Source organism: Sminthopsis crassicaudata, chromosome 2 (genome assembly GCF_048593235.1).
Source record: "Sminthopsis crassicaudata isolate SCR6 chromosome 2, ASM4859323v1, whole genome shotgun sequence".
Taxonomy (NCBI): Eukaryota; Metazoa; Chordata; class Mammalia; order Dasyuromorphia; family Dasyuridae; genus Sminthopsis; species Sminthopsis crassicaudata.
The window spans coordinates 452,788,180-452,932,358 of record NC_133618.1 but is presented as its reverse complement, the minus strand read 5'-3'; the positions used below and the strand labels follow the sequence as shown (position 1 = coordinate 452,932,358).

At 36.3% G+C, this 144,179-nt stretch overlaps 2 protein-coding genes across 5 annotated transcripts; both read left to right on the top strand.

Moving 5' to 3' along the window:
• The first annotated feature begins 25,673 nt into the window (after positions 1-25,673).
• Positions 25,674-81,133, top strand: CSNK2A1 (casein kinase 2 alpha 1). 4 transcript variants are annotated; one of them, XR_012486767.1, is made up of 14 exons: positions 25,674-25,850; positions 59,185-59,391; positions 60,992-61,103; positions 62,892-62,993; positions 63,499-63,549; positions 64,916-64,975; positions 67,905-67,988; positions 69,358-69,468; positions 71,821-71,922; positions 73,408-73,508; positions 74,962-75,110; positions 78,168-78,254; positions 79,624-80,160; positions 80,807-81,133. XR_012486767.1 is itself a non-coding variant. In XM_074292833.1 (14 exons), the coding sequence occupies exons 3-14, from the start codon at positions 59,291-59,293 to the stop codon at positions 79,737-79,739; spliced, it is 1,176 nt and encodes a 391-aa protein (XP_074148934.1). In that variant the 5' UTR covers positions 25,698-25,850; positions 42,845-42,988; positions 59,185-59,290; the 3' UTR covers positions 79,740-81,133. The 4 variants fall into 4 exon arrangements, 3 of the variants coding, with proteins under 3 accessions (XP_074148933.1, XP_074148934.1, XP_074148935.1); XM_074292833.1 differs by adding an exon at positions 42,845-42,988 and having other exon boundaries at positions 25,698-25,850; positions 79,624-81,133; XM_074292834.1 differs by adding an exon at positions 30,390-30,434 and having other exon boundaries at positions 25,738-25,850; positions 79,624-81,133.
• Positions 81,134-91,270: 10,137 nt separating this feature from the next.
• TBC1D20 (TBC1 domain family member 20) lies at positions 91,271-138,431 on the top strand. Its single transcript, XM_074292831.1, has 8 exons — positions 91,271-91,504; positions 102,329-102,514; positions 110,691-110,771; positions 119,667-119,853; positions 120,044-120,145; positions 130,768-130,909; positions 135,468-135,652; positions 135,859-138,431. The coding sequence occupies exons 1-8, from the start codon at positions 91,435-91,437 to the stop codon at positions 136,112-136,114; spliced, it is 1,209 nt and encodes a 402-aa protein (XP_074148932.1). The 5' UTR covers positions 91,271-91,434; the 3' UTR covers positions 136,115-138,431.
• The last annotated feature ends 5,748 nt before the right edge of the window (positions 138,432-144,179 follow it).

Sequence of the window (144,179 nt, the reverse complement as noted above, 5' to 3'; positions counted from 1 at the left end):
AGCCATTTTCCAGGAGATAAGCTGTGAAACAATATAAGTGAATAGTTCTCAAAAAGAAGAAATGCAAACTATTAACAACCATTTGAAAGACTACTTCAAATCATTAATAATAAGATGATAAAAGATAAAAATAGTCAAGATTGGAAGGGTTAAGGAAAGACAGGCACACTAATACTTTGTTGGTAAAAGTGTGAAACTGGTCCAACCATTCTGAAAATTAATGTAGATGCTAATGTTCGTACCTTCCTATTCTATAGATTCTCCCCACTAGGTATATACCCCAAAGGTAAGAGACAAAAAGTAACATTTCATATACACCAAAACATTAATAATTTATAATAGCATTCTTGTGGTTTTCAAGAATTGTAAACAAAATAGAAGCCATCAATCAGAAAATGGCTAACATAATACAATAGAACATTATTGTTCTGTAAGAAATGATAAATATGAAGAATACAGAGGAGCTTATCTGGGGCAAAGTACAATAAACTGAACCAGGCAAACTATACACAATGACCATAATGATATAAATGGAAAGAACAGCCACAAAAATAAAAAACTGACTGCCCTATAATTATGATGACCAAATTTAACCCTGACTAAGAGATATGGAAATGGACTTTCCTCCATACTCTGCTGAGCTAAGAAACTATGGGTGTGGAAGCAAGCATATAAAGGCCGACTTGGTGGATGTGCTGGTTTTGAGCTTTGTTCCCTCTTTTTTATTCTTTGTTATAAGAATATAACTCTTTTTGGGGGGTTGGTTCTTTTATAGGGCGGATGCATTGGAAAATAAGAGTTCAATAAAAATTTGAAAAAGAGAAGGAATTATCCTTCTTGGCATAGAAAAGGCTTCAGATAATAATAGGGGTGGGAATACACATTTATATAGTGCCTATTATATGCCAGGCACTGTGCAAAGTACATTTTATAAATATCATCTCATTTGAGCTTCCAAATAATTCTAGGAGGCAGGTATGATCATTATCCCCATTTTACAATTGAGGAAACTGAGGCAAAGGTTAAATATCTTGCCCAAGAACACACACACACACAGCCAATGTCTGAGACATGATCTGTACTCAGGCATTTTTGATTGTAGGTCTAGCGTTCAAAGTGACTTTTCTAAGATTATACAGCTTCCAGAAAATAAAGGGGGTGAAGATTGTTTTCCTGCTTCTTTGAAATCTTAAAATAATAGAATCTTACAATCTCAGAGCTGAAAGATCTTAGAGATCAGTCAGTCCATCCTCTCACCCCAATCTGGACTCACTCCTTCAGTTTTGACAGGTGGTCAGCCAGATTCTGTTCAAATATTCCCAATGATGGAAAGCTCACTACTTCCTTAAAATTACCATTCCACTCTGTCTCATACACATACATTCCCTTCCCTACTTCCTGTAACCCGCCTTCTTCTTTATCCTCCTTTCCCTCCCATTTCCTTATTTCTTCCCCTCTCATGCTCCCTCTGGTCTAGCTAGAAACACGTGAACCCCTTGTTCCCCCCCTCCATCAAGTCCCCCTCAGTGACAGGGTGTGAAACCAACTGCTTGGGGTGAGCAGCAGGTTAATTTCCTCTGGGAGCTTCCCTCGGAAAACACTAAGACAATGGCCGGCCGGAGGCGGCCTGCGTAAGCCAGCCCCAAGGAGGGGAAGTTGTAATATTAGTATTTAAGCAGCAGTAAATGGGAGGGAAGAGAGCCCCAAAGTCAATTACAGCCATTACTGGCCCAAGTCCCGCCAGGCCAAGCTCTTGGGACCTTTCAAAATCTCAACCTGAAGGTCACCTGAGTTGCTCTTATTAAAAACAGCAACAATATTGTTTCTGTCTCACAAAAGCAAACAAAGATGGGCAGGCCCTTCCAGGCTTGCCCTGCCTCCCTCCCCTGGTCTTCTCTCACCTTCCCCCAGGGCCTGAGGAATGTCTGACCCTTAGCTAGTGGGAGGTGGGGAAGGCCCCAGTGAGGTAGCTGGAACAGCTCTGGGCTAGCAGTCAGGAAATCTGGGTTCCAGTCCTGGCTGACTATGAATCTGGCATGGGACTGAACAAGTCAATTCCTCTCTCTGGACCCCAATTTCATCATCTGTAGTTTGACAAGGTTGAACTAGCTGATCCCTGCCTACGGTTTCTCCCAACTATGATATTATGGTTCTAAGATCCTTTTCACGATCCATAGTAGATTATTATTTCTCTTTCCTGCCTCTCTAAATTCTACCCATTCTTCAAAGACCATCTCCCATGGGCCTTCCTTGTCTCTTTCAGGACGGCTTTCCCAACCCTGATCATCATGTAACAAGTCCGGAGCCTTCTTTTAATGGACGTGCACCATTTGTCTCACTAAATGAACATGAGCCACTGAAGGGGGCTTGTTTTGTCTCTCCTAAATTATATTTAAAAAACAAAAAACAAAAACAAAAACAAACCCCAGAGCTTAGTAAAATGTAGACTAACTGCTGGATTTTATTTCTAAAAATTGGTCCCAAGACTGGGGAGGAATGAGAAATGGGAATATGGGTTGGAGAAGTGGGGACTCAAAGAGGAAAAAAAGTCAAGAAAGTACCAGGGGAAGTGATGAGGAAGATAAAAATGGACTGATGAGAACATGAAAGGAACTAAGATAAGAGTGAGCTAGGAGAAATGGAGCTGGGGACAGACCTCCCTTCTGGATCAATGCTCTCTGAGCTATATCTTCATTTTTAGTAAAACAGAGTAGATGGAAGATGACTGGATGTCCTGAGATAGAATGAAGAATGGACAGAACATTAAGGTTGGAGCCCAGAAGATCAGGGTTCAGATCCTAACTCTTGCTACTTCCGAGCTTTGTGATCTCAGCAAGTCATTTAACCTCTGTGTTGCTTGCTCAGTATTCCCATTTCTAAAATGAAGTGATTGGGCTAGATGGTCTCTCACTTCCTTTCTATACCAAAACCTACATCTTATGATCTCAAATTTCCCTTGGATCTCTAATAGCCTATGAAATTCTGTGATTCTATTGAATGTCCAGCTAGGTTAGGACGCAGATATCTACATCAAATTCTTTTTATTTACCTGATTTTTGGATCATAGAATCACAGACCAAAAAAAACTATCCCAGCTGTAAAGGACCTTAGAACATAAAGGCATCCTATGGTTCTACAGTTGTTGTTTGTCCTTCATTTTCAAAGAGGGCCATGACATCGGGTGGAAATGCCATGACATGCAAGTGAATTGGATTTAAGGGAGGGAGGGCTATGCAAGGTCACCTGCCTCACTTTCCTCTCCCAGAGCCATCTGGATCCAATGGCCAGATACAGATCAGAAGGAGTGGAGATGGCCCTAGATGAAATGGGAGAGCTTGGCCTTTTTAAGCTAAGGTCTCCAATAGATCTCAAGTTTGACTGAGGCTGCACCCATTCAATGATTAAGGCTGGGACTCTGCTTGGGGTGGGGAGGGGTGCTCCTGCCTGCCTGGATATGTTAGCTGGACTGAGATCTGGGAACAACACAGGATCAACTTTGCAACTTTCTACATGGTTCAATCCTCACTCTGTCCCCCTTCTTTGGTAGAGGAACTCTAGTCCCCAGCCCAACCCACAATGCCACCATATCTCTAGTGCCCTGGATCTTTTGGGTGTGGTAATCTTTAAGTCTTAGACCCACTCCCCTTCCCTCCCCAATCAGGGGACAGTCGGAATTGGAAGTAAACTACCTCCCCCCTCATTATCCTGCCCCCCCTTTCCGGTCTTTGGAAAGCCTCCCAGGAGGGGACAAGCAGGGGGTTCCGGCTCTGCATTCTGAGAGCTCCCCTGGGCCGGGTGGGGGATTAAGGCTGGGAGTGAGGGAGCTGGGGGGGACAAGGGCGGATCTCTGACCAGCTGCCTCGTTTCCTCCCCAGCTTCATGGGTTCCAGGAAATGCAGGCTGCTTTTTTCCTAAGGTAATACCCCGGAGGAAAACTCTGGGGACAGCCTGGGCATTTCTGAATACAGAAGAAGGAAAAGAAGAAAGAGCAACAAAGAACAGAAAATAATAATAACAGCTGTGTGATCTTGGGCAAGTCACTTCTCTGAACTTCAGTTTCCTCAGGTGAAAAATAAAGGAGTTGGATTAATATTCTCCAAATTCTTTTTGAAATAATGCTTTGTGAGATTCCATTCCTGGGGTGCTCTAGCTTTTGCAAAGGAGAGATTCACTCTCAATTTGTGCTAATAATGGATCCCATGAAGTCATCCTATTTGAATCCCATATTTTTGCTAGGCTAGAAGCAATTACCATATGTATTCAGATGCCATCAATTCTTTCTCTAGAGGTGGATAACATTTTTGAAATGACTTGTTTAATATACTTGAATATATCTAACATGTATGGGACAATCTGTCATCTAGGGGAGGGGGTGGAGGGAAGAAGGGGAAAAGTAGAAAACAGTTTTTGTAAGGGTCAATGTTGAAAAATTATCCATGTATATGTTTTGTATATAAAAAGCTATAATAGGGGCAGCTAGGTGGCACAGTGGATAGAGCATCAGCCTTGAATTCAGGAGGACCCGAGTTCAGATCTGGTCTCAGACACTTAATACTTCCTAGCTGTGTGACCCTGGGCAAGTCACTTAACCCCAGCCTCGGGGGAGGAAAAAAAAAAAATCTCTTAAAAAAAAAAAAAGCTATAATAAAAAAAAATCTACAAATAGTTCAAAGACTGGCTGGTCAGTCTTTAAATTAGCTTTTGCATTATCAAGGCAAATAAGGTTCTATAGTCAATAAACAACTGGAACAGCTGGGGAAAAAATAATTTGTTTAATAACACATAGTAAATGTCAGAGCTGGGATTTGAACACACTGAATCCAGAGCAATTTTCACTACACTTTCCTTCATTTGACTCCAACAATTCTGGAAAACTCAGTCAAGAATGTATTTGGGACATCATCCTGGAAGTCAGAAGATTCAACTCAGTTTAGATTCAGCCTCAACTCAGCTTCTTATGAACTGTGACTTTGGGGCATTTGATTTCTCTCCAAGCCTTACTTTCCTCATCTACAGGACCAATATTTGTGCCACTTACTTGACAAGTCCACAGTTAGTAAAGCACTTTATAAACTCTCTAGCCCTAAAGAATTATAGGCTGTTATTTCAGCCACAGCTAGATCAGCTTGGGAATAGGAAGGCAAGGCAAGGCAAGTATCCCACCTGCCTGACTTCTACCTGGGATACTTATGTTTAGGATGACTATGACACATCACTTCTTTTAAATTTGTTTTCTCATCTATAAAATAAGAATAATACTTGTAGTAAGAGGTAGCTTTGAACAATGAATAGAGAAATGAAGTAAAAACTAGGACGTCTATGTGATTCTGGGCAAATGATTTATTCTGACAGGAGGGGTCAAACTCAGATGTGACCTGGAGACATTATGTAGTACAAAATGATCCTTACAGGCTGCATATTGACTTAGAAAAATCACATATTAATATTATGTTCTAGACATTTTTATTTTGTTAAATATTTCCCAATTACATTTTAATCTAGTTTGGGCCATATTCTCAGGAGTGCTGCATACTGTGGGTTTGACATCTTTTCTCTAACTTTCTAAGACTATAAATTGATGGAATGTTGAGGGATTTCTCATCTGGGAATCCTCTATTACCAATGAAATTGCAGGAGACATGCTGGACCCTAACCCTGGCCCTTGACTAGCTTATGCAAATTACTAACACAAACATTTTCTAAAATCATTAAAGGGATACATTAGTATCTTTAGACTTGCTGGACCCACAGAAGGAACACTTGCTTTGTAAACTGTTCCTTGAATCCAGGTAACAAAGTTGAATATTAGTATGGACCCTCAGAAGGAATACTTGCCCTATATACTCAGAAAACTAAGTTGCTATTTTTAATAGATCCTGTGGCTAGGCCACTGTCTGAAAAATAATATGTTTTAGTATTCCTAAAGTGGTTTAGAGACAAAATTTTGATATAAAAGTTTTCTTCATCCTAACCCTAATAGCCAGTTACTCATGTTATTTGGCCTGCCTGCTTTGTCAAAATAAAACCGCTGACTTAAAAAAGGATCCTATTAGAGTGTTCTCACTCTGACTCTGAACCAAACTGCTCTCCCAAAGCAAAACCACAGCTTCTATCCCTAACCCTAACCCTAATAACTGTAGTATTCATCTCATGAGGTGGTAAAAATTTTGGCACACACAAAACAGCCACATAAATGTCAATACTGTTATTGTTTTCACTTGGTCCCAAAAGGCAAAACTGGGAACAATGGTAAAAAGTGTCAGAGAGGTAAATTTGGCAATATACAAGAAAAACAATTACTAAAAATGACAATGCCCTAAAATGAATGAAAATCAGCATATTGTAGTCAGATGGCTAGCTTGGAGTAAGGATGATCCAGATTTAGTGTTGTCTTTGACATATAATGGCTGTGAAAATGGGATACAAATCATCAAACTTCTCAGAATTCCCCAGGAAATCTCTCTATATAACTAATTTACCAAGACTTTCTGATCTGGATTATGGAATTCCCTGAAGCTAAAAACAACAACTATTTCATATTAAATTGGCTAAATTTGTAGGTAGTGAATTTTTCATAAGTGAAGTTCTTCAAATTGAATCTGAATAAAGCAGGAGTGGGAAAAAAGCCCTGGACTGGGAGCCAAGATCTGAGTTCAGGTTTCAGTTCTGCTGCTAATTAGCCAGGTAACATGAGGCATCATTTATAACATTGAGGGCTCTGGACTAAATAGTCTCTCTCTAAAGATCTTTTCAGCTTTAACAATTGGTGTTTTAAGGTCCCTTCCAGCATTGATACAGAAAGGGAGACATGTCCTCAACATAAGATAGAGGAAAGAGTACTCATTTTTTAATTAATGGGACCTGGATCCAAATCCCACTGCTACCATTTACCACTTATGTAAATTTACCATTTACTCTTAGGCAAGTCACTTGACATCTCTATAAAATGAGGTGATTGGACTAGCCAATTGCCAATATCTTCTCCAGCTCTAGATTTATAAATGAATATTCTAATATTTTATGTTCTAAGGATCCTCCCAAAACTAATAGCTTGAATTTTTAGGGTCATTATTATATGCTTTACCTCTATACTCCAAGGTCAATGAGGCCTTTCCATTTGCTGTTCAACTGAAGCCTATTATATAGTTATGTCCCCTATTAAAATATTAACTGTTTGAGAACAAGGATTATTTTGATTTGCTGTTTGCATTTTAATCCTTGATCCAGTGCTTTGTACACAGAAAGCATTTAATAAATTATTTTTCATTCATTTATTCATTCATGCTTTCAAGAAAATTTCTGCTCAGGGATGGGTTAAATAAATACTCTCTGAGTTTACACTCAGCCCTGATGTTCTATGTTGGAAATATTGGTGATGCTATGGTAGTGATGTTTATGATAAATACCTCTGGTTGAATGAGGGTTGGACATAACAAGTAAAATCTCCATTACAAGGCTGCTGATATTAACAAAATTCTTTCCTTTGGTTATCTATCACTAAATTGTATCCTTGGTCAGACACATTGATTTTTTCCACACCTCTTTCACCTTCCTCTCTTTTTCAGTAATGACTCTACAATAATTTTGAGAGTCTCACCACTGATTCCATCTTTATCAAACTAAGAAAATCAGCACAGGATTTTTCCGGGGGAATAATAATGTTGGGGAGGCTGTTGGAGATGATGGTTTGGGGAAACTACAGCTCTCCCTTTAAGAATTACTCCCCATGCACTTAGGAAGCCCAGAACAACTTGGAAAGGGATTTATTACACAGGTAAATAAGTAGCAGAGCCCCAATCCAAACCCAGGTCTACTTTGACTCAGAATCCCATTATACTGTTATCCTCTCACCTCTTTCTGAAGTGAATCCTCTGAGCAGGTGGAAAGGAATGGTAACATGGGGGAAGAAATTCAACTCAATAAAAAAGCCAAGTGTAGCTAGATTCTAAAGGGGGCAGGCGGTACTTTGGCCTTGTCTGCTGCTGTCTGTCTAAACTTGTTCATCTGCAGTTGCCCTGGGGACCACCCCAGGGGTGGGGACCCACTCCCCATGGAGGCCTATTTTTAGTGGCAGGATCGGGGAGAGTGTGGCAAGAGCCAGGAGTGTGACAATGGGGGGAAGGGGGTGGGCCTGCCGTCCCCGCAGCCCAGCGGCCGCCCGGTTTCCTCGATGACCCAGGCCCTCACACAATACTAGGAAAGTGGAGCTGGGGAGCAGCCGGCTGTCAGGGAAGAGGAGGAGGAGCAGGAGGAGCAGGAGCAGCAGCAACAGTGGGCTGACCCCAGCCCAGCCCCAATAATCAGGGAAGGCTCAGGCTGCACTGGCCCTGATGAGCTCTCTGGGTGAGGCCTTCGGACAAGTGGAAAACAGACCGGCAGGAATTGGGGCCATGCTGCTCCAGTGTCCAGCCCTGCCCTCCCCACTCCCCTTCCTCTCTCTCGGAGAGACGTGAGCTTTCTCGTCTTTCGAAAAGGAAAAAAAAAAAAAAAACAAACCAAACACAAAAAAACACCAAGCTCTTTTTTTAGCTCTGGGGCTAGGGCCAGCCACCCCCCCCCCTTTCCCTCAGTTCTTGCCCAGTGTCATTAGCCTGTCCTCCCCCACAATGCAGTCCTCCTTCCACCCAATGAGCTGAAACAAAGGGGTTTTCTCAGGCGGTGCAAGACACCTGCATATGCCCTATAGGATTGAAAGACCCTGGACCCTTTGTTGAAAGGCTATATTCAGCCCTTCCAGATTCTGATTAGTCTTCCCATTTCTGCCCCTTTGGGTACCAAGTTTCATTTAGCAACACAGACTGCTAGAGTTGGAAGGAGTTTAAGGATTAAGAGAGTAGCATCTTGAGATGAAAACAATGATAGCTGAGAATCCATGCTGTTTCTGTGTCTCCTTTTTATCTGTGCTGTGGGAAGTAAGATTTTCCACATAGTTCTGGGTAGCAGAAACGAGTTTAAGGAAGTTTGCAACATTAACATGAGAGTCAGCAACAGATCATCCAAAGAGTAAAAATTTTATTTACTTCTTTGAATTTTTATCCCCAGCTCCTTCCTAGCACAGTGCCTAACATATAAGTAGACACTTAATTGATTGACTGATTAATAAGTGTTACTTGTCCCATTTCCCTCCTCCTCCCCTACTCCCAGCTACTAAAGCTTTCTTCTCTAAGGTTACCATTTATCTATTCTCAGAAGCCACAAGGTGGTTCAAATTTCATCTCAGATTCCCCCTTTTCTGTGAGACTGTAGACTAGTCACTTAATCATTACTTACCTCAATTTTCTCAACTGTAAAATTGGGATAATAATAGTACCCACTTCTCAGGGATTTGGGGAGATTCAAATTAATTTTTGTAAGAGCTTAACAGATTGCTGGGCACATAGCAGGTTTTTAGTAAATGCTTCCTTCCTTCCTACTCTTTATGTATCATATGCATAGCTATTAACTTACATGTAGTATCTTCATTAGAATATGAGCTGCTTGAAATCAGGGCTTTTATCTTTACAGGCCCAGTATTTCCTGTCACAATAATGCTTGCCACATAATGAGATCTCAAATTTGTAGAGACATTGATTATACCCATCCCTGGTTCCTCATCTCTATCTTCCCACATGCTCAAATTCGTTAAGGAGATTTTGTCATAGGAAAAGATGTATCATTTTGAGAGCACAAGCTCTTTGCTCCCTCCCTTTTGCCTATCTATACATTTGCTTCCATGCCTAATTTAAGTTCTCCCTTTAAAAAGCCTTCCCTGACCATTCCAGTTTGAAAAATATGAGATTATGTGTGGTTGCACCCAATGAGACAGTGAAATCCTTGAGAGCAGGTACTCTTTTTTTTTTTTAATTTTTATTTTATTTTATAATTATAACATTTTTTGACAGTACATATGCATGGGTAATTTTTTACAACATTGTCCCTTGCACTTACTTCTATTCAGATTTTTTCCCCTTCCTCCCCCAACCCCCTCCCCCAGATGGCAAGCAGTCTTATATATGTTAAATATATTACAGTATATTCTAGATACAATATATGTGTGTAGAACCGAATTTTTTGTTGCAGGAAGAATTGGATTCAGAAGGTAAAAATAACAGTTTACATTCATTTCCCAGTGTCCCTTTTCTGGATGTAGCTGATTGTGTCCATCATTAATCAATTGGAATTGGATTAGCTCTTCTCTATGTTGAAGAAATCCACTTCCATCAGCATACATCCTCGTACAGTATCATTGTTGAAGTGTATAATGATCTTCTGGTTCTGCTCGTTTCACTCAGCATCAGTTGATGTAAGTCTCTCCAAGCCTCTCTGTATTTCTCCTGTTGGTCATTTCTTACAGAACAATAATATTCCATAACATTCATATACCATAGTTTGCCCAACCATTCTCCAATTGATGGACATCCATTCATCTTCCAGCTTCTAGCCACTATGAAAAGGGCTGCCACAAACATTTTGGCACATACAGGTCCCTTTCCCTTCTTTAGTAGTTCCTTGGGGTATAAGCCCAGTAGTAGTATGGCTGGGTCAAAGGGTATGCACATTTTGATAACTTTTTGGGCATAATTCCAGATTGGAGAGCAGGTACTCTTGATTTATCATATCCCTAGCACTTAACACAGAAGATACCAAATAAAGACTTAAATGAATAAATGTTTTGTCTTTAATTAATTCACTAATTTCCCTCTCAAAGAATCACTAGAATCATAGATTTAGAATTCCAATAGATTTTAGAGATTTGGGATTAGAGATTATCTAGTCTCCCACTAAACCACTGAGCCCAAGTGCTAATTTTTATCTTCTTTTCCTAGATTCTCTTTCTTAAAACAACCAATTCTGGAGTAGCTAGATGGCACAGTGGAGCTGTGTCCTCCAGCCCAGAGTTAATAGGACTTGAGTTTAAATGTGGCCTCAGGCACTTGATAGTTACTTGCTTTGGGATCTTGGGCAGGTCACTTAACCCCAGTTGCTTTGCAAAAAAAAAAAAAAAAAAAATCAACCACCTCATGGCTTCAAAACTATTCCCATGTAGGTGTCTTCCAAAATTTCATCTCTATTCCTAGCTACATTTCAAACTGCCTGTTGAGCATCTCCCCCTGGTATCTGGTTGGAAAGACCCCAGTTCAAATCTGACTTCAGACACTTACTAGCTGGGTGCAAGTCACTTCATCTCTGCCTCAGTTTTCTCAATTGGAAAATGGGGATAATAATAACACCTATCTCCTGGGATTGTTGTAAGGATCAAATAAGAGAGTTTTTGTAAAAAGTCTCTCTGTTATCTCTAACTCAATATGTCCCAAATTTCAGGAGAAACTGGGAAATTCTCTATGAACTAATACAGAGTGAAGTAAACAAAGCTAGGAGAATAATTCATATAAGACAGCATGATATAGAAAAGCAACTTTGAAATCAGACTTTAGAACTAAGATCAATGAAAGATGAACTATAAATCCAGAGAACTGAAGTTGAAAAACTTTAGGACCAGGGATCCTCCTCCCTTAAGCAGGGTCAAAGTGAAGGCAGGATAAGGAGAGAAGAGTCAGACATTTCAGACCTTCTGCCTTAGAAGTGAACTTAAAATATAGAACAAGATGTAAATTTCTAGACAGCTTTAAAATGGGAATTTGCTTTACTCTATGCATATTTGATATGATTATTCTTTTTCTTTTCTTTTTTCCCCCCTCTATTGTTCATTGGTGGGGTGGGGGAGAAGACAATAGGAGGGAAAGATAACAAATGCTTGTTAAAAAAATATATATATACATATATATATATATATATATATATATTTTTTTTTTTTTTTTTTAAAGGGAAACACTGTAGGATAAGATTGGAAAGGCAGGTTTGAGTCATGTTATAAAGGAATTTAAATTCCAAAAATTCGATCTTATTGATAATCAGAAGCCTCTGAAAATTTTAGAGAAGAGGAATGACCCAATCAGATTGTGCAGTGCTTTTGGACAGGAGAAGGAAGTAGGTTGAGGTAGGGAGGTCAAAATAGGAGTCTACTGCAATATTCCAAATTAGAGGTGATAAAAGCTTGAACAATAGTGATCAAGTGAGTGTCAAATATGGGTTGGATACAGAAAGGACTCTGGATGGAAGGTGGGCCTTCTTATGGATAGCAAATCAACATGACTTGGAAACTGTCTGGTAGTTATAAAGGAGTTATGGAAGATGGAATCCTCAACAGAAATAGGGAAATTCTGAATCTGGATAACCTTAAGGAAAAGATGACCACTAGCATGAATAACAAATTCCTCCCAAAATTATTTATTTGAAAACATGCAACATATTTTATTTGACTGGTACTAATGACCATATTTGGCTTATAAATATGATTTAAAATAGTGTGAGTTTAAATGTTTGCATCAACTTCAGGGGATTTGGAGATTTTTTTTTGCCCAAATACAAACCTAGCTGTATTGAGTTTGAGATATCTACAAAGACTTGTAGTTGGAAAAGTAGGAAGTTTATGATTTTTATCGAAGCTCAAGAGGGAAGACTGGTTATACAAAAGGTTGGAAGTCCTCTGCAGAGAGGTAGTAATTGAACTTGAAAAAACAGCTAAGTTTGGAGAGGGAAGAAAAGAGGAGACAGAGACAGATAGACAGACTCAGGACAATAGATTAAGGTATACCTATTAGAGACCTTGATATAAATGATGATCTAGCAAAGGAAACTAAAAAGAGAAATAGAAATAAAACAGTGTCACAAAAATCCAAGAGAAGAATATTGAACAGGGTCAAATGCTACAAAGAGGACAAGAAAGAGGGCTGATAAAAGGCCATTGATTGGGCAATTAAAAAATCACAGGTCACTCTGGAAAGAGCAGTTACAGTTGAATGATGAAGATGGGAACATATTTCAAGGAACTGAATAAGAGAAGAAGTAGAGGGGAAGAGGGAACATAGACACATTTTTCTAGGAACTAGACTATTGAAGTGAGATTTTATAGAACAGCTTGAGAAGATGGTAGAGTTGCTAACCCTTGTGAAATTAATTCCTTGTCTATAGAACAGAAATAACAATATTTTAAATACCTACCTCATAGGATTGTAAAGAAAAAACTTTGCAAGTCTTAAAGTGTTACATAAGTATCGGTTACTAGTAATATAATTATGATTACTATATAATTCATCATGATGAATGGCATTTTATTACTTTATTATAATTATAATTAATATTGATATCTGAATTTATATTACACTCTAAGTTTTATCCACCTTGCTAACTAAACAAAGTATATAGTCCTGATAAAGTCATTCAAAGTTCTCTACAGTCTGTTTCCAGCCTTGTCTGGTATTACTCTGCTTTGTATATTTTATATTCCAGGCAAGGTGGACCAATCTGATACCAGTTCTCATTTTCCTTTATCCTTTCTCTGCTTTTGGTCATGACTGGACTCCCCTATTCTCTGCTCTTCCTTTTCCTCATTTATTTTCTCCATCACCAATTTTTTTAAAGTCCCTCTCATTCTTTAAAGTCCAACTCAGGTGCCACTCCAAGAAGGCCTGATACATCCTTTCTCCTGACATAAAAGGAAACATCCTCCTCAATTTTTTTAGAGCCTAACCCTCTTCTTTGTATTTATCTCATCTCCCTTATGATCTATCTTCCCCCTTTCTCCCACTACAACTAGACTATAATCTGTTTTATGTTCATCTTTTTAATGACAATTCTTCACAAGGCATTTGTGTGTAGAATTAATGAAAGTCTTTATCCATTTCACTTCTTCTTGGGCCAAGGATACTCCTCTCTTAAGCAGTGACAAAGTAAAGGCAGGATAGAGGGAAAGTTAGACATTTGGGGCTATTGCCCAAGGGAATACATAGTGTCACCTGACCTGGACCCAAGCCCACCTGGAGCTCTCTCCCTCTTTGGGTTTTTGGCTCTGTTAACTTCCCCAACAGCTGCTTCTTCCTTCTCCCCTCATCTCTTCCTTTCCACCCACGTGGCAAACCAGGGACGGCTTCTCTTGGCCCTGGTAACATCCCTTTCTGGCTTTATCTTCTCCCCCAGCTGCCCCTGGTGTGCCTCTCCACCCTTCTCAGTTATCTCTTCACTTCCCTGCTCTGCAAAGCAGCCTTGTCCAAAGCTCACTCCCATTTTTCTCCACTCCCCACCCCCTTACCTCCCTACCCCTGCCCCAGACCTTCCTGGCTCCCTTCCCAGAAGCCACCACTCCTTCTCCATTAGGCCTTTGAGAACTCTGCTCCCCCCTTCCACATAAACACATTTAGACTTGTTCCTTCTACTTTAGAGATCCCCCAAATTCTTCTCATTAAAACTTACAATTTCACAAATTCCAGAGGGAGGTCATTTTTTTTTAAACTGATCTCAAAGCCGTATGGGAACAATAACACTGACAACTATTTTTATTGTACTTTTTAAGATTTGCAAAGTACTCTGCTCATAATATCCACTGTAGAAAAGGTAATACAAGTTATACCCATGTCATAGATGAGAAAACTGAGGCTCAGAAAGTATTTTTCCCCAAATTCACACAGTAAATAAATTACATCATCAATTCCAGTTGGGAGATAACCTGTGTAGTTCTTGGAAGACGGTTATACACTCAGTGTATTATTGAGCAGATAATGATATATCACAATTGTCTAATACTCTGGCAAGTTATCTGACAACCCTATAGTGCAATGTAAATGTAAGGTGTGAAAATGCTATGATAAATGGAAGTATTATTTGAAAATGTCAGGGCTACAAAGGAATTTGAAAGTTAACTCACTCAAATAATTTATTTGAGGAAGCCAAAAGACAAAGTAAGTGACATGTCCCAATCTCAGTGCCTTTCGAACACTTTGAGATGGACATCTTCTAGGTATCTCATACTCAGTGTGGCCCGTACAGACTTATTTTTATTCTAAGGCCCACTCCTCTTCCAAACCTCTCTATTTCTGTCACTCAGGTTTGAAAATACAAAATTACCTTTGTCTCTTCATTCTCCCTCACTCCACATATCCAGTGAGTTACTAAGTCTTATGCATTTTCTTCCTTTACACCTTTTCCATCTGTTGCTTTCTCTTCATTTATACCACCATTTCCCTAGTTAAGATATTTATGACTTCTAGCCTGGACTATTGCAAACGTCTAAGTGATCTCTTGACACCAAGTTTCTTTCTACGCTGATCTATCCTCCACATAGATGCCAAAGTGGTTTTCTAATGTGCATTTCTAACCATGTCACTCTTTTATCTGATAAAAAGCAATAGAGTCTTTTAGCTCTAATATAAAAAACTAACCCCTTTTTTTGTTTGGCATCTAAAATTCTTTACAAGTTGTCCCTCAGTCCAGCCTTCCTGTCTTATTCCATCTTATTCAATTTACCATGATCTTTGGTCAAGGCAAACTTGTCTTACGAATTCTACAAATATATCACTTTATCTCTCATCTCCATTTACATTTGCTGTTCCTCATACCTAGAATGCTTTGCCTCATCACCTGCATTTCTTAAAATTCACTCAATATTTAGCTCAAGGAACAGATTCTATATGAAGTCTTTTCTTATTCCTCTCTCCCTACAGCTGGTAGTCTCTCATCCAACAAAAATAATTTTTATTTATACATTGTTTCCCATGATAGAGTATAATTTCCTTGAAAGTGGGGACTATTTCACTTTTGTCTCTGAATACTCAGGATTTGGCACATACTTAATAAATATTTGTTGCTTTAATTATCAAGTATTAATTATTAATTTAATTAATTATGTAAATTAAATAATTGTTAGTGAAAATTTGATGATTTCTTGATTAAGGTTCAGTGGTTAGACTCAAAATCAGGTTTTCTAAATTAAAAACTATAGTTCTTTCTACTATATAACACAGTGGAGAAAAACGTCATTGAATTTCACGGGTCCAAATGAGTTAGCATCTAGCTCAGGTTAAAAAGAAGTCTATAAAGATATTTCAATGAACTAACATTTATTAAACACCAATAACATGTACCAGACACTGTTAAGTACTGGAGAAATAATCCTTATTCTCAAAGAGCTAATATTCTAAAGGGTACACCAATGTATGTACATGTGTGTATATACATATATAATTACATGTGAATAAATATAAAGAGAATATGTGAAAACTCATTAATTTTGGGAGGGAGGGCACAAGCAATTACAGGAATCAGAAAAAGTTTCTTGTAGAAAGTGGTTCAGAGTCTGATTAAAATTGGTTGCTGGTTTCACTATGCATAGTTAGGATGAAGGGGGAGGAGAATAAATCTCAGAGACCTCTTCTCTTTCCTGGTGCAGTTCATTTATAGTGAGGAGGAATAGAGGAGACCAAAAAGATCCAGTCCAGACAATCAAAGTGTTTCTCCACGCTCCATCTACATTTAATCATCCTCTGATGATTTCCTATCTCCTGATGCTTGAGACATTCATTCCCTACTGATTTTGCTCCTTCATGGATTCCAATTTCCCTTATCCTTATAAAACTAGTTAAGCTTCCAGGATCCTCATAGCCAAAAAAGAATCAACTATAACCATCAGTCCAAAAAAAGGGGAGCCTGTAGTGTAATTTCCACCACCTCCCTAAACCTAGACACCTGAAAAATTCTCTTCTGCCCCTGTCCATTTCATATCTTAAATCTCATATCCTAAATTCTAGCCTGAGATTGAATTATAGCCCCAAATCGCCATCTGGTGACACTAATGTGAAATTGTAGTTTTAAAAGGATAAACTTTAAACATGGTAGTGTCAGATTATAGGATCCTAGAAATCACATTGTACATGAAGGGGACTCTAGAGATATTTAATCCAACCCTCTCCTTTCAAAGAAAAGAAAATTATTCCCAGAGACAGAGGCTCTCAAGAGCGACTATTAGATTTTTTTCAGTGTGAACATGTACACTTTGGAAATTGGCAAAAACAAGGCTTGATTTAATTTTGTTGAGGAGCAGTTAGATGGCACAGTGGACAGAATTCTGGGCCTGAAGTCAGAAAGACCTGAATTTAAATTCAACCTCAGACATTTACTTAGGTATATGACTCTGAGAAAATCACAACTCTATTAGTCTCAGTTTTTTCATCTGAAAAATTAACTGAAGAAGGAAATAGCAAACCATTCTAGTTTCTTGCCAAGAAAACCCCAAATGGGATTACAAAGAATTGGAAACAACTGAAACAATTGAAGAACAAATTAGCTTTGATTATTTAAAAGGAATGAGAAAATGTTAATAATGTAAATTAAATTTAAAAGTGTGTCCTGAGAATTTTTTTTTTCCTCAGAGAGACTGTTGTTAAACATTTTACCAGTACACCCTTGCACAAGGAAGTTCAAATATTTGCCCAAGGTCAATCAGGTAACAAATGGTAGAGGGAAAAACTTAGAACTTAGAGACAGACAATCTAAATAACTATCCCAAGAAGTAACAGAGTCAGGAACTAGGGTCAAATGTCTTGACTTTCTGCAGCTCTCATCTTTGATCATCTATGTTCCACAGCCTTTTCTAATTCTAATATTTTGTGTCTCAAGTAATAACTCACCCACTTAGCATCAGTATTTTATAATTTGATGATGTGTTTGTAGAGGGAAGAATGGGACTGGTCTACCAAGGAATGGGGCATCCTTGTCTACTAACAAAGACCTACTACAGAGATGTCAAACACCTGGCTCACAGATCCCATTGCAGCATGCAATGAGTGTGATCCCTGTTTCTAATTGAGTTTGATGTCACTGGTTTATTGCACCTATGCTAAGATTAATCAGAAGATCACTTCCCCTAGACACATCCATGACAGCCCCAGCTAATAAGGAAAGAGTCCAAATGTGTCTGCCACTGGTACCAAAATGTTTCTAGTATTCCTCTTCTGCTTTTTTTTCTTCCTTCCTTTTTTTCTTTCTTTCTCTTTTTCTTTCTTCTTTTCCTTTTCTTTCTTTCTATCTTTCTTTCTCCTATCCTTACTTCCTTTCTGTGTGTGTGTGGCAATTGGGGTTAAGTAGGTTCCCTGGGTATATATCTAGTATATATCAAGTATCTGAGGTCACATTTGAATTCAGGTCCTCCGGACTCCAAGGCCTGCTCTTTATCTACTTTGTCAACTAGTTGCCCGTAGCCTTCCTCTTTTTAATGGGCAATGGCAAGTTGGGGAGACCTCTTCCTCTTCCTCCTCCTTCCCCTCTTCTCCTTATTTCTCTTCTTCCTCTTCTTCCCTCTCCTTTTCCCTCTTCTTCTTCTCTCATATTCGTAACTGAGGTCTTATAAACCTGGAGGATCTGTCATAGACCTCAAGCACTTATATAGGTGTCTTAGTGCAATCTCAAATTGTAATAGCAATTATAGTTTATAGCTATAATAACTGTTATAGTATAATATAATGCAAGCTTTAAGTTATAACTATAATAGCTATAAGCTATAATACATAGCCATAATAGAAATGTGATCTAATGATATAAGCTATGATATAAGATATAATAGCTATGAGCTATTATAACCTAAAACTAAGACTTTGGGACCATCCAATGTAGCTGGTCCTTTGATGCCCTGTAGTCAGCTATATAAGCATACTATGGGGAGACAGCATACAAAGGAAAAAGAGCTCTGGCCTGGGAAGTTCTGGCTTTACATCAATTCACTTTCCCTCTCTAGAACCTTATTTTCTTCTCTGTAAAATTTATGATCACATTCTATATTCTTTCCAAATCTGACATTCTATGTCAAATGATCCTTTGCAGTACTAACATTTTAACTTCTAAATTCCCCTCCATTTCAGCATTCTGTGTTTCCAGATCCATTCCAACTATGACATTCTATATTCTATGTTCTAAGATTCTTTCTTGCTATTAGATATTATACTTGAAGGAGGCAGTGGTCCTGTTGGCCTCATTTTTCCCCTAAAGAGGTGAAATGACAAAAAATTAATGATGGTTTCTTCCTTAGTAGGTTGTTCTAAGACCCAAGTTTCACAATCCCAGGCAATAGAGTCTAAGTTCTCCAGTTCCAACCAGAGGGAGTTTGCAGAGGAAGTAAGGAAGTGGGAGAGAATATAGCACTTAAGGCAAAATGTAAAAAAGAGGACAGACAGATACACTGAGGAAAATATGGGTTCTTGGCCTGAGATTATGTGATGTTTAGGGACACCACGTTCAATCCAGGTTTTCAAAGGGAGACAGTTTAAGACTTTGATGGGTTTTTTGAATATTCTTAGAAAGCCAGGAATGCAGAGTGAGATGTGGTTCCATATATAAGAATACCTGCTTTAGTTGGGTTTAAGATTTTGGGAGAAAGGTGCTATTTAGTGTGCTATATCTTGTTGAACCACCAGATGGAGCTCCAAGCTCTAAGTTACTCTTGAATCATTGCATTGTAAGAGCAGGACCCTGCTTCTATCCTTTTAAAATTCTCTTTAGTTGTGTGAGTAGACAGAACCTGCCTAGATCTTTCAGCTCCCATACTTTTAGCACGTCAGACCAGATTTCTAACTAGAACTATAAAGGTTAATAATATTTTTAAAACTCTTAGGATTCAGCCTCTATGATTCCAATGGCTTTCAAAACTTCACGTTATCAGAAAGGATCACTCATATGCAAATAAAAATACATTTTACTAAAGCATATTTGGAATTAACAAAGTAAATTAGACATCTAATTTGGACAAAATTTACAATATAGGCTTTATTGTACTTTCTTTTTGACTGTGAAAAACAAATTATGTTGATTCTAAAATTCTCAAGTAGCAAGCAATGTTCCTAGAGAAGCCTGAAATCTCAGCTTTTCCACCCACTGTTCTAAACCTGGTGGTATTTCCCAGGCACGCCCTGAAAGCATTCTTTAGAGCTCTACTTTCAAAATCTTATAGGTAAAGGAGGAACTGGTCTCACCACCATCAGGCTCCAGTCCAGCAACATAAACAAAAGCTCCATCTGGTTAACAGGAATAGAGGAGAAAGTTCCCAATCATATCCAAAAATCAACCCCCACACATTGAAAAATCACTCTTCTTCCCTGTATTCTCTTTCTAAATGCCTCCTCTGGACATGATGCTGACATAGGAAGCTGGTTTTTATGTTAAATAGTTTAAGCAAGAAATATCCTTATTTCCTAATTTTATCTAGTGATGGCAGGATTATGCAGAAAAAAAGAGGGAAAAATCCCAGCCAAGAAAAACTTATACATGAAAATTGACCACTATAATTATTAATATTTAAAAGCTCTACAAAACAGATGGGAATTGATCAGGGGATGACTAAACAAATTGTGGTACAGGCATGTAATGGAATATTACTGTCCTATAAGAAATAATGTATGTGATGACTACAAAGCATGAAAAGATTTACCTAAATTGTTGAAGAATGAAAAATACCACATGGCTTCGATGACTACTACTTTATAATATAATTTGAAGTCTGCACATGTTAGTCATCATTCATCCCTCCTTTTCATCTTTTCTCTTAATATTCTAGATCTTTGTCCAAATGAATTTCATTATTATTTTATCAAGTTCTAAAAAAGTGTCTCCTTTGTATAGCATTGAAAATATAGTTTGGAAGTATTGTAATTTTTATTATGTTGGTACAATCTAGCTATGAGCAACTGATGAAAAAATGCTCTAAATCACTAATAAGAGAAATACAAATCAAAGGAATCCTTAAGTTTTATGTCACACCCTGAAAATTGGCAATAATAACAGCACATGACAAGTCAATATTGGAAGGCTCCTGGACAGAGAGGCACATTAATATATTGCTGGTGGAGCTATGAAATGGTATAACCATTTAGGAAAACAATTTAGAATTATGCAAATAAAGTGCCTAAAATATCCATATTCTTTAAACCAGCAACTCTATTATTAAAGGGTTTATACCCCAAGGAAGCCATTGATTAAAAAAGAAAAAGAAATAAGAGAAAATGAAAGTCCCCACATACTCCAAAATATTTGTAGCAGCTTTTTTTTTGATGATAGCTAAGAAATAGAAACAAAGTACCCATCATCAATTGTGGTACATGAATATAATGTAATGCTACTATACTGTAAGAAATGGTGTATATGAAAAAGAAAAGCAAGAACAAATCTATGAACTGATGCAGAGTGAAGTATACATAACCATATTAATAGAAAGAATTAAATGCCAAAAAATTCAAAAGTAAATGTAACAATTTAAAGATCAAAAGGCACCAGGGAGACAAAAACAAAAAACAAACAAACAAACAAACAAAACCAGTTTCTGTCCTTCCATTCCAGAGGGGGAAACAACACGTAGATAAATGGGTGCATACAAAATTCATACAAAATAAGATGGGCAGGGCAGCTAGGTGGCACAGTGGATAGAACACCAGCCCTGAAATCAGGAGGACTTAAATTCAAATCCTACCTCAGACACTTAACACTTCCTAGCTGTGTGACCCTGGGCAAGTCACTTAACTCCAATTGTCTCAGCAAAAATAATAAATAGAAGACAGAGGGAAGGCCTTCTACTAGGCATGACTGAGTACTGGACCTTTTCTAATTTAATCACTACTGACTTCATAAATTACTTAATCTCTCATTGTTTCCAAACAACTCTCTAAAACTAGAGCAGCTAGTTTTCATTGGTGGACATTGTGGATAGGGGAGAAGAGAGATTAAAAATTATCAAGAGTTTCCACAATAGAAGCTGTGAGAAATTCAGATAAAATTAAGAGTTATTAAAAAAAAATTCTTCTAGTAAAAGTTAAATTCCAGAAAACAGGGATCCTTCCTTACCTAAATTTCACCATACTAAAAATGTTTGTCGAGCTGAATTTTATAATCTACATAATACTCATTCACTACATGCCTACTCTATCCCACCTCCACACACACACTCTTTAGTTTTAGATAGGTAGAAACAGTCTTTTCAATGTTGTACCTTTCTTAAATACTGTATTTGGAAATGAAAATCCTTCACAACCATTTAAGTATCAGTTGACTTTCCCCGACTTATTGTATATTATTCTTTTTGATGAACTCTACTATCAGCTCAACAGCTATATACATATATACATGTACACATGTGCATATTATGTAGAACAGAAACTTTAATCCATTGATCCTGTTTCTGTTGCCTTATTTGTATGTCTAAAAAGCATAAACAACTTCCTCCTGTCTCATGGTATTCCTGGTCATCTAGAAGTACTAGACTAGGCCCTTTCCTGGCTGTTTCCTAGCTCCTCCCTAACTTCTTAACTCCTTAGACCCTGCCCTTACTTCCCTCCCCCTCTTCCCTACAACTTTAAAAATCCACATCACTCAGAACATGTTGCTTAATCATATATTATTGTCATATTTGATTTAGCCCATGAGCTGTTTCATGTAATATATGACATCGTTTTGTGACTGTGGCAAATGTCTGTTTTGTGAATTTTTCACATATACTGAATCGCTCTCCCAATATTACTTATTCACACACACACACACACATCTATATATAATAGAACAATAGTTTCATTATCAGATAGACCTGGATTCAAGCCCTACTTTGGATATATACTGGGAAGTAATGTAATCTCTCAGTGCCTTTAAGTATAAATTGCAGACTAGATACTGATTTGTCATGGTAGAGAATTTCCTCATTAGGTTCACTATATCAATGAAATCATTAGTTCTTGTTCAAACAAAATTCATCCATTCATTTATTTGCAAATATTTATTTGATTTGATTGACCTATTCCTAGCACTGTGCTTTGCACGTAATTCAACAAGTATCAATTCAATGCCCTCCACTGCTACATATTAGTCAGCTCACTAGAAGTGGGTTTTGTTTGTTATTTTTTATTTTTGACAGCAGGTGATGTGTTTGATCTGTAATAGCATGGATATTAAGGAAGCCTGGTTGTGAAACTCCTTTTATCTCATCAATACTTTTGTAGGGGTTCTCAAACTACGGCCCACGGGCCAGATGTCCCCGCTGAGGCCGTTGATGCGGCCAGCCAGGTTATGGCAAATGGGCTGAGGGCAGAGACAGAGTGTGAGCTTTTGTTTTTACTACAGTCCGGCCCTCCCACAGTCTCAGGGACAGTGAACTGGCCCCTATTTAAAAAGTCTGAGGACCACTACAGAGTTGCCTCAGGCTCTCACAAAGACATTTGGTCTTAGCTAACCTGTTTCAGAATCACAACTGGAACCCAAGTCTTCCTGCTCCCAAACCAGCCTTCAATCCATTGCTTCTTCCTCCCTTCCCATCCCCACTTTAAATAATTGCAAACATAGCTAGGTCTTGGCACTTGGTCTCAAAAAACTGCAAACTAATGAGGTGGATATTGGAGGAGGAGCCCGAGCACTCGGATAACAAGGACTGAGATGTCCAAGTATCCCAATCTGGGAAGATAAATATCATTTGGCAGGACGAAGAGGGTTAAGGAGGCTTCCTAAAACAGATGTTACTAGTAAAAGAGATGGAACTAGGCAGGAAGCCTCTTTTCTGAAGCCTCCTTGTAATCTTCCCTGTTTAGAGGGCAGAACTATACTGGGAAAAGCAAAAATTTGTGGTGGGGGGGCCATGGTTCAGATTCTGGTTCTGGAACTTGTGACCTAGTGCGGCTTTAGTTTCCTCCTCTGTAAAATCAGGTAGTCAGATCAAGAAGCTTTCTGAGGTCCCTGTGCTCTAAGCCTGTGGTACTGTCACTGGAGCGCAACGAGAGGAGTAGAGTAAGACAAAATTAACAGATTGGCTGGAACCACATGGAGGCTGTCCGTCACAAGTATTTAGTTTAACCAGGCATTCTGCTGTGTAGTAGGGATACAAGGAAGAAAAATAAAAGTATGCCTTTCCTTAGGGAACGTGTTCTAATGGTGGAGAAAACATGCAGACAACTGTGTACACAGAAGAGATACAGACTATATGGAGAAGGCACTGTTAGGGGGCAGGTCCCGGCAGTGCGGGAAAGCTCTCTGGTGGGAGATGGGACTGACTTTGGAAGGAAACCAGAGAAACCGGGAGTGGGCCCGGGAGAGCCCGCATTTCTTTGGCGGAAGAGGGGCGTGGCTCACCAGCATCTGTAACCAGGTCAGTGTTACTGAATGTGTGGGGGACGGTGATCAGGGTAAGACCGGCTCAGTAAGGTAGGGAGGTGGCAGGTTGTGAAGAGTTTAAAGGTCGAACAAGACTTTATAATCGATCCTGGAGACCGTGTGTGACACGGCGGGACCTACAGCAGAGGAAGGCCTCCTTAGCGTCTGAGTAGAAAATAGGCCTGAGGAGAGAAGCGAGAAAAGCTTGGTTCGTTTGTCCCGCCACGAAGTGGTAAGCAAAGAGGACAGCGGGGGTCCCGAGAATAGGGTATGAGACCTGAACTTGGGAGAACCCGACTAAATCTGGTCTCAAACACTGCCTAGCCACGTGGCCTCGTCTGTGAGAGAAGCTGAAACAGAAATGGCAGGTGACCCAATACCTTTGCCAAGAAAAGCTCAAAGGGGGTGACTGGGAGCCTTCGGTGTGGGAGCGGAGAGGAGGGCGTTGTGCAGACTGAAAAGCCCCGAGGCGCACTGAGGAACGGGACTTGCGGGAGCGGCCGGGAGGCCGGCAGTGGCTCGGACAGAAGCAGGGAAGTCTGCATGGGGTGGGGGTGGGGGGTAGCCAGAGAGACGAGCTCTGTTTGGACTGTGCAGTTTGGCGATGGAGCGTCCCTTAGATGCCCGCAGTTAGTGGGGGTGACTTGGAGGACCCAGCAGAGGAGAACCAGGGAAGAGCAGAATCATGAAATGGTGACGAGACCGTCTACCACGGGAGCTGATCCTAGGGTGGGCCTCTTGCGCAGTTACTCCCCTTTGCTCGGCCTGACTTCTGTTGACCTTGTGTTAGCTGCGGGCAGGGTCAGGAGGCGCCGTGCCCGGCCGTGCCCCCAGCCAGCGCGGGCTCTGGCCGCAGGTGGTGCCGAACTGAAAAACAAGGTGTGTCTCATCTTTGGTAAAGTGGAGAAGAAAAAGGTAACATGGAATTCTCTGACTCCTCTGTCCCATGCCCTCTCCCTGACAGCTCTGACCCAACCTCCAGTCCGGAATCTCCGCTGCGAAGTTTTTAGATCCCTAAATGACCCTTGGGAGGCAGCAGCGCCGCCTTGTCTTCACACCTGCCAACCCCACGGTGACAACCCCAGGAGGAGTCAGGAGAGAACGCATTGCACCCCCCAAACCGTGACGTCAGCGCAGGCCAGCGACGTCACTTACCCTAACCTTTATCCGCACCACGTTTTGCATCCTCTCCCAGAGAGTGGGGATTTTTGAAACGGAGAACACACATGAACCTTAAACCTAACCCTAACGCTTTCCGAGGCGGCGCAGGGAGACTACAACTCCCAGAATGCTTTGCCACAAACTCTGGAGGTCGGGATGCTATTTCCTAAGGGGGCGGAGTTGCAGCCTGGATGAGTTTCCGCAGCTGATTTGAGTAGGGGAGGAAGCCGTAGTGACCTCCATCCATCTTAGTTTAGGCCGAACCAAGGACGAAGATGAGGGAGAGGGAACTTAACTTGATTTCCTTCTTATGCGCTATTCGAGGAACACTATAAAGAAAATAATGTAAACTTGTTTCATATACCTTCTTCTCATATTTTGCCCCAAGTACTTCTCTTGTTTCGCCATGTCGTCTGGGAGCATGAATCCACCCCCCCCGAAATAACATGTAGTATGGCCCAATATGGCAGCGCTCACTTAGCCTCAACTGGGGGCGGAGCCGGAAGCGGTCCCACCCCTCCTCCCCGCCTCTCTGCAGGAGGGCGGGCGCCTTGGAAGGGGCGGGGTTCCGCTTCCGGCAGCGGTGGCTGCAGCCTCGCTCTGGTCCCTGCGGCTGGCGGCCCAGCCGTGTGTCTCCTCCTCCGCCGCCGCCATATTGTCTGTGTGAGGAGAGGGGAGAGCGGCCGCCGCCGCCGCCGCCACCACCACAGGTAAAGCAGAGTGGACGAGTGGGGGGGTTTGGGAGTGTGGGTTCGGATTAAAGGAATGGAGTCCGCTCCTCAGCTGACTTCTCCGAATTGCTCCTAGAGGGCCTGCCGCCTTTACACTGTTCCCCCCCTGGGGGGGGGGGGCGGCAGCCTTCGGGGGGCCCTTTGGAGCCGAGGTGGCGGGCGAAGATATCCTGGGTAATGAGTAGTAGTCCTTCATAAAGGGAAAAGGGGATATCTAGAAGTGTTAGGCTGGGGCGGGAGGGGCCTGGGGAGCCCCTCGATGTAGAGAGGCTGGGAGGGGGAGACAGCCTGGAAGGAAAGGGGAGGAGACAAGGGTGGGGCGGGAGGGAGGGGCAGCTGACGGGGGAGGTGGGGGAATGGTGTTGCAGGAGGTGGAGGAGGGAGGGGGAGATCTAGGGAGACCTTTGAGGTGGGGTTACTGATCACTCGGAAGGCAGAGGCTTAGTTGGAGCGAAGTCCAGGATGGGGTCTTTCGAGACTGGGGGGCCCTGCTGTGGAGGGACTAGAGAGGATGGGTGGGGTTGTGGTCTGAGAGATGATTTGGAGATTGGGTGTAGGCCAGGAAAGATAAGGGAAAGGAGTCCATTCCGAGTAGCTCTGTGGCCCCTTGTCTATGTCGAGGGTTAGAGTTGTAAAGGTGGTTACTGATGAACATGTGAGAATTAGGGTTAAGTTAAGGTTTGTGGAGTGTATAGGGGGAGGGGATGGAACAGGAGCAGCAATTTCTTGCTTAGAAAAGTGATGGGATTTAGTAGGGAGGAAATGCTGTAGACTATATTCTTAAGTGGTTGGGGACAGTGTTCAGTCAAGTGAAGTTGCCTTCTTGGATTTTAGAAAAGAAAAAAAGAAAGAAACAGGTGGCTTAAAGGAAATATTTTCAATGGAATTAGCTTCCTTATTTTATAGAACTTATAGCTATTAATAGGTTTAGCCCTCACTTGGATAAAATGGAGACCAAGAACTTGAGAAGAACCAAGACTTCCAAATGTTTTTTCTACTTGCTGTATGACCTGTTTGTTCTTTAAGTCAGTTGACTTGACAGGCAAGTCTGACCTGGAGCTGAATGTTAAAATTTGGCCTGGACTCCAGTGTCCTTGGAAACACCTCCAAGAACTTGTAGCTGTTGATCTTCTCCATTCCAGAATTTCACCTTCAGCTTACCTGGATTGATTTGCCTTGTTCCAACTTTGATGATTTGGCTTCATAATCTTTTGTGGGGGAGGGATAGGGATGGGTAGTAAAATATTGACTTGGAAAACGAATTGCCTCTTATGTTTTCTGTTCGAACAACTGAGTAGAATCAAATTACACTGCAACAAGTTATCTTAAAAAAAGATTTAAAATAGTAGAATTTAAAATGTTGGAAGTAATCTAGTCTAGTCTCTTCCTTTTACAGATGAAGAAATTGACACTCAGAGCAGCTGATTTTACCCAAGGTCACAAATAATCCTACTTTAAGGGTTTTTTAGTAAAGGATTGATGGTAGAGAGGAAAAGAGGCCCAAAGTTGAGGAAGGGATTCATTTATGGGCAGTGATTGATTCTCCTGCTTCTTAAGGGCTAATAACAGCTGGTAACTAATTACTCTCTACAAGGATATTTTTAGTTCTCCTGTTTGCATCCCACTACCTTCCAGAATATCCTTGTTTTCACTTTTGCCTTCATGTTTGAAGATTTTAACTTAATATCCTGCCTCTTCTTTTTAATATTCCTTTTTATTAAAGAATGAATTCCTTTGAGAACTCATCTTCCAAGTCTTTAGTAGATAAGAGCTGAAAAAAAATTTGTTGGGAACAACTTTCTAAAGAACAAAGACAACAAAGAATAACTTTTGAGGTGCCTGTCTGACATGCTTGGGTAGCATCTTGACACTTAAAATATTCTGCCAGCATGAGACAGTCTTTGCTTTCTAATGTTTGTATCACAGTTCAAAGGTAGAAAAAATGATCATCAACATGTGGCAAAATAAAAGTTTAGTTCTGTTTTGATGGAACTTTTAGAAATGGTAGTTTTTTTCTTATTCCATAAGAATAGTCTACTATAGTAGACTTGGTGGGAAAAATTATGTTTAATGTGAAACTTATAGAGATGTTGTCACTTTGTCTCCATTAATTTATATTCTCCAATAAAATTGTTATCGGCATGATCAAGATTACAATTCAATGTCAGCTTTATAGAAATAAAAATTGCAGGTGATATTTTTCCCAATTGGTAAACTTAAGTGATTATGGGAAGAGACCTATTTTTTTACCCATATTTTTTGTATGGACATCCCAAGACTATGATCTCTTTAAAGACCCATGGATTTCTTTTGTCACCTTAGATTCCAGGTTTTGGAATCAGGTCTGAAACCTGCTGAATTATGCAGAATGTTTATTTAGTGTTTGGAGAAATGCCTTTTAAGTCTTAGTTTAACCAACTTGTATAAAAGTGAAAACAAGTAATGAGATTTTTAAGGTAGGGGATTCTGAAATGAGGGAGATTAGACCTGAGTGAAATGGGTTGTAGGAGAGGAAGTAACTAACTAAAAGAATATTTGAAATGGGAAGTCACTATGACCTTCAGCAAGTCACTTTACTTAAGGCTCCAGTTTTCTCATCTTACTTGGTCAGATGGTGTGGGGGGGAGGGGAAGGAAGGAGAGCTAAAGAGACAAGGGTGACAAAGTGCAACCTCTAGTGGACTCCTCAGAATAATATGCATAGAAAGAATGTAGAATTACAAAGGAAACATAATATGAAATAAAGTTATCAGAATGTTTTTAAAATGTAGCTCAATACAGATTAAAAACCCCTGCCAATAGGTAATCTTTAAGAGTTTTTCCTATGGGAATTTTTATGTTACATAGTTAATTAAAGAGGAAGATCTTTGTTTACAATCTCTTAGAAGCAAAACCTTATTTAGTTCCCTCATTTTGTAAATTTAAGAAAATGAGTGAACACTTACCGGGAGGTCCCATAACTAATTAGTTGCAGATCAGTGACTAGAACCCCACTTTCTTTTTCTTGAGGTGAGGCAATTGGAGTTAAGTGACTTGCCTAGAGTGACACAGCTAATAAATGGTAAGTGTCTTAGGCTGGATTTAAACTCAGGTCCTCCTTACTCCTCGGGCCAGTGTTCTACCCACTGCAACATCTAGCTGGCCCAACATATTTTTCATTACACTTGCATTGTGATCCCAAGGCAATGGGGAGGTTTGCACAGGTTTGCCAATTAACTGGTGTAACTTTACCCAGTATTGGATAAGCCTTCTTTTGACAAGTGAGTTTCAAATGTGAAGTCCTGGGATTTTTGTTCCTAGCCTATCACTAGTTTCCTGGGTGACCTTGAGTAAGTTGTTTACCATCTTTGTCTTACAGGAGTGAATTAATAGTACTTTTGAGTGCTAATGATAAATGAAGCTACCAAAGTACAAAGTATTTTATCACTTGGCTATGTTTGTTAATAGTGGAAAATGTGGGCCAACCACAGTTACAAAGAAGGAAGAATTTTTTTCTAAGATAATTATTAATACAAAATTCCCACTAAAGATTTGAGTATGTGAATGCAGGGTGGTTGTTTTCTCTCCTATATTTTTTAATCCTTAGGGTAGATTCTAGCAGATTTCTCTGTTGAGTAGTCATTTCTTATGTCCTAGATTTCAAAGATTGTTAGGCCTTAAAAAAAGTTTGAGTGAAAGATTCAGTGTCGATAGATGCTGCTAGGAGTGGCATTTTGCTGCTTTTTCTTGGATCCTACACATAAGGTACTTACCTAGTAACTGTTGCTATGGTGGGCAAACTTTTTTTTTTTTTTTTAACAACTGTTAATAATATTCTTGTGAACAAAAATATTTATGCCTTTTCTAAAGTAAAAGTTAATCTTCTAGTTTAAAGACATTTGTTACGCAGTTTTATAATTCTGGGTTCTTAAAACCAATCTCTTTTGGAGATACATCTATTTTTACAACTTTTCTGGTTTGGCGATTTCCTGATACATTTTCTTAGATAAATTTTAGTTTGTTAAGAAAAGTGAATATTGTGAATACTCTGAAATTATAATTGTGTGGACTGATGGACAATTCAGAATTTTTTGTAGCAGTATTTTCTACGTGCTAAAATAGCTCCCCAGAAATGAATCTTTAATACTTATTATATATCTTCAAACATTCAGAAATTGAGTCTTAAAGTATGAATCATATTATTCAAATAAAGGGAAATTATATGTAAATATTCTATGAATTTTTCCAGTAAATCAGAGTATACAGGGATTTGCCATAAATGTCTTTTGGACATTGTACTGATAACAATTGTTGTATATCCCAAATGACACAGGCTCAAAAAATGAGTCATTCTACCTTGAAAATCTTCAGTTTCTTCATCTCTAAAAAGAGAGAGTTGGATTAGGAGATCCTAGGGCCCTTCCAGTTTTTAATGTGAGAGAAACGGCAGACAAGGTCTAGATATATCTTCTTACACCCTGGAACATCAGGATTGGAAGTGACCATAGCAAACATAAAGTCCAATTCTTTACTTTTACAGATCTACTAGAAAGGGGAAATGACTTGGATAAGGTTTTTTACTCAAGTGAGTATGACTGAACCCAGCGTTGCAGACTTGACTCTTAAGGTTTTCTACAATGCAGAAACTTTCTGAAGTGTTTCAGCAGCGTAATGTACATGTGGGTATAATTTCTGAAAGGTATTTGCAATTTAAAATTTAGAAGTTTCATGACCTTTATTAATTCAATTAATTGAGACCATTATCAGTAATGAAAGTTACAAAGGATGTAATTCAGTACTAAGATAGATCTTCAAATTTAGCATTTAAATGAAATTTTTTGACATACAGTTCTTCTAGGGCAGTACACTTTAGACTGCTTAAAGAACCATTTATCTCTTAAAATGGATAGAATATCTCATCTCTGACATGGTTTAAAACACACACACACACACACACACACACACACACACACACACACACACATACACATACACATACACACACACACCTTCGTGTACCTGGGAGATCCTTGTACCAGGTTCAGAATTGTCTTATATTGTAGGATCTCCAGGAATAAAACTTGGGAGGTTCCTGGTATATTGTGTGGTTAGTTAGCTGCATTGGTCTCTTGAGGCATATTTCTGCATTAATGTTTGTCTCTTCTCCCTGCCCTATCCTCTGAGAGGATCCACCTATCTGCTTTCTTGTTTACTGTACTTTGTCAGTGTTCTTGGCCATAAATTCCCCAGGGCTGGGACCTGTCTTATTACTTGCTCTTTGTTTTTATAACTCTGTATGTAATAAATGGAAATAGCATCTGCTTCTTTTTTTCTTTTTAAGCTGATTTTTATAACACTATAATTTGCCCAACTAATCCCATTCAGATAAGTAAACCAGGAAGTCTATCTATTAGATGTCTCTATTTTTCCTTATTTCTCTTTTCCCTCTCTCCAATCCCTGACCCCATCTAAACACAGTTTTGGGAACACTCTGGAAAATTTTGAGCTGAACATTGAATGTTGATTTACAGTTAAATTAATCAACATTGAATGTTGATTTACAGGTAGATTTTAGTTCAAGACAACAAATATGAAGCAATTTACTTTGTGAAAGTCCTGGAATTTATTGCTGGAATAGATTCATTTTAAAAAGTACAGCCCCTAGTATTAAGAAATATAATTTGGGGGGGGAGTAGCTAGGTGGTGCAGTGGATAGAACACCAGCCCTGAAGTCAGGAGGAACTGAGTTCAAATCTGATCCCAGAGCCTTAACACTTCCTAGCTGTGTGACCCTGGGCAAGTCACTTATCCCAATTGCCTCAGCAAAATAAATAAATAAATAAGAAATATATTCAAATTTTCAACTGTGTCATTGCAAGGGAGAGTTTTAAATAGTGATGTTAGACTTAAGATTCCAGGAGAGCAAGATCACAGACAAGTGACATCTGAACTGGGTCTTAAAGAGAAGGATTTCAGCAAATAACAATTGAGGTGGAAGAGGGTAGAGTTGTGTATTTGAGATAGAAGGGAAAAACATGGCTAAGTTGAAAGTTGAAAGGGGCAGTTTACTTAGTATAGAATGTAATAAGATAAAATAAAGCTGGAAAGACATTGAAGAGCCAGAAAGTGAGGAAGAGAAGTTTGTATTTTAATAGATAGAGTTTCTAAAAGGGGTGTGTAAATGAATAAGGAATGGTATAATAATACTAGTACACTAAGATTGTTTAGCAGTGTGAAGGAGTGGGTGGGGTTGAAACATACTCTTGTATATTTAGTTATATTAAGTTAAACTTGGATTACTCTTGTTTTCCAAATATGATTTCTCATGCTTCCAAAATTAGAGTTCATTGTGAATATAAAATTCTATATGGTCATAATAATTTAATTAACTGGGAGATAAGTTTGTAGATGATAGTTAAAAATTTGTTTAAAATCCAAAGTAATTTTCAGATTCAATCTTCAAAGAACATTTGTTAAGCATCTTAGGGAAGGAAAGAAACTATGTATGAAGTTAGATGCTTATCCCTATTTTACAGTTGGAAACTGAGGTAAACAGAAATTAAGTGACTTTCCCAGGGTCACAGCTAGTAAGTTTGAGGCCATATTGAACTGAGGTTTTCCTGACTACAGGCTTAGCATTCTTTATGTGTTATACTACCTAATTTTCTAATTATCTGAAGCAGGACACTGCTTAGTGTATGCTCCCAATTCTTTAATTTTCTTATAAAAACAGTCTTTCTTTGAAAGTATTCAGCTTTTACTGTATCAATTATTTTAAACAAAAATTTGTGGTCATAGAATTTAGAGTTGGAAGAGACCATAGAGATTATCTGGTCAATTCTCTTGTTTTACATGTGGAGAAACAGGTTAAGAAAAGTGTAAGTGTATTGTGCCAAGTCATAAAAATACTTTATTAATTTTCTGTATCGGAAATGAAGAAGCAAAGGTTTATAGAGAGTACTTTATTTGATGGTTGAAATTAAGAGGAAAGGCTTCAAAATGTCTGTTCTACCTTCTGAGGTTTTACTTCAATAAGTCACATCCTTTCTCTGGGTCTCAAGTTACCTGACTTACAAAATGAGGTGGTTGGGCTAAATGGTTTTTAAAGATCTTTTCCAACTTTAATGCTATAAATGTAAGAATTGTAATTTCTAAATGTAAATATAGCAAATTTGAGCAGGCAGAAGTTTCCAAGTAGTTAAATGGAATTGTGGCAATTACTTTTTTACAAACGTCACGGGACAAATTGAACTGTTGTTGTTTTTGTTTGTTTGTTTGTTTTGTTTTTTATTGATATATTTTATTTCTTTGATCATAATTATCCAAAGCATATCTCCCTCTTCCCCTCCCAGAAAGCCATTCCATATAATTATAAATAGAGAGAAAAATAGATTTAGAGAGGGGGGAAAAAATCAGCACAGCACAGTACTTTCACCTGTGTACTTCCACCTCCTTTGAGGGTGGGGAGAGGTTGAGTTGTCTCATTTCTTCGTTTGAGTCTTGCTTGATTTTTGTTTTTAAAAAAAATTTTTTTTGCATTAACTTTTGGTTTGGGGGGTTTGTTTGTTTGTTTTTGTTTGGATTTTTTTTTTTCCCTTGCCTGTAGTTCTGTTTACATTGTTGTTACTGTGCATATTGTTTTCTTGGCTCTGATGACTTCACCCTGCTTTAATATAAATCTTTCCATAGTCCTCAGTTTTCATCACACATCATTTCTTACAGTCCTGTTAAGAGTTTCTAAAGGGTGTGTGTAAATGAACAAGGAATGGTGTAATAATACTAGTACACTAAGATGATTATGTTTGTTTAGCAGTGTGAAGGATTGGGGTTGAAACATACTCTTGTATATTTAGTTATATTAAGTTAAACTTGGATTACTCTTGTTTTCTAAATATGATTTCTCAGGCTTCCAAAATTAGAGTTCCTTGTGAACATAAAATTTTATATGGTCATAATAATTTAATAAATTAACTGGGAGGTAAGTTTGCAGATGATAGTTAAAAATTTGTTTAAAATCCAAAGTAATTTTCAGATTCAATCTTCAAAGAACATTTGTTAAGCATCTTAGGGAAGGAAAGAAACTATATATATATAATTTTGCTGAAGAAAATCCAGCACAAAATTTGGGATTGCTTTGTATTTGAGTTTTGTATTGAGTATTTGTATTTTTTTGTGTTGAGTTTTGTATTGAGTATTGTATTTTTGAGTAAAGCAAGTTTGAGTTTTGTATTGAGTATTGTATTTTTGAGTAAAGCAAGATTTTCTTTGTTTAATACTGGTCATACAATAGTAATATTGTGACTTGGGGATGATACTAAAAGAAGAACTTTAGGATTCTTTATGGAAATTAAAATAGATTTTTCATTTTTTAATATTCTAGGTTTCTTGCACTTGTCCTGTAATATTCCATTCACATATCAGTTTGTTTAGCCATTTCCCAATTGATGGGCATCAACTTTGTTTCTAATTCTTTACTGTCAAAAAATACTGTTAACTATTGTTTGTTTTTTTTTTTTTTTTAAGCAATAGCAGATAGTTTTAAAGACTTCTGCTGTATAATATAGTTTGAGATTTGGATCTTCTGTTGCTCTTTTGTTCTGTCTTTCATCATTTCCCTTGATATTCCAATTGAATTTTTTGTTATCAAGTTCTATTAAGCATTCCCTTCATAATTTGATCAGCATAAATTAAAAATGTAAATCAGTTTGGGTAGTATTGTCATTTTTATTATATTGGTACTGCCTAGCCATGAGCATTGAATATTCTTCCAGCTATTTAAAAGTTCTTTATTTTTTAAAGGAACACTTTGTAATTGAATTGATATGTTTTGTATGCTTTTGTAATTTGATCCCCAGATATTTTTTTGCTTTTTATAATTACTTGGAATGGGATTTCCCTTTGTATTATTGCTTTTTGTGTTTTGTTATTATATAGAAATGATCTTGATTTTTGAGGATTTATTTTGTCATTTTCAACTTTGCTGAAGTTGTTGTCTCAAGTAGTATCTTTGATGATTTCCTAGAATTTTATTCCAAGCAAACCACATCTTCAGCAAGTCTTATTTCCTCTTTTCCTATTTTATGCCTTTAATTTCTTTCTTATATTTCTGTTGCTAGCATTTCCAGAACTGTGTCAAATAATGGAGAGTGGGCAGAACTATTGGTTTTTATCTAATTAACTTTTTATTTTGTTTTCATTTTTTGACCTAGTCATTCATAAAGTAACCTAAAATAATTAGATTTGAGGGTAGAATATTTAAATAAACATTCAATAGTTGACAAATAGGAGTTAGTAACAATTTAGGCTTGTTTATTCTTCACTCTTCCTGACTTTTCCTTTAGTCTTAATCATAAAACTTTTGGAGCTGGAAGAGAATGTACTGAATCCTAAGAAAAGGATTTATCCATGGTCTCAAAGCTAGAGCTCTTGACAAGAACTCAGGTCTGACTCTATGTAATAATATATTTTCTAATATACCATAGGCTACTACCCCTTATGCAGGTGTTACTGTATTAAATTAGGAGGTGACAATATTATGGATCAAGATCCCTATAGTAAATTTGCTGAAATAAGGAAAACGCATTTGAAGTTGAAGAGATGTTTCAACTAAAAGGCTTATAATAGATCCTTAATACATTTTTATTTTGACTGTTATCCTTCTATATTAATTTTTTGTAACTGTTGCCTACAAATTGATGTCCCGCAGAAGAAACTATAACTTAGTAGTGATATGTCTAGGCTAAGCTTAAAAGTTAATGTAATGATGTAATGATCACATGCCTGAAAAAGAGTAGATGTGAAATAATTCCTTCAACAAATTACAAGGATTTTCACTATGCAGTGCTGTTAGGTCTTACACGTTATGCTTATTTAGATGCTAAGATTGGCCAGTGTTAGAAACAATTGTGATATTCCTTAAAGGACCATCAATCTTAAGAGTAGTTTAGGGAGAAAACATGTTAAAATAGTTGTAATGACTACAAAATTATCCTTTAGATCCATAATTCAGAGATCCACTAATATTATAGAGGTACAGAAGTGGTTGAACATGGCTGTAAAAAGAAATTGAATTTTGATTAGAGTGAATCTCAAAGCTCCTGCAGTACTAGTAGTAAGGATTGCCATCCAAGGCTTTTGGCCCTTGAACCTTGGCAGTGTTAAAGGAACTTTTGGGAACCTTTTTCTTGACTTAGTATTTCTTTTTGTGTGCTCATTTTGAAAATCACCATTTCTAGCTTGGTTGAGCAGTGCTCAATTTTATCATGGCCATGAATCCCTAAATGATGATAATTACTCTTTTTTCTGGGTACATTAGTTATCATTAGCTCTTGTTCCTGAATTCTCTTTTCCTCCTCCCAAATATGCCAGATCTCAGGTATGCTTTTTTTCCTTCCGGGACATTGGATTTGACAGAAAGAATAGCTATTGAAATTTCTGGTAATTAGAATAGCATGTGAAAGACCTATTCAATCACACTGGGTGTTGTTGGCTAGGTTCCTAAACATTCCTGACTGACATTTCCATGATTCCATTCAATCATGATTTGCATCACCACCTCTCACACAATCTTAAAAATAGCCTGTTCCAAATCAGATCAAGTGGTCTTTTCCCCAGATCTCCCAACTTCTATCTTTCCCCATTTGGAATTAGGTTAGCCAGGCATAGTTTCTTTATCTGGATTACATTGTCAGTTTCCTTTTTAACCAATCATCAGATTTCAAATGTGATTTGTGGCAGATTTTTGTTGCTTTATACATATCTTCCCATGTAACTGTTAAACAAATAATCATTTAAGATGAGAATATCTTTTTGCAATTGCTAAAAATATTTAGCTTTCTATTGCCTTCTGATGAAAGCTCCTTCTCTTTTACTCAGTGTTCAGTGGTTTCCACAATCTAATATCACCTTTTTTTTTTTCTAACCCTATTTCATATTGCTTAAACTTGTCTATTCTAATGCTTGGTCTCCAAGCATCTGTGGGCTCTCCCATCACTGCTTTTGTTCGACTGTTATCTGTTCCTGAAATGCTCTCTTCCCCCTTTCTTTACCTGTTAATTTCTACCCCTCCTCTAAAGCTCTATCTAGTTGTCTCCTTCTCCATGAAACTCCTTTTGATCAAATGTCACTCAGACCCTTCATAAAATTTTATTTTGCAACTATTGGAATTTAACATATCAATTTGCACATTAGTTTTTATCTGTGCTTATCCACTAAAACTCTCCATAAGTGTTCCTAGTCTTTGTCTTTTTAGTAATAAACACAATGCTCTACATACATTTGATATTTAATAAAAGCTTAAGAAATTATTCTAGATAGCTCATGATAGGTACCAACAGTACAAAAATTATAGAAGTAATGAAATAGCACCCCACCCCCAAAATTTAAAAAAAAAAAACATTTTTGACAGACTTTGCTAAAAAAGAAAGGAAAAAGGTGTTTTGTTTTTCCCTTATAAGTGTCATTGATTATCTTTTGAGAAGTCGGTGTGAAGTTGACATTTAACATTCAACAAATCTGGATTTCATACTAGGGATGTAATTAAATTCAGAAAATATTTTCTTTCTTCCCCTCCTCTTTCATTCCTCAGAACACTTATCAGTCATATACATACTTGATCATGAGAAGAAAAATTTTCAATTGCTTAAGTTAACAAATTATTCCACTTCATTCCCTTATCACTTCTAATTGTTCCATAAGAGTGCAATCAAATAATAACGTAGTTTATGAAGTAATTTGAATGGGTTCATTTTAAGTTGTTCTCTGGGTATTCTTTTTGACCTAAGGAAATACAGGGGGTAGCTCTAGGGGCTTTGGTACATTAATATCTAACAGCATATGATTGAGTGGAAAATTACTGACCTTTAGCTACATTAGGAATTGAGTTCATTCCTCTTCCTTTTTAAAGGTAAATTTAATAATATCAAAATAATCACTTGCATGTCACATAAATATCCTATTTTTCCCTCATTCCCTTCAAGAGACAAGAAAGTTATCCTTTACAATAATTTTTTTAAAGTTTTTTGAAATTGATCTATGTTGGAAAAAGTCTGATATTAGCTTCTTACTCATGAGGCCCCATCTCTGCAATGAAATAGAGATACTATCATAATTTCTTTGGTTGTTATAAATTCAAAGCAATAACTTTCTGTGTATGTATATGTGTCAAAGCATTCACTTTCAATTTTTTTCCATTTACATTTTTTGTATTTATAGATTAAGTTGCTTTACCAAATCTCCTTCATTTTGCATCAGTTTTTTTGTCTTTCAATACTTCTCAGTATTCATTTCCTGCCGCACAGTAATATTTAGTTAGAATTTATGCCCCATTGTTTAATTATCCCCCAATGAGTGAGCATTTTGTTAATCTTCCAGTTCCTTACTATCACAGAATTGCTGCTATAAACATTTTTATCTCTTTGCAGCCCTTTTTTTTTTTTCCATTGACTTCCCTGAGTTAGATACAGTAGAACCTCTAGGTCAAATGATAGGGACATCTTTTCTCATAATTTCAAATTGTTTATAAAACAATTAATTAGTTGTACCAATTCATGGCTCCACCAACACTGCATTCATGTGCCTGCTTAACACAGCCTTTCTACCAAATGACTTTTCTACAGTTTGATTACATTTCTATTCAGCAAACCTGTCTACTAATTTTCATTGTACTAGGCATTCTCATAAGTGAGATATAGACCATGATTTCTTGAAGTTGACAGTCTAGTAAATTTTCTATCATTAAAAAATAAATCTTAGTTAAGCTTGAGAATTCTAAAATTTGATTTTTTTAAAATTGAATTGATTAACTGTTTCCATCTTGTTAAACTGAGATTCAAAGGTAGTTTTAAATTTTTATTTATTTATTTAAAATACTTTAGATTATAATTTTCCTTTAAATCAGCTGGTGATCATTATATTTCCATTGCTTGGATTAGGGTAGTTTTACAATTCCCAGGTTTGCAGTTTCTGTTGCTTGATTGTGCAAAAGAAGCACAATTATGTTTTGGTTCAGCAAAATTTGTTTTTCCCCATGTTTCCTCCTCCTCTTCCCCTCCTTCCCAGCCATTTTTTGATCTAAACCTCACAGGGAAAGCATCTAACTTCAAGTCACTTTGAAAAGTAAGAAGCCTTTAAGAATAGTCAGTAAATATTTATTAAGATCCTTTTATGTGCCAAGCATAGTACTAAATGGTAGTTACACACCTGCCCCTCCCCCCAGAAAAAGACAAAAGATATCTTTTTTTCAAAGAGTTTGTGTCTAATGGGGAAGACAACATGCAAAAAAATAACAGCATCTCTAAAGCTGCTGTCAATCATATCTTTTCATAGTTTGTCGTTTTTAAATGACTGGTATATACAGGGCTCTGTGTTTGGGCAGGGCTAAGAATAAGCTGTTTACTCATGGCATTCATGCTATTACTAAAGGGTAATCAGGAGCAAATTAGGTAGCACAATGAATGGAGAAGTGGGCCTAAAGTCAGGTAGATTTATCTTTCTGATCTGGCCTCAGATACTTATTAGTTTTGTGATCCTAAGCAAGTCTCTTAGCCCTATAACTATAATGCTGATTACAACGGAGATCATATAAGACATTGTAGTGCAATGCAAAATTTGGTCTTGAGTCCCAAGTTCATGATTGTCTAGTTGTTAACCTTAAACTAAGTCACCTGAACTTTGGATCTCAGTTTCATCTGTAAAATAGAAATAATAGGGCAGCTAGTTGGTGTAGTGGATAGAGCACCAGCCCTGAAGTCAGGAGGACCTGAGTTCAATATAGCCTTAGACACTTAATACTTCCTAGCTGTGTGACCCTGGGCAAGTCACTTAACCCCAATTGCGTCAGCAAAAAAAAAAGAAAATAGAAATAATAATAATAATATAATTGCATTGTCTTGCTTTAAAGGGTTATATATAGACAATGTATTATTGTAGAAATAGCATGAATTTGGAGTCAAAAAACCTGTTTGAATTCCCTGCATTTGTTGCTTTACCAGTATGACCTTGGATATATTACTCCAGAGAGTTCAGGTTCCTCAATATAATGAAGAGAATTAAACTAGATCTCTAGGATTCCTTCCAGAAATTCTCTAAAACAAGAATATAGATAAAACATATTGTAAATCTTAAAGAGACAATGTAAATGTCACTTATTAAAGAAAAATACAAAGTGCTACGTAACATCTAAGGAATGGGAGGTCATTTATGTACAGAAGAATTAGGAAATAATTTATCCTTTTTAGAAACAGGAAGTAAAAACTTAAGCTCAGAAATTGTATAATCCTTTTAGGCAGAATTTTTAGCAAGACTTAATGACTTCCTTGCCTATTTCAAGGGCCTTGAATATAGCAGATACTTAAAATAGTAAATGAATATGAATGATATTGATTGAAATTTATTCAACATAGGGAATGATATAAGAAGCTTAAAATGAATTTGTGTGCTCAACAAGTTATAAAACTCTGTATACCCTTTGATCCAGCATAAGAGATTTTTTTTAAAAAGGGAAAGGATCTACTATTAAAAAAGAAAAAGTAGCTTTTTGTATAGTGACAATGAATTGAAATTTGAAAGGGTGCCCATTAATTGGGGAATGGCTGAACAAATTATGGCATATGATTGTAATGAAATATTACTGTACAGAATAATGAGCAGACTGATTTCAGAAAGAAATCTGAAAAGACTTAATATGAACTGATGCAAAGTGAAGTCAACAGAACCAGGAAGCATCGAACACAGTAATAATATCAAAGGTTGATAGACTTAAATGACTTAGCTATTCTCTGCAATACAGTAATCCAAAACAATCCTAAATGACTCATGATGAAAAATGCTGTCTGCCTGGAGAGAAACAATTGATAGAGTTTAAATAAATATCAAAATTTTTTCTGTATTTTTTCCCCCATGGCTTTTTAATTCTCTTTAGGCCTCTGTTTTCTTTCAAAACATGGCTTATAGGGTAAAATATTTTGTGTGATTGAACATGTTTGTTGACTGTCTCGTTGTGGAGAGGAATGAAAATTTGAAACTCAAAAAAAATTTTTTGTGAATGTTAAAAATTGTCTTTAATTGAAGAGGAAAATTAAATATTTAAAATAAGGAAAAAAGAGTAGTTAAACACTTTTAGAGTTTGGCAAGAACTTTACATATGTTATTCTCCTTGAGGCTCATAGCTAGGTGATACAGATACTTGATTAATTTAACAAATGCAGAAACTGCATCTGCAAATTTGATTTTGATCACATAGTTTTTAGTTATCATGGGTGTCATGAACACAGCAATTCTTCCTAACTCCAGATTCAAGGCTATTCATTTATACTGTCTCTTGGCCTCTAGGGAGGCACTAGATTATGAAAGGTGTCTTACACTCTGCCGATTGTCCTGTTGTCTCCTTGGAAAGCAATCTTGTGAGATGGTTTTGTATGCAGCATTGATAATGACAGCTGTATGTCCCTTGTGTGAGGCTTCATCATATATAAAGTTTCATATTTGGTTTGCTACAAAATTCTGCCTTACTTCCTCAGTTTTCAATCAGGAATGAGAACTATAGAGCAAAATGCAGCCTTAAATATATAAAATTTCATTATTATGAACCTGGGAAGGATCTCTCAATTAATTAATGGTTTGAATTTTACAGGCTTAGAAGATACTTTCTTCTCAAAACCTGTGAGATAGGTAGCACCAATTGAATAATATTATTAGATTTAGAACTAGAGCAAATCATCATCATCATGGAATTCCCCTGTGTTTTGGATATTTTTTTTATGGGAAGTCAGTGAAGCTCAGCAAGTATGTGATTTGCCCAAGATCTCATAGTATTAGAACCAAGATTTGATGCCAGGATCTTTAAGTTCAAATCCTGCACTTTATTTTAGCTTTCTGCCTCTTCCCTCAAATTTTAACAGATAAGGAAACAGTGTTTAAGTAGTTAAAAAGTTGCACAGCTACTTATAAAGCCAGAAGTTGAACTAAGGTATTCTCTTTATAGGGCAGCTAGATGACATTGAAAATAGAGCACTAGTTCTAGAGTCAGGAAGATTCCTCTTGCTGAGTTCATATCTGACCTTGCTAGCAGTCTGGCCCTGGGCAAGTCATTTAACCCTATTTCTTCCTCTATCAAATGAGCTGGAGAAGGAAATAGCAAAACACTCCAGTATTTTTGTCCCCCTCCCCCCCCAAAAAAAAGCCTTCAAATGAGCTTGCAAAGGACTAAAATGACTAAACAACATTCTCTGTAATTGTCTTTTTCCCCCCCTCTACTTTGGGTTCCCTTTAAACCATTCATAAGTGTTCTAAGAACTAATTTGAAATAACTGGGTGCATTTTGGTTGATTTGGCTTCAGTGGGTCTATGATCTCATTATAGGTACTCCCTATGCTACAAATTACAACTAGTGTAAAGATTCATCTATACAAATCTTGCTTGTGCCCTTTTATAAAATCCCCATGGTGTTATCTTTGTAATGCTTTTATTCTCTCTATATTTTGTGTTACCTTTACATTTAATTTGGCTGTATACTCTTCTTTGTTTTTATGACTAGCCCTATTGAAATACTAGTTTAACTTTTTAAAAGCATTTTTAATAATTTTAAACCAGACTGAGCTCTGTTCTTTTAATAAAAATGCTAGGCAATTAACATAGCATTTGTTTGTATATCCTAGCTTCTTAAGTATTTGAAATATATATACATATATATTTAAAATATCGCACTTACTCTGTTTATACTCTTTAATTTATTTAGCCACTACTTTTTTTTTTTTTTTTAATACAGAAGAGATAATGGTCCACTAAGAATTAGAATTAATAATAAGGTCTTCTTTAAATACAGAAACAGAGTAATGTTAAAAAGAAGTCAAACTTGCCTTGTTTAAGAGACATAAAAACATTGGTTTCTGTGTCCCCGATCTCTTATAATTTTTAAAAATTGTTATTGGTTGGGGGGGGGGTTCTTCTTACTATCACTAGACTTTCTCTCATTTTCCTTCCCCCTTTCCCTTCCAGTGAGCCATCCTATATGACAAAGAATGCTTTTTAAAGGGGAAAAAAATCGAGGAAAAAAATCAGCAAAACCAAGCAGTACATTGAAAAAGTTAGAAAAATATATGCCTTGTACCTGTGGATCTCCCACCTCTGCAGAGGACTGGGGTAGGAGTTGGAGAGACTGTCGTCTCATATATCTCTTTGGGGGGGCATGCTTCTTTGTAATTTTTCAACATTTATTTGATTTTTGTGGTTCTTTCCATTATATTGTAATCATTTTGTATATTTTGCTGGTTCTGCTTACATTACTCTGTCATGCCAGTCTTTCTGTACTTCTCTGTATTCATTATATTTATTGTTTTATAGAGCATAATATCATAATATGTATCACAATTCCCTAATTGGAGGCTATCTACATTGTTGTCAGTTCTTTACTACCACAAAAAGTACTGTTATGATATAAAATGTTGATGTATGTGGAGATTTTTATTAGTGATATCACATTTAAATCTGAAATTTTGTTCTTTGAAACTTTTTAGGTGAACATGTTAGATAAACATAGACTTGCACATTTTAAAAGCATTTCACAATTTACAGAACCCTTTTATCACCAGATCCCATGTGAGCATTCTCCTCATTTTATAGATGAAGAAACTGAGATTCAAAGTAAAATAACTAAAGATCATAGAATTTAAAGTTAGGACTTTAAAAAAAAAATGCAGCTTGGAAAACTGAGGCCTGGAAAATAAGTGGGTTTTTTTATGGCTGGGACAGAAGAGCCCAACTCTTAAATCCATTGTCCTGGGCATATTATATTGCCAAGAAAATATAGCTACCGAGTGCCAAATTCAATTCCCGAATCTAGATTTTTAGATTGTAATCCTGTGCTACCATATGTTATATTTCTTACCTTGTTTGTCATAAAAATGTAGTTTGGTTATAACAAAGAGTTCTTAACAACATTGATTTTAATGATTTTCAGCATTGTTTGCCTATAGAAATATATTTTTCTCAGGATATATTTACTGTGGAATTCTGTCTTCTTCATGAACAGTTGATTCATTGAATATGGGTTTTTTTTTTTTTTTTTAATCTTGCTTTCTACCTAGAACTTGATTTATAAATATTAAGGTTACAATTTGTAAATTGTTTTGACTAATTTATTTAGAATTCTACTGCAAACTAGCTTTAGAATAACTGTACCAATTTCAGGGGGAAAGCTGGAAGGAACTTATATAATCTATTAATAGAACTCAAATTTGCATCAGTAGAAAACTAACCAGCTAAAACTTTGCTATAATTGTTTTTTTCTGTGTCAAACAACTTGATCTTTAGCTACTAAAAATAAAAAACTTGGTAGAACTGAACTTAGAATCAGAAGCCCTGGTTTTTGAGCCCCAAGGTGGATTTCAGTAAATAACTTCCCCTTTCTGAACCTTAATTTTCTCCTATAAAATGAAGCGATTGGTTTAGCACAGAATCCAACTTCCTAATCCACTGTGTTAATGGTGATATTTGTAACCTCACAATGTTATAAGATGAAAGCCCCCTGTAAAAACTATGAAGCGTTACACAAATGTGAAAATATATATTTGTTAAAATACACACACATATATTAGAAGGAGAAAGAAGCAGAGCAGTTGCTGAACTACATGGGAAAATTCCTTCACTAGGGATTTCCTACAAATATGCAAGATCTGATTTTATTGGTATAGGAAACTCCTTAGTGATAAAATTCCCCTTACCTATGAAGATGAGCCCTTAATTTGCAGCTTAAGCAGAAGATAGATTCTGTGGGAAATAACTAGTAAGTCAGTTTAATTGGAATAGAAAGGGGATAATTTTAAGATCAGAACTATAGGTAGTAGGGGCAGCTAGGTGGCGCAGTGGATAGAGCACCGGCCTTGAATTCAAGAGAACCCAAGTTCAAATATGGTCTCAGACACTTAACACTTCCTAGCTGTGTGACCCTGGGCAAGTCACTTAACCCCAGCCTCAGGGGGATAAAAAAAAAAGAACTATAGGTAGGAAAAGGGCTCTGTGAAGAATTTTAAAATTCTAGGCAGATGATTTATGTCATGTTCTAGGGGAAATAGGACTGAAAAGAGCATGAAGTGGTCTGATTATTATTATTATTATTTTTTTATTAATGATAGAGAAAAGAGAATGAAAGACTACAATAAGAGATTTTGCTGAAGTATATTTAGTTCATTCAGGCCAGTAAACTTGCTTTTTTTTTTTTTTTTTTTTTTTTTTTTAAGGAACCTGGATATAGGCTTTTATTTAAAAAAAAAACAACAACAACAACAACAAAAAAAAAAAACATTTATCGTATTATATAAGAAAAATCAGACCAAAAGGGGAGAAAGGCATGAGAGAAGGGGAAAAAAAAAAGCAAACACTATGTTTCAGTCCACATTCCATCTCCATAATTCTCTTTCTGGACACAGATAGCATTTTCTGTCCAAAGTCTATCAGAATCATCCTGGATACATTGCATTGCTGAAAAGAGCAAAGTCTTATCATAATTGATCATCATACATAATCTTGCTGTTGTTGTGTACAATATTTTCCTAGTTCTGCTCATTTCACTCATGTGAGTTTATGTAAGTCTTAGTAGGCTTTTCTGGAATAGCCTGTTCATCATCTTTTATAGAACAATAATATTCCATTACACACCATATAATGTATTATATTACATATAATATTTTTGCCATAACTTATCCAGCCATTCCCCAACTGATGGGCATCCACCCATCTACACTACAAAAAGAGTTGCTACAAATATTTTTGTACATGTGAGGTCCTTTCCCCTCTTTTATTATCTCTTTGGTATACAAACCCAGTAATGACACTGCTGGATCAAAGGGTATGTACAGTTTTGTAGTCCTTTGGGCATAGCTCCAAATTGCTCTCCAGAATGATTGGATCAAATAGAGTAGTCGGATCAGTGGGATAGATTAGGTTCACAACATACAATAGTCAATAACTATAGTTATCTAGTGTTTGATAAACCCAAAGACCCCACCTTCTGGGATAAAAATGCATTATTTGACAAAAATTGTTGGGAAAATTGGAAATTTTGTATGTTATTAGTATGTATGATTATTAGTAGTGTTAGTATTAATTTCTGCCATTAGTACAGCAGGGTTTTTTTTTTCTATCACTTCGCATTTTTATCACATTTCAGGTCATACTAAAGCTACATTATACTGTCAAGTTTATGATTATGGTCTGATCTTTTTAATGAAAAAAATGAAGAGATTTTCTTATAGCTGATTAATTAATAAAGTCATATTTTAAAATTTTAGCCAAAAAAAATGTTCCTACAATGCTCAAGGAATCAATGCTTTGAATGTTTTTTAAGATAAATCATATGGTGCTTATTTCATCATAGAAAAAATACTGGACTACTTTCAAAAGACTCAAATCCCACAAACTGTATACCCAAGGAAAAATTCCCCCCCGAAACAGTTTTCTTAACTATAAGAAATAATATTCATTGCTTGCCTTAGAGAGCCATTGTAGGAAAGGAAATTACTTTGTAAATCATGAAATCTAGCTAAATGAGTAATTTTGAGTTACTAAAATGATGTACCCACAACTATTCTGAATATTGAAACTTAACAAAGGTGGAGCCATGATATCAAAAGAGAGAGAGAAAAGGAAAATATAAATTCTTAGAGTATTTGAACTGTTGCATAACTTGAAATATAGTCCTTGGATGGAAAGCAGAACCAGGAAGAATAGGCTTCAGTTCTCACCTCTGACACATACTGGCATATTCTTTCATCCCTCTCAAGTGCTGTAGAAAATTTAAGATTATAAGTTGTGAAGGTGCTGACCTACATACATAGCTAGAGTTTTCTCATCTGAAAGTTCTCTTCATCAGTGAAATTACAGGTTCAGTTCCTATCCCTATAATTGGGAAATATTTTTTTTAAAAAGTCATTTGCATTAGGTTACTTGAAGGGCATAGTAGCTTCATTATGTTACCCTAGAACCTCTTCAGGCTCATTTCCTATTGTGAAATAAAAATTTTTAGACTTTGTGATTTTGTAGAGTCAAAAGATGAAGTGTCATGTGACAGAAGTAGTAGAAAAGCCAGTGTCCCCATCATAAGTGTAGATGAATAAAGTAAGAAGACTGCAGGGTACACTGGAAAGGGGTCCCAGTGTGACAGGTTGTAAAAATATAAATTTTGTATTTGATCCTGAACAACCACACACTCTCCAAAGTGTTTTTTTATGGAAATCTCACTTGATCCTAATAACAACCCTGGCAAGTAGGTGCTATTGTTAACATAATTTTACAGTTGACAAAATTATAAACATGGTTAGACCTGTATTTTAGGAAGATCACTGACAGCTAATTGGAGAATGAACTAGAATGAGGATAGACTTATTGCAGAAGATGAACCAGAAGGTGATTGTAGTGTGCCAGGTATGAAGTAATCAGTGCCACATCAGTGTGGTGGCTCTGTGTGGGGAAAAAAGGAGATTTCTAGGAAAGATATTGTGAAGGCAGACTTGGCAACAGAATGGATATGTGAGATTAGTCCAAATACAGGGTCAAGAATGAATAAGATTGTAAGCCTGGACTACCAGGAGAGTGGTGCTAGCCAGGACAATAATAGTGAAATTGGGAAGTTGGAAGGATTTGGGAGGGGTATGGGGACGGGGACGAATATTCTACTTTGGCTGGGTTGAAATATCTACCAGATGTCCAATAAACTGGCCATATGAGATTGGAGATTAAAATAGAGGTTAGGGCTGAGTAAATAGATGTGAAAATTATTAAATCCATGGAAATTAATAAGATTTTCCAGTGAGATAGTATAGAGGCATAAGCCCCAGTCAGTCAGTAAACATTTATTAAACACCTGCTATGTATCAGATACTGTGTTAAGATGGAAAAGAGGTAGGGGACAGCTAGGTGGCGCAGTGGATAGAGCACCAGCCTTGAATTCAGGAGGATCTGAGTTCAAATGTGGTCTCAGACACTTAACACTTCCTAGCTGTGTGACCCTGGGCAAGTCACTTAACCCCAGCCTCCCCAAAAAAAAAAAAAAAAAAAAAAAAAAAAAAAAGATGATGGAAGAGAGGTATAGAGAAAAAAGGCAAAATACAGCCTCTGACTTTAAGAAACTCCATCTGGTGGGGTAAATAAACAAATATGTACAGGGTAAGCTATATACATAGGAAAAATAGGAAATAATTAAAAATGGAAGGCATGAGAATTAAGAGGAATCGGGAAAAGCTTAATTTGTTTATTTTTTTAAAATTTTATAATTATAAAATTGTTTGACAGTATATATGCATGAGTAATTTTTTTTATAACATTATCCCTTGTATTCATTTTTCCAAATTTTCCCCTCCCTCCCTCTACTCCCTCCCCTAGATTGTAGGCAATCCCATACATTTTACATGTGTTACAGTATAACCTAGATACAATATATGTGTGTTTAAATCCAATTTTCTTGTTGCACGTTAAGTATTAGATTCTGAAGGTATAACTAACCTGGGTAGATAGACAGTAGTGCTAACAATTTACATTCACTTCCCAGTGTTCCTTCTCTGGGTGTAGTTGTTTCTGTCCATCATTGATCAACTGGAAGTGAGTTGGATCTTCTTTATGTTGAAGAAATCCACTTCCATCAGAATATATCTTCATACAGTATTGTTGAAGTGTATACTGATCTTCTGTATAGTGTATAGTGATCTTCTGGTTCTGCTCATTTCACTCAGCATCAGTTCTTGTAAGTCTGTCCAAACCTTTCTGAATTCCTCCTGTTGGTCATTTCTTACAGAGCAATAATATTCCATAACCTTCATATACCATAATTTACCCAACCATTCTCCAATTGATGGACATCCATTCATCTTCCACTTTCTAGCCACTACTAAAAGAGCTGCCACAAACATTTTGACACATACAGGTCCTTTTCCCCTCTTCAGTATTTCTTTGGGATATAAGCCCAATAGCAGCAATGCTGGATCAAAGGGTATGCACAGTTTGATAACTTTTTGGGCATAGTTCCAAATTGCTCTCCAGAATGGTTGGATTCTTTCACAACTCCACCAACAATGTATTAGTGTCCCAGTTTTCCCACATCCTCTCCAACATTCATTATTATTTGTTCCTGTCATCTTAGCCAATCTGACAGGTGTGTAGTGGTATCTCAGAGTTGTCTTAATTTGCATTTCTCTGATCAGTAGTGATTTGGAACACTTTCATATGAGTGGATATAGTTTCAATTTCATCATCTGAGAATTGTCTGTTCATATCCTTTGACCATTTATCAATTGGAGAATGGTTTGATTTCTTATAAATTAGAGTCAGTTCTCTATATATTTTGGAAATGAGGCCTTTATCAGAACCTTTAACTGTAAAAATATTTTCCCACTTGTTACTTCCCTTCTAATCTTGTTTGCATTAGTATTGTTTGTACAGAAACTTTTTAGTTTAATGTAATCAAAATCTTCTATTTTGTGATCAATAATGATCTCTAGTTCTCCTCTGGTCATAAATTCCTTCCTCCTCCACAGGTCTGAGAGGTAGACTATTCTCTGTTCCTCTAATCTACTTATGATCTCATTCTTTATGCCTAAATCATGGACCCATTTTGATCTTATCTTGGTATATGGTGTTAAGTGTGGATCCATAAGAAGATTGAAATTTAATTAGTCCTTGAAAGATGGCAGAGCAACTAGTAGGCTGAAATGAAGAGAGAGATTTTTCCAGGCATGGGGAACAGCCAGAGAAAATATCTGAGACCAAGACAGAGATTGTCTTATTAGTGGATCAGCAAGAAGGCTAGTGTCAACTGGATCAAAGAGTTTGTGCATTTGTTTAGTATCATCTTATAAGAAAATTAGAATGGTGGGGATAGGAGGAGTTGGAGGACTGAATGGAGGATAGATTGAAGTGAGAGAATTGAGGCAGTTAGACCCACCAACAAGCTGCTTTAGAAGTTCAAGGATGAAAATGATGAGGACCTGCACCAGGATGTGTTAGTATCAGAAAAGAAAAGGAGGCATATTTGAGAGATTTCAAAGGTGAATTCAGCTGGTCTTGACAACAGATTAGACAGGGGTGCAGGGGAGGGGAAGGCAGTTTTGAATCAAGGATGACATCTGGGTTTCTAAGTGGTACTTTCAATACTAATAGGGAAGTTGAAGGGGAGAGAGAAATTGTGTTTAGGGAAAAAGATGAGTTCACTTTTGGATATGTTGAGTTTAAGTGTCTATTGAACATCCTGTTCAAAATATCTGAAAAACAGTTGGAGATGCAAGATTTAGAGGCCATCAGAAGATATGGGCAGGATGGATTTGAGAGTCATAAATAGAACTATAACTAAATCCATTGGAGGTGCTGAGATTTCATAGGGAATTAGTATAGAAGAAAATCAGACCTAGAGCAGATCACTGTTTCGTATCTATAGTTAAAGCATATGACTTATATGAAGACGATTCAGCAAAAGAGATCGAGGAGAGGTCTGATTTGTAATTTTGAGAAACTAATTGGTGGGTTTGACCTAAAGGAAGATTGAGTAAATGATAAAAGGGAACTATTTCCCAAAACTCTGAAAACTCCCTTTATTCCTGTCTCCTTACAACATGGCCTCAACTTATATTTCATATATATATATATATATATATATATATATATATATATATATATATATATATATATATATATACATACACACACACACACACACACACACACACACACACTATACCCTCATGTACTTTATGGTTCAGCTATATTGGCTTTCTTGATGTTCTTCACATGACATTCCATATGTAATCTCATTGTCTTTATACTCAACTGTCCTCTGTTCTTGGAATGTACTCCCTTCTCACCCATGCTTCATAAAATCCTTTATATCATGCAGGAATCAGTGTGAGGACTATTTCCTTTATTTTGGCTTTCTTGATTTTCAACTGCTCTCTCTTTTCTATAATTTGTATTCTGTATATATAATGTATATGTCTCCCCAATAGAATATAAATTCCATGAGAGCAGGGACTATTTTCTTTTTTGTCTTCATGTCTCTCACTGTTTAATATAATGTCTGACATATTAAATGCTTTAAAAACACTTAGTTAATTCATCTAGTTCAGCTTTCTCATTTTGCAAATGAGTAAACTGAGACCCAGAGAGGGAAAGAGGGAGCTTGGCTAAGAGCAGACAAGTAGTAAGTGGAAGAGTTAGGTTCAAACAGATCATTTGGTTAAAAATCTGATACTCTTTTTTCATAACATAAATCTTTTTGTAATATTATATAAGTTTAAAATAATTGTGCTGTATTTAAATAACAATAGCTTTCTGGTTACAAGGTAATTTACTTGCAATTTCTAGTTACATTTTGATAATAACCCTTCAAGATTAGTTTTGCAAGTATGGATTTTACTGATGAAAAAGCTGAGGCCAGAGAAGCCAGTGACTTGAATATGGTTATAATTGGTATATTGTAGAGTCAAAATTAAAGCCTCTTTTTCCTGATATAGTCTAGTGGTCTTATTATAACATGATAAAGCAATGGTGGACTTAGAATCAGAGGACATCAGTTGTCCTAATTCTGTACTTGGACTACCTTTGTGACCTTGCGCAAGTCACTTAACATCTCTGAACTTTAGTTTCCTTGTGTGTAAAATCAAAGTGTTAGTTTACATAGGGTCAGAGTCCTTTGGAGTTCCAAGTCTTATGATCCTAGTTTTCCTTAATTTCTTTCTGTGTTCCTCTATGATTCTTCCTACCCCATCCACTTTGTTTCCTAGATTTCTTGTGTTTAGTTCTCCTGGACATTATTTTTTTTCCATAGATTCTTCTAAAGATGCTGAGCATTGTAGTGCTAGAATCCCTGGTGTAATTTTCACTGCCTAATGAAGGGTAACTATTTGGAATTGGTCTGAATGATGATGCATATTTGACAGTGTGCAAACATAGTTGATTATTAAGTAGTTAACTAGGTGGCCTTTTTTCCAATACAGAATTAAATCCACTAGTTCATAATTTAATCCCATTTGATGGAGACAGAAGCAGTAGGAGTCATTTTAGGCTAAACACTTGAGAATCTGGAGAGTTTCATAGTAATTAACTTTTGGTTCTGCTCTTGGCTAAGGAGTAAATCACTCTTTAACAAGACAGGGGAAAAAAACAAGAAAGAACCCAGAATTTATCACTATTGTGTTAACTCTTGTCTGGCCAGAAATGTACTTTTGTCTAGGAGACAATGAACAGCTAAACAGTGTAAAGTTGAGTTGTGGAGGTTTTTCTTAGTTTGGTAGCTTAACTAAATGGTTGTCTTGGGACTCTTTTGCTGAGGTCCTATTTTGTGATAATATGTACTCCTTGGATGTCAGAATTACTAATAAGAGCTTCTAATTCTAAAACACTTTAAAATTTATAAAACCCTCTCATTACACCAGCCCAGTGAGGTAGATTGTATTTTTGTTTTGCAGGTGAGTTTTTGAGAGGTTGAGTGGCTTTGTCCAATCATAGTGCTAAGGATTTCTAGACCTACTGAAATCACGTCCAGTGTTTTTCCCATTACAATATGTTGTCTTAGCAAAATTGGATCAACTGTAGCACCTAAAGATTGTGGTCTAAGGGAAACAAAGCATGTGGATTTGTCCCTCGTAGAATCTTAGAGACCATCTAGCCCAAACACTTTTCTTGTGCTCTCCACTGAAGAAACTAAGACCAGAGAGAAGTGATGAGGCAGAAATCTTTATCAACCTTTGATTCCACATTCATTATTCTTCCCTTAGAACATGTATGCTCAAATGGAAGGGCCCTAAAGTTTGCTAAGAATTTATATTTATATATATATATATGTATATATATGTGTGTGTGTGTGTGTGTGTGTGTGTGTGTGTGTGTGTGTGTATATATATATATATACATATATACATATATATATACATATATACATACATATATTAGAGAAATAGAAAGAATGTGAAGTAGATGATACAAGTTGTATTATGCCTATTTTATAAATGAAGAAAATGGAAACATAGGCAAGTTACTTTAACTTATCTATGTTCATCTAACTAGATACTAATAAAAGGCAGGAAGATATCTTCAGATCATGAAGCAGTTTTTCTCTGGAAAGAAATACCCAACACAATGACATTATTCACCTTTCCTATAGTAGCCCTTGGGAGAAAGTTGTATTATCTTCTTTACAGATGAAGGAACCTAGTCCAGAGAAATGAAGAGAAGTTTCAAGGGTCACAGACAATAAATGGCAGAATTGGGATTTAGGATTTTCTGATTTGTGACAGCATGAAAGAACATTAAATTTTGAAAAATATGACTTCAGGTTCCAGGTCTCCCATTTGTTAGCTATATGATATTAAGTGAAACAACCAAAGAAGCAATCTGGCATAATATATATAAAGTGCTGAATTTGGAATCTGAAAACCATGATTTAGCTCCCACCCCAAACACAACCTGGGTGATCAAGAGCAAATCACTTAATCTCTCAGAGGCTCCATTTCCAGGGTGATATTTGTTCTATTCTGTCTACCTCTTAAGCTTCTTGTGAGAAAAGAATTTTTTAATACTTTAAATGATGCCAGGCAGGCATTAGCCACTTAAAGCGTACTTGTTGATTGATTACTTCTCTGAGTGTGTTTCCTCAATATGTAGAATGTGGCAATTGGATTAGATTATTTTTGAGGTTCCTCCCAAGGTCACAGTCTTAACACAAATTTAGAAGTGTATAATGTAACTAACAAAGAAAATAGCTTATCTTTTTTTATACTTAGTTTAACTAATTACTACCTAATTACTTACTAGGACAGAAATGGGAAATTAGACCTATTGTTTTTGCATCTCAAGATACTGATCTTTTCAGGCATAGAAATTAGTTATAGTGTCTTGCCAATTTATCACTGGTAAGGCAGAAGTAGTGGGAATTATTCCAAACTATCACTTTACCTCTTAGATACTGACTACTTGGAAAATAATAAGCTACTATTTAACTATTACAAAATACTTACTTTCACAGTGCTTATTGGCTAAAGTATATGGGTTTCCAAAATATGATTTGAATAGATTAGGGCCCCTGTATTCTAAAAATTATCTGACTGTATTTAATCATGGTAATAACTTCAAAAATACAAAGTATTTTAACTGTACCCTCTGATCCACTCAGCAATTCTATTTCACTCTTCTTCAGCTTCTATAAATTTCTAGAAATGAGATTAATGCTATTAATTAGAATGACATTTAGGAGAGCCAAATTGAGATCTTCTGACTCCAATCCTGTTGCTTTCTGTTACCATTATATTGAGAATATTTCTAAATAATTTGCAAATAATTGTCTTATCACTCTAAAAATATATATATATATATATATATATATATATATATATATGATGATTGTTTGTGCCAATGGCTTCAAAGTAAGGATAGGCCAACTGAGAGACTGTGACCAGCCCTAAGGGATGTAACATTAACTAGATGGGTCACATACTATCTGCCTTTGGATAGCTATTGTGCAGCTTCTCTCTGTTTACATTCACCACCCAACATTTCTTACTGCACTCTGTTCCTCTGCTATGCAAATTCCCAACCTTTCCTCTTGGGGAATGTGAAAAGAAAAATTGACTCCTACAGGCAATTATAACCTAACCACTATCTGAGGAAGGACCTGCTGCTATGCAGTAGGAAAATTCCATTCTGTACCTTCACATGCATAACACTAATTATTCACCCATGTCTCCTGTCACACCCCCTCTCCCCCCAAGTTCACTTTTTGAGGTCAGGAATAATGATCAGGTGAGAATCCTTATTCCCCACTTTTCATTTACAGTAGGGATAGCAAGTTGAACAAAATAGGCAAACCTGGATGGAGTTACATTAACTTTTACTCTGAACTCTGTAGTAAAAATTTCTTGACTTTAGGATACATCCATCCTTCTAATCTCCTAGGTTTGAAACATTGGTGTCACCTTAAACTCCTCACTCTCCACATTCAATCAAATAGAAGATCTCGCCATTTCTACTTCCATGTTTCAAATCTGGCCCCTCTTTTTGCTTATATAACCACCATCCTAATTGAAATTCGCATCACTTGTCACTTAGACTATATATTATATTATATTTCTTAAATCACCTGGCCCTAGCACAAAGCTACATTTCTAAAGGTGATGAGATGAGTTAACTAAGACACTAACCTATATAAAAAATGATTAAATAAATAAATAAGACTCTTCAAAGGAGAAAATAACTCTTAACTAAGAGTAAACTCAAAGGGAAAAAATGGATTTTCCACAAGTTGTAGTAATACCTGGGGGGGGGGGGAATCAAACAAGAGGTAGAGGGTTTTGTGTAGTTTCAATGAAATGAAAGCTCTGGAGGAAAATTGGAAAGAGAATAAATAAACTAGTAGAGAACTTGGTAAACCTCACGAGTTAATAAGCTTCCTGACAACTAGAATAGACCAAACTGATATGAGGAATTCTATGGAGCAACAAGAAACGAGAAAATAAAAAATTTGAAAAATAGAAGAAAATAAAAGGTCTGATATTAAAACTGACTTAAAAAACAATCGACTTGGAATGCAGGTCAAGAAGACATAATTAAAGTCATTGGACTCCCTAAAAAGTATGAATTTTTAAAAAAATCCTGGGACCAAAACAAAATCATAAATTAAAACAGCTAGGATCTAACACAGAGAGGACAAAAATGGTTAGGAAGAACCCACCAAGTATCTCCTAAAGGGAATTCCAGAAGAAAAAATCCCAGGAATATTATAAACAAAATCTAGAGCTGCCACATCAAAAATAATACATTCATCCTTAAAGAAGAATCAGAGGATCCTCATTTCTACCCGAAACAACATGTATACAGTTAGATTAAGGGAATGAGCAGGATTTAAAGTGGGAGAATAATAATAGGAAGGGAATAGTAGAAAGCAAAACAAATTTCAGGAAGTAATTTGTAGAATAAATTGTATCTATTTTTTTTAAGCAATTATGAAATGACACAAGTTCATATATAATCCTTTCTAGTCTATGTATATTGCAATGTTCTTTTTAGTGTATAGTTTTTTGAAGTTTTATGAATACTTTTTATAATGACAACACATATTAACAACTTGTCTTTCTATATAAAAACTTCTTTAGAATTCAGATGCAATCTTGACTGTGTCAAAAACAACACTTACAATTCCACTGTACTTCTGTCCAGAGAAAGATTTCTCATAATTTTCATCCCTGAAAACCGTTAACTCAATGCTCTTGCATTTGTCTGTTTAGTGTTAGGAAAGACTGAATGAAAAAGAGCATAAATAGAACATTTTTAAAAAATTTTATTTATAATTTTTTTGACAGTATATATGCATGAGTAAATTTTTTAAAGACATTATCCCTTGTATTCATTTTTCCAAATTATCCCCTCCCTCCCTCTACTCCCTCCCCTTGATGACAAGCATCCCCATACATTTTACATGTGTTACAATATAACCTAGATACAATATATGTGTGCAAATCCCATTTTCTTGTTGCACATTAAGTATTATATTCCGAAGGTATAAGTAACCTGGGTAGATAGACAGTAGTGCTAACAATTTATATTCACTTCCCAGTGTTCCTTCTCTGGGTGTAGTTGTTTCTGTCTATCATTGATCAACTGGAAGTGAGTTGGATCTTCTTTATGTTGAAGATATCCACTTCCATCAGAATACATCGTCATACAACATTGAAGTATACAGCGATCTTCAGGTTCTATTCATTTCACTGAGCATCAGTTGATGTAAGTCTCTCCAAGTCTCTCTGTATTCCTCCTGCCGGTCATTTCTTACAGAACAATAATATTCCATAACCTTCATATACTATAATTTTACCCAACCATTCTCCAATTGATGGACATCCATTCATCTTCCAGTTTCTAGCCACTACTAAAAGAGCTGCCACCAACATTTTGGCACATACAGGTCCTTTTCCCCTCTTCAGTATTTCTTTGGGATATAAGCCCAATAGCAGCAATGCTGGATCAAAGGGTATGCATAGTTTGATAACTTTTTTGGGCATAGTTCCAAATTGCTCTCCAGAATGGTTGGATTCTTTCACAACTTCACCAACAATGCATCAGTGTCCCAGTTTTCCCACATCCCCTCCAACATTCATCATTATTTGTTCCTGTCATCTTAGCCAATCTGACAGGTGTGTAGTGGTATCTCAGAGTTGTCTTAATTTGCATTTCTCTGATCAGTAGTGATTTGGAACACTTTCATATGAGTGGATATAGTTTAAAGTTCAGAAGAGAACAAAGCAATTTTACTACTTCTATTTACTTTTTAAAAAACTAACAGAAGTTCATATGTACCTGAGTTCATCATTTTCTTGAGAAAAGAAAAAAGTGGACAATGCCCTAAATAGACAGGAGATCTTGATTCTACTTCTGTTTTACCAGTCCCTTTCCCTATCTCCTGTCTTTAGGACTTCACAAGATTATTATGACAATCAAATGAACTAATGATGTGGAAACGCTATACACATGTTTTGTTAATAATTGGAATATTCCTAACTCTGATCTAGGTCACTAGATAGCCAAGGTTTCTGGAAATAGATATTCATTTCTGTTTTGTGTCCTGTACATTTCTATATATTCTGTAAGTTTCTCAATTAAGAAATAGTTTTACAACTGGGTTTGTTTGTTTTTTTTTCCCCCTTGTTATGAAGTTTAAAAAAACTGTTTGTCAATAGCTGTTCAAGGTCTATGAGATTAAAGCCACTAATGTCAGTGTCATAAGTGGCAGGTGGGACCCTGGGGGAAAAAAGGGTTCCCAGAGGAAGGTGGGATTCCTTCTAATGAGTGAGCTTATAAATGAATGTGCAGGGTTTTGAGTCTTTGGGGATTCATGTTGGGAAGTGAGGGTGAATCCCCAAAAGTTTGTTAAAGAGTTTTTTTCAGTCATTTGGAATGGTAATGAAAATGTAGCAGTATCTTCAGGGTCTGCAGTGTAAATTGGATAGTTTGTATTTATTCTTTGCTGGCTCATTAGATTATTTGGTAGTAAGTTTATTGTAAAGAAAGGCTCCTTTGGAAGGAAAGTACTTAAGACCACAGAGATGTTTTGTTCTTCTAGTCTTGAGTTCAGCTGCTTAATAGCTTGTGATCTTGGGCACATCATTTAAACATTCTTCTAGCCTTATATCTATGATCTCTCCTTTGATCAAATATATTTTTATTTTGACTATAACAATTCTATATACAAAAAAGAAAGTTTGTATATAAAACTAAATACAGTTTTTTAAAGGAAAGAAGTTTCAAGAAATGGCTGAAGTATATCTGACAGCCCAACTTAGCTTTTATAGAATTGATTTTTAATCTGCCTGGTCACAGTTATACTTATCAATTTATAATTTTATTGAGCTTGGGTCCAAATCCTGGCTTCATCATTTATTGAATATAAACTAATATCTGTCTAGGGACAGAATTTTTTGTTCCAGCTAAAGGAAATGCTATAGCTTAATTTTTGACAAATATTTAGAAAGTACTGTAACTTCAGTGATCATTGTACCTTTACTTAATATATTTATCCTTTGATATTTTCGTAGTAACTTGAACTTTGAGCGTCCATTCTAAAAAGGCATCTACTTGGTATAAAAACTTCCGAATCTAACAAATAAGTTGTATATGATTTTAGGTCTTCACTACTAGGTGCTTCTTCTGATCCTTCCATTTTGGTCTTCCTACTGTGCATATCTCTTCTGGACTCAAAAAAACTTAAATGTTTTCATGGTTACTAGACAGAAGTTATTTAGTATGGTTTTGAAAGTGATGTCTCCCATCTACCTATTCAACCTTATTTTCCACTATTCTCCCTTTTTATTAGTAGCCAAAGATTACTCATTGCTTCTTTATCCATCACCAAATTAATTTTCCCTCATCTGTTCTCATTGTACTTTCTCCTTTTCTTAAGATACTTAAACAAATTTCTGTTGCGTTTGTTGATCTACATAACTTTTCTCCTCAATTAAATTATAAACTACTTGAGCATTTTATCTTTGCATTATATGTGTGCTAATACATCATCAAGGTTATGTTTAAATATTAAGTAATTGGATCCCAAATCCTTTTTTTTCCTGTAAATACAAGACATCCAAGATTTCTTTGCAAAATTAATAATATGGGAAGAATAGTTTCATATAAGGATTGTTTGAATTTTCACATAACAATAAATACCTTGGTTGATACATAAGAGAAATTTGTCTCTCAATCATAGAGCCAGAGGTATTCTTGGGAAGAATAGTATTTGTGAGCCACCTCTTTTCTCCTTTCTTTTCTTTTCTTTCTTTTTTTAAGTAACCCTTTGTTTAATTTTGTTTCTGCAGTTGGAGAAAACAAGGGGTCTAAACAAGGCCTTACCCCTAATTGGCTCTGAATTGACTACCAGAACTTTTAACATCAAGTCCAGCTTTGCCCGCCAACCTGTCTGACATGTCGGGACCCGTGCCAAGCAGGGCCAGAGTTTACACTGATGTTAACACACACAGACCCCGAGAGTACTGGGACTACGAATCACATGTGGTGGAATGGGGGTAATTTTCTCTTCTTGCCTCATTTTAATTCTCCCAAAGGCCCTGACTCTTGATGGATTTCTCTCTATAAGTCTATAAAGCTATTTATTTCTGCAGCTGTAATACACTAAGGTCAAGGCCAGTGTAACAGCTTGCAATATCTCTCAATTTATTCTCTTTGTCCTGAAGAAATAATTTTGTTTCATTGACTCACTGTTTAAAAATCAGTGAATCCTAGTCTTTTGTTTCCTGTAACTTTTGTTACCATAACCCTAATCCTAAGCATTTATCTTAAATATAACTCATAAGAAGTAAATTATACTTCTGTGGAAAATTTTCACTAACCTATTGAGTTTTGAGGATAGTCTACTTAGATATACACTGGGTACTTAAGATACATTAAGAAAACCTCCAAATCCTATTCAAGGTACTTTTGGGATTAGGGAACAGGTATATCTCCTGAATATTGTTCCCTTGTTTATGAAATACAAAATAAAATACCTAAATGCTTGTCAGAAGACTGTATGTGTCCTTAGAATTTGGCTCAAATGTTCACTTGAGCAATTACAGTGTCATTCTGTGTAGTTTGTTTAATTGGTAATATTCAATTACTCCCTCCCTCCCCAAAGTGGTCCATATAAGATTCATATCTTGAGGGTAAGCACAAAATATTTTCTTGGCAAATGAATCTATTCCTATGTGATTTCCATATCCTTTTCAAGTGTAAAAGGACACTTTGACTCTGGCTGTAGGTTGCTAGTAGTTAAGGTAATTTTAAGAGTTTATTGCAACTGCATAAGAAGGCAATAAAATAAGTCTCTTCAGATGATAAGGATTCAAAACCTATACTAGTTAGTAAATGTTGGATGATAATCTAGCATTTCCATTCCTGTCTTTCAGGCTCTGAGCTATTTAGATAATTTCTGTAGATAATGCTTGTGTTTCTACTACAGCAACTTTGATCACTATCTCTTAATTTAAAGTATGCTTTATATTTAGTCCTATTTAAATGGCTCTAAACACATTTTTCCAATTTTTGGCATACTGCCATTTAGTTTCCATGAATTTCTTCATTTTCATGTTATTAGAAGAGTAGAAATGGAATTACTAAGTTTAGCTTGTCCAAATTGTAAAGCATTTATTCCATATCTTTTATCGTTTTCACATTTAAATCCTTTCTGTACATCTGGATCCCTTTTAATTGTTTGAGTAAAATTAGCTGGCCAGAAAGCCAAATAATTGGCTTTTAGAGTCAAACTTTAGGGTACAAAAGAGATCTGTTTGATACTTTTGTGAAGCAAAATCATCCAAAGTAAGAAACAATAGAAATGAACATTTCCTTAATCTCTAGTGGGAAAATAAAGGAAAAGACCTATGTCTCTGTGGTTCATAAACTACAGAAGAGCCTACCAAAATTTACTTTCCTTTCTAGGTTGTAAATGGAGCTTTTTATATTTCACTATTTACCAGTTTTTACAAATGCAAATATAGGTGTAGTCATTTTTTAAAACCTCTTACTGTCTTCCTTGGTTAGAAGAGAGAGATTCTCATAAGAAACATTGTTTCTTGGAAGTAAACAAATATGAAGTCTTTTGAGACTAATAGTGTTCTTTGTTTGCAGAAACCAAGACGACTATCAACTAGTTCGAAAGTTAGGCCGGGGTAAATACAGTGAAGTATTTGAAGCCATCAACATCACAAATAATGAAAAAGTAGTTGTTAAAATTCTCAAGGTAAGTGAAGAGAGAACTTTAACTGTTCAGAGATAATTTGAAATGGAATCTTCTGTTGCTATTTTAATAGTAGGAAAATAATAGACATATAATACCTTGAATTTATATATCACTTGTGACTTTTCAATGATTTTTATACCTGTCATATTTCTAATTGTATGTGAAGTAGGTAAAACAGGTTTTATTATTATGAGGCATAGTGGATGTAAGTGACTTGTCTGAGACATAACTAACTCTAGTTAGTAGCAGAACCAGGACTAGAATCCAGATGTCCAGATATCTGTTGATATATAGGGGACATATTTCTTTTGGGAGGACTTAAATGATAAACTTTAATATGTTCAAGTAAATCCATTAAAATGAGAGAAATAAAAAGTTATTGAAAGTTTAGAGAAGATACATCATTTCTAGCTGCAGCAAGCAAGAAATATTTCACAAGAGGAGGCTATCTTGAACTGGTAAAAAATTGGTAAGACTCAAATAGATGGGGAAAGGTAATATGGAAGAACTAAATTACTTCCAAATTCCCTTTTAGCTTTTAAAATTCAGTATTTTTAAATCATTTTTGGAAACCAAAAATTTCTAGCTGTCAATAAACCAACATTTCTCCTGTAAATAAAAGGAAAATAGTATATTAGCTCCAATCTGTCAGGTGGATTTGAATAGTTAAGATCAGAAACAGAGAGACAGATTAAAGGCTCCTTTAGTAATCCAAGTATGTAAGATGTCAAAATCCTACAAATAGTGGAAGTAGAAAGTTTTTAATCACTTTACAGAATTCTAGGTACTCATTACAATTAGCCAGCATTTCTTCACTTAGAACTCTTAACCCTGAGAAGTGAACGTCTTTTCTGAACAATGTTTTTCAGTGATGAAGAATTTTGGTGTAGCGCTCGCTTTGCTTTTTTTTTTTGAGCACTCTCTCTTTTCCTTCTTTTTCTGGTTTGTGTGTGTGTGTATTTTAATATTGTCATTAGAGCAGCCAGACTAGTTAAAGCAAAAAAAAAAAAAATCATTAAAAATGCTAGTCATATAGTAAAATAAGTTACTTGAAGGCAGAGACTCATTTTGAGAGTGCCTAGCACATAGTAAGTGCATAATAAATGTATTCATTGAAGGCAATATATGATATATGGTACATGGTTACATAGACCAAAGATGTAGAAGTTAAGAAGAAAAAAAAAAGGCCATCAGTTTTGAGTTAGAATAGATGGCTATTGTGGCCCCTTCCAATTAAAAACTTATGTGATTATATGACTTTAACATTATAATCAGGAAAAGATTCATGAAAGAAAGCAGTTGAGTCTAGACCCTATCTTAATGGATAGGGTTCAGGTAAAGGGAAAAGAATTGGGAAGGTGGTTAGGTAGGAATATGGATAGTTTTTTTTTTTACTGTCCCCCAAAATATAGTTATCTGGTAGAAGATTCCGCTGTGGTTAATTAGTAGTTCTTGTTAAGATGGGTAAAGTTGGCTTTGAATTAAGACCATTGAGTTTGAATTGTGAGGAACTTGGAGAATAACTTGAAGAGAAAGGTTGCATTTAATTTCTCAGCTATTAATTTAAAATTTTACTTTTAAAATCTTTAGAAAGAATAGTTACGATTGCATTGGATTTTCATGCGAGTGCTTTACATACCATAGCTGCTTCCAAATGAGCTATGCCAGTGGCATGTGTTCTATGCATGTCTGAATAGAACCATGATAGTTTTATCTGTGCATATTTTTAACATACTGAAATACTCTTGAATAATGTGTTTTACTAACATGACTTTCTTCGTTTTTTAGCCTGTAAAAAAGAAGAAAATCAAGCGTGAAATAAAGATTTTGGAGAATTTGCGAGGTGGTCCCAATATAATCACGCTGGCAGATATAGTAAAAGACCCTGTGGTGAGTATGGTAGAAGTTAGCAAGGCCCACTGAGGTTGGGTTTGACTTAGAATAAAAGTGGCCTCTTTCTGTTTTTCCCTCTGCCCTTAAGTCCTGCTTTTGAAATGCTTAATCAGATCAACCATTTAATCAGATTAGCTTCTTTCTTTCAAAGAGACCTCCACCCACAGACTATTTCTTATTCTTCTAGGATAAGAGACTGATAGCACTGGAAACTGAAATGTGTTAATCCATTTTGCAAACTCAGGTCCGATGCAGATGGGCACGCATTTTGGGCTGCCTAGAGCCTGGTGAGACTTCAGCTCCATGTCTTCTGTCTGAATCCATCCCAGAAATTATCTAAGTGTGGTGATTATCTGAGGGGGGAGGGATGTTAGCACTAGAGGGTTTTCTACTACTGAGGCTGAGGTCGAGACTGCCAAACTCACCACAAAGAGCCTGCAAAACAGTATGCCAGTCAAATATTTCAGTGTTGTTGCTAATTTTTGTTTCTTTTTCTCCCTAGTCACGAACACCTGCCTTGGTTTTTGAACACGTAAACAACACAGACTTCAAGGTATAATATGTGACAGACCTTGTCAGTTGTTGATTTTCAATCTTTTCATGACTTTTCAGTAGAAATGATGCCATCAGAAGGGCCTGCATCTAAGTTGCTGATATGTAGAATATTTTAAGATGTAAAAACTCAACAGTCTTTGCATTTTGCCACTCATTTGATGGTACCTAACAAAAACCTGTTCTGAACTTCTTACCACCCTGACCCACTTGCTGAAAAATTTCCCCTGATGTCTGAACAGAAGAAAGTAATATTACATATTTAAGTTAGAATCTATTCTGAGGTGTGGTTTCTAAGAACATATTATTGTGTCTAAAAGCAATCAAGGACCTTCTTTACCTCAGATAATTATGAAGCTCTCAACTTTTAAAAAGCTCTGAAGCTTTTAAAATAACCTTTAATGCTTGATGTACCAGAGATCAAATCATGTTAGAACACAGTACTTTTACACAAAAGGATTTCCCAGCCTCATTCAGTGACATTTATTTTAAAAGTTTTTAGTTCAACAAAATTCTTTTATGACCAAAGAAATATGACATGCATTTCAAAATTCACATCATTTCTGTAACAGGAATGTTGAATATCAAAAATTTCCTTTGGCATTAAAAAAAGGAAAGAAACATTTAGAATCAAATTAATATTCTTGAAAAGCACATCATCATATATTTATAAACAACCAAAAAATGTCTACCACTCTTTTGAAACTGAAGGAAGAGATTATCAGATTATGCTGTATTTGCTTTTGAATTGGTACTAAAACAAAAGCACTGTTGAATTGGCTCTGCCTGTTTGGCACCATTTTAATCCTACATGTTGGGTGATAATCTGGGTGCATAAGCCCAATCTAAGTGTATATTCCCTATTGAGGTGATTCTGTATGTGCTCAACAGCTTTTTATTAGTATATATATATATCATAGATATAAAAAGGGGATCAGTGTAGCATAGTAGATAGAGCATTGAACTGAGAGTTAGGAATGCTAAATTTATTTAAATCTCAATTTTGATTTTTGGGCAGTTCGTTTCCCATGGCCTAAGTTTCCTTCTTTGTACAATAAAGGGAATAAATTGGGCTATCACTTCCAAAGTTGCATCCAACTTTTAGTAGTTCTTTAGTCTGTATTTTCCCCCACATAATGATCTTAAATAGTTCTTCACTTTACATACTGGGGTAAGAATCTCAAATGTCCTTAATGTGAACTTCAGATGAGGGGAAGCAAGACCAGTAAGTCAGTCAGGCTGGAATAATGTTGCTTTGGAAAGTTCTCAAAAGTAGGACTCAATTTGAATTACTAGAAAGAAGAATGAGGAAATTACCTTCCTATTGGCATTACTTCATCCTGAGTTATTGTATTTGTCTTCAACAGCAATTGTACCAGACGTTAACAGACTATGATATTCGATTTTATATGTATGAGATTTTGAAGGTAAGACTTTTGATGGTGATTTGGGGGATCAGCTTTATTATTCTCAGATGATTTCTATTGTTGAAAGCAGGGTCATTTTGAAAATGGTCCTAAAATTCTTAATTGCCCAACTATTGTACACAAAGCAAGAAGCTACAAGAAAAAACATAAGTTGTTAAAAAGCCAATTCTTCCAAATTTGTATTGTCTCTCTTCTTTCAGTGCTCATGGAAGTTGCTAAGAGGCAGAGTTTAGCTTATTATAAGAAAAAACTTTATAACAATTAGAGCTGCTTCTAGAATTATCAGCTCACTGGAGGTCTTCAAGAAAAGACTTGGTGACTTTGTTTTGGGATTGTTATAGGAATTGAGTTAAAAGGCCTCTGAAGTCCCTTCTGAGATTCCATGTAATGGGTTACTCCTGTTGAGACTAATGAATTTACTATAAAATATAAAGTCATCACGAAATTTGGCCTAGGAATCTCCTCTGTGGTACCAAATGTACTGTGTGAACTTTATAAAATAGTGCATTATGTAATTGATTTCATTGGGTGGGTAAGGCATAGTTTCAGTCTTCTCTTGGCCTTTGGTAGACTTAGTATTTAATGAGTTGCTCTGGCCAAAATTGGTGGCCAGTTTTCTAATGATAAACTTGTCCTTAACCTAGATTGGTCTTTGGATGATAGATGCACAGTTTATTATTGCTTAGCCCATTCTTCAAGCGGTCCCATTTTAGTGTAGGACCCTAACAAAGCTTGTGCTTAACTGGCATAGCTTTTCAGGCCTCAGGATCATTTTTAAGCCATAACATGGCACCTTAAATAAGCCTTTGTTAGAGGGTTGTTTTTTTTAAATCAGGCTACAGAAATTGTAACTAGTTTTTGTAACTGCCTAAAAAGAATTTGATTACAAATTGAAGCAAACATTCCTATGCTATATGTAAAACACTGTGCTAAGTGTCATTGGAAGCAGATGGATAAGATACAGTCCTTATTACCTTATTTTTGTCTTTTTAAAAATATATACATATAAATTTTATTTTCCTTAGTAGGTTTTTTAGTGGAATATCATTAAAATGATCATATCATTAACAATATAGGTTGCGTGGTAGGCTTAGGAGGTTTAATTCAATGAACAGTATGGTTTGGGGTAAAACATGGCAGTTAGGAGGGATCTGGGTGATGTGATAAGTATTGATCATTTCCATTACATTTTATTCATCCTTTGAAAAGCTTATTTTCAAGATTTATTTAAATCTGTTCTTGGAGAGTGCTGATTAAGTGCTAGACTATGGTTCTTAAAATTGTTACCAAAGTACTTTGTCCCAAGTTAGGCCCACTAGATATTAAAACTCTTTAATAGTTCAGAAGAGGTGACCTCTTTTTATATCCAATGAAGACTGATCTGCCAACTATAATAAACAGAACATGACAAGTGTGATATTAAAGGAGAGCATTATAATAGACAGAATACTGATTTTAGAATCAGTAGACCAGCCAGCATCCAGATGGAGACTTGTTGCTGCTTGTGTAGCCATGGACAAGGACTTTGAAAGTCTCTTCCCCCAAGTCAGCTTTAGTTTATCTATAAAAAGAAAGGGGGAAAACTAAGTAATTTCTAATGGCCCTTCCAGCTCAACCAGTGATTCTGCACACTATTTTTCACCAGCTTAAAAAAATTAATTTAAAAAAGGTTATTGACATTTTTTGTTATTTTGTTCCACATTTTTTCCAAATATATTCATCTCTTCTCCCCTTAATTATCACGGTATCTCTTTTTTTGTTTTTTTTTTTTCTTTTAACAAATATTTTCAAAAGGAAAAAATGTATACTATTCCACATCCATAGTCCCTTAACTTTTAAAAGGGGAAAGGGATATTACCATATCTTTTCTAAGACAAGAGTGCTCTCATTCTAATGTCAGATCATGTCAAGAAACAAGCATTCATTAAGCATCTTTGTGTCAGGCACTGTTATAATAAGCTTTTTGGATACAAAGAAAGGCAAAAATTCTAAGCCTGAATATGCTATACTGGGCTCATCCCTGGGAGAGGAGTATAAGCCCAATTTGCCCTTCAGAAAGGGCGATAATTTAAGCAACCTCTGTCAGCTGACTTAGTTGTGTTGACAAGTTCCAAAGGTTATACCACCCTCTGCACCATAGAAATTGGACCCTGCTACATTATGATATGGCAAATCCCAGAATATTTTTTTTATTTAATAAGAAGATAGTGTGAAGTCTCTGGTCTTGGGATTAAAAGGCCTGCATTCTCATCATGGCTGTGTCAATAATTCACTTTGTGACATTTGTAAAAGTATTGTAAAAGTCCCTTTACCTCTCAACTACAATTTCTTTATCTTTAAAAATGTAGGTTATATGTACACTATTTACCTCACTAAACTAGAAAAGAGGAAAAGTCCATTATAAACCTTGAAATACTATGAAAATATGAATCATTTCATTAAATAGAAACTTTTTTTTGGTAGCATGGATATCTGTCAGTCACAGTGATATCAAATGAACAATACTGAAGACTTAGTTTTCTTCTCTTGTACCATTAGGGGAAATTGGACTACATATTCTCTAAGGTCTCCTCTGGCCCTTTGTTCTAGAGCTACTTCCAGCTTTAATGTTTTCAGTATTCTAAGGTCCCATCCAATTCTTAGATTCTGTGTTCCCTTTCATTTTTAACATTCTATGATTTTGATGACTCCCACAAAGATAAACCATTCAAGCAGTCTGAGTCAAAACTATTGAAGAGTTAGCACTTACAAAGGAGTAGTTATTTGCATTTGACTAAAATTTTTACTTAATGTGATTGTTCTTTGATACGAAAATTGATAGGAATCCCATAGTGGATTTAGATTTTTCGAACTGAAATGAGACACAAGTTAGTAATGTACTTTCCTAGATTGATGCTTTTTTTTCTTCTTTTACACATTCTTTCTGCAGGCCCTGGATTATTGTCATAGCATGGGGATTATGCATAGAGATGTTAAACCTCATAATGTCATGATCGATCACGAACACAGAAAGGTATAAAGCAGCAAACTAAAGTTTCACTTGTCTTCATGATCAGCTCCAACATCCACTATCTTCTGCAACATGTTGAAGCCATCATTGCTGGAAATAAAACCTAAGAAGACAGTCAGTGAGATGAACAGGAAAGAATTTTGAGCTAGAAATCAGAAGACCTGGGTTCTTATCCCCAATCTTATCAGTAACAATCTATGAGATCAAGTCAATCCAGTTTATTTTTTGGTGCCTCAATTTCCTCATATGTATAGTACATTTAATAATACCTAATCTGCCTAATTTACACAATTCGCAAGAGTATATGAAAGTGTTTTGCAAATTATTAAATCTCATATTATTCTTAGACCTTTATTTTAGAAAGAATTCTCATTGACTATGTCATTTGATCCTCACAGTATCTTACAAAGCAGACAGGGTAGATAGTATTGCCATTCTTTTAAGGATGAGGCAATTGAGGCATAGAGAAGGTGTAGCTTTTCCAGAGCCTAATATAGAGGTAGATCTAAATCCTAAAACTTTTGATTCTTTGTTTTATTATTGTTAGAATCATATTCTGTTTTTTAAGAGAGAAAAAAAATAAAGATCTTTGGAATTTTTGCATAAGACTTTTTACTAAAGAAATATAAATAAGTAAACTAGTAACTACTAAAACATGTCTCTGGGAAATATTTGAGTCATCTTTTGGCCAAAAGTTGTATAATATTAAGTTTCTTGTGATGAGCAAGTCAGTTATTTTTGGAGACAAGTGATAATTCCTATCTGTTGGGTGCTTTATGAATGATAGATTGCTAGTATAATGAATTAAAATCTAGTGCTATTGAACAGAAAGAGCCTTAAAAATGCTTACAGTGTCCAGAACACTGTGCTGGGCACTTAAAAGTGACAAGTACAAATGGAAGATTCACATAAAGTACTTTGGGACTCACATTTGAGAAGGAAGAGGTTACTATCCAAATGAAAGAACAAGACTGCCTGTGGAAAAAGTGGCAACTGATTTGGGCCTTGAAGCTAGTGAAGTGTTTCAACAAATGGTGCTATAAGACTGTTCCTGATTTGGAGTACAGTAAAGGCAAAGGGTTACAAGAAAGGCATCAGAAACATATTCAGTATGGCTAGAATGTAATTCTGAAGGGAAAGAGTCATACAGAGGTGAAAAGGAACAATCCAACTTCCTGTCATTCAGGCACTGATTCTATACAAGCACAGTTCTTATATGTGCTTTGCGACTGTAATGGTAGTTGAAGTTTTCTCAGTTGGTTATATTACCTCCACTGATTATTTTGTCTTGGAGGGGGCACATTTTGTTGAGGGCTATACTTTTTTCAAAGATCCAAATTTAAAAGGTATTTCTCCCTTCATTTTTTTCTAGCTGCGACTAATAGACTGGGGCTTAGCTGAGTTCTATCATCCTGGCCAAGAATATAATGTACGAGTGGCTTCACGATATTTTAAAGGTCCTGAGCTTCTTGTAGACTATCAGGTGAGAAATAATAAATGAAACTCAGGTTAGTATGCCAACATACATGGCTCTTAATTTGTTCTTCATAATCATGCCTTGCTGCTTCTACCTGCTTCAAAACTAAATCTGATTATCAACAAATTTGGCACCATTATTTGACCTTGTGATCGTAGATGCATAGAATGTTAAGAGTTGTATACTCATTTTGTTCAAACTGCTAAACTCATAAATTCCCCCAAGTAAATTACCTTTAAACAAATGGATTGTTTTCTCAACCTAAAGTCTTTGTAGTGTTCACTTATATCAAGAACTCCAATCCTTCAGCTTTTCAATTCTTTTTAACATAATCCTGCACTAACTATAATCTCTTCCTTTTCCCCTCTGAATCCCTTGGAGAACTAGTTCAACTCTACACTATAGTGTAGACTTTTCTTGAGTCTTTATGTCTTGCCATGCCAAACCTCTGAATTGTTCTTCATTCTTTCATTTGTGCTGCTGAATGAAACAAGAAAATCACAATATCATACTGACTAGTTCCACTGCAATTTTATGTCATACAACTTACTATGTCTTTAGGCTATAAGACAAATCTTTTATTTTACTTTATTTTACTTAGCCCTTCAGCTCTTCTAAACCTTTATAATTCTCCCGTGGCTCCCCATCCTCCCATTCTCTCAACCAAGAACCTTCTCTTGTATTTTACTGAAAAAATTGAAAATATTCATTAAGAGTTCCTTCCTTTTTTCAACTCACATCATCTAGATGGCTTCACCCACTGTCTGCTCCAACCCATATTCTTCATGTGAATATTCATGAAGAATAACCCTTCTTGCTAAGACTAATGTCTCTTCCTGCTGATTCCCTCTCATCTCCACTCTCTCTTATCCTCATTCTGTACCTATTAGTTGCTTCCATAATTCCTACAAACTTGTCCACTCACTTCAGACCTTGATTCCATCTGTCCCTCCTAATTATCATCCCATATCCTTCCTGTGGCTAATCCTCTACTGTTTTTTCTCTATTCAGCTCTTTACATCTAGTTTTCAATCTCATAATTTTACTGAAACTGCTCTCTTCCAAAGGTAATAATAATATTTTAATTGCCAAAGATGGCAATTTTTTCTCAATCCTCTTTTCCTCTGTATAACCTTTGACATATTCATCACTATCTTTATCTTGATACTTCTCTCTAGGTTTTTTTGACACTACTCTCTTAGTTCTCAAATACCTGTCTGACTGTTCCTCTTCAGGATATCTTTGTTCAGGTCATATCTGTGAACTTGAGTGGTCCTCCAGGGTTCTGTTCTGGGCCTTCTACTTTTCTTCATCTCATTAGTTCCCAGGGCTTTAGTTATCAGATTTGCTCATCTAGCCCTACCTAATACTACTGTTGACCTTTAGTCTCACATCTCCCCTCTCCAAATACCTTTGGGCTATCTAGAACTGGATGTTCAGTAGATACCTTATACTCTAGATATCTAAGTCAACTAATTTTTCTACCTAAATCCTCCCTTCCTTCTTTAATAATTTTAAAGACATCAGCATTCTCATCCAGGCTTGCAGCCTACCTATTATTATTACCTCATTCTCTCCATATCCAAGCTGTTGCTAACACTAGTTTAACATTTTTTATACTCTTTTTCTTCTCTGACATTATTACTACCTTGATGAAGACACATTACATTTCATGCCTAGACTGTTGTGGTAGTCTGATGGCTGGTCTCCTTGTAGTTAGTCTCCCCCCATTCCAGTCCATCCTTCACTTAGCTGTCACAGCAATTTTCCTTACCAAGAGATCTGATCATTTCACATATAAAACATATCCTCAACCCCAACAAGTAAACTTTAATGACTCCTTATCATTTTTAGCATCAAATATAAAATTCCATATTTGATGTGCATAACCCTTTATAACCTAATCTCCTTTCTTTCACCTCATCTTTTTGATTTTCTTTCCATCTTTCATATCTTCTTTGATCCATTTCACATATGAAATTCCACTAACTTCATTGGACAGAATACCACATGAAGAACCTGATGGAAAGGATGAGTTTGTATTTGATCTTAAATTTATGGAGGTAAATAAGATATTGTAGTTAAATCAATATAGTAACTACCAAATTTAAGTTAGAAATGTGAATCTTTAGTTAGGCTATATATACAACACTCTGTTGTTTTCTTAATTCTATTCTATTTAGCTCAGTACCCCTCCTCCATAATAAATTATGGTCAACTAACATTTTAAATTTACCAAATGCTTTTTAAATTGTAAATGAAATTTAATGCACAAATCTAGGAGCCTTGTTGAAGATTGGACTAGCTTAGTCATGATCAATGCCAAAGAATTTCTGTATTCTCTGCTCTTTTGTGCAGATGTACGATTACAGTTTGGATATGTGGAGCTTGGGTTGTATGTTGGCAAGCATGATCTTTCGGAAGGAGCCGTTTTTCCATGGACACGACAATTATGATCAGGTGATATGCTATATAATATGTTTTCCATCAGGAAAACAACATTTCCTGGTCTGAAATTTGTACGTATCACAATTAATGTCTCCCTAAATATTTTAACAAATTTTATGTGGAGTATTTAAAGGGCTAATTACTATGAGAAATTTTTTGTGAGCCTTGTCCTGTCTCTTCATATAGAAGAGTGAGGTGGCTGCTTTGATAGAACTAGGAAAGGAAACTTCTGTTGTTCTACCTCCACTAATGTATCTCACCTAATGTAATAATTGTTCCTGTAAAAATACAGTTGGACAAGAAGCATGTCTAAGCGCATGAAGTAAGCAGTGAGACAATAGACTTGCCTTCTTGGGGGAAATGGGAAAGTTAATACCACTGAACTCTTGTTCAGCACTAACTCTTATTGACCAGTTAATTGCTCTTATGACAGAGATATGCCCGTCTTCATTTATAGTATCATTTAATATAATTCACCTCATTTGATCATCATGCTAGTCTAGTGATATATAGGTCAAAGTCCAGAGATCATAGAAATTTAGGTTGTAAGTAGACACCTTAGAGATCATCTACTCCAGTCTTTTCATTTTATAGCCAAGATAGAAACATAAGAAGTGAATAGTAGAACCAGGATTTGAATGTAACTTCTCACTTCAAAATTAGTACTCTTACAATCCCCATTTTACAGATAGATTTGCTCAGTCTCACAGCTAATACAAGGGATATGTGTAGGGAAAAATTAGTACTGGATTAAAAATTAGGAAACTTGGGTTTTAATTCTGGTTTTGTCATTAACTGGCTGTGTGATCTTGAATAACTTATCACTTGGTCACTTTCTTACCTATGAAATAAATGTATGCAGCTTACATCTTAAGCATCATAAATATAGCTTATCTGAGTCTAGGGTATGATTCACTTTAAAATAACTTTTAAACAAATAGCTAGCAGATATGATGAAATATGTCTGTAGAGCCTAACCACCTTGTGAGAATGTTTGGGACCTCCTGAATCTATAAATAAAGTACATTCTTATTCATGAGTCCATTGGAATAAAAACTGAGAGCCACCATCAGTGATTAAAATCTGGAACCATAAAAATATTTGTACTGATAGAATACATCCACAGAATAGTTCAGTCTTTTGAATGCTGATATTCTTACTTGATCAAAATTGTTTTATGAAAAAAATCATGAAAGGATCAGTTACTGATCCTAGGATTTTTCCTTTCTCTTTTGACCATAACAGCTATTTTTCAAGTATTCCTAAAAGCATATATTTAAAAAAGGGGGGGGGGGAATTGGTCCCATGTTTAATTTGCCTAGCAAAATATCATGGCTAATTATTTTCCAGGACATGAAAATCTTCCTTTTCCTACCACCTCCCTTAGAAATGTGGGTAGTTCCAGTAGGTTTTAGAAAACATTTGATTTTTTTGGTTGATGAGTCTTTCTGTACATGCTTATATTGTGTTTTGTTTTGTTTTTGATATTTAACTTAGTTGGTAAGGATAGCAAAGGTGCTGGGGACGGAAGACTTATATGACTATATCGACAAGTACAACATTGAACTAGATCCACGTTTCAATGATATCCTGGGCAGGTAAGTCAGCAAAGGAAAGATAAGTGTGCTTTGGGTTGAATAGCATTGTCCAGCCTTCAAGTAACAAGTATTATGTTTGGAAAGGGAACAGCATGGAGTGGCAAGAGCACTAGACTTGGGAAAAGGCATGTAGGCATGGCACAACCACTTCTTCTCTTTTTGACCTTGAGCAAATCACTTCTATTAAGTTCTAGGTTCTTCTCTAAAATAAATGGATTAGAGTAGATGATCTTTAAAGCCCATTCTAGCTCTGATGTCCCCTGTTAGGCTTCATATTCAGTGAATGAAATAAGGGGCAACTACATGGGGGAGTGGATAGAGCACCAGCCCTAAAGTCAGGAGGACTCCAGTTCAAATCTGATCTTATCCTCCTAACACCTCTCAGTTATGTGACCCTGGGCAAATCACTTAACCCCAATTGCCCCAGCAAAAAAATAAAACCAAAAAAAGCTCAATAAATTGTCACATTGTCATCTTCACATAATCTGCTTCTTCAAAATAAACAACTGTCCAAGAAGAAGGAAAAAAAATTAAATCTGCTTTGAATTACAACAGAGTACCTTATAATCTTACTAAAATGAAAGGTAGATTTCTTTTTTTTTTTTTTTTTTTTTTTTTAATTTTTTTTTTTTATTTTATATATATATATATATTTTATAATATTATCCCTTGTATTCATTTTTCCAATTTACCCCCCCTCCCTCTATTCCCTCCCCCCGACGACAGGCAATACCATACATTTTACATGTGTTACAATATAGTCTAGGTACAATACATGTGTGCGAATATCATTTTCTTGTTGCACAATAAACATTAGAATCCGAAGGTACATGCAACCTGGGCAGACAGATATTAGTGCTAACAATTTTCATTCCCCTCCCAGTGTTTCTTCTCTGGGTGCAGCTACCTCTGTCCATCATTGATCAACTGGAAGTGAGTTGGATCTTCTTTATGTTGAAGATTTCCACTTCCATCAGAATACATCCTCATACAGTATTGTTGTTGAAGTGTACAGTGATCTTCTGGTTCTGCTCATTTCACTCAGCATCAGTTGATTTAAGTCTCTCCAGGCCTCTCTATATTCCTCCTGCTGGTCATTTCTTACCGAGCAATAATATTCCATAACCTGAAAGGTAGATTTCACAAGAAATAAGGCCATTGCAGAAATTTAATATATTGACACCCTAAAGTAACTTTATTATTGATTCCAGCCATGTATACATGAGAGTTTTTCCTCCTCTCTCCCCTCCATCCCCATCAAAAGCATGTATTTCATATGTTCAATTTATTTTGATGCACCAAGTAGAGTGAATGGAGTAAAACTATCCTTGGAGTCTAATAGCAGCTGTTGCTGATTTTGATTGCTTTGTTTGCCACAGGGTTAGTTGAGAAATGCAACCTCTCACCAACAGTTGTACTTATCTAATTGTTGTCTTCCTTTGTTGCTTTGTAGACACTCCCGCAAGCGATGGGAACGTTTTGTTCACAGTGAAAACCAGCACCTGGTCAGTCCAGAAGCCCTTGATTTCTTGGACAAACTGCTTCGATATGATCATCAATCAAGACTCACTGCAAGAGAGGCCATGGAACACCCTTATTTCTGTGAGTAAATCCTGTGATTCCTGTCACCCTAACAAAATCCTTATGAGTAATAACTTTGATTTGACAGATTGAGCACTGATTAAAAGAGTTCAGAACAAGCCAGTAACATTACATTTATTGTTCCTTTCATGAAAACAATAATGATAAAGCTGGCTTGGTACAATGTAAATAAATATCACTGAACCAGGAATGAGGTTCACTAAGCTTTCTTTTGTACAGGCTCTTCCACTCTTGAGCTTTGTGGCCTTTTGGAAGTCACTTATGTTCTCGAACTCCATTTTCCTCTCTAGGATCATTGTTAAATGAGAAGAAGTAGATGATAAATAAGAATCCGATTTCTAACTTTAAATTGCTATGCATCTATGAGAAATAAGATGTATCAAAAATGTAAAATTATGATTGTGTTTTTTAAAATGTATTATAATTTGAATTTGAAGAGGATGATAACCTACAATGTTTGAGTGAAACAAACTATGAAGTGGAAATTAAAAGACTTGGTTCTGCCATTACCTTATCTTCTGGTCTTGGCAATATTAATACTAGTAGCTGATAAGTCTTACCTTTTTAAAATAAATAATTGTTTTTTATTTTCAAAATAAATGCAAAGATAGTTTTCAGCAATCCCCCTTGCAAAACCTTGTGTTCCAAATTTTTTTCCCTTCTTCCCCTACCTCCTCCTCCCCTAGAAAGCAGGTACTCTCCAATGTAAATTAAAGATGTGAAATTCTTCTATACATATTTCCATAATTATGCTGCACAAGAAAAATATGATTAAATGGGGGGAAGGGAATGAGAAAGAAAACCCAAAAAAAAAAAGCAATCACATAACAAAAAAGGTGAAAATAGGGGCAGTTAGGTGGTGCAGTAGATAGAGCATCAGCCCTGAAGTCAGGACCTGAGTTCAAATCTGGTCTCAGACACTTAACATTTCCTAGCTGTATGACCCTGGACAAGTCACTTAACCCCAAGTGCCTCAGCAAAAAAAAAAAAAAAAAGGTGAAAATATTGTATTGTGATCCACATTCAGTCCTCATAGCCCTTTTTCTGGATGCACATGTTTTTTCTTTATCACAAGATCATTGGAACTGGCCTAAATCATCTCACAGTTGAAAAGAGCCATGTCCATCAGAATTGAATGTAATATAATTTTGTTATTGCTATGTTATGTATCAATTTTAAGGTTTCCAAATGTGCTTTTCTCTGAATCTCCGTTTTTCCCTCTAAAATAAAGGGGTTATATTGGAAGATTTGTAAGGTGTCTTCTAGTTGTGACATTGTGTTCCCAAGAGTTAATTTTAGCAGCTCTTCATATTCTATAACCTCCAATTAACTTCTTAGGTTCTACAAGTTACAGCTTCTATGAAAATATTGTTCAAGGGAACATTGTATATGGTAACAGCAACATTGTGCAATTATAAACTTTGATAGATTTTGCTCTTCTCGGTAATAACAATAATCTATAATAATTCCAAAAAGCTCATGACAGAAAATGCTATCCACATCAAGAGAAAGAATTATAAAGTCTAAATGCAAATCAAAGCATATTATTTTCACTTTTTTTTCTTTTTCATAGCTTTTCCTATTTTGTTCTGATTATTCTTTCACAGTATGGTTAATGTGGAAATATGTTTAATGTGAATGTACATATATAGCCTTTAAAAAAGGCAGGGGAAGGAGGAAGTATAGTAACGTCCCAGCCGGACTATATACACACCTCCAATTTCAAATTCTTTTTTAAAGTTATCTCATCTTGCAAAGATAACTGGTCTTAAAACAGGCATCAGATTTATAATTACATCATGTTCTAGACATTTGAATCCTTAAGTTATTGTAAAACTAACCTTACCTCTCTATTAAGTAAGACTTTCCTTTTACTTGTATCTGATTCAGGGGGCGTCTCCGAATTTTATCATTCAAGTAAATGACTTGAAAAACAATAAATAACTATATATATATATATATATATATATAAAGTCTTGAGGTTTATATGTTATCTCATTCTGTCCTCACAATAACCCTATGAGTCTGCTACTATTATTATCCCCATTTTTTCATATAAAGAAACTGAGATATAGAGAATTTAAATGATTTGTCCAGGGTCACAAAGCTATTAAGTTCCTAAAGCAGAATTCAAATTTGGTCCTTAACTTCAAGTCTTTAAGTTCTATGCACTGTGCCACACAAACTGCCATATATAAATATTCATATATGTAAAATGATCACAAGAATGTAATAATAGTTAAAGGAATAGTCGAAATCTACATAGCTCTTTAAGGTTTGCATTGTGTTTTACACACATCAGAATTTTATTTTCTCAGTTGAACTTGTAAAACAGGTACTATTATCGCTATTGAGTCAGATAACAGTTAAATGGCTTGCCCAAGTGTCTGAGGTAGGATTCTCTAATGAATGCCATGCCCTGTGTAAACAGAATAATACCATCAATGCAATGAATATAAATACTATGCCTTGATTAAACTTGGCTCCTGAGAAGAATTTGGAAAATGTATTTCTTTCTTTCTTTTTTTTTTTTTTTTTTTTTTTTTTTTTACAAAACTCAGGATGTGAGTGGAATGTTGTATAAACTCTTAGTCGCAATTGGTTTGTTTGGTTGCCTGAACTACTTTTTTCTTTTTAAAATCTTTGTTAGAAAGAGAGACAGACAGACAGACATGCTAAATAGGAAAGATAAAAGGAAAAATATATTTAGAAATGATGATTTTATTTTAAAAAAATCAAGAATTTTTGAAGAATTACTTAAAAGTCATAAAACCTCAAGAATGAAGACCTCAGATGGCATAGTACAAATTAGAACATACCTGTTAAGTGATCAATCTGTATTTGAAAACCTCTTAACAGTGGGGAATGTGTATCTATTTTGAGATAGCTTTGAGTATTAAACTTTTATCAAGCCAGAATTTATCTTCAGTTTTCAGCAGCAAGAGATAGTTCTTTCATTTCAGGAAGAAATGGAAGAACAAATTTGCTACTTCATACATAAAATCCCTGGACTGTATTCACACAAAATAGAACTCAAACACATTATCTTCTTCACAGATCCAATTGTGAAGGACCAGGCTCGGATGGGCACATCCAACATGCCAAGTGGCAGCACTCCTGTCAGCACCGCCAACATGATGTCAGGTCAGTTCTTCTGGTATTTTATCTTAGGGAAGAGAATTGTGAATTTTTCTTACCCATCCCTTCTGGATATTGTCATTAGTAGCATCAACAAATGATTCCTGAAAATCATCTTTAGAAAGGAGTAATTAATTATCAAAGGCTTCGGTTCACTAATAAAAGGTAGAGAAAATTATATGACTTTAAAGGAACAGATAATAAATTTAATTAATAAATAAAATTTTTAATAAATAAATAATTTATCAAGGAAAGGGGAAGAGACATGATGGTGTTTCCTCTTTAAGCTTCCTCATTCCTAGAAGGGAGCAGAGAATGAGCCAGGCTATTTATTAAACAGGAACTTCATTGCTTGATATTGTTGGTTTTCTTAGCTAAGTGAGTGGAAAGAACCTTTATAAAAAGCAGGACAAGATTATTTAAAAGAAGCCATAGCTTAAGAGTGTTACTGTTTATTATACATATGTTTGGGGTTGGGGATGGATGGCCACCCAGTCTTATTTCACCTAGAATATATCATCCATCTTATTTACTCTGATGGATGGTCTTTCTTCTCTTTCTATTGCAGGGGCAAAGTAGCAAGACTTGCTTCGAGCCAAGGCCAAGTACTAGTAAATTAGGAATAGAAATTATCTTAGTTTGTCTTGTTCATACAGGTCATTAGGATGAGAGATGTATACTATCTATCTTGACTCTTCATAAGGTTTTATTAATTGTATTCACTTTCTCTTAAGTACTTGTAAAAAAAAAGCCTTTGAGAACACATTTATTGTTTTGTGTCATATTAAGAGAAATTAGAGGGATGGTTCCAAGCAATGCATGGTGTAGTTTCATGACCCCCCCCCCCAAAAAAAAAAAAAAAAAAAGCAAACAAACAAAAAAATAGAGGTTGTGTTCTAGTGGGATTTGGGGGAATAATAGAAGTAAAAATAATGTTTAGACTAGGTTAGATAGAATAGAGGAAATACACACATCCTTAGCAGAACTAAAGCCATAATCCAAATTGTATTTGAACCTGGTATCTTGTAATAACCTTGTTTATTCAGAGAGACTCTATGGTTAAACACCAAAAAGAAAGAGAAACCTATAAAGCCCAAATTTAGAGATTATTGATTGAGAGAGCTTGATAATTTCAAATATACTGATTAGAGGTAAGGGGACATCAGACAGAGTTCAGACTACCAAATTCCACTGATTTAGAGGTTCCAAAATATAGTTATTTGAAACATTCATTGATTCATTCATTGATATTTAGTAGTATGAGCCCAATCTTAATGAAAATCTCAAGCTTTGAAAGAAAGATTCCATGAACACTTATTGACAGAAGCTTCTACCTAGTCAGAATCCTAACTTATTTTCTGTTATTTGATTTCAGGGATTACTTCAGTGCCAACCCCTTCACCACTTGGACCTCTAGCAGGCTCACCAGTGATTGCTGCCGCCAACCCTTTGGGGATGCCAGTTCCAGCTACCGCAGGCGCTCAGCAGTAATGACAGCCTCTGTCTCCTGATGCCTGAGCAGAGCCGGGCGGGGGAGGGGGTTCCACTCTTCATCTCTCCCCTTGATGCAGTTGTGCCTGGCAGGGGAGGGTATGGAACACTTCGGAGGCGCCGTGTCTGAACAGTTGCTTGTGGATTTATAGTAGTTCAGTCATTATAAAAAAATTATTATAGGCTGATTTTTTTTCTTTTTTTCTTTTTTTTTTTTTTTTTACTCGAACTTTTCGTAACTCAGGGGATTCCCTGACAAATTACCTGCAGATGGAATATTTCACGGACGATTCCCCCTTTCCCCCCCAACCCAATCCTGATCCCAATTCTTCATCTCAAGAACAATGATGAACCTACCCTTTTCCTGGCTGTTGCATTTAGCTGGAAATCTCTTCCAGTTCCCACCATTACTCTTCCACCAGCCCACACCTTGGGAGGTCTGTTGTCTTTGTGCTCTTCTCCAGAGATTACCAAAATACAGCTTTTCCAGGGAAGCAGGAAGGGGAAGGAGGAAGAGGGCCCAATTCTTCACAGTAATGTACTGTTCACTTTTAACACTCAACTCCAGAGGAGCTGGAATCCAGTAGGGTACACTGGCCCAACCAGTAGAATATAGTCACGTAGATGTTGAAAGTTTACCCAAAGTGCACACAGGTACTAAAAACCTCCATTCAATATGAATCATGTCTTATTGACCTAACCCTCAATCCAGCTCACTTGCATGTAATTTTAGTTTGAAAGTTTAGTTTGAAAATTAAACACTTTCTCTCCCTTCTTCCTAACTCTCCAGTCTTCTTCCTTTATTCCCCTTCCAGTCAAGGTTCCCTAGTAGAGTTGACTGTACTATAGGTAAGATCTTTTTTCACCTAGCAGATGAGGGTGGGGGAGACAAGGAGAAACTTTCCCAGATTTTTTTACTTGCAATTTTGCATTAAATTTGTTACTGGGTATATAACCTCTTGCCTTTTTAAAAAAAATAAAATAAAATAAAAAGACAAACCCAAAACGTTATTTATACCAATTTCATGCTAGTGGCTATTAAAAAGCTAGAGCTGATAGGACATCAGACCACACCAAGTAACATTTTGAGGCTTCTTTTCCCCCCATTTGCCTCTTTCCCTCACGTGCCATCCAGTGAGAACACCTGTGACCTCAGTCTCATAAATGTACACTGAGGGGCAGGAACAAAGCAAAGTTTCTCTAAATGAAAGTGAAGCAGTAGATCTGTAGTTGTGGAACAATATTAACCATTGACAACAACAAAGCACCCTTGTTTCAGCCCTGCTCCACATTCCTTGCTGTGTGTATATATATATACTACTTTGTCCTTCCTATGTGAAAGATCCAGTGTTGGAATTCTTTGGTGTAAATAAACGTTTGGTTTTATTTATCAAGGTTAGATTTAAGTCCCTGTGTAAAGGTCTTGCTGGATGGGTGTGTCACTTTACACTGAAAGGGCCTGCAGCCAGCCCTGTATGGATTGGAGGAAACAACCTCTTCCATTTTCTCACCCACTTTGAATGATTTATCATACTGGGCAGTGCAGAGAAGCCTTCTAGAAACATCAAGCCAAAATGTTGGGGAATAAGGACCTTTGCCATAAAACTCCTTTTGTGTCTCAGCCATGCCAGGATTTAGGATGGGAAAAGGGTGTGTGTGTGTGTGTGTGTGTGTGTGTGTGTGTGTACGCGTGCGTGTGTGTACGTTTTGTGTATGTGTGTGTATATGCGTATACATGTGTACTCTCCACTGTAACTTAGCCACTGAGCTTTATTGGGTGCACCATTGGAGAAGCCTAGTTTTTTAAGCACAATGACAAAGCATCAGCTCTGGATTTTCTCCCCTTATCCCATTGCAATAGCTGCTTTTTTTTTCAGGGTCAGGAATTCTTTGCCAATCCTCCTGAAGTCCTAAAGTCTATTTACCCTGACCTTCACTGGTTCCACAAGCCTCTCACTGAATGTTGTGTGTGAGCAGTTGCTTAGGTTGTTCTATTTAATAAACTTATCTAACTTTATAACCCATTTTTGCCTCAGTGAATGTACTGAGGTGTAGTAGTGGTAGTAAGTAGTGAGTACTGGTGTGGAGGAGCAATAGGGTTTAAAGGAGAAAATCGTGGCCTCCTTTTTATCTCACTATATGAAGCCAAGGGAGAGCTGAAGGGGAGAAATTTCTTAGTGCACATTAGTGTACTTTTATTCCCCATGACCACTTGGAGCAAATATTTATTATACTTTTACTTATTTAGGCCCTAAAATGATGTGAAAACTACCATGTTGACTTTGTGCAGGAATAGATGGCACCAACTATTGTGCCAGGGATGCAACTTGTTGATTAGGTTTTGCACTGAATTGTGATTTTAAACAGGACTCTTTCTAAGGAATCCTCCTCTTTTTCAAAAGAGGAGGAAGAGTTGTCAATATTCATTTCCTCCTAGTTCAGAATATGTAGTTGTAGCTGAGGTTGATGAGGGCAGCTACAAACAGCTGGAGGTTTTAACACCCATCAGCCTTACAAGGAATTGAAATAAGCCTGGAAAGAATGCCACCCATGGGCTTTTATTTAATTTTTTTTTTTTTTTAAAACAAAAAATAATTAAGCAAAAAAAAAAAAATGCTACTTTAGAGCCACTGCACATGCATGAATCTGGAAAGAGGAAAGAGAGTTTAACACAAGAGGCTGGGTGGGTGGGTGGGCAGGTGGGCAAGGGTTTGCAGAGTAACAACTTCTGTGTTGTAAATTACCTCATCTGTACACCTTGTATTGGAGCACATTTCTCAGCACTCCCTGCGTCTCTGCATTGCATTCAATAGCAGGAAATTGATGCCAATATGTGGAAGTTCTGTTGGCAATTACTTAAAGGGTTTTTTAAAAGCATATTTTTTTAACCTTGTTTGAAGTGCGCCCCCTCACCCCCTTTTTTAGTTAAGTCAGAAAAAAAATTTCTTGGTTGTAATTGTATTGTAATTGATCTAACTAAAAACCTAACTGTGCTGGGAAGTTGTGCCATGGAGGTCTTTAATTTTTTTTTTTTTTTTTTTTTTTTTTTTTTTTTAATAAAAACATTTAAACAAATGAAATGTCCCCAGAGCCTGAGTAAATACACTTTTCTCTATCCGACTTCGCATGCAGAGAAAGTGCACTGGATTGGAAAGGTAGCGTTTTGAATAACCATATTAGATAGAGAATGCAGAGAACTTGAGTTCTAGGCCCAATTCTGCTACTGAAACCTTGGGCTAACATCACTTTTCTCTTCCAGGCCTCATGTACAACCATGGAACAAGAGATTCTTTAAAGCTTCTTTTCAACTGACATTTTATGGCTCAGATTTTAAATAAGTTTTGTCTGGTTTGATAAAGGAAAAAAAAAAGATACTATTGATGGAACTTGGGGATGGGAGTAGTTGAGGCTTAAGACTACTTGTTCCATACTCACATTACCTTGTGTTTAAACTCCTCCCTGGAATTTTACCATGCTATTGGATCAGTGCTTAAATGGGAAATGTTTAGAGAGTTTGTTAGCCTCAAAAAAAAAAAAAAAAAAAAAAGCTTCAAGATATAGCAGTAATCTAAATCCAGCTCAATTTAAATTAAGCATTCAAGGTTTTGAATATTCATTTTGTATACTTACTAGTCCTAACAATATTATGGTTCTTGCTGATTGTGAATGACTTTATTAGAAACTTAGTTTTAAGCTATGTTCAAACAGGCACTCAAAAATAATTCAGAATTTGGTACCTGATGTTTTGGATAAAAATATTAGATGGCTCAAGTCTTGACTGTTTCTTACTGTGTGACATGGACAAAGTCACTGCCTCTGGATTACTAGCGTCTATAAAAATGAAAAGTGGACTAGATACTGAAGGAGTTCTCCAATCTCTAATGTTTTTGAATACTATTAATAAAACTAGATCTTCACTTTTACAACGCAGTGCTAGAAGTCATAACTATTGGAATGCAATTGGTATTATTGGTAGAAACTTTTGGGCTAAATGCATTTTAGTTCATGTTAACTGAAAAGTAGTACTTGTGAAACCACTTACAGAAACTTAATTATTTTAGTTTTAACTTTTTTCCAGGTACTTACCTACACTTTTAGTTGATCATGGTCATTAAGTCAAATTAAGCATTTTTTAAGCATGTGTGCCAAATATTGCCAACTTTGGGAGGAAATAACTATCCCTGCCTTTATGGAATCCACAAATCCGTATTTCAAAATTATTAGAGTGTAACAATTCAAAGCAAAGCCTGAAGGGAACAATTTGTTTTGTTTTGTTTTGTTTTAACAGTGAAGAGTGCAAACCTAAAGAATATATAGGAATTCAGCAAGTGAAGAACACTAAACAGGCATGAAGAATCGTGAGGTGAGGCAATATGGCTGGAATGCAGAGGTCATTGAGGGGAATTAGGAAAATTTTTCAAAACAGTAGTGTGAGATCTTTAGATTCTTGATCCCATCTAAATTCCAAGATTATACCTATACTCTTGAGTTTCTTCAAAAATCTTTATGAAATCTTTTAAGAGCAATGACCCTCTCTCTCTCTCTCTCTCTCTCTCTTTTTTTTTTTAATAGTTTATTTACCAGATATATGCATGGGTAATTTTACAACATTGACAATTGCCAAACCTTTTATTCTAATTTTTCCCCTCCTTCCCTCCCCACCCCAGATGGCAGGCTGACCAATACATGTTAAATATGTTAACGTATAAATTAAATACAATATATGTATGCATGTCCAAACAGTTGTTTTGCTATACAAAAAGAATTTTGACTTTGAAATAGTGTACAATTAGCCTATGAAGGAAATAAAAAATGCAGGTGGACAAAAATATAGCGATTAGGAATTCTATGTAGTGGTTCATAGTCATCTCCCAGAGTTCTTTCGCTGGGTGTGGCTGGTTCAGTCCATTACTGCTCTTTGGAACTGATTTGATTTAGCTCATAGTTTAAGATGGCCACATCCATCAGAATTGATCATCATATAGTGTTATTGTTGAAGTATATAATGATCTCTTGGTCCTTCTCCTTTCACTCAGCTTGAGTTCATGTAAGTCTCTCCAGATGTTTCTGAAATCATCCTGCTGGTCATTTCTTACAGAACAATAATATTCCATAATATTCATATACCAATTTATTCAGCCATTCTCCAATTGATGGGCATCCATGCAGTTTCCAGTTTCTGGCCACTACAAAGAGGGCTGCCACAAACATTCTTGCACATATAGGTCCCTTTCCCTTCTTTAAGATCTCTTTGGGATATAAGCCCAGTAGAGACACTGCTGGGTCAAAGGGTATGCACAGTTTGATAACTTTTTGAGCATAGTTTCAAATCGCTCTCCAGAATGGCTGGATGTGTTCACAATTCCACCAACAATGTATCAGTGCAATGACCCTCTCTTAATGTCTTTCCAGATCTAGTACTAACAGAACCATGAAGTGGTTGCTATGTACAGGACACTATGCTATTCTAGGGCTATAAAAGCACCAATGAAATAGTCTCTGCTGTTAAGATTACACTTTACCTGGGGGAAAAAACAATTACACAAATAACAATATGTGAAAAACTGGGGGAAGAGGATTAACAATTAAAGGGAATCTGGAAAGACTTTGTAGAAATGGGAAAGGGAGGTGAACCTGTGTATGGGCTAGGCTGGAGTGGTGAAGTATCAAATTTAGAGAAGAGTAATCCAGTTGGAAGACTGAAAAATGGAGGGATCCAGATTGTTAACTTGGAGAGGGTGGGGAAGAGTTATGTGTTAAAAGCAGGAAGATTACTTTTGCAGCTTGGATAGAGAATAGATGGTAGGAAATATTCTAGATTCTGTAAGAACTTTTCTAAACCTGTTCCTAATGAAATCCCTAAGGAGATTGTTGTGATAAGGATCAAACACATTAGAGTCATGATAGGTTACAATTATTATTATGTTAAAGAAGCCCAGTTTTGGCTGCCTACTCTTGCCCTCCCCTCTACCCCCAGTCCCCAACCCATAGCATTGCCTAATATCAACCATATCTACTCAATATTTTCTTCTATCCTTCCCTTTGAATAAATGCTTATCAAATATACTTCTCTGAAGTTTGTTATGCAGAATTCCATAAAGTTAAAACTTTTAAGATTTATTTCATTTTTTAAATTAAAAGTGTTTTAGATGCAGATCTAATTTTTTTTTTTAATTCATTTTTCCAAATTATCCCCTCCCTCCCTCCACTCCCTCCCCCCGATGGCAGGTAGTCCCATACATTTTACATGTGTTATAATATAACCTAGATACAATATATGTGTATAAATACCATTTTCTTGTTGCACATTAATTATTAGCTTCCGAAGGTATAAGTAACCTGGGTAGATAGACAGTAGTGCTAACAATTTACATTCGCTTCCCAGTGTTCCTTCTCTGGGTATAGTTATTTCTGTCCATCATTGATCAATTGGAAGTGAGTTGGATCTTCTTTATGTTGAAGATTTCCACTTCCATCAGAATACATCCTTATACAGTATTGTTGTTGAAGTGTATAGTGATCTTCTGGTTCTGCTCATTTCACTCAGCAACAGTTGATTTAAGTCTCTCCAAGCCTCTCTGTATTCCTCCTGCTGGTCATTTCTTACAGAGCAATAATATTCCATAACCTTCATATACCACAATTTACCCAACCATTCTCCAATTGGACATCCATTCAACTTCCAGTTTCTAGCTACAACAAAAAGAGCGATGCAGATCTAATGTTAAAAGAATAAATGATATTTTACTTGTGTATAGTTCTAGGAAGTTTTCTAAAACTTTGTACATGAAGTATAACATTCTAACACACTTATTAGGCATCTAATATCTATCCCCATCTTACAGATGAAGAAAACTGGGGCCTAGGAAGGTAGATTAGTGTGGTTGATCTGGAAAGATTAACAGAATAAATATAGAAATCTAAATGTGCCAGAATAGTCTTGATTATGGTTATTCTAAAATGGTATAAATGCTATGATTTGTGGTTGGTTTGGACATTTGTTTTTCAATCTTGCTCTCAATCAATACCTAACAAGACTTTGCATATATGATAAGCACTTAATAAATGCTTGTTAAATTCAATTAAAATCAAAGTCACATTGGCTTCATTGTTTTAAATTATGGCTAAAATTATATTCAATTCTCTTGAGCATTTCTTGGAAAATTTAGTCACTGCTACAAATAGTTATGACACCTGGAGACATGGGTTATTTTAAACCTATTTCTGCCATCAGTTTTCTCTAAATTTTAAGCTCTCCTCTCTGATGTCATTTTTCCATGAGGGGTCAGATTGGTATTCTGTAAGGTTGACCTCTCAGGTCAAAATGTTATATACATTGCCTTTCAGCTCTGTTTTATGTTATCTAACATAACATTCCAGTTATGACATTCTACAGTATGATTCTAGCTATATTTCCCCCAACCTTATGTAAAACTGCTTTTTTATTCAGTGATTCTAATGAGTTGCCTTTAATAGCAGAGTCTAAGCATTAGTTCCTCTAACAATTAATTTGCCCAATCTACTTGTAAATCACAGTATTTCTGTTCTATTCAAACTGGAAAAATTCCCAACATTGCTTAGCATAATTTGAGGAGCTAAGGCTACTTTCCAAGTTGAATAAATGTCATGGATGTTGCAAGAAAGTCTTAGATACTAGATCCAGCCCTATAGATCTCAAGCAAGGCACTTCACCCTGTTTGCCTCAGTTTCCTCATCTGGAGAAGATAACAAACCACTCCAGCCAGTATCTTTGAGAAGAAAATCCCAGAGACATGTAGAATTAGACACAACTAAAAAAGCAACTAAAAGATAAAAGTGTCCTGTGAAGCAGCTCAGTGACTCAGTGTCTAGAGCTCTACAGTTAGAGTTCTAAAATTGAGTTAAAAAACATACTGTGTAACCCATCCCTACCTTAATCCACTGGAGAAGGAAATGACAAACCACATCAATACCTTTGCTAACAAAACCCCTCAAGGGATTATTGGACTCAATTAAATGATTGAACAAGTGTCCCATGAATTCTGGATTTCTTCCCTACCAATTTAGCACCCTTTTAACTTCAATTCAGTTATTTAAAACATTTACCCAAACATATTCAACTCTTTCTAGATTTATCTGATCAAACCACTGGGAGTTATTTCCTATTAGTAGGAAATAACACTACTGACAATTCAACTTGTTCTTTAAGGCTTACAAAACACTTGCATCATCCATAATTCAATTTGCATGGTGCTTTCAAGTTTGCAAAAAAGTTCTTTCTTGACAAAAACCCTCTGAATAAGTACATTTTTCAGATGAGAAAGCTAAGGTTGAGAGATTAAAATGATTTGCCCAGGGTTACCCAACTTTTTTAAGTATCAGAGCCAGAATTCACACGTCTCTCCTGGCTCCAGGTCTTACCTATACCAACATTTGTATGGGGTTTTAACAATTTGTGAATCACCACATGTTCTCATGTTCTCAAAAGTCCTGAGAAGTCAGATAGCAATGTAAGTGTTGCTATGTCATCTTTCAGACAGGTTCCCCAGAGAGGGGAAGGAGGCCAGCACCTAGTAAGTGGCAGAGTTGGGATTAGAGTGAAGCTTGGAAGGGACCTTACATATTATCTCTTTGTAAGAGATTGCATATTTGGAGAGACAGGCAGACAAACAGAAGTCTTGGAGTCCTGAGATTTTAAAACTGGAAATCACCCAGACTTGTGTTGTGGGTCCTCTTTTTTTTTTTTTAACAGAAGAGGACATTGAAGCTAGTCAAAGGACCAAGATTCCACAGCTGATAATTAGTAGAGCTGAGCCTGAGACTTAAAATTCATCGTTCTTTCCAATTGTACCCCAGAGAATTAGGAGAGAGAGGTAGTAGTCTTTTCCTAAAGGGATTTGGTATTTCTGAAATTGTTCCACTGTTGCATCACCTTCCTCTAACACAGTTTTTGTGGCTTCTCTTTAAAAAGAAAAGAGACTTGGTGTGCTGTTTTCTGATCTAGTGTTGCAAATCATGGTGATCTGTATGAATAATGCAAAAGAGGACCAAACTTGGGTATATTAAAACAATTCTTAGAATAGAATTGGGGCAAAAGGGAAAGAACATTGATATGATAAACAGGATACCTGTGTTCTAATAGTCTCTGTTCCACATCTTCATAGCTTTGTTACTTGGTTAAATTACAGCTCTGATCTTCAGTTTCTCCATTTATAAAATGGAGGTACTTTCACTCACTACCTCATAGGGGTGATATGACCAAATTCAGTAGGGTAAGTCAAGCTCTTATAAAACAGTAGTGGAATGAGAGTTTTCCTTTATAGCTAGCTATTTATGTAAGCACTGTAAGAGTTGCATTATTAGAAATCCAGATACTAAGGTTCAAGTTCTAACTTTGACACTGACTCATGGTAGGCCAGTCATATAATCAGTGGTAGGACAGGGACTACAATTTGAAATCTAGTTCCTAATCCAAGACTCCTCCCACAGCTGTTCCTAATCTCCTTTCTCTAAATACATTGCAAAAGGGCCACAGGGTTTTATTATATATTTTGATATGTTTCAGTTTGGACTATTCAGCCTTTTTAATTGAGGTCTTTGTATCTTTTCATACAGCACCCCCACCTGGCAGATTTATAGCATGTTTTTGAAGGATTTACTGGTACTAGGTATAGTATGCTGCTGACTATAATAGAAATTGTAGCTTCAAAGAAATATCCAGAGGGTCCAAAGGAGGTTTTCTGTTCACACGAATAGAGATTATTTTAAAACCAGGACAATCTTGTTTACACTAAAGCACTTAAATCCTAGCATTAAAAAACCATGAAAATAAGATCTAGATCAAGAACATTAGTCAGAGTTGAGTCTTAGAACACAGACTATGAGAGCTATAAAAGGTTAGCATTAAAGGAGAAATTAGAATATTAGAACATAGAATCATATGTTTTTGGACTCCAAACCTAGTATTTTTCTACTAGATTATGTTATGTCTCATCAAGAAAAGGTTGATACTATCAACTCTTTCTAGAAATGGATTTTTATTGTGTCATAACTATTTTCTGCCCTGGACAAAACTAATCTGATGTCTAATATGTCCAGCTCTGGGAGTCACATTTTATGATGTATTGATTTCTCTGAGGTACAGAGAATAGCAGTGAATATGGTTGGTGAGAGGGCAATGCCATATGAGGATGGGTTACCAGAAATGGGAATGTTTTGTTTTGCATTATTGCACATGTATAACCTATTTAAAATAGCTTGCCATCTTAGAAAAGGGAATAGAGGACGGAGAGAACTTGAAATTCAAAATTTTAAAACTAATAGAGAAAATTGTTTTTACATGTACTTGGGGAAAATAATTTTTAAAAAAGAAATGGGAATATTTAACTAAGAAATTACTTAGGAGGAGGCATATCAAGAAAGATTGCAATGTTTAGAATCATTCAAAGCCTACTGTTCCTTCTTTAGCTCCAACCCTTGCTTCATAAGTCTTAAGTGTTCTGGTTAGGGTTAGGGCAGAGCTTAACAACAACCTAGCTGCCCGGGGCTATGTGCACTTGCGAGGCTGCGGATGGAGAGTATCTCTAGTTAAGTCCCTTTTTGCATGTACAGATTTCTATTGGACAACAGAAGGATTTTGTCTATACAGGAGTAGGAAATTCCTGATGAAATTCCTCTGGTTGCCTGTGCTGCTGATAGTACTGAGCATGCTTAGTTCATTTCTAGGCTCAGAAATGGGGGAGGGGTGGAACGCGCAGTGTGATATAGAACTAGTCAGTGACTGAATTACATCACATGATCGCGATAGCCTTAAAACTGGAAGAGTCCTCAAAAGTTCCTCCAGAGAGAAAAATCACTTTCCCAAAGTTAACACAAGTTGCAGACCTTGTATCTCTTAAGGTCTCTCCCAACTTTGAGGTTCTGGCTCGGTGTCCAAATGAGGAGATTCCAGAGTGAAGGACTTTAGGTATGACTGAGGAGACCTGGATTCTAGTCCTCATTGTCAGTTACCGTACCTTTACCCGAGTTAAGTTTCCCTCCTTTCTCTCTCCCCTATGTGCTCGTAAAGGGTGGAGGAGGTTTTCAAATACAATGGAGGAAAACTGAGGTCGGACAGTTCGTACAGAGTCATCTGAGGGCTTTAATATACCACGTCATCTCCTCCCAAGTCACCCACTCTGAGAATTCAGCCTGTGTGCCCAAAGGCAGGGGATAGGAAACAAGGCCTCTGCTGGCCCTGCGATTTATCCATGTCCCTTTGCCTCTCTGGGCCTCAGTTTCCACAATCTGAGGGCCGTCTAATCCAACCTCTACACTTTCGGATACCACTGGCAGGACTGGGTAATGCCGGCTTCCGCCTCCCTACCGCGGTGCACCCTGGGTCAACTTTAGCCCTTCTCTGAAACACCAAGAACCTGTTGGCTTGTCAAGGAGACCCTCCGGGGACGTGTATTCCCTAATTCATTAATTTATCCAACCTAGTTCAATATTTTTTGTTTAGTGGTCGGCGCGATCACGTGGTGGGGGCGGGGCGGTCACGTACGGGCGGCGCGAGGTCGCGGTGACGTACAGGGGCGGCGCTCGCCGAGGAGCGGACTGGCCGAGGCGAGCGGCAGAGGCTCCCCTGTAGCCGCCGCTGCCGCCTCCGCCGCCGCCGCTACCATTTCCCCGGCCCTGGCACCACCACGGGCGCGGGGAGGAGCCGGGGCCCCGGGGCATGGCTCTCCCGAAGGCAGGGGGTGATGGGCTTTCGGCCTGGTCGTCTCGCAGCGGGGACGAGAAAGCAGGTACCGGGGGCCGGAACTGAGGCCTGAGGGGGGCGGGACGGAAGGGACCGGGCTGCTCCTGCTGCGGCCGTGGCCTGGGAGGGCAGAGGATGAGGCCGAGAGGGAGAGAAGCCCGAGAGAGGACGAGGAGGAAGGGGATCTCGGGGGAGTAGTGGTGCTGCTCTTGAGAATGCTGCTAGGCTAAGGCTGCAAGGGCTCACATGGAGAGATCCGGGGAGAGGAGGTGCTGCTGCTGCTGCTGCCGCCGCCGAATTAGGAGCACTGGAGTTGGGGACGAAGTGCTGCTGTTGCTGCATGGAGAGTGGTGCTGCTGTCGGTGGTGTCTAATGTTAGGGGATCTGAGGGCAGAGTCTGATGTACTTGGGGGGGAGCGGTCCTGAGGAAGGGCAGTGATAGTGCTGCTGCTGGCTGAGGAGAGAAGGGAGAATGGGTCTTGATGCCCCTGGGGCCGAGGACTGCAGGGAAAGAGGTTCTGAGGGAGAGGTTGGCAGTTCTCCTGTCAGCAAAACAGTTTGGGGTGCAGGGTTTGGGCTGTAAGCTGAGGGTGCTAGTGGCTGTGGCGATGGGGGTTGTGATGTCTGGAAAGGCAAGGATTCAAACGGATTAAAAAGAAGAAGGAAAGAAGTAGATTTGGTTATATGGCCAGTAGAGCTTTCAGCTTCCTATAGTGCTCTCCTCACAAGTGTCTTATCGGGTCAGAAAATGGGCACTAAATTACCTGCCCGGGTCCTGCAGTGCTGTCTCTAGGAACTTTGTCTCCGTGTACTCACCGTCCTGTACTCTTCTCCCTGTATTGTTTAAAGAGAGAGCTTGAGTTCCTTGGGAAAGAAGCATTTCAGTCAGTCAGTCAGCATTTCTGTGAAGCTCCAGAGAGCCTTTCATCCCCAAGCAAGGCGCTCACACTCTTTAACAGAGGAGATAATGTACAAGTAAGGATAAATAGGAGGGGTGCCTGGAAATTCCTCCTTTTTTCCTTTTTCTGAGGCTGGGGTTAAATGACTTGTCCAGGGTCACACAGCCAGGAAGTGTTAAGTGTCTGAGGTTGGATTTGAACTCGGGTCCTCCTGAATTCAAGGCCAATGTTTGCTCTACCACCTACCTGTCCCCCTGGAAATAATTCCTGCAGAAGAGGTGGTGCTGGAAGTGAGGCTTCAGGAAAGCCAGGAAATGGAGATGAAAAGGGAGAACATCCTAGGCCTGGGGCACACCGGCAAAAAATGCCTGTAGCCAAGAGAGAGAGGGGTTGGCACGAGCTTGGACTTGAGGATGACCCTGAGGGTGGAGCATTTAAGTTTCAAGCCTGGTCATAGGAGAATGGCAGATAAAGCTCAATGTTAAGAGCTAAGTCTGATGGAAGACAGTCCTGAACAGAGGATACCAGCAACTAGAAAGAACTATAGAAGGTTTCCTTCAGAAGGTGGGAGCTGAGCAAAATGTTAAAAGCCAAGAAAAACTAGTTGATAGAAATGAGGAGAGACGGACAGATGGGGAGGAGGGGAGAAAATTCTAGGCTTGGCAGACAGACAGTACAAAGTCTCAAGATTTGGGAGATAGAATACTGTGTTTGAGGAATAACCAGTAAGCCAGAAGGATTTTGCTGGAGTAATGAAGTTCTGAAGAATGAGTTTAGAGTTGTCATTCAGGAGAGCAACAGGACCCTGGGTACCATTAAATTGAGAATGATAATGTGAAAGGTATAGGATTAGTTCCTAAACTTTCTGTGTTTAGTCCATTATCTAAAGCTAACAACCTCTTCCTTTCTTCCAGACCAGACTACTAATCCAACTCACAACTTAACTGTTTATTTTAACTACTGCATAATTCAGTGAGGAATTAATAGTAATTTAATGTATCCCTTTTCAGAACCTTCAAGATACATTATTCTTGGGTCCCCAATAGTGATGCTTTGTTTTGGTTTTTTGTCCAGGATAGACAAGATAATTAATTTATCTGTGTGTTGCTTTGTTCCCTACATAATAACTGTACCTTATTGCTCTGGAATCGTTGTCTGTTCTCTTTCTCTCTTTTATTTTCCCCACAGTATGATAGTTCAGAAGTAATTCTTACAATATGTACTGACTCTCTATGCCCTTTAGCATCATAACTTTTTGCTTTATCTTATGACTTCCATTCTTGTGATATAGTTGGCTCCTTCCCAAATTGTATCATTCCTTGTGCTTTTTTTTTTTTTTTTTTTTTTTTTTTGGCAATCTTGGACTCAAAGATGCCAGATGTAAGCTCTGTACACACGCCTCTTTTTTGTGAATACTGGAGTAGGAAAGTGGCAGGAAAATAGAAAGTTGAGATGAGATTTAGCCTCTGCTTTCAAATGGAGTCTACTGTCCAAAAGGGGAGTAAGTCCTAAACCTAGGTAACTAATACACATTTTTGTATAACAACATTAAAGAGATACACATCATAATACCTTTAAGAAATCCAGATGGGGAGGAGATATTATTAGATGAATTCTTTAGTAAAAGTATGCTTATTATATGCCAGTGCTAAGCACTGAGGATCCAGAGAAAGGCAAAAAACAGCCCCTGCTCTCAAGGAGCTCACAGCCTAATGGGAAAGACTACATGAAAAACACATGCAAAAAAGATATATATATATATATATAAATAAATTGGAGATTATCAACAGATAACAGGTACTAGCATCAAGGAGTATGGGGAAAGATAGATTTCTGTAAAATTTGGGATTTTAGCTGGTTCTTGAGGGAATTAAGGAAACAGATGAGGAGAGAGAAAATTCCAAACATGAGGACCAATCATTGAAAATGCTCAGTCAGAGAAGCAGCAAGCTGGTGCAGTAAATAGAGCACCAGCCCTGGAGTCAGGAGGACTTGAGTTCAAATCTGGCCTCAGACACTTAACACTTCCTAGTTGTGTGACCCTGGGCAAGTCACTTAAAGACATTCAATTTGAGATATCCAGTAGGCAATTGGAACTGGTAGTCTGGAGGTTAGGAGAGAAGTTAGAGCTAAGTACAATCGTCTAAATAATGTTCATAATTGAATCTAAAGGAGCCAGCGAGTTTACCAAATGAAACAGTATAGAGGAAAAAGAGAAGAAAGAAGAGGTTAGAGCTAACGAGGAGATCCACTTTTAACCTGAGTAAAGTCTCCAGCAAAGGAAATTGAGGAAGAAGAGTCAGATAGGAGGAGCACCAGAATATTGTCACAGAAATCTAGACAGAAGTAAGTATGAAGAAAAGGGTGATTGAGTGTGGCAGAGACTATGGGAGAGGTTAAGAAGGATGAGTTCATCAGAAAAAAACCTTTAGATTTGTCAGATTGGAGAACTTTTGGTAACTGGAAAGAGCGGTTGGTAATTTTGGAAACAGCTGAATGATGAGGTCAGAAGACAGATTGTAGAGAATTAAGAAGAGAGTGAAAGGAAAAGAAGTGGAGGCTTCAATTACAGATAGCCTTCTTAAGAGGTTTAGCCACAAAAGGGAAGAAAGCTGTGGGTGGGACAATAGCTAGACGAAGAAGGATGAATTAAATGAGATTTTTTTGAGGATGGAGGAAATATGGGCATGTTTATAGATATTAGGGAAGTAGCCAATAGATAGGGAAAGATAGAAGATAGGGGAAAATGATAAGGCAAACTTCTGGAAAAAGTTGAAATGGAATGGGGTTAGTCTTGGCAAAGAGAAAGGCAGCTCTTCATGTGAGACAAGGGTGAGTGACATAGTGGTAAAAGGCATCTGGAAGAGAAGAAGGGAATGCTCTAGGCAATGGCCTTAGTTATGATATTAAGTTCTCAGTTGAGAGCAGAAAGAATTGTAAGGCTTTAGGAGGGATCAAAAGGTTTGAAGAATTGCTTTAGTGAGTGGGAAAAATGAGTGAATGAAGAAGAATTTCCTTGCTTCTGAGAGCTCAGTTTAAATTGTTTAAGAAATTGTCCAGTGCATTGATGCATTGTTGGTGGAATTGTGACTCCATCCAGCCATTCTGGAGAGCGATTTGGAACTAGGCTCAAAAAGTTATCAAACTGTGCATACTCTTTGACCCAGCAGTCTCTCTACTGGGCTTATATCCCAAAGAGATCTTAAAGAAGGGAAAGGGACCTATATGTGCAAGAATGTTTGTGGCAGCCCTCTTTGTAGTGGCCAGAAACTGGAAACTGCATGGATGTCCATCGATTGGAGAATGGCTGAATAAATTGTGGTATATGAGTATTATGGAATATTATTGTTCTGTAAGAAATGACCAACAGGATGATTTCAGAAACATCTGGAGAGACTTACATGAACTGATGCTGAGTGAAATGAGCAGGACCAGGAGATCGTTGTATACTTCAACAACAATACTATATGATGATCAATTCTGATGGACGAGGCCCTCTTCAACAATGAGATGAATCAAATCAGTTCCAATAGAGCAGTAATGAACTGAACCAGCTACACCCAGCGAAAGAACTCTAGGAGATGACTATGAACCATTAGATAGAATTCCCAATCCCTCTAATTTTGTCTGCCTGCATTTTTTATTTCCTTCACAGCTTAATTGTACACTATTTCAAAGTCTGATTCTTTTTGTACAGCAAAATATCTATATGGACATGTATACATATATTGTATTTTATTTATACTTTAATACAATGGTCCTCAAACTTTCTAAATAGGGGGCCAGTTCACTGTCCCTCAGACTGTTGGAGGGCCAGACTATAGTAAAAACAAAAGCTCACATTCTGTTTCCGCCCCTCAGCCCATCTGCCATAATCTGGGGGGCTGCATCTGGCCCACGGGCTGTAGTTTGAGAACCCCTGCTCTAATATATTTAACATGTATTGGTCAACTTGCCATCTGGGGGAGAGGGTGGGGGGAAGAAAGGGGAAAATTGGAACAAAAGGTTTTGCAATTGTCAATGCTGAAAAATTACCCATGCATATATCTGGTAAATAAAAAGCTATAATAATTTTAAAAAGAAGAAGAAGAAATTGACCAGTGAACTCAGCAGAGTTTTGTGATTTTTTTTTTTCTGTTATCCTTCAGAAGCATAACTTGGAGTGAAAGCCAAGCATTTAATAAAAGTAATACAAGATTGAGACTTTACAAGGCAAGATGAGTAGTACAGTAAGAAGGAAAGGGACTCTAAAGAAGATATCAGTGTAGAGTTGAACTGGTTCATTGAGGGAGGAGAGGTCATGATAGGGAAGGGAGGAGAATGCTACCACTGCAGTATGATGATCTGGGAAAGAACTAAAGATGGAAAGATTGGAAATCATGGTGACCAGGGCATAGGAGCAGGTGATTATAACAGATTATGATAACATAAGGGAATGTCAGTTCATGAACATGGAAGTGAGATTTTATGGTGGATGTGGTGTTTGGGCTTTCAGAAGCAAGTAGAAATTCAATAAGCATAGAAGAGGAGAGATAGCATTCCAGACATAGAGACTGACAAGAGCCAAACAAGTAAGAGGGGAAGTAAACAGGATCTTTTCTGGGATAAGTAAAAGACTATTTGGACTGGTATATGGAATATATATAAAATAAAGGAGAGGCTGGTGCCAGGTTATGGAAGGCTTTAAATGTCAGGCAAAGAAAGGTGAACTTTACATGGTGAGCAATAGGAAGGCACTTTGGACATAGTAGTGATACGACCAGATCTGTGCATGAGGCAGACTGTTCTAGCAACCAAATGAAAAAAAAAGTCTATTTTTTTTAAAAAGCACTGAAAATAATATACTTCGTTGATAAAAAGAACCTCAAATTATTTCTTTTTCTTTTTTCCTCAGGTACTTTTAATGCAAGCCTATTTATGTATCCCCAAAAGGACGACATTATATTTTGGGGGATGGTGGTAGTAGTATGTTTGTTTTGTTAAATTAGAGCCCAACTTAGAATATCTAAAAATGGGGTCCTATCATAAATCTGATGGCCTGTTATTCTCTCTGAAACTTCTTTATAAAATGAGTCTTACTTGAAGAGGAGGGTTTTTTTCTGGCTCTTCCACACTTCGTTGTTTTGGTTAGGAGCAATGTTGGCTGTAGTGTCTTGAGTTTAATTTCTGAGTAAAAGATATCAGATTTTTTTGATAAGGTGTAATGTAAGCATTATTCCAGAAATCCCAATGGAATTCTGTGCCCTTTAAAAGAACCCATTTAGTAATCTTAAGACATTTAAATATCTAGAACTGGTAACTATGTGAACATTGTTAGACATTGTTTTCTTTCCCTATATATTCCCATATAGATGTTATGCTGTTTCACCCAGGTGATTCTAGAAACACCTGTTTTTTGTGGAGGTAGAACTCTAGATTGTTTTTTTTATCCAGAGTGGAGATGGCTCAATACTATGCCCTCATCCCAGGAATATTTAGGACCGTTGTTATATTGGCCCACTGTGAAGAATCATTTTAATAGAGAATGAGCAAGCATAATATGTGTAGAATTCCCACTTCCTGGGAATTACTTAGATTTGTCCATTACCAGAGGAAGCTTTATATTTTGTTGTGGTATCTTTAATTAATTTAGTCACTCTACTAATCCATTTTTTTATGTTAATGACCACCACCATAAGTAAACTGTAGTAGAGATTTTTGTTTACACATTTCTCTAATTTTGGGGACCAAAAAAAACAGCTGGAAATTAATGTTTACTATCTCCAGGTGAATTGTAGACTTTTATCCTAAATCCAAATTTTTATAAAATTTTGAAGTTAAAAATTGTGTTTCACAACTTAAAGTCTACCTGTAGAACTTATTTTAATATTAAATTGTTGGAAGCTAATGAATTTTATTTTCTCCTATGCATCTAAAGAATATCCATCTTCTCATTTCCATTTTAAATGAATAATTTTAACATTATTATTTGTACCTATTACAATCCATTTGCCATTTTTCTATTTTCTCAAAAGAATACTTTTGGACGCTTGTATTCCTGAAAGTGTTTTGTTTCCCAGTCTTTTTAAGGCAAGATCATAATATGTGTGTGTCGTGAGCAGTAAGATATTTGTAAGGGAAGAAAGAAGTGATCCCACAAAATCAAGTCTTCCCCATACATCCTATAATGTTTACTCCTTTTGCACAATGGACTTTGTCAAATATTCAGTTATCTTGTAAGCGAGATAGTACCGGGACCAGAGCTGGAAGCTACAGACAACATAAGCTGTTTAACTTCTCTCTGGAGAGTACCTACTAATTTGAAATTTGTAAACTAGAAGATGATAGAACATTTACTTTTGGTTGAGTTTGCATATTATCAGCTGGGAGGAAGAGAAGATAACCTCCTCATTTATCATTTGTACTTCTTTGCTAGACCAAGTTTCTTCCCAGGAAAGGGATAAATCCATCTAAATTAAGATTTCCATTTTAACTGTATGAGAAAATGTCTCTTATCTCCATCCATTTCCACCCAAAAAGGAAAGAAAAATATAACAATCTAATCATGTCATTCTCCTACACAACCTTCTATAGCTCTGTTACTACTGAGTAAAATAATAATCTGGCATTTTAAGCCTTGACAGCCTGACTTCAACTTTCTTTTTCTGGCTTATTTCACAACACTGCTCTTCATGTCTCCATCTCCTGTCAAGCTCCACTACTCATTGCTTTCTTAGAAGTTCAGTCTGTAGAATGCTAAAGATTCAGAAAGACCTGAGTATGAATTCTGCCTTAGACTTTTATTATCTATATGAGCCTGAAAAAGTCACTTCTGTTTCCTCTTCTGTAAATTGAGAATAATAGTAGCTCCCTACCTTATAGGGTTGTGTAAGTATCAAGCATGACAACATGTATAAAATACTTTACAAATCTTAAAGTATTATATACTTACAAGCTATTATTATTTTCTGCCCTTTCTTGCCTTCATTCTTTTGTGCTTGCTGTCCCCCCATCCCTAGAGTAGATTTCTTTACTAATAGAAAGCTGCCAGTACTTTCTCTTAGGCACAGATCTGACCACTTTACTTTCCTATTCAATAAACTCCAATGGCACTGTTTCCTCTAGGATAAAATATAAATTTGCCGTTAAGTTTTTCAAGTCCTTCACAGTCTGACCCCAGCCTAACTTCCTAACCTGACGTTACTCCTTGTCAGTACTTGAAGATCCAGACCAGCTGGTCTTTTTCTCTGGCCTCTACATACATTGCTGCATCGCTCACCTTTGGGCCCGTGCCCTGGCCATCACTCATGCCTAGGCACATTTTTTCCTTCTCACCTCAGAAAACTTAGACATTGCTGCTCTTGCTATAAGTAGTAATCTCAAGCATCTCCTTTGGAAAGCTTTTTCTGATCTGATCCCTACATTCATTTCTCTCCCTTGATAGAATGTAAAATACTTGAAAATACAGATTGTTTCATTCTTTATATTAGTATTCTCAATGAACTACCATTAGGGTTTGGCAAGATCTACATTAGAAGTTTTTTCCAGTCTGGTATATTTGTACTCCACTGTTTTGACTTTTGAGAACCCATTATCACCTCCATGACATGATGAGGCACATAGTAGGTGTTTGATAAATGTTGAGTTGGAACAAAACAGAATCTGGAAATAATCCAGTTGGAGGCTTTTTTTTTTTTTTTTTTCTTAGAACTATAGAATGGTTCAAAATGTTTAATATCTTGCCAGAATGGTTGCCCAAATTTGTGGAAATTCACATGATTACAAGCATATGTTAGGAATACTAGGTAAGAACTCAGGTTGTCTGGACAATTACAAGGTGTGAACTCAGGTTGACTTGACAGTTCTCTTGCTCATACCTTTGGTTTGGGCCTTTAAAGGGAGTTTACATCTTAGGAATTCTAAGAGGAGCAAGTTCATTGGTTGGAGTACTTCTTCCCAGAAGCTCTTGCATTATCCTACACCCATTCTCTGGGAGGATAAAAGAGGACAGCACTCCAGAGATAGAAGAAGTCTCTGCACTACATCAGGCTTGACGGGGCTCTCTGCAGGAAGGGAAGTCACTTCTCTGGACAAGAGTTAAGGGCAACTGCCTGGAGACAACGGTTCTCTACAGGAAGAAGAATCTGTCTGAGAGATTTGAGTTGACACAGCAGACCTCCCAGAGAGCGATTGGCAGCGTCTGGAGACAACAGCACGCTACAAGCATATCCCCCAGATATGTAGCAACAGTTGTTTCCACCTCCTCTCCCATCTAATACAGTGCTACTATATTATACTAGTAAGCTGGAGGGAATGTTAGAATTAATTGAGGACAAATTTCCTTTCCTACTTTTAGAAAAAGCTTATAAGATGTTTTTCAAACAATATTTAGTGTAACCAGTTAAAAATTGTTATTATAATCAGTATTGGTACCCTTTCTGATTCATGGAAAATAAAGAATACAATTAAATTCTTCGAATAAATAGAATGTTATAGAGTGTGTTGGTGGACTTAATTTCAACCTTGCTGTTGTATCATATCAAATAAGATAGTTTGTAAAGTGCCATATAAGTGGTCAGCTGTTATTCCAAGGCTTTATTAAAATGTAGAACTTACTCTTTGACTTAAACCTCTTTAGTGTATGTATCTATATGTATCTATATCTATAAATCTAAATCTATCTATTTATCTACATATAGATTGATAGATATACAAGCAAATCAACTTGGAAAAAACCTAATAGACATCTGTACTCAGAAGACAAATAACTTCTTAATCAAAACACCTGACTAAGTCAGGTGCTGTGCTGACAAAGGGAAGTAGGGCACTATTTTCAAGGCTATTAGGTTATCATGAAAAGTAGGACAAGGTGGAGAAGGAATTCATCTGTCTAGATCATCATTTTGCCTCTACTTTTGACATCATGACCTAATGTCAAACCATTGTGTTGCCTTAGTTTATCATCTGCCAAAACTTTGGCATATAATAAATAAGCAACACTCATGTTTTTATTCATATTCATAATATAGCAGCTTCATTTCATGAACACTCAACTGTTGTGTAAGTACAAAGTAGAAGTAATATAGCATAAAAACATTCTCTAGTTACAAATTCACAGCTTTGTCTCCTAACCTGTCACACTACATTCTCTAAATATTTGTTGAATTGAATTAAACATTGTACAGTTAAACCAGATTGCTCCCTTCTTTAAATAAACAGAAGTTATTGTGTCTGCATTTTATCAATTCATTCCTCCTATATAGAAGAAACCCCTTATCAAAGTTGTAGAATATACATTATAAATGAGGAAATTTTACTAGATGATCCATCCAGATTCATTGTACTGCTTTGTGACATCTCTTGTTTTGTTGGTTTTTATTGTGCAATTTTTATGTCTTTTTTGATATATAATGACTTTGTAATCATAGGCAAAACACATTAAGATAATAAATAAAAGGGAAGTTAGTTGCCAATTTAGTAGATCAGTAGAATTTCTGCACAGTGAGTTCTACACCAATGTAAATTTCAAACCAAGTAACAGTTAAACCAGATACCTTAAGATAATAGAACCTATGTCAGATTTTGTTACAACTTTTGGATATCCTTGTAGGGGTTTTAAAATTGTGAATATATCCTTTCTGAAAATTTAAGCCCTTTGTATGTTCTGTCTAAAAAATGCTTTGAAGTCTTACTATAGATCATAAAATCACTTATCAGAAAAAAAAAAGTATGTATGTATATGGATGCATATGTACAAATACCTATGTACACACATCTGTTTATTGCGTACATGCACGCACATACCATAGAGAATGAAATTTTTATCTTAGAAACATAAACATTTATAAAAAATAATATTACATACACATACCCTTCCCCTCTATGCTGTACATTAGCTACCTATTTTTACTACTCCCATCTTAGCTTTGCCTGGCTTAATTCAGAGATAACATCTTTTTTTTTTTTTTTTTTTTTTTTTTTTTCTTCTGTAGACTATAATTCCAAAAAGAAAAGGAAAGCTGCAGAGATTCACCAAGCCCTGAACAGTGACCCTACCGATGTGGCTGCACTTCGACGCATGGCAATTAGTGAAGGTGGGCTCCTGACAGATGATATCCGCCGTGAAGTGTGGCCAAAACTTCTCAACGTCAACATAAATGACCTTCCTCCTCCACCAGGTATAGGGAAAACAAATTTATAATGGGAAAGGAAGGACAATTTCAGAGGGTTTTTTCTCTGTTGCTGATATCTAGAAGTAAATATGATTGTCTTAGGATGATTTGTTTGGTGGTGTCTGTGGAAAAAACTGTAAATAATAATTGCTACTACTATCAGAGCTACTTCACAAATATCTCTATTATACCATCATTGAATCTCACAGTTATAAGGGACTTTAGAAGGCCTCTAATCCAACTTCTCTCAATATTAGGAATTCTTTCTTTAGCATTCTGGACAAGTGGTCATCTGACTTCTAAATATTACCAGTGATGAGGACTTCAGTATTGTCATGATGACAGTAATTATTAATATCATTAGTTCCTGGGTAGCATATTCTATTTTTGGACATATTCTTTATGAACAGACAATTTTCAGATGATGTAATCAAAACCATTTATTGTCATATGAAAAAATGCTCTAAATCACTATTGAATAAAGAAATAAAAATTAAAACACCTCACACCTCTCAGATTGGCTAAGATGACAGGAAAAGATAATGATAAATGTTAGAGGGAATGTGGGAAAACTGGGGCACTGGTGCATTGTTGGTGGAATGATCCAACCCGAATTCTGGAGAGCAATCCGGAATTATACCCTAAGGGCTATCAAACTGTGCATACTCTTTGACCTAGCAGTACCACTATTGGGTCTGTATCTCAAGGAAATCATAATGAAAGGGAAAGAATCCATGTGTGCAAAAATGTTTGTTGCAGTTCTTTTTGTGGTAGCAAAGAATTGGAAAATGAGTAGATGCCCATCACTTGGGGAATGGCTGAACAAGTTGTGGTATATGCAGATAATGGAATATTATTGCTTTATTTAAAAAAAAATGATGAATAAGCTGATTTGGAAAGATTTACAAGAACTGATGGCTGAGTAAAACAAGCAAAACTAAGAATACATTGTATACAATAACAGCAAGAATGTGCAATGATCAGCTATGAGAGACTTGGCTCTTTTCAATGGTTTAGTGATCTAAAACAATTCCAATAGACTTGGGACAGAAAATGCCATCTGCATCCAGAAAAAGAACTATGGAGCTTGAATGTAAATCAACACATACTATGTTTACTTCTTTTTTTTGTTTGTTTTTTTCTCTCCCATGGTGTTTTCCTTTTGTTTTGATTTTTTTCCCCTCCCAACATGATTCAGAAAGCAATATGTATTAAAAATAAATAAATTTTTTTAAAAATTTACTTCCTTATGACTTCTTGCCTAGTTATGGTATCTGTATCCAAGCAGGACCATTCTGTTCCCTCTCTTATTGTATTTCTTATCTGACAACAATCTCTTCCCTCCACAATTCTTGAGGGTAAAATTTGGTTTCCTTACTGTTTTGTCAGTAACATTCTTAAGTATTTAAGTCTCAGAACTAAGCAATGAATTCTAAAAGTGGTTTCATAAAGAACAGCAAGACTCTTGCCTTCCTTATTTCAAACACTACTTTTTTAAATGTAGCTTAATAGTATATTGTCTTAAATAATAATAACTAGCACTTATATTACATTTTAAGGTTTTTAGAGCACTTCCGCAAATATTATCACTTTCTCTCCTCATAATTGCCCAGGAGAGTAGTGCTATCAAATAAGATAATTCTTGTAAAGTGCTTAACACATTGCTTGGCACATAGTAGGCAGTATGTAAATGCTTATTATTATGCCTTTCCCCCTTTTACAATTGAGGCAACTGAAGTAGAGATAAAATGACTTGCCCTGAAAATAATCCTATTTGATCCTTCCATCTCTATCATCCTTTACCTCTTCTGCTCTTTGTAGCTAAACTCAAGAAAGCTGTGTACAATAGGTACCTCTACTTTCGTTAAGTCCTTAAAATTCAGCTTTCAACTTTAATATTCCACCAAAATTTCTCTCTTCAAAGTTACTGATGCTCTCTTAATTGCTAAATTCAATGGCCTTTTCTCAATCCTTATTCTCCTTGTCTTTTCTGTAGCCTTTGACATTGTTGAGTAATCTTTCTTCCTTTAGAAATGATGTCTTTAGATTTTCAGGATATTAGTTTCTCCTAGTTCTCCTCCTACCTATCTAACCTTTCCTATTCTTTCTCTTTTGCTAGATTCTCTTTCAAATCATACTCTTTAAACTGCAGGTGTCCCTTAAACATCTTTCCTAGACTCCCTTCTCTTTTCCCTCTATACTGTCTCACGTGGTGATCTCATCAGCATCCTTGATTTAATTACGGTCTCTAGATTGAGGATTCTCAAATCCTATCCTGCTCCATTCTTTCTACTCATCTCTAGTCTTGCACATCCAGTTACTCTTCAGACATCTCAAACTGGTTTCCTAGTAGACATCCAGTTACCAAGCATACCCATAACAGAACTCTTATCTTTCCCCTTGAACCCTCCCAACCCTTCCCACTGGAAGGCAATACCATCTCCCAGTCCCTTGAAACCCAAGACACATTCTTTTCACTATCTCTTTCCTTCTCCTACCCATATCCGATCTGTTACCAAGACTTGTTTATTTCACCTTTGCAACATTTCTTGAATACTCTCTTTTTTTCCTTTGACACTGCCATCACTCTGGTATAAGCCATCATTATTTCATACTTGAAGTGTTGCATTAATCTTCTGATGGATGGGTCTGACTGCTTCAAGTATTATCCTACTTCATCCTCCATTCAGCCTCAATGATTTTTTTTTAAAGCACAGATCTGATCATGTCACCTTCTTACTAAATAAACTCCAGTGACTCTCTATCGCCTCTAGGTTCAAATACAAAAATCTTGTGTTTGGCATTCAAAACCCTTCATTACATAGCACCCGCCTACTTTTCCAATCTCAGACTGTTACATACTCTTTACTTCAGTGATCCTGGCCCCCTGGCTGTTGTAGAAACAAGACACTCCATCTTTCAGCACTGGACAATTTTTCTCTTGCTGTGCCCATTGCTGGGATGTTCTTTTCAGCTCCACCTGCTGATTCCTCTGGTTTCCTTAAATTCTTAACTAAAATCCTGTATTCTACAGGAAGTCTTTTCTAATTCCTCTTAATTCTAGTATTTTCCCCCTGTTTATTAGCTTGTCTATATTTGTTTGCACATTGTCTCTCCCAGTAAATTGTGAGCTCCTTGAGGACAAGGACTGTGTTTTCCACTCTTTTTGTATCTCCAGCACTTACAACTATGCCTGGCACTTAGTAGGTGTTTAATAATTGTTTATTGATTGATTGTCCTAGGATCACATTGCTAGTAAGTATATGAATCTAGAATTTAATTCAGGTATTCCTGAATCCTGATCCAGGACTCTATCCACTTCTACCACTAGCTTCCAAGTATTGATCAGGCTTTACTTCTCACTTCTCATTTGGACTTTTGCAGTAGCTTCCTAATTTAATCTGTTTATGGTTTCTCCTCTGCCTCTAATCTGTTTACTATACAACCACCAAATAAATATTTCTGAAATATAGACCTGACCATTTCCCTCATATACATTTAAAAATCCTAAATGGCTCCTTAGGGTAAGTAAGTAGCCAAGTATTGGCTCTTCTATATCAAACTACTTTATCACGTTTTCTTGTAGACATATGTTTTACTTTCCAGTTTTCCTCTTAGCCTGACTTGGGTTAGGTTTGCATCTAGGTCTTATCCTGATTTCCCAATCATCATTTCTACAATCTGGCCTTTTTGATTGGCAAAATCCCTTCTTTACCCATCCACACCTCCAAGGACTAACCTCTTCCAAGAAGAAGAAAAGTTTAAAGACATGAAGAATTAGAGATCATTACAAGGTTATATATACTCTAATAGAATATATGTTCCTTAGTGGGACAGGGAGTGCCTCATCTTTGTCTTTTTATTCACAGAACTTAGCACTTAAAAGGCATATAATAAATTCTTATTGATTGACTTTGCTAATTGGTAGAAAATATAAAAAATTATATTATAGAAAGAAGTTGATAGATTATCTAGTCCAACTCCTATTTTTAAGTATGAATCTCCTATAGATAATGTCTCCTTTTCCTTCTTTCCTTCCTTGTTCTCTTCAGTTGAACAATAGTTCATTTAAAAAGCATCCATATGTATGCAAGGTAATTTTTTTTACCCTAAGTAGTTCCAGTAATTCTAATATTCTATCAACTAAACTATATCTCAGATCTCATAAACTATTGTGCCACTTACTTTAGGACACATGCCTAATACAGAAACAGGTGGCAAAGTAGAAAAGAAAACTATATATGCCTTATCCCATTACTATAGTATAATAGAATTTAGAGGTAGAGGGATGCTTTAGAAATCATTTTATCCCAACTTCCATCTTTTAAAAGACCTAGAAAAGCTGAGCAATTTATCTACGATCACAGAGGTACTAATTAGAATCAGAATTCAAACCCAGTTCCACTGACTTTAAATTCATTATCTTTTCTTCTGCTACTTCACACTTTCAGAAAATTGATTCAGAGCAGTACACTTTTCTAATCAGGGACCTTAACTTCTTTATATTATGTAAACCTTGGAATCTCTTCCTCTGATCTCTTAAGTTTTTGTGGTGGAAATATTTCCTAACCAGTCAGGTGCAGAATTTCCATCTTACATGTATTGTAAGATTAGTTTGTGTATATGCATATAAGAACTATTTGCAAGTGAAATAAGGGATTTTCTTCCTGAGGTCTTCAGAAAGTTCTTGATTTAGGTTTTGTTTGGAAATTTACACTTATTATAGCTGGTCAGAGGACTGACTACTTTTGTATTACTCCAAGTTTTTTGGCAAGTTACATGGATCTCCTTCATTTTGTAATACCTTTATTGTCTAATCAGTAATGAGATGGGGGGAAGATCTTTTTTTAAAAAATTATATGATATCTATTTATGTGATATTCAAAATGTTTTCTAAACCTTTTGGGAAGAGATGATGATAACCCTTTAAAACCCAGGGAGTAGTAGACAAATGAAATTAACCCTGTATACTGTCTCCCTTTACTGATAACTTAATTTGATGGAAAAGAGTAGAACTAGGTTTGAATGGTAGAAATGTATTGCTCTATAAAAATCAGGAATTCTGCCAAAGACAATGCTTGTGTCTAGAATTTTATTAAAGGCCATTAAGAGAGTAGTACAATTATCTGGGATAAGTCCTGAAAAAATATACACATTCTATACTAACGCACAAATTAATAATTAAGTATGCTGTGAGACCGTCCCAGAATGGCAAATTTTATTGGCCACAGCTCCAAATTTTGCACATGGGTCTCCATTAAAGATAACCCAGCTACTACATAATTGGCGATGGATTTCTGAAGAAAAGGTTTCTAAGGTTCCTCTTAAAGGACCAACAATCTTTACAGACGTCTCCAAAGAAAATATTTGTGCTGTATACTCTCATGATTTAACCATAAAGAGAGTAGTCAGGACTCCTTTTCAGTCCACTCAGCAGAATGAATTGTTTGCTATCATGCTAGCTCTTACTTATTACCCAGGAGACGTAAATATAATTACTGATTCAGATTATTCAGTAGGTATAGTACAAAGAATTGCCACAGCCCAAATAAAATTTGCAGCCTCTAATATTTATCAGCTCTTTAAGGAACTTCAAAAGCAAGTGAGAAAGCATCCAGGCAAGATTTATATCTCGCATGACCACTCACATAGTGGACTTCCAGGTCCTATTTTTGATGGAAATTCAAAGGCAGATAGCCTTTTAACTATGTTAGCCAGTACTCCTTTACTTCAGGAAGCACAAGAATCTCATTCTAAATATCATCAGGCTGCTCAAGCTTTACATTTACAATTTGGAATAACAAGAGAGGAAGCTATGAGCATAGTAAAAAGCAGTACAGCTTGCCTTCCTTTCCATGCTCCTACAGTCCCTCCAGGGAAGAATCCTTGTGGTTTGAGACCCACTGAAATCTGGCAAATGGATGTGACCCATTCTAAATCTTTTGGTCATCTGTCTTTTATCCATGTGGTGGTAGATACCTTTTCAGGATTCACTTTTGTAGTGCCAACAGCAAAATAGACAGCCCAAGTGGTCACTGAATTCCTTATCCACACATTACAATTATGGCTGTGCCACAAGAAATAAAAACAGATAATGGACCTGCATATAGTTCTAAACATTTTGCGCACCTTTTATGCGCGGTATAAGATTTTACACACCACTAGAATTCCTTTTAATCCACAAGGTCAGGCAATAGTAAAGAGAAGAAACAGAGACATTAAGACACTCCTCCAAAAACAAAAGAAAGGGGGAGCCTTCTCTAGGTAACCCTAGAGAACTTCTAAATTTAGTTCTCTAAACCATTAATTTTCTAATTTTTGACAAAGATGCACTGGCTCCGGCAGACAGGTTTTATAACCCACCAGAAGGGCAGTGTCCAGTGCGAGTAGCTCCACTGTCCTTAGATAATCGCCAGGTGATGTGGAGAGACCCAGAAAGTGGTGAATGGAAAGGACCAGATAGGTTAACTGCCTGGGGGAGAGGGTTTGCTTGTATTTCTTCAAATTAATTTGTGTGTTAGTATAGAATGTGGATATTTTTTCAGGACTTATCCCAGATAATTGTACTACTCTCTTAATGGCCTTTAATAACATTCTAGCCACAAGCATTGTCTTTGGCAGAATTCCTGATTTTTATAGAGCAATACATTTCTACCATCCAAACCTAGTTCTACTCTTTTCCATCAAATTAAGTTATCAGTAAAGGGAGACAGTATACAAGGAATCAGATGGGTGCCAACGAGTCGTATTCGCCTTGTCTAAGAGAGAGACAGAAAAAGAGAAAGACCTCAAAACAAAGGAGAAGATCTAAGAAACATCTGACACTGAAAGAGCATGGCTGATAAAGAGACTGTTAAAGATTCCCTAACACAAGATAAGACTGTTAAAGAATTTTAAAAGCAGCAGGAATCATTGGATTTCCTAACACAAGATGAGACTATTGGAGGACTTCAAAACTTGCAGGAATTATTTGATTTTTGGCACATGAACTAATGGACAATGGACTTATGGACATGTATAAATTCTCAATTTATGATTTATTTAATCATGTTATTTATTACATACTTCTAGCATGTGTTATGTTACTGTGTGTTTATGTAATTTATGTAATAATGTGTAATACCTCCCATATTGATGGATTTATGTTTCAAGGTCATGACCACCCTATTTTCTAAATCAAAAGAAAGGGAGAGATGTTAGGTTATTACTAAGTGCTAAGTTGGTACTTAACAATTCTCTAGTTCACACCTTTGGTTCCGGCCTATAAGAGGAGTTTACCCCTTTGAACTTCTGAGGAGGAGTTTACATATGAAAAGGAGTTTACACAACCTTTAAAAGGAGCAAGTTCATTGGTTGAAGTAATTTTCCCACAAGCCCTTGATTTCTCACATGCCCATTCTCTGGGAGGATAAAAGAAGACAACATTGAGCAAGAAGTTAGTCTACTCTAGGACAGAGTTGGGACAGCTCTCTGGAGAAAGAAGAATCTAGTCTGGGATTGAGTTGAGACAGCAGATCTCCTCCCAGAGAGTGATTGGCAGTTTCTGGAGACAACAGAGCATTACAAGACATAACTTGGGTTGTGTCCTATTTCAAGAAGTAAGTCATTATATTTCTGTCCCTGTAGATAAGTTGTTCTATTCTAGATTGTTTTATATCTGATTATATTTGGTTTTGGAAGAAATTTTTTCATTGTTGAAGAAATGTTCATAGTCAGAATCACCTGCCTCATGAGCTAGTAAGTGCTCTGTCATAACGACAATTCAAACAAACTAAATGACCACTTGTCAGGGTACACTAGTGCAGAATGATCCCTCAAATACGGGTTAGACTAGAAGACTTAGGAGTCTGCAGTACAATTATAACAAGCACCTATTCTGTGCAGAGCATCTTGCCTAGGATTGCCTGTACATGTTAGATATAGAGGATATAGTTCTCCACATAAAGAATGTGTATTCTAAGGAGATATAATGCCAAGAACAAATAGTTTTGCTAAACAAGTATTACATGGTAAGTATATTATAGAAGTTTGCAACAAAGTGCTTTGTAAGATCTGAATGGAAAGGTTATCAACTATTATATTTCAGAGAAGACTCATAGAATTTGAGTTGGACTTTAAAAACCAAGAAGGGGACAAAATAATGTTATGAAATACTTTTTTTTTTTTTTTTTTTTTTCCTCAGAGAAGTCTCTACGGGAAGATAGCAAAGACTTCCAGCAAGTACTTCTGGATGTGAGGCGGTCTTTACGGCGGTTCCCACCTGGTAAGGTGATGGCTCTTCTGGCTTGCTACCTGTTTCATTCTGTGATCTCATTTTCTCTCTACATTATTGTGACTTCCAATACAGATGCATTTGCCCATGTATTTCTTAATTTTCTTTTTCTCCTCCCTCTACACTCATTCAGGAATCTCAGGCTTAGTGTCAGCAGCAAGAACATGACAAAGCAGGTAACTGGAAGGCAAAAGTGCTTTGTATACCTTTCACTCTCCTTCCTGGGAATCCACTATCAGATATGTTGAATCCTTTGAATTCAAATCCTTTGAATTACTGACTTTCTGACTTATGATAGAAAGATCCAAGCTAAAAATAATTCTGCCTGGCATATTGATAGTGAAATAATAGAGTATTTCTTTCCTTCCCAAAGACATGAGTGGGGGGTTAATAGGGATCAAAGCTACAGTCACTATGCTCTTTTTTTCCCCTGAGGCTGGGGTTAAGTGACTTGCCCAGGGTCACACAGCTAGGAAGTATTAAGTGTCTGAGACCAGATTTGAACTCAGCTCCTCCTGAATTCAAGGGGGATGCTCTATCCACTGCGCCACCTAGTTGCCCCAAGTCAGTGTGCTTTAAAGGACTAAATTGGTTTGGATTTTGAGCACTAATAAGTCCTGTTAATGCCTTAAGTTGATTAGATTTAGATCATGTTATCTAGTGTCTAAATTGTGACTCTTGGACATGCAGATATTTTAGAAAACCACTTAAACTATCTAGCTGAATAGTTCAATAAAACTTCACCTTTACATCTAGTCCTATTGTTTAGAGCTTATAGTCATCTTTATATCCTTGGAGGAGTAAGAAATACTTTTATGAAAGAAAAACCCAAGCCAGAATTCTGTTTTTATCTTTTGTCATTCTCTGTAGAATTTTATATATAGGATCACGAGGCCAAGAGAATCTCCTGGTTTTATATGGACAACCAATGACAATAGACCTGACTTTTGTTTATCTTTTGAAAGGGTTTCTTCATGACTGCATTCTTTTTCTTATGTACACAGAATAAATCTATGAAATATGTGTCTCTGTGGGTGAGAGAGAGAGAGTGTGTGTGTGTGGGGGGGGGGTATGTGTGTTCACAGACACATACATATACCCTAGTTCTCTTTCTTTTCCCATTCTAGTTACCTGGTATAGAATATAAAAGTGCAATTTTCCTTAAAATCTTTTTTTTTTTTTAATAGCTTTTTATTTACAAGATTTATGCATGGGTAATTTTTCAGCATTGACAATTGCAAAACCTTTTGTTCCAATTTTTCCCCTCCTCCCTACCCCCTCCCCCAGATGGAAGTTGACCAATATATGTTAAGTATGTTAAAGTATATGTTTAAATCAGTCTTAAAGAGAAAATGAAAATAATAAGAAGTATTAATAATATAACAATAATTAATTATTAATAATTAATATACTTAATAATTATTAATAATGAAAAAAACAACCCTGTTTGGCAAGATGGTAAAGAATCCTCTTCTAACTCAGTTAAATTAGTCTTCAGAAAATAATCTGTCATTGATACTATGCTTGAAATTTTTTTAGCCTGGTAAGGCTTGCCACAATTTTGTCATAGTCTTTGAGAAACCAAAATCATTATGATATGTGTTATACTAAGATTTTAGGGGGGGTTCTGATTACAAAATCAAGTATCTTAATAATAAATTTTAATATGATTAGTTTCCTTTGTAATCTTATAATTATGCCTTTTATTTTATGCATTTAGAAAAATTATTTTGAGAAAAGATTCTACCAAAGAGTTCCATGTCCCAGAAAAGGTTAAGAAACCTTGCCTTAAACACATCATTAGTCTATAATATAAATGTTGTAGACTATTCTTTTCCAGTTCTGTCTCTCCTTCATTAATTTATGACAATTGGTAACATTTATTATTTCAACTATTAATAATTTATTTCATTAATAATATTATTTTAATAAGTATAGTTTATTTGCATTTTGTACATGTCTTCTGATGTATTCTCAAGCATACACCATTCTTTGTTGGGGTAGAGAGTGATGAGATTTCTTGCCTAAATTTTTTGCCTGTTCTATTCAGGCCTCAATATCACTTGCTTTCTTATTCACTAAAATGATATTCTTTGTCTGGCAGTAAGGCAGTACAGATACTTAAGGTGTTACAGTTTGAGATTCATTTAGGACATGCTTCCAGAATTAAAAGGAGCAGGGAGAAGAAGGGAGCATGGAATCAAACCAGTGCAGTGACAGAGCTGACTGCTGAAGGAATGACACAAATGGCTGATCCATCCATCCCCCAGTATAATGTCTTTTCCAACAGTGGATCATCATTTGAAAATTATGCTGTACAATAGAGAGGATTCGGAACTCCAGAAGCACATTGGAATATTACTGGCAATGAATTGTAATATTTCTTTTCTGTTAACTCCAAAGCTAAAGCCTCCAAAAAAAAATTATGTGCTAGATATTGAGTATGTACTTTAAATCATAAGGTGAGACAAATGTTGTACAAAGATAATTAGCATAAGAGAAAATAAAGTCATAGGGCGCAGCATCCCTCCAATCCACCCACCTTACTGGGTACAATCAATACAGATAGTTTTGCAGGCATAAGCTTCAGGGTCTGGTTGTGGAGAAAATTCTGCCCAAACTCCCATGTCAATGATTTATCATGATCTCCAACTGAAGCAATTAGGTAAGGGTAGATGAAAGACTTGGGCAATATAGAGCTACAGGTTAGCAGGGGCAAAATCTTTTTCTCTGGAGTTTTTCCTGACATTGGGGTTTCCTATACTTCCAACTCAGAGACTTGTTAACTCAATCTTGGAAACACTGCAGAGAAATAGAAGAAAGACAGAGAAACTTATGAAAAACCTAACTTTGAAGCAGATAAACTAGTAGTCTCATAATAATAGAAGGAAGAGTGTGTAAAAACTGAAGCCAGTATATCATGAACAATTATTGATATCATAAAGGATAATAGACCAGAATTCCAGATACAAAAAGATAACAGGAATCTTACAGGAATCTTCTTCTTCTTCCTTTCTTCCTTCTTCCTTCTTCCTTCTTTCTTCTTTCTTCTTCTTTTATTTTGTTTTTTGGTTAAGGCATTCAGGGTTAAGTGACTTGCCTAAGGTCAGACAGCTATGAAGTATTAAGTGTCTGAGACCAGATTTGAACTCAGGTCCTCCTGACTTAGAGGATGTTACTCTATCCACTGCACCACCTACAAGCCAAAGAATTTAATCTTGAAGACAGGATGCAGAGATACAATTGAAGAATCATCAGACTCAGAAAAACACGACAAATCAAAAAACCTCAATACCATGCTGCAAGAAAAAAAATTTTAAACTGCTAGAATAAATGCTTTAAATAAAAGACAATAAAGCACTGAATTAATAAGTCCAGAGATTGCTACTAGAAGAAAAATCTCCTACTTGATACTTCAAGGCTAGTAATATTTAAATTTCAATAATAATAAATTTCAGATAATGGAAGCCTTTCAGAGAAAGATCTTTAGATGTGAAGGAACAACACATTCAAATAGCCCAGGATTCCTCATTCATGAGACCTTGGAGAAGTTAATGAAATACTAGATTCTAAAAAATAAAGGAGTTCGATCTACAACCCAGAATAAGCTATCTATAGAATTAAACCTTATTGCCATTAGAAAAAAATTAAATTTTATGCTTTAAAGAGAGGCAGTTGAGACAGAATATTTGGCTTGCAAATAAATATCCAAACAATAGAAAAAACTTAAATTGAACTGATAGATAAATAAAGAGGGATACTTTGGGAAGAAAAAGAAGACAAAGGCTAGAAATATTTTATTTTATTTTATTTATTTTTTTAAGCTGGGATTAAGTGACTTGCCCAAGGTCACAAAGCTAGGAAGTGTTAAAGTGTCTGAGACCAGATTTGAATTTGATTCTCCTGAATTCAGGGGTAGTGCTCTATCCACGGCTAGAAATATTTTTTAAAAATCAAAAGATAGGAAGGAATAAGAGTTGAATTAATATTCCAAAGATTCATCTATTGACCATCTATAAATGAATCATTGTCCTTTATGATAGGAATAATATTGAAAAGTATTATGAACAAGGAAGAAAGGACATTGGAAAAAGGTAGGAGGGAATCTTATATACAAAGTTTTTGTCTTAAATATGGTGGAACACTATTATAATATGGTGCAAAAGAAGGTCTTGCCCAGAAGGTTGAAGAAAAGGGTGCCACTAAAGACATTCCTGTGGAGTACAGGAAGGAGGAAAGAAGGAAGTATGCATTTAAGTGCCTACTATATGCCAGACACTGTGCTAAATGTTTGCCTTTTTTTTTTTTTAAACTTAATAGCATTTTATTTTTCCAATTACATGTAAAGATAGTTTTCAGCATTCATTTTTGTAAGATTTTGAGTTCCATTATTTTTTCTCCCTCTCTTCCCAAGAGAGCAAGTGATCTGATGTAGGTTATACCTATACAATTATTTTAAATATTTCTCCTAACATGTTAGTCATGTTATGAAAGAAAAATAAGAACAAAAGGGAAAAACCATGAAAAAAAAAGCACACAAAAACAAAAGGTGAAAATATATGCTTCCATCCACATGCAGTCTTTATAGTTCTCTCTCTGATTGCAGATGGCATTTTTTATCCAACTCAGTTGGAAGTCTTAGACCACTGTATAGCTAAGAAGAGCTAAGTATCATAGTTTATCACCACACAGTCTTGCTGTTAATTATGTACTTTGATCTGATTCTGCTCACTTTGCTCAGCATCAGATCGTGTACTTTCCAGGTTTTTCTGAAATCAGCCAGCTCATCATTTTTTATATTATAATAATATTCCATTGTATTCAGTAGTACACAGTATTATAACCTTTTGGATATAGTTCCAAATTGCTCTCTAGAATGGCTCCATCAGTTCAGAACTCTATCAATAATTCATTAGAATCCAGTTTCCCCACATCCTCTCCAATATTTATCATTATCTTTTCCTGTCACTTTTTTTTTTTCTGAAATAATTGGAGTTAAGTTACTTGCCCAGGGTCACACAGCTAGGAAATGTTAAGTGTCTGAGGACAGATTTGAACTCAGATCCTCCTGAATTCAGGGCTGGTGCTCTAACCACCGTGCCACCTAGCTGCCCCTATTTTCCTGTCATCTTACCCAATCTGACAGGTATGAGGTGGTACCTGAGAGTTGCTTTAATTTGCATTTCTTTAATCATTGTTTTTAGAGCATTTTTTCATATTACTATAGATGGTTTTATGCTAAGTGCTTTATAAATATTATGCAGCCTTCATAAAAACCCTGTGAGGTAGGTAAAATTATTGTCCTCCTCATAGTTTGAGGAGATTGAGGCAAACAGAGGTTAAGTGACTTAAGTCACAGAGTTAGTATTTGAGACCAGATTTAAACTCAGGTCCTCCTAATTCCAGGTTTAGCATTTTTGTCCACTGTAACAGTGTGACTGTCAAAAAAGACAGAGATTCATTATAAGATTCTTCTGAGAGATATTGTGCACTAGAAAAGTGACTTCTCTGCAGATAAATTCCCAGGAGAAGGGATGATGAGTAGGAGAATAGATATAGAACCAAAGATTACATAATCAAGATGAGCGGAGGGGATAGAACTTGACTTTAAGACTTGGGATATAGAATAACTTGCACTAGATGACATTGCTTCACTTGACAATATTTCCTTCATCAAATAATGTTTCTAAAAATTATTAGGTACAGCATAAAATAACAGGATAATATCTACAAATGCTGTAACAGAAATGCAATAAGAGAGGAGATTTAAAGTTGATAATTTCAGAATCAGAAACACAAAAAAGTGGCATTAGTCATAGAATTTAGAATAAACTAGGAAAGAAAAAGAACAAGGAGGACAAAGTTAAAAAAAACTTACTGGAAAGAGATTCTACAAAAGAATGTTACTTTATAAAATAAGTCATTGGAGAGGAAAGAGAAAGTTTTCATTGCTTTCATTGTTTTTTGAAGCAAAGCCGAGTGTTTTATTATCTTGTTGATTTATTGTGTGTGTGTGTGTGTGTGTGTGTGTGTGTGTGTGTGTATGTGTGTACCACCTTTTTACCCCAGAGATTATACAAGTCCCATATAGTATCTTTTCTTGTCACAGTTAATTATATTCAAGCAAATCAACATCACATTTGTGATTTCTGAAACATTTTGTTCAGAAAATATGATGTTCTGTTTCCCAGATTATAAGTTCTTGCTTTCCTATAAAAGTATTGCTTTAAATAATTCCTGTCCTAATACATGTTAAAAGTCAAATCATAGTCAATTAATTTATTTTATTTGTTAAAATTTAGTCTATTATATGTCAGCAATTTTGCTAAATATTAGGAATATTTTTTAAAAAGCAAAAAGATAGCCCCCGTTCTTTTTTTTTCAATTAAAGCTTTTTATTTTCAAAACATATGCATAGATAATTTTCAACATTTATCCTTTCAAAACCTTGTATTCCAAACTTTTTTCTCCCTTATTCCCCCATCCCCTCCCCTAGATGGCAAGTAATCCAATATATGTTAAACATGTGCAGTTCTTCTAGACATATTTCCACAATTATCATGCTACACAAGAAAAATCAGATCAAAAAGGAAAAAAGTGAAAAAACAAAATGCAAGGAAACAACAACAAAAAATGAAAATAATATGTTGTGATCCACACTCAGTCTGCACAATCCTCTCTGGGTGCAAATGGCTCTCTTCATCACAAGATCATTGGAACTGGCCTGAATCACCTCATTATTGAAAAGAGCTACATCCATCAGAATTGATCTAATCTTGCTATTGCTATGTACAATGTTCTCCTGCTTCTACTCACTTCACTCAGCATCATTTCATGTAAGTGTGAGGGAAATTTTCTAACCACAAACTTAACTGAGTGGAAGAAAAGGTTCAAAAGAAAAGTAGAGAAATAAATAAAAAGATGTATTTCAATTTAAGTAAATTCAAAAAAAATGCAATAGGGCATATAAATGGGAATAGTAACCTTGGGATTAGAGTAGTATCAAAATGTATAATTAAAACTAATTTCAGGGAGAAATTACTGATTTAAAAGGAAAGTGAAATTCAGTACAAAAAATAAATGAAAATACAAGCCTCACAATCTTAATCTTAAATATGAATAGTTTAAACATTCCAATAAAACTAGGAGCAATATAAACAAGAAAACAAAGCCTGGTAATTGTTGCACACTAGAAACACAACCAAAAAATAAAATCATATGCAGAATGAAAAGGAAAATAAACTAACTTCTGAGGTCTTGTCAAAGCCTGAGATTCTTTGTTTTGTGAAATAAATCTTGGGTTAATAATCTGCAAATCTCCTGTGCTTTACTTTGCCAAGAAATATCATTTTTACAACTTCCATTTACACAGAACATCATTAGGTGAATTGCTTTGAGACTTGATGCCCTTACATCTTAGCTAAAAGTGCAAGCATCCAGTTAATAAGGATTTCTTTAAGTTTGAAGAATACAAACGGGAGAACATTTAGATGCAATAGATTTTCCACAGGGTAACACAAAAGTTATAACATGTTTAACTTCACACAACAAATGATAAAATTTAGTCAAAACCACTAAAAAAAAAAGTGTCTCCTGCTTCTAGTGTGCTTGTCACTAAATAGTCTTGCCTTTCAGATAATTATCCTCCAATTAATGTTCCAGAAACCTGAAAATTTTACTATCTTTCATGAAGTATATAAAATAGGATTTTTCTAATACATACAAAAAGTGACTTAATTTTTTATTGGAATTTAAAGAGAACTTAGGTTCTCTGACTCTTAATTGAATATAGTATGGAAAAACCTACATCTTTGAGTACAAAGCTTATCAAATACATTTGTGTGTGTATATGGGTGCGTAATTTACCCCCTCTTTAAAGAAATGTCAAGGATATCGAATATATAAAGAGAAATATAATATTACTCCTATTCTTATGGTGTTTAATGACTAGCAGTATTGACATGATAGGTTCATGGGAAGACAACTAAGTTCCATGTAAAGTTCAGGAAAGGAAAATAGAGAAATAATTTAATAGAGATTAAATTAAACTGTGTATAAATCCAAAAGATCAACTTCAGCAGTACAAAATGGAAGAGACCTAGCCAAAGAATGAAAGTTTTTCAAAGTGCTTTATAAATATCTCATTTGATCCTTACAACAACCCTGGAAGATAGGTGCTCTTATTATCCTCATTTTATAACTGAGGAAGCTGGGACAGGCAGAAGTTAAATAATTTGCCAAGAATCACATAGCTATTAAGTATCTGAAGCTGGATTTCAACTCAGGTCTTCCTGACTTCACTGGATCACCTAGCTGCCTATATATACAAATAATGATAACATAAAATAGATGAAGCAGGACATAGCAGGCATAAGGAATATAGAAAAAAAGAGGTGCAGAAGTAGAAAACCATAGGAGCTTCATACAGAAGAAAGTTGGCAGTCCACTTCAGCTGGCTGGAGCATAGAATAGAATCATGTGGAAAAGACTGAAATAAAGATGGAAATGTGAGGTGGTGTTGAGCTATGGAGAGCATTGACTCCCAAATTAAGGAAATTGAATTTTATGCAATAAGCAGTAACCCATTCAGTAGTTTGGAGCAAAAGGACATAATCATATTTGTTCATAAAGAAGACTAATTTGACTACTTTGTCTGGACTGATTGAAGCTATTGGTGTAGGCATTGGAGTGGGTGGCTCATACAGTGATCTAAAAGTTAGTCATAAGGACCCTTGTAGGATGTTAGCAATGGGATTCATTTCTTGATTATACACTTCCTCTGAAAGCCACCATTCTATACTTGCGCAAGCCAGCTCTGGTCCTTCTTCCTTTTCTTGCTCTTTGGCTATTTGCCATGCCCATGTGCTTCTCTCTCTCCATCTGCAGACATGCCTAGTGAACAAAGAGAAGGACTCCAGGAGGAACTGATTGACATCATTTTGTATGTTTTGGAACGCAATCCCCAGCTGCACTATTACCAGGGCTATCATGACATTGTGGTCACATTTCTACTCGTTACGGGTGAGAGGCTGGCAACATCACTAGTGGAGAAGCTCTCTACACACCATCTCAGGTATTTTGCCAGGAAACTGTAAGAAAATGAGAGTTACATTTTCTCCCAGTTTTGGTTGATTAAAAAAATTGTGATTTCTCCCTGGTCACTTCTGGTCCATTTGTTAAATAAATTTGTTAAATAGATTAACCTTTAGCAGGGCTTAATATAGTTTTGGCCTGACCAAATTCTTTTTCTTGTCTCACCCTAGGGATTTCATGGACCCAACAATGGACAATACCAAGCATATATTAAACTACCTGATGCCCATCATAGATCAGGTGAATCCAGAGCTTCATGACTTCATGCAGAGGTATATAACATGGTCTCCCCAACTTTTCCCCTTTAGGGAATCCAAACCTATTTATTATCATCTTAAACTGTTTATCAATATGCTTGGGTGGGTCCTACTTTGTCTCATGCTAAAAGATGAATAAATTCATTAAACCCTGAATTTCATAAAACTGCTCAAGCATAAGTTTTTTTCCCTAGGTAATTCTCAGTCCCAGTATATTATCTACAGGAGAATTAATTCAATTAAATTTAGTATATTTGTTAAGCACCTCCTCTGCTCAAAGTTAAACACAGTGATAACACAAAGCCAAATATATATATATATATAGCAGTCCCTCCCCTCAAGAAGCTTGCTCTCCTTGGGAGGAATTTTTACTTCCAAGGGTTTTGATAAAGACCTCATTTCTAAAGTATATCGAGAATTGACTCAATTTTATAATAATATAAGCCATTCTCCAATTGATAAAGGGTCAAAGGTTTTGAACAGACAATTTTCAAACAAAGAACTTAAAAACCATTTCTGGCTCAAATCTGCTCAAAATCACTATTGATCAGAGAAATGCAAATTAAGACAACTCTGAAGTACCATTATGTATTTCTTAGATTGGCTAAGATGACAGGAAAAGATAATGATAAATATTAGAGGGTAAGTGGGAAAACTGGGACACTAAATACATTATTGGTGAAGTTGTGAATTGATCCAAACGTGTTGGAAAGCAATTAGGAACTATGTCCAAAGGACTATCAAACTGTGCATACCTTTTGATCCAACTGAGCCAATATCCCAAAGAGTTCTTAAAAGAGGGAAAGGGACCCACATGTGCAAAGGTATTTGTAGCATCTCTTTTTGTTGTGGCAAGAAACTGGAAACTGAGTAGATTCCATCAATTGGAGGATGGCTGAATAAGTTATGGTATATGAAGAAGTGATCAGCAGAATGATTTCAGAGAGGCCTGGAGAAACTTATATGAACTGATGCTAAGTGAAGTGAGTAGAACCAATAGAACATTGTACACAACTGTAAGATTATGTGATGATCAACTCTTGATAGATGTGACTCTTTTCAGTAATGAGATGATTCAAGCCAATTTCAATACACTTGTGATGGAGAGAGAACTATGGAGACTGAATATAGATCACAACATAGTATTTTCACCTTTTTTGCTGCTGTTTGCTTTTTTTTTTTCCCTTTTTTGGTCTGATTTTCCTTGTGCAGCCTGGTAAATATGGATATATGTATATATAAGAACTGCACATGTTTAACATATATTGCATTACTTATTGTCTAGGGGAAGGGTGGGAGGAAGAAAGAGAGAAAAATTTGGAACACAAGGTTTTGCAAGGGTGAATATTAAAAACTCTTTGCATGTATTTTGAAAATAAAAAACTATTATTTAAAAAAAGAAGCAGCAGCGGCATGTTTTCTAATGGAGGGGAGATATAACAGGTATACAGACAGACCAATAAATACAGGATAAATTGAGGAAGAGAGAGCATTAATTACTTGGGCAAGTGGCAGTAAAGGAGACTAGAGAAGGCTCTAATTTATGGAGGAGGTAACTTCTGAGCTGAACACTTAAGGGGAAGATAAGACCTCTCTCTGAAGAGTAGAGATAAAAAGGCAATTCATTATGGATGTGGAGGATGACTTGTACAAATCCATGAAAGCAGGGGAAGCAGCACTGAGTTCAGGAAACAGCTAGTCTGTAATTTAGAGAACCAGAAATATTGGAAGATGAAATTGGAAACATTGGTTTCAGCCAATTCATAGAGGAATGAGCTTATATTTTATTTGAAAGGCATTAAAGTGCTACTGAAGATTTTTTAATAGAGACTAATGCTTTAGAAATACTATTTTTGTGCCTGTGTGGACTATGGATTAGAGAGAGGAGACTGAAATTGCAAAGCCACTTAAAATAGTCCAAGCAAGAGGTGATTAGGCTGGAACGGCTGACATAATGCAAGTGGAAAGAAAGGGACATTCTAGAGAAGTAACAGAGGTTGAGCTGTCAATACCGCTTAGGTATTGAATAGAGATGAGAAGAGAGAGGGAAAAGGCAAAGATGGATCCAAGGCTGTGATCTAAGTGACTAGTGTAGTATCCTTTTGAGAAATAAGGGAAATGCTATGGAGGGAAGTACGTGGGGTAACAAGTATGAGTTTGCTTTAGACAGTGAATTTAAGAGGCCCCTGGGAAATGCCAGATAGAGAGGATAGTGGAAGATTGGAAGTGAGATTAAAGCTGGATATATTGAGTTGAATGTCATTTCTGGAAAGATGATTTCATCTCTTCAGAATTTTTTTCTTTATAATTTTAGTTATATTATGTCTTCAGATCTTTGAAAGTATCTATTTCCTAGCTTAAGAGAATGTGTTGCCCAAGCCTCAGAATAACAGATCTAATTACTGCCAGAAAGTAATTGAAGATGCTATCTCTAAAAAATTCTGGGAATACAATAACACTTGACTTTAATTCTTGTTCCATGTTTTTATATTTGTCTACAGTTAGAGACATAATGCCACCAATTGCTTGCTTTAAAGTAAAACATAATTACAACAGCTGATATTTATGTGCTTTTTAAATAGTTTATAAAACCCTTTCCTTCAAACAATTTTCTTTTTTTTTTTTTATTATAGCTTTTTATTGACAAAACATATGCATATGTAATTTTTACAACATTGTCACTTGCACTAACTTCTGTTCCAACTTTTCCCTTCCCTCCCTCTACACCCCTCCCCTATTTGACAGGCAATCTCATACATGTTAAGCATGTTAAAATATATCTTAGATACAATATATGTGTGCAGATCCATATAGTTCTCTTATTGTACAAGAAAAAATGGATTCAGAAGGTAAAAATAACCTGGGAAGAAAAACAAAAATGCAAGTAGTCCACATTCATTTCCCAGTGTTCCTTCTCTGGGTGTAGCTGATTCTGTCCATCATTGATCATTTGGAGTTGAATTGGATCTTCTCTTTGTCAAAGATATCCACTTCCATCAGAATACATCCTCATACAGTATTGTTGTTGAAGTGTACAATGATCTCCTGGGTCTTCTCATTTCACTCAGCATCAGTTCATGTAAGTCTCTCCAGGCCTCTCTGTATTCATCCTGCTGGTCATTTTTTACATAACAATAATATTCCATAACATTCATATACCACAATTTACCCAACCATTCTCCAGTTGATGGGCATCCATTCATTTTCCAGTTTCTAGCCACTACAGAAAGGGCTGCCACAAACATTTTGGCACATATAGGTCCCTTTCCCTTCTTTAAGATCTCTTTGGCATATAAGCCCAGTAGAAACACTGTTGGATCAAAGAGTATGTACAGTTTGATAATTTTTTGAGTATAGTTTCAAATTGTTCTCCAGAATGGCTTGGATCCGTTCACAACTCCACCAACAATGCATCAGGGTCCCAGTTTTCCCTCATCCCCTCCACCATTCATCACTATCTTTTCCTGTCATCTTAGCCAATCTGACAGGTGTGTAGTGGTATCTCAGAATTGTCTTAATTTGCATTTCTCTGATTATCTATCTCAATAGTGATTTGGAAAACCCTTTCATATGAGTAGAAATATTTTTAATTTCATCATCTGAAAATTGTCTGTTCATATCCTTTGACCATTTATCAATTGGAGAATGGCTTGATTTCTTATAAATTAGAGTCAATTCTCTATATATTTTGGAAATAAGGCCTTTATCAGAACCTTTGACTGTAAAAATGTTTTCCCAGTTTATTGTTTCCCTTCTAATCTTGTTTAGATTAGTTTTGTTTATACAAAAGCTTTTTAATTTGATATAATCAAACTTTTCTATTTTGGGATCAATAATGATTTCTAGTTCTTTTTTGGTCACAAATTCCTTCCTCCTCCACAAGTTTGAAAGGTAAACTATCCTATCCTTCCTCTAATTTATTTATAATCTCGTTCTTTATGCCTGAATCATGAACCCATTTTGATCTTAACTTGGTGTGTACAGTGTTAAGTGTGGGTCCATGCCTAGTTTCTGCCATACTAATTTCCAATTTTCCCAGCAGTTTTTGTCAAATAGTGAATTCTTGTCCCAAAAATTGAGATCTTTGGGTTTGTCAAACACTAGATTGCTATAGTTATTGACTATTTTGTCCTGTGAACCTAATCTATTCCATTGATCAACTAGTCTGTTTCTTAGCCAATACCAAATACTTTATAATATAATTTTAGATTAGGTACAGCTAGGCCGCCTTCATTTGATTTTTTTTTTTTTTTTCATTTATTCCCTTGAAATTCTTGACCTTTGGGGGCAGCTAGGTGGTGCAGTGGATAGAGTACCAGCCCTGAATTCAGGAGGACCCGAGTTCAAATCTGATCTCAGACACTTAACACTTCCTAGCTGTGTGACCCTGGGCAAGTCACTTAACCCCAGCCTCAGAAAAAGAAAAAAAAAAAAAAAAAGAAATTCTTGACCTTTTGTTCTTCCATATGAAGTTTGTTGTTACTTTTTCTAGGTCATTAAAATAGTTTCTTGGAAGTCTGATTGGTATAGCACTACATAAATAGATTAGTTTAGGTAATTTGTCATCTTTATTATATTCTCTCCTATCCAAGAGCACTTAATATTTTTCCAGTTGTTTATAAATCTGACTTTATTTGTGTAGAAAGTGTTTTGTAGTTTTGCTCATATAATTCCTGACTTTCCTTTGGCAGATAGATTCCCAAATATTTTATGCTATTGACAGTTATTTTGAATGGAATTGCTCTTTGTATCTCTTGCTGTTGGATTTTGTTGGTGATGTATAAAAATACTGAGGATTTATGTGGATTTATTTGTATGTTGCAACTTTGCTAAAGTTGTGGATTATTCCTAACAGCTTTTTAGTAGAATCTCTGGAGTTCTCTAAGTATACCATCATATCATCTGCCAAGAGTGATAATTTTGCTTCCTCATTACTTACTCATATTCCCTTTAATCTCTTTCTCAACTCTTATTGCCGAAGCTAGCATTTCAAATACAATATTGAATAATAATGGTGATAGTGGGCAGCCTTGTTTCACTCTTAATCTTATTGGGAATGGTTCCACTTTATCCCCATTACTTACTGATGATTTCAAATAGATGCTCCTGACTATTTCAAGGAAAAGTCCACTTATTCCTATATTCTTTAGTATTTTTATTAGGAATGAATGTTGGATTTTATCAAATGCTTTTTCTACATCCGTTGAGATGATCATATGGTTTTTGTTAATTTGGTTATTGATATAGTCAATTATGCTAATAGTTTCCTAATATTGAACTAGCCCTGCATTCATAGTATAAATCCTACTTGGTCATGGTGTATTATCCTGGGGATGATTTTCCGTAATCTTTTTGCTAATATTTTATTTAAGATTTTAGCATCAATATTCATTAGGGAGATTGGTCTATAATTTTCTCTGTTTTCAACCTACCTGGTTTAGATATCAGTACCATGTTTGTGTCATAAAAGGAATTTGTTAGGATTCCTTCAATCCCTAATTTTTTTAATAGTTTATATAGCATTGGAATTAATTGTTATTTAAATGTTTTGTAGAATTCACATGCAAATCCATTTGGTCCTGGGGATTTTTTCTTAGGGAGTTGATTAATAGTTTGTTCTATTTCTTTTTCTAAACTGGGACTGTTTAACCAATTTATTTCTTCCTCTGTTAATCTGGGCAGGCTATATTTTTTAAGGTATTCTTCCATTTCATTTAAGTTATCGAATTTATTGGCATAAAGTTAGGCAAAGTAACTCCTAATTATTGCTCTAATTTCTTCTTCATTAGTGGCAAGTTCTGCTTTTTCACTTTTAAAACTAACAGTTTGATTTTCCTCTTTCCTTTTTTTAATCAAATTTACTAAAGGTTTATCTTATTTTATTGTTTGTTTGTTTTTTTTTTCTTTTTTTTTTTTTTTTCATAAAACCAACTCTTAGTTTTATTTATTAAATCAATAGTTGGGTTTTTTTTTTACTTTCAATTTTATTAATCTCTCCTTTTATTTTTAGAATTTCAAGTTTAGTGTTTGACTGGGAGGCTTTAATTTATTCCTTTTCTAGCTTTTTTTCATTGCAGACTCAATTCATTGACCTCTTTCTCTATTTTATGCAAGTAGGCCTCTAGAGATATAAAATTTCCCCTTATTATTGCTTTGGCTGCATCCCACACATTCTGGTATGATGTCTCATTATTGTCATTTTCTTGGGTGAAATTATTTTGTCTATGATTTGCTGTTTCACCCAATCATTCTTTAGGATGAGATTATTTAATTTCCAATTATTTTTTGGTCTATTTTCCTCTGGCTTTTTATTGAATATAATTTTCATTGCATTATGATCTGAAAAGGGTGCATTTAGTATTTCTGCCTTTCTGCATTTGAATTTGAGGTTTTTTTGTCCTAATATATGGCCAGTTTTTGTATAGGTTCCAAGAACTGCTGAGAAGAAAGTATACTCCTTTCTGTCTCCATTTAGTTTTCGCCAAAGATCTATCATATCAAACTTTTCTAGTATTCTATTTACCTCTTTGACTTCTTTCCTATTTATTTTGTGGTTTAATTTATCTAATTCTGAGAGTGCAAGGTTGAGATCTCCCACTATTATAGTTTTGCTGTCTATTTCTTCTTGCAGCTTTCTTAATTTATCTTTTAAGAATTTAGATGCTGTACCACTTGGTGCATATATATTTAATATTGATATTGCTTCATTATCTATGCTACTCTTTAGCAAGATATAGTGCCCTTCCTTATCTCTTTTAATTAGATCAATTTTTGCTTTTGCTTGATCTGAGATCAGGATGGCTATCCCTGCTTTTTTTACTTCATCTGAAGCACAATAGATTCTGCTCCAGCTTTTTACCTTTACTCTGTATGTATCGCCCTGCTTCAAGTGTGTTTCCTGTAAACAACATATTGTAGGACTCTGGCTTTTAATCCAGTCTGTTATCCACTTCTGCTTTAGGGGGAGTTTACCCTATTCACATTTATGGTTAAAATTACTAATTCTGTTTTGTTTTTTTTTCCATCTTGTTAACCCCTGCTTATGCTTTTCTCCTTTCCTTCCATCTTACCCCCCTCTCCTGTATTAAACTTGTGAGCACCACTTACTTCAAGCAGCCCTCCCTTTTTAGGATCCCTCCCTCTCCACCTTAGAGTTCCTCCCCTTTTCCTCACAATTTCTTTATCCTTTTTCTGGTACAATTTTCTTTCCACCTCTAGTTTCTTTTTTATATTATAACTGTAAAACCAGATTATATATGTATTCTTTATGTATATTCATAACAGAAATATAGTTCCCAATATTTCTTTTTACCTTTTTATGCTTCTCTTAAGTCCTATATTTGGAGATCAAACTTTTTGGTTAGTTCCGGTTTTTTCATCAGAAATAGATGAATTCATCTATTTCATTGAATCTTCTTCCCTGGAAAAAAAATGCTCATTTTGGCTGGGTAAGTTTTTCTTCTCTTTAGCCTTTTGGAAATATCAGATTCCTGGCCCTTCCAGCCTTTAATGTGGATGCTGCTAGATCTTGAATAATTTTTATTGTGGCTCTTCTATATTTGAATTTTAAATATTTTTACCTTGGTCTGCTAGTTCTGGAATTTAGCCACAATATTTCTTGGGGTTTTGATTTTAGGTTCTCTTTCAGTAGGTGATAGATGAATTCTTTCAGTGTCTATTTTACCCTCTGTTTCTATAACATCTGGGCAGTTCTCTTTGATGATTTCCTGGAAAATAGTGTCTAGGCTCTTTTTTTTTCATCATAATTTTCAGGAAGTCCAATAATTCTCAGATTATCTCTCCTAGATCTATTTTCCAGGTCTGTTGTTTTCACAAGTAGGTATTTAACATTTTTCTCCGGTGTTTCATTTTTTTTTATTTTGCTTGACTGATTTTTGGTGTCTCCTCGAGTCATTCATTTCCATTTGTTCAATTATGATTTTCAATAATTTATTTTCTTCATTTACTTTTTTAATTTCTTTTTGAAATTGTTCAATTGAATTTTTAAGTGAGTTGTTTTGTTCTATGGAATTTTTTTCCATTTCGCCAATTTAATTTTTAGAGAGCTATTTTCTTTTTCCAGTTCACTAATTCTCTTTTTCAGGGATTTGATTTCTTTAACCACTCTATCTTTAAGTGAGTGGGATGACTTATCCAGACCCTCTTGCCAAGCTTGCCTTTCCTTTCCCCATTTTTCTTCTAGCTCTCTTGTGAGAACCTTTTAAATTTCCTCGATGAGAGTCTTGTGTAGTGGGGACCAGATCATATCCCTTTTTGGTGATTCATCTGGAGACAATCTCTTTTTAGTCTCCTTGGGGTTTGAAGTCTGTTCTCTATCCATATAGAAGCTATCTATAGTTAGAGCCTGTTTTAATTTTTGCTCATTTTGACAAAAAAAAAATCAAAGAAAACAAACAAACAAACAAAAGCAAATGTAGTCTGCTTTTTGGGCAGTGTGGTGTTACCAAGCTTTCTCTACAGATTGCAGGAGGTAGCAATGAAGCAGCAGTCAAACAGCACTGGTTGTGCTGCAGACACTCTCTGAGACTCTGAGAGTGTGCTGAGTCATTCCTGGTGCTGGGTGAGTGGTCCGGTCCTGGGGACCCCAGTGTTTCAGGATTGAGGTCTTTACCCCGCTGTGTTTGTAGCTGCTCTGCTGATCTTCTGGCTTGCTGCCAGGGCAAAGAAGCTCACACTGGGTAAGGTTCTCCCTTCAAGTTTTCTAATGGCTGAGATCACACCCTGCCCCCCTCCAGTCTGCTCAGTGTGAACTGCTTTCCGTGCTCTAGCTGCCTGCCTGCATCCTGGGCCTTGTCTAACCATCCTGCCCAAAACAGACCTTTTCTGGTGAATTTTGAGGATATCTTTTGTTGGTAATGTATTCATGGGTTTTTTTTTAGACAGGCACTAATTCTGATGCAATGAAAAAAAGTATTCTGAGGGCAAGAAAGAGCTTAGATAGATGTGTGGGTCCTCTCTGCCATCTTGGCAGAAGTCTGAAACAATTTTTTAAGATATTCATTCAAGTAGTATTATGAGGAAACTGAGCCTCTGGTTATAAGTGATTGAGCTAGTCCTTGAAACCAGATTTTTGGAGTCTGAGCCCAGTATTCTTTCTACTATTCTTCAACTATTTCCTCCCCTATTCTCACCAAGGGAAAAAAAATTTTAAAAACAAAACAAAAAAATTTCCCCTTTATATGGTATTTTGCTGTCCTTATGACAATCACACAAGAATTATTATTCTCATTTTAACAATAATAGCTAAGATTTACTTTTAAATTTTATTTTATTGAATATTTCCTAATTACATTTTAAAAAAATTATTTAATATTTTATTTTTCTCCAGTCAACATGTAAGAATAGTTTTTAACATTTGCTTTTAAAACTTATTTAAGAGTCCAGATTCCCTCCCTCCCTCACTACTCCCCTCAATGAGAAGCTAGGCAATTCAATGTAGAGTATACTATGTATAGTCTTGTAAAACATATTTCCATATTAACCATGTTGTGAAAAAAAACAGAGCAAAAAAACCTTTAAAATAAAAAGGTTTTAGAAGCATATTTCATTCTGTATTCAGACACTGTCATTTCTTTGTCTGGATATGGATATCATTTTTCATCTTAAGTCCTTCAGAGTAGTAGTAGATCATTGTACTGCTGAGAACAGCAAAGTTATTCACTGCTGATCGTCCTACAGTATTGCTGTTACTTTGGACACAGTCCGTTTCATTTTGCATCAGTGTTGCTGATATTTATCTAGTGTCTACTATGAGCAAGGTATAGTATGGAGTTCTTTGCAGTTATTATCTGATTTGATCCTCACAACAACCTCAGGAGGTAGGTGCTATTATCCCATTTTACAGATGAAGAAAATGAGGCACAAAGAGGTTTAGCGATAGATCCAGGGTCACACAGATAGGGGGAGTGCCTGAGGTTGGATTTGATTTCAGTTCTTCCTGACTCCTAGGCCCAGAGCTCTATCTGCTTTATTACCCAACTGCCTCATTTTGCAACTAGTTGCCCATATTAAAAAATCATGACTCAGAAATGAGAAATAATTTATCAATATCACATAATTGGTGGAATTGGAACTTGGGTTGTTTGGCTTTTAGTGTAGTGCTCATTCCACTATACAATAATGCTTTTTTGAAGCAAAATGACTTGGACTCATTCTGTAAAGGGAGAGCATTATGGGATTGTGTTGGAGAAATTAAGGAAGAGTACAAGAATTTATTAAGCTCCTAAGGCACTCTGCTAAACACTTTATGAATATCTCATTTGATCCTCACAACTATCATAGGAAGTGTATGCAATTATTATCTGCAATTTATAGTTGAGGAAACTGAAGCATACAAAGAGGTTAAGGGAATTACCAGGCTCACACAACTAGGAAGTATCTGTACCCAGATTTAAATTCAAGTCTTCCTGACTCTAAGCCCAGAACTCATTGCATCATCAAGCTGCCACTAACATTACTGTTTATAGCCTTGAATACTGAAGTCATAAGGAATACAGTTTATTCCTTAATGGAAAATATTGTCTCACCAAATCTGAGGCTGGGGAAACCAGAAAGGGAGGGAAGATGTGGAAGAAGCTGCAGCAGAATCTAACAACTGGATTTCCTTTGGCTCTTAGTGCTGAGGTGGGGACCATTTTTGCACTCAGCTGGTTGATCACCTGGTTTGGCCATGTCCTGTCCGACTTCAGGCATGTGGTACGGTTGTATGACTTCTTTCTGGCCTGCCACCCACTGATGCCCATTTACTTTGCTGCTGTGGTAAGTATTAGTCAAAAGTCTGTGACATAGCAGTCCATTGACTTCCTTTGAAAAGGGTCATTTAAGAAGGATCTTTTGTTCCACCTCCAGGAGCAAAAATGCCTGGGAGTGGAGTTAGACATGTCTATCCAAGCCCCAAGTAAGGGGTTTCTCCTTTTTTCATGTTTCTTTCCACCTAAACTGGGGGAAAAGGAAAATCACCTCCTTGATCTAGGGCATTCTCTTCCTTTTTAAAGTTTTTTTTAAATTTATTTTTATTTTTAGAAGCAATTTTTATTCCTTTCATTGCCTCCCCAATATTCACTTGGGACAGGGGTCGCTGTCATAGACTAGCAAAGCAAATTTTCATTGACCATGTTCAGAAATGCATGTTTTATTCTAGATTTTACCATCTTCTCTCTGGCAGAAGACAGGTGATGTGATTCATTGTCAGTTATGATTCATCATTGCCTTAATCTCTGATTGAAAGTTCTAAAAGCTTTCAAAGTTGTTTTTCTATATAATATCATTGTGTCATTTGTCTCCTAATTCTGCTCACTTTACTCTGCAGCATTTCATAAAGGTCTCTTTAAAGTCCTCTGAAACCGCCTATTTCATCATTTTCAACATTCCATTATACTTATAGATCACAATTCGTTTAGCCATTCCCCAAGAAATAGGTAACCTTTACTTTCCAGGTTGGAGGCTACTATGAAAAGAGCTGCTATAAATATTTTTAGTACACATGGGTCTTTTTTCTCTTTCTTTGATCTCTTTGGGGTAGAGGACTATTAATGGTTTATTTAGGTCAAAGAATATGGTGTTCAGTATAACAACTTTGAACACATAATTCCAAATCACTTTCCAGAATGACTGAATTTGCTGTCAGTGCTTTTACGTATCTTGGTTTGAACCCTGATTTTTAGGATCCACTATTGTCAAAGTAGAAAACAATAGGGTGTTGGAATATAAATAAAAACCAGAAGCTTGAAGTAAAAGAAAAAATAGGTGCTAATATTGATGATAGTAATTATTATTATTGGTTTATAGAAAAGTCTTACTGTGACTCCCAAGGCCTTCCTAACTGAGCCTGGCTCGCAAAGGCTATATCATTCAGCAATGCTCAAGCTTGTGCAGGCCTTATCAAGCTGAAGAGGTTTTGAGCACAAGCCCAGCAGAAAACTCATCTGCACAATGTCACCAAATTCAAAAATGCTGATCATCATAAGGTTGGCCACCAGGGGCTAAATTGTTTTCACCACAGCAATTCATGGAATAATCTGATTAAGGCAAGAAGGCATTATAATCTATCAGAAAGAATCCCCACAATGGGTATTCAATTGATATTATCAATTGATAGTTTACAAATTATTTTTCCTCACAGAATATTGTCAGGTGGGAACATAAGTACTATTGTCTTTTTTTTTTTTTTTTTTTTTTTTTTTTAATAACTAGAGGAAACCAAGGCTCAGAGAATGGATGTGACTTGCCCATGGCCTGCAGTTGATAAATGGTGGCATTGAGGTCCAGTGGTCTTGCAACTACTCTCTGCTACTTCTTTAAAATAGAAAGTGGGCACAACTTGGGCTTGATAGTGAAGTAAGCTGTAGGAGAGTATGAAAGAGATTCTTAAGTACTTGCTTCTAAGTATTGTGAATTGATCCAGTCCTTGTTCCCTTCTGAAGAAATGAGTTTGTTTATGACCAAATGTTTACTAGTTGTAAAATGGATAATTTTGATTCTATTAAAATGGTTTTGCACAACAATTAGAAGGAAAGCAAAAAGTTGGGAAATAATTTTTATAGCAAGTATATCTGACTAAGGCCTCATTTCTCAAATATTTAGATTTAGATTTTATTTTTTTTTATTAAAGCTTTTTATTTACAAAACATATGCATGGTAATTTTATATAGTATAAATAGTATACTATAAATAATATTAATTTTTCAACATTAACCCTTGCTTAACTTTTGTTCCAAATTTTCCCCTCTTTCCCCCCACTCCCCCAGATGGCAGGTAATCCAGTACATGTTAAATATGTTAATATATATATTAAATCCAATATATGTATATATATATTTATACAATTATCTTGCTGCACTAGAAAAATCAAGAAGAAAAAAAAAAAAGCTGAGAAAAAACAAAATGCAAGCAAATAACAATAGAGAGAGTGAGACTGTTATATTGTGTTCCACACGCAGTTCCCATGGTTGGTTCTCTGGGTGTAGATAGCTCTCTTGGTCACTGAACAAGTGGAACTGGTTCGAATCATCTCATTGTTGAAGAGAGCCATGTTCATCAAAATTGATCATATAGTCTTGTTCCCATGTACAATGATCTCCTGGTCCTATTCATTTCACTCAGCATCAGTTCATGCAAGTCTCTCCAGGCCTCTCTGAAATCGTCTTGCTGGTCATTTCTTACAGAACAATAATATTCCATAATATTCATATACCATAACTTATTCAGCCATTCTCTGAGCATCCACTCAATTTCCAGTTTCTTGCCATTACAGAAAGGGCTGCCACAAACATTTTTGCACCTGTGGATCTCTTTCCCTCCTTTAAGTTTTCTTTGGGATATGGGCCCAGTAGAAAAACTGCTGGATCAAAAGGTATGCACAGTTTGATAACTTTTTGGGCATAGTTCCAAATTTCTCACCAGAATGGCTGGATTCTTTCACAGTTCTACTAACAATGTATTTGTGTCCCAGTTTTCCCACATTCTTTCCAACATTCATTATTTTTTTGCTGTTATCTTAGCCAATCTGACAAGTATGTAATGGTATCTCAGAGTTATCTTAATTTGCATTTCTCTGATCAATAGTGATTTGGAGTACCTTTTCATATGATATTATGAAACCATTTCAATTTCTTCATCTGAAAATTGTCTGTTCATATTCTTTGACCATTTATCAGTTGGAGAATGGCTTGAATTCTTATAAATTTGAGTCAGTTCTCTATATATTTTAGAAATGAGGCCTTTATCAGAACCTTTGAATGTAAAAATGTTTTCCCAGTTTACAAGCAGGATGATTTTAGAAAAACATGAAAATTCTTACATGAACTGATGCAAAGTGAAGTGAGTAGGATCAAGAGTACAACAATACTGTAATAGCAATACTGTATGAAAATCAACTAAATAACTTAGCTGTTCTCAGCCATACAATCCCAAAAGACTTCATGATGAAAACTAGTATCCACCTCTAGAGAAAAACCTGGTGCAGATTCTTATACTATTTTTCTTTTTTCTTTCTTTCTTTTTTTTTGGTGGGGGTAGTTAATTTTTTTCACAACCTAATATGGAACTATGTTTTACATCATCACACACACACACACACACACACACACACACACACACATACATATATATCACATCAAATTGCTAATTGTCTTAGGGGAGAGAATTGATGAGAGAAAGAGGAAAAAAATTTGGAACTCAAAATTTTTAAAAACTGGGGCAGCTAGGTGGCGCAGTGGATAGAGCACCAGCCTTGAATTCAGGAGGACCCGAGTTCAAATCTGGTCTCAGACACTTAACACTTCCTAGCTGTGTGACCCTGGGCAAGTCATTTAACCCCAGCTGGGGGGGAGGTGCGGGGGGGGGATTTAAAAACTGAGTGATAAAAATTGCCTTTGTGTGTACTTGGGAATAAAAATGACATTAAAAAGAAAAAAAATTGAGTTTGAAAAGTGAAAAGAAAAAGACACATCTATCAACATCAGCACAGACAAAAGGAAGCATTCAGTAGAAGTCATTTCTGCTGTGGGTGAATTCAGTACTTCAATGAGTCTCCTCTTCTGTTTCTTTTAAGATTATTTTTGGTGTCTAAATTTTGCTCAAAAAGGACTCATTTAGGTATTCATTCAGTCCAAGCCTCCCACAAGAAGGCTTTTTCCTTATCTTAGCAATAAGAATAAGAATAATGAGTTAACATTTATATTGTGATTTAAGGTTATAGAATACTTTATATCTATTATCTTATTTGATCCCTACAAGAAGCCTGAGAGGTGTGTTGTTATTATCTCTGTTTTACACACAAAAAAAATTGAGGCAACCTTGATTGGGTTATTTATCTGCCCAGCTAGTAAGTGACTGAGTAGGTCACTCAGGTTTTCCCAACACCAGATCCGTCACCCTATCCATTGTGTCAAACTATCTCATCAGGATAGTAACATTTCCAGTCTCCTCATCACTTAAGTCCACTTTATATAATAGCTAACATTCATGTACTGCTTACTGTGTGCTCTCATTTGATCCTCATAACCACCCTAGGAATAGGTGCTATTATTATCTTCATTTTACAGATGAAGAAACTGATGTTAAGTGACTTGCCCAGGATCACACAGTTAGGAATTGTCTAAGGCCAGTTTTGAACTTAGGTGTTTTTGATTCCAGGCCTAGTATTCCACCTTTATATTACTATTACATCCAAAATGGGATTTGCCTGAAATTTCGGAAGAGTCTTTTCCATGACTAATATAAATCTGTCTTCAAGGGGAATGGTTTGTTTGTGGACAGGCCATTATCATCTTTTCTCAAGTTTTCATTGCAGACTCTCTTGACTTTATCTCTGTAGATTGTATTGTATCGAGAGCAAGAAGTCCTTGATTGTGAATGTGACATGGCCTCTGTTCACCACCTCTTGTCCCAGATCCCTCAGGATTTGCCCTATGAAACCCTGATCAGTAGAGCAGGAGATCTCTTCGTTCAATTTCCTCCATCTGAGCTTGCCAGAGAGGTAGCTCAGCAGCAAGCCGAGAGGTGAGTAAGTCTATGGCACTGGATGATCTGGAAATATTTCCTGAACAGAATAGTACTAAAAAAGGATGTTTGTGGAAATTTTGGTTCCAGAGATTTAGACACGAGTAGCTGAATTCCCATTTTAGATCTCATAACTTCTTGGACAAAGGTTATCTTTTCATTTGTCCCTTACACAAATTCTTGTCTCTGTCCACTTTCCTTTACAGAACAGCAGCCTCTACCTTTAAAGACTTTGAGTTGGCATCTGCCCAGCAAAGGCCAGACATGGTATTACGGCAACGTTTCCGAGGGTTCTTGCAGCCCGAAGATCGGACAAAAAATATCATGACCAAACCAAGGACCAATCGCTTTGTGAAGTTGGCAGTGATGGGGCTAACAGTGGCTCTGGGAGCAGCTGCTTTAGCAGTGGTAAAGAGTGCCCTTGAGTGGGCCCCTAAGTTTCAACTACAGCTATTTCCCTGACAACTGGGGAGGAGGCTTCTATTATTTTAAATTAAGCTTCTCACCCTTCCATGGGAAGATTGAGAGGAAGTCAGCATTCCTTTATTAAAAGGGTTCATTTCAAGGGTTTTCTATCCCCACCACCCAACCTACCCTCTCCATGATTTGCCTTTGTTTCAGGGGCTTATGGAAGGGTCTATCCAGTACCAAGGACCATTTAGGACCATGGTATTAAACCTATTTATCTCTTTGGTCATTAAGCAGTGGGTTTCTTATTGGGCAGACATCTGCCATCTTCCCCTATAAAGGGATTGAATTACTTTAATTCCCTTTTGTCTTTGGAGCTCATGTGGACTGGGCTCAACTGAATTATGGGAGGCTAGTGTAATCTGAGCCACTGCAAGCCTACTGTCCTTACTATAGAGGCTTCTCTTGCCTCTTTTCCTTTTTATACAAGGGAAGAAGGAATCTTCACAGTTGTTGAATGGTTGGAAGAAGGATGAGCCAGGGAGAGTCAGCAGGTCTTCAGTTAGAGAATAGAGAAAATTCTTAAATAGAACTGTTCATAAAGTCCTGATACTCCATTGGCTATCATACTTCTTTCCATATTCACTTTCTGAGGTTTCAGTGAAGCTTTGATATGACCCAATTACCAAGGATTCAGTGTTAATTTTTTCCATCTTCCCATTGCAATTGGTTGAGAAATAAAGGGACAGATATCAAATAGGTCACTGGACAAATCCTACCTATTCCCAAGCCCAGGGATCCCTTGGGCACATCCTATCAAGCATAAATGGATAATGATTATTTGGGTTCAGTTCTAAGTTGATCTTCTCTTCTCTTCTCCTTGTTCCTCAGTCCTTGAACCAATAGATGGCATATAAAAGCCATCATTATTACTATTTTTGGAGTATACATACAAACTTGCTTTATAAATGTTCTTCATCCATGGAAAAATGGAAAAAGAATTGCTACTTAGGAGAGTGAATGTGAGGCTCTGAAAACTATTTGCCATAAATGTTTTTGTATGTCATTCCAAATTAATATTTGTAAACAGCCCCAACTCCCATGAAACCCAATTTCCTCAGCCTTTCATCTTGGGCTTTTCTCTTGGTCCCTCCTTCATCCCCAAAAGAAATACCCACTCACTACCTCTTTCTTGCTTCATGGGTTCAGTTCTGTCTTTCCCCTGGGCATTTTCTTACTTTGTAGGGAGTATTGCTAGAAATTGGCCATTCCTTCAGGAGGGGCAAATTGCAGTCTATGGAGCATGATCCTGAAGGAATTAAACTCAAGCTCCCATACTTGTGGCGCTAGATGTGGGGGAAGCAGATTTAAATCCATTAATCCCTTTAGAAAGTGGCTTTTCCAATATCCAGAGTCAGATTTATTTTAAACCTGACTCTGGCTAGAAAAAAAAAGTGCCTTTTCTGCTTCTTCAGAGAAACTGGGGTGTCAAATGTTAAACAGCCACTCAGCCGTCTTCCTTTAAATTTTTCTCCTTTCTTCTGCACAGCTCTCTTTAACAGGTATTTTGTTACAAGTGAAGGTGTCAGATACACTCCCCCTAGTAAATTCTGCTTTCACTCCTTTCTCACCCAGAAACCTTTGCCTAGTTTGACTACATGGTGGGCATGAGATGGATGGGTTTTTTGTTTTTGTTTTTTGGTGGGGGGGGGGAGCAAGAGCCTTCCCAAAGGGTAGGCAGGATGTCAAATATTGAATTTTCACTAAGCACTTTAAAACTCAAAGAAACTGAAGCAGGATGAAGGGAGGATCCTGTGAAATCCTTCTTAAGGTTTGACAATACTGGCCAAACCAGGTGATGAGAATATCAATCTTCCCCAGGGTTTTAGGACAGTCTGGCTTTATGTAATTGCATTCTATGGAGTCATTCTTATGGTTTTGATGACAAAGGAAACTCCTTCCCTAGAAGGGAGTGGAACCCCGCCAGCCTATTATATCCACTTCAAGGAGGTTAGACAGCAAATTAACCTTTTGCTTTTAGGAAACCAATCTCTCCCAATATGCTGAAAGTGTTCTTTATTAGGGGACAGGTGTAGTCAGAATCCTAAAATTGTGTCAGTCCCTCCACCCAACCCAAAGCCTTCCTGAAAGTAAAATAAACTAGCTTCTCTTTTACCCTGATGGGAAAAAAGGAAGGAAAATTCACTTGCCTTGCTCCTTTGCTGAGGCTGAGGATGTCCTTTTGCCAATGAGGGGAAAAAAAAGCATACTCTCCTATCTTCAGGTGATTTACTTATTCTGTAAAGAATATATATGTGTAAATATAATTTGTACAGATCCCTGTATGAAATAAAACAGCCATGTGTGGTTACTAAATAGTCTCAGCCTCTTCTGTCAACTTATTCCCTGTTGTCACTAAACATTTGTTAAGTACCTGCTACATGCCAATCCCTATCTTAATCACTGGGGATACAAAAAGAGGCAAAAGAGCCCCTGCCCTCAATAAGCTTTCTAGTCTAATGAGGAAGCAACATGCAAACAAAGCAATGAATTTTAATAATTAATTAAAATTAAGAAGAGTTGGGGAAGGCTTCCTGTAGAAGATGGGATTTTACTTGGTTCTTAAAGGAAGCAGGAAAATATTCCAAGCATGCAGGACAGCCAACAGATGGAGTATTTGTTTTATTTGTGGAATGGCCAAGAGGCCAGTGTTACTTTAGAGTACCCGTTGGAGAGTAAGATGTTAGAAGAATAGAAAGGAGGAGGAGGTTAAATTATGAAGGGCCTTGAATGCCAAACAGCATTTTGTGTTTACTCCTGGAACTGATAAGAAGCCCCTGGCATTTCAGTAGTGGGAAATACACTTTAAGAAAATCATTTTAGGAGCTGAATGAAGTATGGATTAGAGTGGAAAGAGGCATGAGGCAGGCAGACCCACCACAAAGCTATTGTGGAAATCCAGTTTGAAATGATGAGGGCCTATATCAGAGTAGTGACAGTGTCAGAGGAGAGATGTTGCAAAAGTAAAAATGATAGGCTGAAGGGAGAACCCCAAAACTCTAAAAAATCCTTTAAAGAGAAAACCTCCTTCAACTCTGCCTCAGGGAGGGGACTTCACCTCAAGCACAAACAGTTTCATCTTTGTTATCTGGGTGGGGTTGGCTCAGTTCTGAAACCCATTGAATTTAATTCATATTCTAATCCTAGCTGAAACCCTGTGAGGAGCCAACCTGGGACTCCACCCACGAGGCCCCTTCAGCCTCCATTAATAAACCCCCATTATAAAAGAGCCAAACTGGGAGCCCTCTCTTTGCAGAGATTCCAAACATGCCAGCTATGCCATGCCTGGCATCCTAAGGAGCCTCTACCCACTGGAATTCTGTTTCCAGTGACCTCTTCTCTTTACTTAACATCTTTTATTAACTAGACTTTAACCTTACTTCCAAACCCCATAATAAACCTCTTTTATCAATCTAGGTTTTCAGGTCTGTAAATTCCTTTACAGGGGACTCTTGCACCGCCAGAAGGGAATCCCAGAATTCCCTACCCTTGCGCCTCTACTAGACCTCATTTAGACCTTATTTAACTCCCTGACCACCAGTAACCCTAATTTCATTTGAGTACCCCAAATCTAAACCTCATCAAGGCCTTGATCAATACAGATAGTCAGGAATTCAGGATGACTCCTACCTTGTGAGCCTGAGGAACTGAAAGGTGATTTTGCCCCTACAGTAATAGGGAAAGAAATGGGGCATAGGCTTTAGGAGAAAAGATGAGTTCTGTTTTGAACATACTGAGTTTAAGCTTAAGCTTAAGATCAAGTTTGAGTTGTCTGAAAGATTAGAGATCTGCAGAGAGATTGGGGCTGGATAAGTAGATTTGAGAATCTTCAGCAGAGAGATGATAATTAAAATTCATGGGAGCTGATAAGATCACTGAGAGAAGTAGTACAGAAGGAGACAGAACTTTGAGGGACACTTAGGGCTTAGAAGGCTCTTCTGGAAGAAGACAGAGAAGGAATGAAAACCTGGGGAGAGTAGTATTCTGAAAACTTAGGGGGAGAAGGTCCTCAACAATGTCAAAAGTTACAGAGAGATCAGGAAGAAGGACTGAAAAAAAAAAAGCCATTAGATTTGGCAACTAAGAGATCCTAGGTAACTTTGGAGAAGGCAGTTTTAGTGGAATGAGGTCAACTGCCAGATCAAAACAGGTGATTGCCCCTGTTTCAGATGGCCTTTTGCAGGAGTTTAGCTACAAAGGGCAAAAAAGTAGGATGATAGTGAGGATATAAGGGTCAGATGAGAGTATTTTCAGGATAGAGGAGATAGGGGGCATGTATGTAGACAGTAAAGAATGAACCAGTAGGGAGAAGAAATTGGAAATCAATGAAAGAATGGAAATAACAGATGGGACAGTGTGATGGAGATCACTTCAATTCAATATCTTGGAATGGAATCATTTGAACTAGCAGAGGGGTTTGTCTTGCTAAGGAACAAGACCAATTCATCTTATGGGACAGGGATGAAGAGAAAAGAGTGACACAAGGCACTTGAATGATAGGAGATGAGGTAGAGGGGAGAAGAAGGACTTCATGGCAAATGGCCTTAATTTTTTTCTGTTGAATATGAGGCAAAGTTCTCAGTCGAGAGAGTAGGACCATGGAAGATTTGAGGACATAATAGGGTTTCCTAACAGCAACAGGATCCAGTTGAGATTAGTTAACATTGTAGTGGATCCAGGCAGCAGTTACCTGATTTTTTCCAGCAGCATGCGTGTTGGTACAAGGGAGGCGAATGGTAGGAATGATCCAAGACAGGCTTGGGTGGGCGTAATCGACAATATGATAAGGGCGGTTAGGGTTTCAAATAGGCCAGAGTACAATAAGACTATCACTTCCCTTGCTCTGGACACTCTTCTACTAATGAAGCTTAAGAGTGTATTAATTTTTTTTGACCACTGATGTCCGTTGATTTTGGAATTCCCAATTCTTTTTTTTTATATATATGAACTGTTTTCTAGTTTTGTCTCCTTTCCTTTTTATCCTGTGAAGAAGGACCCAGTTAGCCATCCAGCAAAGACTACCCACCACAAAAGACTAGATGCCTAACTAGACAAAAATAGTGTTATCACTGGGAGATTCTAGAAGCCCTACAGAGTCAATCAGACTGCCCAACCAATATCACATGGAGAATTCATATATTTGTCTCAAGTCTAAAGAACTTCTGAGGGGCACGTGGAGTAGCTATAGATTGCAACACTAGGTTTTGTTTGTTTTAGTCTGAAGAAAATGCTATTTTGATCCAATGTTTCATTTTTACTTTTATTACTGAAAGAACATTAAATGGCAAAGTGGATTGAATTTATCTCGTAGAATTTTAGGTGAAAAAATATTCAGAGATAGAATTGAAAGATTATGATCTTGTGAATTTCCATGCTATAATCTTTTTTTTTTTTCCCCCTGAGGTTAGGTGACTTGCCCAGGTCTCACAGCTAGGAAGTATTAAGTGTCTGAGGCCAGATTTGAACTCAGGTCCTTTTGATTCCAAGGCTGGTGCTCTATCCACTGCACCACCTAGCTGCCCCAATCTTGTGAATTTCCAAAGGGCAGAAGAGGTGTCAGAATTCTCTCCATCCCACTTCACCACTAGTACCAGAGGCTATAGCAAAATCCACTTAAGGCATCAAAACAGAAAAAGCACTTGCAGTTGGTAGTTGATAGTCAACCAAGGATGGTATAATGTAGAGAAATGTAAGGGAAAAAATGTGAACAATAAAATCTATAGAGGTATCAATCTTTGCAACCCCCAAAAAATATCTAAGGGTCATTTTAGGAAGATATCACCAAAAAAGAAAGAAAAGAAAGTACACCCTTGACTAAGAGTTTACAGTTTCTTCTTTATTCTCATGTTCTCTACAAATGTGGTGACTATTTTCATATATTAAGTTTTAAGCTCACTCTCCCTAAAAGATCTTAAGTGTGTGTTTTAAAAGAACCATATTATTTCACTTGGAAATCACCAGTGTAGTATTATTGAGTGAAAACTCCACAGGGTAACAACATATCTTCATAGCACCATTGATTCAAGTTACTTTTCTAAATCTAGATTCCCTTTCTTCAGTAAGTTTTCTGATCTCTACTTGAAACTAACATCTATACAAAAATTCTTTTAAGTTTCCCTTGGCTACTCACCGTATGCTTTTAAAAAATGATAAAACTTTCCTGAAGATACTATAATAATAGATGCCATATATCACTATAAATATTAGAATTCCAGGAGTTCTTTGGTTGTCTCCTGGACTATGGTTTTTGGTGAAACGTAAATTGTATTGAATAATGCCTCTCTTTCTTTTACCAAGATCTTTTAAGCTTAAAAATGAAAGTATACACCATTAGATCATTTTAGTCATTTAAAATTATAAAGTTGTATGATTAATCATAGTTTTATTTCCTGATCAGAAGTGGTAGGGCATAACATCAAATTAAATTCTTTACTTTCAAATGATGTCAACATATATAACTCAAATAGATAGTCCTCATACGATTCCCTAACTCAGTAAACTCAGTAAATAAACCAAAAAGTAAATTCATCTTATAATTGTCATCATGATTTCTGATATTAGGAATTTCTATTATCACAAAATTCCAGTTTCTAGATTCAAATAATTTATTGCCATTGGTGAATCTCATTGAGGTCCATGATGCATCTTGTTGAACTTTTAAGAAGTTGTAAAGAAGTCAGAGACAGTTTTCTGTTGTTCAACATAAAAATTATCAGAAATCCTTTCTGATGTAAACAGCAAAATGATACTTAAAAGGCCTTTTATGTTCTTTTTAATACTGGAGAGTAATAAAACGTATTAAAGTTATGAATAGATAGAGAAGTCTGGATTTTATTATGGTAAAATCTTAGAAAATTGCCTAACATTTCTCATAACTTGATTCTTTGCGTTAGTGAATTTCAGTCTGAGCTTTCATTTTCCATATTATCATCTTTCATCCACTTGATCTGCATTTTTATGTTTTCTTATTTTATTATCTGAGGAAATATATGCTCTAACTCTTAGTGAAATAACCTCCCTCCCAAATTACAGGATAATGATCATTAAATACCAACTACTAAGGAGAAAAAAAAAATGACCCAATTGGTTCTGAACCTACAATCTAGACTCAAGGAGCTCCATATTAGTCCTAAAGTGGGAAGAGAATGGAACAATATCAAAAGTACTGCTTTGGAATCTGTCCAAACAACTTTACTAGTAAGAACCATTACTCACATATATGGTTGTATGGTTTCAAAACACTTTCCTTATAACAATTCTATGAAGTGTAGGTAACATGTTATTTAGCCCCATTTTGCAGATAGTAAACTGAGGCACAAAGCAACTTGCCCAATAGCACATAGACTGTTATGCCATAACTGGGACTTGAACCTCTATTTCCAGATGAACATATCATCTAAATTTAGAAATGAGCCTTAAGAGATCTCATTGTTGGTAAAGCTGTGAATCAGTACAAGTAATTTGGAAAGCAATTTGGGTTATGCAAATAAAGTAACTAAAATGTTTATACTCTTTGACCCTGGAATTCTGTCACTAGGCTTAAATCTCAAGGAAGCCTAATAAGAAAAAAGTTCCCTTATTTACCAAAATATTCCTAAGCTTTTTGTGATAGCAAAGAATTGGAAAGAAAGTGAATGCCCATCAAATGGCAAATGGCTAACCAAATTGTGTACATTACTGTGTGATGAAGAGAGAACAGCATGGAAGCATCTGAATGAACTAATGCAGAATGAAATAAGCAGAGCTGAGAAAACAATATTCTTAATGACAACAAAAATGTGAATGGATAGAACAATCCCATCAAAAAATAAAAAACACAAAGTGAATATTAAAAAATTTACAAAGAACATATATGATTTGCAGAGGTGGGAAGACCACAAGTGTTGAATGTATTTTGAGATTTTTCTTGTTTTGATCAATTATGTCAATTTCTCTTAATTTGTTTTTCAAAAGTAATTTTGGAAATAGTGGGAAAATTATAATGTTTTAAGAAAAGGAATCAATAAAAACTTGTTCTTTCTTTTTTTTTTTTTCTAAAGGAGTTGGCTGTTTTCCTTGA

What these genes read in the sequence shown, in the direction of transcription:
- CSNK2A1 (XM_074292832.1), top strand. Translation starts at nt 59,291, where the DNA reads ATGTCGGGACCCGTGCCAAGCAGGGCCAGAGTTTACACTGATGTTAAC. An exon ending in TAGTTGTTAAAATTCTCAAG is followed by an intron (nt 61,104 to 62,891) that starts GTAAGTGAAGAG and finishes TTCGTTTTTTAG; the next exon opens with CCTGTAAAAAAGAAGAAAAT. An exon ending in TCGATCACGAACACAGAAAG is followed by an intron (nt 67,989 to 69,357) that starts GTATAAAGCAGC and finishes ATTTTTTTCTAG; the next exon opens with CTGCGACTAATAGACTGGGG.
- TBC1D20 (XM_074292831.1), top strand. Translation starts at nt 91,435, where the DNA reads ATGGCTCTCCCGAAGGCAGGGGGTGATGGGCTTTCGGCCTGGTCGTCT. An exon ending in CTCTCTACACACCATCTCAG is followed by an intron (nt 119,854 to 120,043) that starts GTATTTTGCCAG and finishes GTCTCACCCTAG; the next exon opens with GGATTTCATGGACCCAACAA. An exon ending in CCATTTACTTTGCTGCTGTG is followed by an intron (nt 130,910 to 135,467) that starts GTAAGTATTAGT and finishes TTATCTCTGTAG; the next exon opens with ATTGTATTGTATCGAGAGCA.